The sequence below is a fragment of the Pomacea canaliculata genome, linkage group LG5 (assembly GCF_003073045.1).
Source record: "Pomacea canaliculata isolate SZHN2017 linkage group LG5, ASM307304v1, whole genome shotgun sequence".
In the NCBI taxonomy this organism is placed as follows: Eukaryota; Metazoa; Mollusca; class Gastropoda; order Architaenioglossa; family Ampullariidae; genus Pomacea; species Pomacea canaliculata.
The window spans coordinates 13837529-13963100 of record NC_037594.1 but is presented as its reverse complement, the minus strand read 5'-3'; the positions used below and the strand labels follow the sequence as shown (position 1 = coordinate 13963100).

General features: G+C 40.0%; 3 protein-coding genes across 11 annotated transcripts; 1 reads left to right on the top strand and 2 right to left on the bottom strand.

Annotated features, from left to right (window-relative positions):
• Nucleotides 1–11764: 11764 nt before the first annotated feature.
• LOC112564142 (3-keto-steroid reductase-like) lies at nucleotides 11765–19556 on the top strand. Of its 3 annotated transcripts, none has more exons than XM_025238756.1 (11): nucleotides 11774–12415; nucleotides 13823–14035; nucleotides 15026–15229; nucleotides 15438–15530; nucleotides 15739–15853; nucleotides 16394–16527; nucleotides 17385–17460; nucleotides 17966–18070; nucleotides 18382–18438; nucleotides 18972–19070; nucleotides 19251–19556. In XM_025238756.1, the coding sequence occupies exons 2-11, from the start codon at nucleotides 14001–14003 to the stop codon at nucleotides 19341–19343; spliced, it is 1011 nt and encodes a 336-aa protein (XP_025094541.1). In that variant the 5' UTR covers nucleotides 11774–12415; nucleotides 13823–14000; the 3' UTR covers nucleotides 19344–19556. The 3 variants fall into 3 exon arrangements, with proteins under 3 accessions (XP_025094544.1, XP_025094541.1, XP_025094542.1); XM_025238757.1 differs by lacking the exon at nucleotides 11774–12415 and adding an exon at nucleotides 13281–13535; XM_025238759.1 differs by lacking the exon at nucleotides 17966–18070 and having other exon boundaries at nucleotides 11765–12415.
• Nucleotides 19557–20107: 551 nt separating this feature from the next.
• On the bottom strand, nucleotides 20108–24965 carry LOC112564143. Its single transcript, XM_025238760.1, has 8 exons — nucleotides 24824–24965; nucleotides 24139–24165; nucleotides 23736–23840; nucleotides 23229–23329; nucleotides 21908–22016; nucleotides 21418–21591; nucleotides 21117–21277; nucleotides 20108–20342 (listed from the first exon to the last, which is right to left on the bottom strand). The coding sequence occupies exons 1-8, from the start codon at nucleotides 24888–24890 to the stop codon at nucleotides 20244–20246; spliced, it is 843 nt and encodes a 280-aa protein (XP_025094545.1). The 5' UTR covers nucleotides 24891–24965; the 3' UTR covers nucleotides 20108–20243.
• A 4505-nt stretch (nucleotides 24966–29470) lies between these two features.
• On the bottom strand, nucleotides 29471–101434 carry LOC112563480 (histone deacetylase 4-like). Of its 7 annotated transcripts, none has more exons than XM_025237363.1 (30): nucleotides 101069–101434; nucleotides 97468–97686; nucleotides 95898–95963; nucleotides 84971–85033; nucleotides 75507–75658; nucleotides 71365–71427; nucleotides 64493–64607; nucleotides 63675–63786; nucleotides 63218–63333; nucleotides 62203–62346; nucleotides 60161–60270; nucleotides 49751–49882; nucleotides 49145–49274; nucleotides 48746–48896; nucleotides 48204–48387; nucleotides 47972–48058; nucleotides 45787–45864; nucleotides 44815–45055; nucleotides 44424–44557; nucleotides 43933–44038; nucleotides 43288–43388; nucleotides 42782–42835; nucleotides 42470–42525; nucleotides 42063–42150; nucleotides 41482–41699; nucleotides 41137–41255; nucleotides 40780–40913; nucleotides 40314–40398; nucleotides 39847–39982; nucleotides 29471–38765 (listed from the first exon to the last, which is right to left on the bottom strand). In XM_025237363.1, the coding sequence occupies exons 2-30, from the start codon at nucleotides 97487–97489 to the stop codon at nucleotides 38720–38722; spliced, it is 3243 nt and encodes a 1080-aa protein (XP_025093148.1). In that variant the 5' UTR covers nucleotides 97490–97686; nucleotides 101069–101434; the 3' UTR covers nucleotides 29471–38719. The 7 variants fall into 7 exon arrangements, with proteins under 7 accessions (XP_025093148.1, XP_025093155.1, XP_025093149.1 ...); XM_025237370.1 differs by having other exon boundaries at nucleotides 97525–97686; nucleotides 101069–101433; XM_025237364.1 differs by lacking the exon at nucleotides 101069–101434 and adding an exon at nucleotides 100435–100926.
• Between the last annotated feature and the right edge of the window lie 24138 nt (nucleotides 101435–125572).

Sequence of the window (125572 nt, the reverse complement as noted above, 5' to 3'; positions counted from 1 at the left end):
GTACATGTTTGCCACTACTTTATAACTACTGTACCAGCGATGAAATGAAGACTTCGTCGGATATAGACACCGCTTTCTAACTAGTTATAAACAAAATCCATCTTGTACAAGTATGAATTGATTGGAAACAGAAACAGCATTTTTCGCAAGCAAAATCCACTATCTACTTCGTAAACAAACAATATTTTTCTGTGTCTCAGGATGAAGGTGTCTCTCGTGATCCTCCTCGGCCTCCTGGCTATGGCCTCTTTCACAAATGGTGATGATGATGACGATCGTAAGTCTCTTCCGACTCTGTTAGAAAATATAACCAGAGGAATTTACAATCTTTTAGTCATCATTTGCAGAGTTCCCTTTCATACAAATGGAGGCACAGTTAGAAAAGTGAAGTAGCTGGACTAATTACCTCCTATTACTCATATGTGTGTGTGTAACGGATCAGTCCGTGCCTCCATGTTTTAAAGTTAGTTTAATCCCTTCGCTGTTTGTAAATCACAATGGGAAATAACATGTATTTAGAGATAGTCAGCGAGAAAAGGGAGATCACTCTAGGGACAGATAGAAGAAGCAGACGGCAATGGCGGACATGAGTGTGGAAGGATGTTTTGTGAGTGTTAATGTGAGCGTAGATATTAGAAGTAATTCCTTGCCTAGACAAGGTTTATTTTTTCCTTCTGTGTACGGGCAATGGTGGTAGCGCCCTTTTGATCGAGGATTCGTGTAGATCTAATCTTGTCGCCTTCGGTGAAGCGCCCAGCAGTGTGTAGACCGTGTGTAGCGTGTGTACTGTGTGTACCGTGGGCTTCGCACCGCCAGGAAAATGTGCGTGCGCTGTGAACGATGAGTATCTTCTAGCCACAGCCGGCAGGGTATTAATATAATTAAAACAGTTACGTTAATGAAGTCGACCTTAAGCTGTCGTCTTTGAAACTTAACCCAAAACACCACTGTAGACATTTTTTTAGATGTAAAACATTTCAAAAGCTTGTTTACAGCATTATGAAGATTCAAGCAAATTCTTGATAGACTGCAAGCTTCCTTGTCGAAATTTTAGCTGAATAGCGTTGTCTCGGGTTACTAAAAATAGATTGTGACGTCACGCAGCAGAGCTTCATGGGATTGCTTCCCGGACAAACGCTGCACGTTGTTCTGTTTATTCTACGCTACGGCGACTGACGAAAAGCGACATTTTTGCTATTAATCTCTGAAACAATGCTGAAAACTGGAGGAACCAAGCACTGCTGTTGGGGTTTATGTAAATCGGACTCCAGATATCCAGAGCGATTACCGGAGGGGACGTTTTTTATTCCATTTCCAAAGCCTGGTAAGACCAGTGACAAAATGACCCAGTGGGAAAGAGAACAGGCCAAGTTAAAGACTGAGAAAGCAAAGCGCTGGCAGTTTTTATGTGGGCGATCTGATTTCCAAAATGTGGAGAAAATAACCAGGAACACATATATCTGCTCTCTGCATTTTCTTGGTGGAAAAGGCCCAACATCTGAGAGCGACGAACCAATATTAGCGACGCTTACAGACGAGGAAACACAAAAGCGACAGGGAGGTAACAGGAAGGCTCCAGTTCAACGTGGCGACCAAACTGCACATTATCAACGTGAACGTGGGAGAAAAAAGCTTCGCAAAGAAAACTCATCATTTCCAGAATCCACAGAACAAAGTGACAACATAACATTTGAAGACACAGGCGAAGCCGTGGCTGAGAGTGCATCTGCTGAATGTAAGTCGGCTAGCCCAAACCACAAAGCTACACAAACATCTTATGATCAGTATATGCTTGGAGCTAAAATCGAAACTATGATCATGAGAAACGCTGCTGCAGTGAAAAATGATCGAAGTGAACCTGAAGTTACCAACAGGATGGACCCAAGCTTTGTTTTGAAAGACAGGAAGAATACAAAGTTTTTAGTTGGACTATTTCCAGAGCAGTTTGACGTTTTGTACACATTTCTTGGTCCAGCAAAATACAACCTTCAATACTGGGACTCCAAGGGAAATACCAGAGAAACCAGTGGGACAAATGAGAAGAAAACTGGTCCATCTAGGCGTTTTACCCCAAAAGAGGAACTTTTCATTACACTTCTGAGACTGCGAAGAGGACTTTCACTGAAAATGATTGCCTACATGTTTGACACATCTAAATCGTTAATAAGCAAAATTTTTATCACATGGATTCAGTTTATGTTCCTACACTTCAAGTCTATGAATGTCCCTATGTTCCCAACAAAAGATATAGTTAAAACATCTTTGCCAAGAGTGTTTAGACAGTTTAAAAATGTCAGATGCTCTGTAGACTGCACAGAATTCTTTTGTCAAACACCCAGGGATTATGGGCAGCAAGGCAATGTGTATTCCTCTTACAAGCACCACACCACAATGAAAGGACTGATTGCAGTCACCCCTAAAGGTGCTGCATGTTTTGTCTCAGATCTGTATGAGGGAAGTGTTAGTGATGTTGATATATTTGAGAAATGTGGCATTCTACAACACATTGAACCAGGAGATGTTTTGCTTGTGGACAAAGGGTTTAAAGTGCAGGATTTGCTTTTGTCAAGACAGGCTACTATAAAAATCCCTGCGTTTCTAGGTAAGCGAGCTAGCCTGTCTGCAGAAGAGGAGATGGATACAAGGAGGGTAGCCAAGGCAAGAATTCATGTAGAACGCTTTAATGAAAGACTGAAAAAGTTCATGCTTCTCAGTAGAACTATCCCCCTAAGTCTCAGTTGTGTTGCCTCCCAAATGGTTTTTGTTGGATGCTGTTTGGTAAATTTTCAGAGTAGCTTATGTATTTAAAAGCAAGTGAAATGCTAATGTACCACATGTATTGGTCAAAGACAGAAATGTGGGAGTATTTTTTACCAAAAACAGACTGAAAAGAATTTTTGGTGTTAAAATGATGGTCAACCTATCAATTCATTCAGGGGCATATGACAGAAAAGCATTGTAAATAAATCTGTATAGTAATTAATATTATAGGTTACAAGTACTGTTCTGCTTCATAGGAAACAAAGTGAAAAATAAAAAATAAAAACTGCATCTGATTTGCAAAGGGTCTTGAATTGTAACCGATATTTCAAAAATAAAAATAACAATAATAATAACAACCAACTTTATTAGTCCCAATGGGCAATTTAAATGGGAGGTGTGCTCTCTTTCCAATTAAAAAAAAAAATCATTCCCATGCACACCTACACATCACATCACAGAATTTCCAGAGGAATGTGCTCTGAGTCAAGAGAGTGTTGAAAGAGGTGTTGAAACACTCCACCCAGTTGAACAGCACACCAATGCAGAGGGATCGCCGACAAGGAAGGCTCCAGGTACATCTTTCTCCGTTAAAACCACCGCCTCCATTTGCATTTTTCCAATTTGAAACTGTATTTTTTACACGCTCACGTTTTTGTTTTTGTTTTGGAACAATAAACTGCACAGCAACGCACTCGCTGCAAACGCTAGTGTAGTACATGCGGGGAATATAGTTGTCCGCTTTGCATTCCCAGAAGCCCTTGCGCGGCTAGATCGTGACGTCATCTGTGGAAAGCGCTATTCTCATATTTGAAATATTTTTTCTATATTTTTCGAGCAATGTTTACAAACATATCTTAACAGGTGTTATTTGAGACTTAAGGATCAAACTAAACCTGTTTACTGTATGTAGTAAGTTGTTACATGTAAAAATATAATTTTATAACACAAAGATGTTGCTAAACGTAAAAGGTTTGTTTTAGACAACAGACGTTTGTCGATCTCGGCTTTTATCTCCTTCTCTCTCTTAAGTACACCTACTCACCCACCCAACAGCGGAATGAAAAAGAGTGTGAAATACAAGAGAGATAAAACCCCAAACATTTCACAAGTAGCTATTTAGGGAGGAGTAATATCTTGGCACTATAGATAATATTTAATATTCCTAAGAAGCTTATTTTGTGTTGACTTTATATGTAGTAAACTGTAAATTTATAATAAGAAAAAACAGATCCGTCAAATGACTGATCTGGAAATAACATTACTCTAGGTAGCGAAATAGAAAAATATATTTTCTGACACTAACTTTAATTTGCTTTTTGCCTTTTTTTAACTGAATGACAGTCGTCGCAGAGCTGTCGCTGAAGCTGAAGCTGAAGGTCAACGTGAAAAACTGTAAATCCAAGTGCCCAAGCATTCTGGGTTCCTCGAATAAGCATCTGTGCAAACAGTGCTGCTGTCGGTGAGTTGAAAATAGTTTGGTAAATTGTTCGATTCGGGATCAATTTTAAAGTGATTTTCACATAACCCCAAAAGTTAAGAGCTGTTTTGCTGAAAATGTCACAGATATCATATATGTATTATAAAGATCAGTGTGTTTGTAAAGAAAAAAGAATGACCGTGAAAAATAACGAAATGCATTGCAGAGAATAAAAATAAATGTTTTCTTTTCTTTTCTTTTCTTTTTCTTTTTTTTTTCCTTTCTTCTGGTATGGAAAGTACTTACATGCACGCAGTAAATTAACTTAAGGACATAGAGACATACAACAACTGCAACAGTTATGTATTATATATTTCACTTATATGGTCTACATTTCCATTCAGTCTGCATATCTTCAATTAATTAGCATAATACGTCATCATTCTGTATCATTTCTTACATTCTCTCTCTCTCTCTTCTTCCATCATGATTGTAGACAAAGCCATCTACCGAACGGCATACTTTCCAATATCAATGGAACTAAAACTTTATTTTGTATATATTGCAGCTTGTTCTCAGTTCTTTGTGTTGGCTAACGAGACTTCTTATCAAGCAACACGATCTTGCAGCTGAAGATGTGAAATAAAAATTTCAATTTCAGCATAGTGTTTGTTTTATCCATGTGTCGTTGTGAAATGAGATGGTGTCACTGATATTGAATTTTTAGTCCTTTTGTCATCGCTTGGAATGGCAATAGGTGGACACGCAATAATCTTATTGTTTTTTAAATCAACTTTATTATCAATGTGTGTGTGTGTCTGTAAAGCGCTTTGAGCCTGCCTTTGATGGTGGTGTAAAACGCTTTATAAATTAACTTTATTATCATTATTATTACGTACGTTTCTCTTTTTTTTTTCTCTCTCTCATTATTTTTTACTACCTCACATTACTCTAATTATCATTAGCTCTAGTTGATAATTTTTAAATTTGTGGTTTTCTTTTTTGTAATATTTTGGAGGAGATTGGACAGAGGTCTACAAAAGGTCCAGTAACGTCTCTCCGTCTTTGTGTGCGTAGGAAAGATTTTATTATTATTACCTTAATTCTATTATTTTACGTTTTAAACAATGCTACCACCAAGCAGATGAACATGTTTTACGCGTATCATAGGCTTGTAAATGAGTCTCCAATGACTGCGGCATGTATTCCGTCCTGCTCACAGCTCAGAGGTCTACCCGACGTACCCGTATTGCTTGAGCAAGTTTCGTCCTTCGTCCTTGCCAGTACTAAAGGGAGGTAAATATCAGTCGTGCCTGTACAGACAGAGTGACGTTCCCTAGCTGTGTGTATGGCTCCGGTGGCTGTTGTAACGGGGGCGAATGCGTGAGTGCCACTTTTTTATTTTGGAGGTGGGGAAATTTGTCACGATTTTCCCTTAAATAGATTGTAACAGATTCCGTGCTTTAGACCCTAGCCTCTCTGTTTGTGTGTGTGTGAAACCTTTAGCAATTGTTCAGAGGTGAGCAATCAAAGCCGTTCTACTAAAACTGAAAATATACCCAAATGACTTTATTGGCCTATCTAGGCGTTCTTCCTCTAAAAGACAGAAATTTAGTAAATGCATTTCAATGTATAAAATACTGACAGGTAAACTATCACCAAGACTATACTATTGTCCTCCAATAACCCTAGAACCTCTCCAAAACTGACTACTCCCATTCCTAGACTAGACCTTTTTAAATCGTCTGAAATACTCAGGAAGCGTGCTATGGAACAGCCTCCCTCTCCATCTTAAGCAATTGAACTCCCTGAACTGCTTTCAATGCCATCTATCTAAATACTCTCAAGACGTATAGATGAGGCCATAGAAGATTCCTCCCATCTCCTGTAAACCTTGTAAATATCAGCATATTTTTTCTTACCCATCACTTGTGTACATATCCACCTTTCTTTATGTTTAGTACAATTTTTTCTATAATTCTTAATAACTTCATTGATGTAGTTAATTTCCTTCCCTTTAAAGGGAGAAGGCTAAATGGAAAAAAGCATTTTCTTGCTTATTTTACCTCTCCTAAATAAAGAATAGTTATTGTCATTGTCGCAAACTTGTCAATTCCTTGTGCTGGTGGCTTCAGACTTTATCACAATGCTTCTCCATGATTTTTGACCGACTTCTTGTCTGGTTTATGTGATCCATATTGAGTCCATTGACTTGGCTATATAAACCAAAACAAGGAGCTTTAGGTTAGCACCTTCCTTTTTCATTACGTCACCCGCTACCCGCCTTCTCAACTGAGCGATCCCGTGGTATCGAGGTCCAGCTCAACAGGCACAGTCCCGCGGGACGCAGCCTACGACCGCGGCCCAGTCCAGCTCAGTACCTCTGACCTATGTTAAGTAAAGCGAAAGCGACCATCGAAAAACTGCTCGGTGCTAACCGATGCAAGGCCCACACAATAATCATGATACCAATAACATATGCTTCTTATATATTATATTTATTGTCTTCTGTATTTGAAGTGTCAGTGCTTCTATATGCAATAGGTTTGGTTTTTTGGTGTGTTTATTTTTTCTTTTTACTATCAGTCAGATGAGATTTCTCAGAAGAGAAACAAAGGTAGTGTCTTTCCAACACATAGTTTTGAGTTCATCCATCACGACGTCACCATCATCCTCACAGTGGAGATGGGGGAGGGAGCAAATCACTCCCCTGTACAAACATCCACTCAAGTAAAAGACTAATGTGTCAGCAACTCATCGATCTAGCAGTTGCAATTTTATGAACAACCTTTAATTAAAAGGACAACCACCTGCTACCATAATTTAAAACTTAATTATCCAACACAAAATCAATCTACCCAGAAAGGGAATGGTGAGCTCTGTGCAAGATTACAAGGAAGACACTGTCTTCCAAGCATACAATGTAGTGAAAGACGAAAAATAAATTTATGAAATCCAACTTATTAACACGTTTTGTTGTGAGCACGATCACTTTGTACCTCCCTCTCTAGGAAGACAAAACAAGAAGATATAAGGAGATACGCACACTAAACTATCCTGGTGGTCACTCATACAGCAATGTTTGTTTAAAGAAAGAAAAAAATTCTTACAAATATACAGGACATACCACGCATGTGTAGTGTGATTAAGATTCGAATAAAGTAGATACAAACAGATCAAAGCACAGTATTCACCACAGCAACCACTGTAGTTAAATTTCATAACTACAATAAGGGAGAATATCATGAATACAAACTGTCATATTACATCACAAAATATTAAATTAATGATAACAATTCAAACGTTTTGTGTAAGCTTAATAGTTCGTTTTATTTGAGTGTATTTGGTTGATGATTTAAATATCATTTTAGAAATTCTAAGTACTTAGAAGAAATACTTAGCATTCTTTTACCTACAGGGTAACGCACTTCATAGTTGTCGTCTCCTGTGGCTTGCTAGGACGAGGCAGGAACCGACCTGTACTATAATTATTCACTAATTAAAGCGAAATGTGTTGACCATAAGTGATGTGACATCTACTTTAAGGACTTATGTCCATTGGTCAGGCAGAAACAGGTATAAAAGTGGAGTCTCTGGGGTCTACCTGATCCAGCGATCGCACGACCTGTAAGGTAAGGTAACAAGTCATCATCTGTCACATGTGTTAACCTCACTGTTTACGTCTATGGAACATACAACGATAAACGATATTTAAACTGTACTTTTAAGCAGTGGAGATTGGTATCGGTCTTTTATATTAATGTTCATTTAAAGTATATAATTAAAGAATTATAAAATACTCAGAAACATTCTCTCAGTTCTTGGATTTTTTTATGTTTTCTCATTTAATAAATTGATAGTTGTTGTCTTGGATTCAAAATGTTCCGATTTGCGTGTTTCTCTTTGTTAAAATAACATTGTAAATTAAGGGTCTTTATCATTAGTGATCACTTGCATTTCATCAGCAAAGTGGGAGTTCTTCTGTGTGCTTTCCGCATTTTTTGTGCATTAAATGTAGTTTTAATATAGTGCCTGTGTTCGATGTGCACTGAACTTGGAGCATTTTTAGCTTAATAGCATAAGTTTTTTTCAGTACTAGGACTGTTTCTAATTTCGGTACAGTGCATCGTTTCAGCACACTTGTAGTTTAAGTAACCTAAGTAACCCTAACCCTGGCTGTGGATGAAATACACTCTTGAATCCAGCAGCTGATTAGAGGCGACGGACGAAAGATATTTTGTTTCACTTTCCTACAAGACGAGGTACTTACTCTAAGTGATGCAAGACAAAACAGACCTTTAATTTATGTCGAATTAAAAATGATTTTACAGGTTCAAAGATAAAATAATCAAGACTGCAAATGTCAGCCTGTATATCTGAGTTTAATAGACAAGCTATAATGGGGTTCCTATATCACACCTGTAGAACAGTATGTGGTCTTGTAGAACACCTGTGGACCAATATGCTGAGGTGCTACAAGTCAACTTGTATCGGAGACCGAATGTAACATATTTTCGAGCCTTTGCATCAAGTCCAGCTCCGTGCTGTAGTTATGAAACGAGTAGAAGTCGTTGCCCCAAGGCCAAAAAGTAGACATACATTGGAAGTAGGGTCTACACCTCGAAGATAATTCTTGTCACCTTAGTCCAGTGCATGTTTGGCACTACTTTATTACTATTGTACCAGCGATGAAAAGAAAAATCCATCAGATATAGACACCGCTTTCTAACTAGGTATAAACAAAATCCATCTTGTACGGGTATGAATTGATTTGAAACAGAAACAGCATTTTTCGCAAACGAAATCCACTATCTACTTCGTAGACAAACAATGTTTGTCTCTATGTCCCAGGATGAAGGTGTCTATCGTGATCCTCCTCGGCCTCCTGGCTATGGCCTCTGTCACAGACGGACTACTAGATAATCGTAAGTTTCTTTTTGACAATGTTATAAAATATAACCAGAGGAATTTACAATCTTTTAACAGTTGCAGAGTTCCCTTTGATAAAAACGGGGGTACATTTAGAAAAGAGAGTTAGTCTAGTTACCTCCGATTGCTCATATATATATATGTGTGTGCGCGCACTGTGAACGATGAGTATCTTCTACCCACAGCCTGCGGGATATTGATACGTTAATGAAGTTGGCTTTAAACTGCCACCTTTGAAAGGGGAAATTAACCCACAACACCACTGTAGACATTTTCTAAATGTAAAAACATTCTAAAGCTTGTTTAAAGTATTACAAAGATGTAAGCATCTTCCTAACAGACTGCAAGCTTCCATATTTAAAACTTTAGCTGAATTCTCACATTTGAAATATTTTCTATATTTTTCGAGCAATGTTTAAAAGTTATCTGAAAAGTTTAATCTGAGACTTAATGATCTAACTAAAGTTGAGTTTTTTTTTAGGTAGTACATTACAAATTCCAAATAAAATTGTTAAATGTAAAAATATAATTTTATAACACAAAGATGTTGCTAAACGTATAAGGTTTGTTATAAACAACAGACGTTTGTCGATCTCGGCTTTTATCGCCTTCTCTCTCTCTTTCTTAAGTACACCTTCTCACCCACCAACCAAAGGAATGAAAAAGAGTGTGAGATACGAGACAGATAAAAACCCCAAACATTTCACGAGCAGCCATTTAGGGAGTAATAGTTTGGCACTATAGATAATATTTAATATTCTTAAGAACCTTATTTTGCGTTGACTTTATATGTAGTAAACTATAAATTTATAATTAGAAAAAAAAAACAGATCCGTCAAATGACTGATCTTAGTCTGAGTAGCTAAGCAGAAATATATATTTTCTGACACTAACTTTAATTTGCTTTTTGACTGTGTGCTTTTTGCCTTTCTTTGGCTGAATGACAGTCCTCGGAGATGTGTCGCTTGATCTGCTGTTGAATGTCGACGTGGGGAACTGTATTGTCAAGTGCCCAAAAATTCTTGGTCCTATGAAGAATCTGTGCAGTCAGTCTTGCTGCCGGTGAGTTAAAAAAAGTTTGATAAATTGTTCGAATCGGGATCAATTTTAAAGTGTTTTTTCACATTACCCCAAAATTCGAAACAAAAGTTAAGCGCTGTTATGCTGAAGATGTAAAATATATCATATTTATGTAAATATATCGAAAAGATCAGTGTGTGCTAATGAGTTTGTTAAGAAAAACGAATAACCGTGAAAAATAACGAAACGCATTGCAGAGAATAATAAAAAAATGTTTTCTTTTTTTTTCTTTTTCTTTTTTTTTTCTTTTTGCTTTTTGTATGGAAAGTACTTAAAATGCACGCAGTAATTTTACTGAGGGACGTAGAGACATACGACAACTGCAACAGCTATGTAGTATATATTTCACTGATAAGGTATACGTTTCCATTCAGTTTGCTTGTCTTCAAGTAATTTTTATACGTCATCATCCTGTATCACTTCTTACATTCTATCCCTCTTCCTTCTTAATGATTGTAGGCAAAGCCATTTACCAAACGACGAACTTTCAAATATCGATGGAGCTAAATCTTTATTTTCTATATATTGCAGCTTGTTCAAAGTTCTTTGTGCTGGCTAACGAGACTTCTTATCAAGCAACACGATCTTGCAGATGAAGATGTGAAATAAAAATTTCATGTTCAGCATAGTGTTTGTTCTGTTTATTTGTTAATTTTGCTTTATCCATGTATCGTGGTGAAATGAGGTGGTATCAGTGATATTGAATTTTGTCATAGCTTGGAATGCTACTAAAACATAATAACAGAAGGAGTGTGTAAATCACGATATAAGAAAATATCAGATATAAAATATTTTGGTTCTGCGATCACTTCATTGAAGCAGTTGTACTCTTATCATCATTATTGTCAGCAGCAGCATTAAAATAACAACAATAATAAACGCTGAAGTCACTGACAGATGCAGATATTATAGTGCGTTATGTACATTTATAAGCTCAGAAGCGCAAAAAGTACATTTCACCGAATACTGTACACGCGGTAGAAACTTACAGGTAGTTGTAATACTAGCACTTGCAATCAGTTAAAAAGCACAAAAACACGGGAAAGCAATGGAATGTTTTGCTCGACTCACGGGGTGATGCTCATGCAACAAGAAACAACACCACACTGAGCAGAGTGCGTAGGTCGCCTTTTGTTTTTGCAAAATTAGCAGCGAGGTCACGTGGGCACGCCAACGACATGCGATATAAATTTTTCTCGGGGGGGGGGGGAAATACACACACACACAGCGTTTCATGCACCACATGTGTGTGCGTGTGGTGTAGGCGAATGCATGTAATGTGTCTATGTGTGAACATTAACTTATCAACGGTTAAAGATAGCTGAAGTCAAGGACTCAATATTTTACCTTTAAAAGATAACCAAGCCTCTGCTGCGTAACCACGTTTACTGATAACCTTGTTTTTGCTGTAGGTGAAAAAGGCACTAAATAATGACATCGTGTTTTGTTTTGTTTTTCCCTGAGACCCAACACCACATTGTCCGAAATGTCTTTGATATATTATCTCGAAGAGATAACGAATAATGGTGTGTCATGGCTGATTTGAGTTGACCATTATCAGAAGGTAAAGCCGATAATTTGTGTGCTATGTACCGCATCGGTTTGAATGTACATAGGTACATTATTTCCATCCATGATGTGTACCATAAGGCAGATAAACTTTTATCTTGTACTTTTTATTCGTGACTGACCGTATAAAAATGGATTGCTTTGTGGTGTCCAGATGTAAGCTGCGCATGTTCTTGTCACCTGTGGTCAACCACACAAGGATGGAGCTGAAGGCAGCCTGTGTGCGCTAACGTACTAAGGAGGGAACCTAGAGTCAAGTGGACTTCATAAACTGGGGATGTGAGGGACGGGCGTGAGAACTGGGACATTTTCATACATATATATTTAGTGAGAAAGAGAAAGAAAGATTATAAACTGGTACTGAAAGTAATCTCCATCTCTTTTCTTTTCCTTTCCCTGAGGCCCCCTTCCTTTTTTCGTGTGTCCATGTAGGTAAATATGTTTTGTCTATTAGCTTAGTACGAAAACAAAGAATAGCATGTTTAATGAAATCTGTATACACTATCTTCACTAGATCAGCTCCAAAAACAAAGATATGAAGAAGCGAAAGAAGACTGAATAACTGCGCTTTGAGAAGAGAACTAATCGAGAGATAATTGAAGGGCACGAAGAAAGTACAGTAGTGACGCATGACTTCAATGGCGTGAGATGTTTAAGGTAAAGGTTAGAGAACCATCTTCTTATCAGATACCCATGCTTAGATAGGGGAAAATTAAGAACGTGTTATGGCTGTGACAGTTGCTGACATTAAAATATATCTCGGTCATTCTATGATAGGTTCTATACATACACGAAGACTGGCTACAAACACGTTCAACATTTTTGCTGTGTATAAAAAAAACGAAAACCAACAACAGTCAGAAATCGAAATATTTTAAGTCTTAAAAACTGGTGTGTTCATGGATAGTCGTGACTCTACAAATGTCGAAAACTGTTATTTGTGCCTGTATTTATTGATGAAAACTATTTCGCTGGTATGTTACGTATATACAAGGAGATTTTCATCGGTTTGCATTAGATGTTTTACTAATGCTTCATCTGACTGATATTTTACATATTTGAGTTTGTCTTCCAACAACGATTTGTCTTACGGACAAAGACCGCTTCAAGAATTGTGTGAACAAATGTCTCCTTCACATCACGCGTCCTCTCAACCACGACCCAAAAAAACTAAGAAAACAAAAAACAACAACAGCAAACTTGATCCATGTGCATGATTGGCAGCTGCCGCGTTAACAGTTGTAACAGCTGTTTGTGAGATAAGTTATGTCTTTCACAGCGCATTCTGCGAAACGAGGAGTTGTATAAGAAAAAGAGGGGAGGTGTAAAAAGAAACTTTTAGTGACTTTAGTGACCGGTCGCCTTGACGAAAGCCCTAATGCAGCTTAGAAAAGGTTAATATATCATATTTCACAAGTTCTTTGAACCTGTTCCATTACAATATTTGAAATCTCTCTCCCCCTCTTTCTTTCTCTCTCTCTCACATCTCTCTCTTTTTGTCTCACGTGTGTGTGTTTGTATGTGTTATATACTCAAGGAGAGGGATAAAAGTTTCGATCAAGCTAGGTCATCAATCTTTTTCTCTTGTTTCTTTATTTGACACACTGACCATGTGATCAGACCAAACGTCAGAAGGTCTGGTTCCCCAGAGAGCAGACTGCTTATCTTGTGACCATACAGGTGAAGCCATGCAGGTGGTTTTTGTGTAAAGCGCGTTCAGCCTGCTTTTGGTGGTGGTGTAAAGAGCTTTATAAATCAACTTTATTATTATTATTACGTACGTACGTTTCTTTTTTGTTTCTCTCTCTCTCTCTCAATTTTTTTTTTTACTTCCTCACATTCCTCTAATTATCATAAGTTTTTGCTTATAATTTTTAACTTTTTAATTTTCTTGCTTGTGATGTTTTGGAGGAGATGGGACAGAGGTCTACAAAAGGTCCAGTAACGTCTCTCCGTCTTTGTGTGTGTAAGATATTTTATTATTATTACCTTAATCCTATTATTTTACGTTTTAAACAATGCTACCACCAAGCAGATAAACAACATGTTTTACGCGTATCATAGGCTTGTAGATGAGTCTCCAATGACTGCGGCATGTAGTCAGTCCTGCTCACAGCTCAGAGGTCTACCCGACGTACCCGTATTGCTTGAGCAAGTTTCGTCCTTCGTCCTTGCCAGTACTAAAGGGAGGTAAATGTCAGTCGCGCCTGTACAGACAGAGTGACGTTCCCTAGCTGTGGACATGGCTCCGGTGGCTGTTGTGACGGGGGCGAATGCGTGAGTGCCACTTTTTTATTTTTGGGGGAGGGGAAATGTGTCAAAATTTTCATTTAAATAGATTGTAACAGATTCAGTGCTTTAGAGCCTAGCCTCTGTGTGTGTGTGTCTCCTAAACTGCCAAAGGTGTTTATTTACGCGTTCATTGATTATATAATTTTTTTTAAATAACCCACATTTTGAGCGATCTCGAAACGGTGCTTTGTAATTAAAAACATGTTTTAACTTTTATGGAGGTGTGACAATCAAGATATGAAGCGAGAGTAATTCGTTTCCCCAGGGCAACACGAGTACCTCGAATTAATTGAAACGCGTCTCCTTCCCAAAGTTGTAAAGCAGTGGCGAGAGTCAGCTTCTTGTTTCTTGACCTCCGGGCACCATCGCTTTATAGCCACAGCTCCATGGGTAACGCAACATCAGCAGGGTCTCAACACCACTTTATAACTTCGAAAACAAGACGCTTGTAGTTAACCATGTTGCCCCAGGCCAACGACTTAACCTGGTTTTGTAAATAGTTATCTAGCCCAGTGCAGGGGAGATACCTCTGTTCTATAATAAAGGCAAGACAGCTGCGACAAGGAATGTTTAAGAAAAAAGTTGCTTTAAAAAAGATAAAATATCTTTCTTAGGCCGTTGTATCATTTCCAAGCGTTTCTAATTATAATTTAATAATTTAATAATTGTAATTCTGTGATGTTTCACAAAATATAGTTCCAGTAAACTTCACTTTGAATGGCGGGGAGGAGTTGAATACAAGGAATTTTGGGAGGGTGGGGGTAAATAATTAATCGAAGGGTTAGGGTTAACTTATTTTAAATGAGTACAATGAAAAAAATCGGAAATTATAATGCTATTAACCAATATTTTTATTAGGTGCAGAAGTGAAAATAATAAATATAAAATATACAGTAACATATATTCTACTGACACCAGCATTTCACTAACAAGACTTCTAAACATATTTGAATTTTTTTGAAAACATTCTTTCAGTGGTATAGGATTGGCTGTATGTGAGCAACTGCTTGGTATTCAGCCAACACTGACTCTTTGCTTAGCCTGTCGAAATGAAGAGCGTGCTAAGCAAGCAAAGGTGCATCTCCTGTCTCTGTATCCTGCTGCAGTCATTGACATTGTCATTCTTGACACCTCCAGCATCAACTCAGTTCTTGAAGCTGCAAAATCCCTTAGAGAAAAGTAATGAATTCTAATACAATATAAAAGTTTATTATCATTATTATGGGATAATGCACTAATGGATCTCATTTAAAGCTCCGCGAAAATAATTTCATTTGTAATTTAAGCAGAATGTATTAATTTAGCTCAAACTTGATAAATGTTAGGTTTGAATGTTTGTTTATGGTTTTTATTGATAAAGATTTTTCACTAATGTTTTTATGTTAAGGTATGGACACATTAATTACTTGTATCTCAATGCTGGTATAATGGAGACTGGTGGTGTGCATTGGAACAAAATTTTTTCTGAAATATTCAGCAAGTAAGTACCTACATTCACATAATTATGCACACTTGAGATATTTCCAGTATTGCTCTCCCTCTTTATGTTTTTTGCTTGCTCTTTCTTTCTGTTCCTTCCTTTCTCATCCTCACTGTACGTCATAAAGATATATACAACATTGCTTTTTAAAACTTGAACATTTGTATTCTATTTATTTGGCATAATTTCTTTGCTTTTACTGTAATAGACGGTGTGCATATGCATTGACGACTGGAGAAGGTCTCATTGTACAGAAGAACAGCTTGACGAAGGATGGCCTGATGAAAGTGTTTGCCACTAATGTCTTTGGACACTATGTCTTGGTACCATATCAAATTTTGTATTTTGTATATTATATAAATATAAAATGTTTATATTGTGTGAAATGCATTTATCTTTTTCATAAAGCATTGCATTAAAATATGCTGAAAATAACACTTTTTTCCTTAAAAAATAAAATCAAAAAGACCTGTGTGTTATCTTTGCAATCAACGATAGATTCAGGTTTCCATAGCTTCTGTAGGTTAGATTAGTGCATTCAACTTTGGAGCATGAGGATGGCTGTTCAGGCCTGGGGCAAAAATACTTCTTCAGACTGCACAAAGCTGTCCAGCAGAAATGGTCACCTGATTTACTAGGAAAGATAAAGATGACAATTAGAGAGATAGTGTTCCATGGCCTTGACAGGGAAAACAACTTATGATTGTAATATATTATATCTTTTGTATGTTTAACTGTGCTGAGAACAAAATTTCAGTAGCCAAACATTTTGGTGTGTCATTCATCTGTCCACTTGAAAATGTGTGATAATAGTGTATTAGTTTTGTGTTACATATCTTACATGCTTCTGTATTTCTGCGCAGCTGAAAGAGCTGGAGACATGCCTAGGCTTTGAATCAAAGACTAATCAAGGGCTAGCCTCCCAGGTTATATGGACATCATCTAGTAATGCACAAGAGCAAAATTTTTCCCTGGAAGATATACAACACGAAAAGGGGTAACCTATTATCTACTTATTTAAAAATACATTACAGAAAGAAATGTATGGCTTCTGCCACTAAAGACTTTGTTAGATACCTGACATTTTGCCTACACTGTTTGGGATCTGGTAATCAACTGGGGAATGTACAGGTGTATCAGAGATAAATTTGGCATTAAACAAACTTTTAACTCCATAAACATTTCCCTTTTTTAAATTTCCACTTGTGAAACATTCTCTTGGAGTGCAACATCATGAACAACTTTGTGGTAAGTACCATAAATTTTAGTCAATTAAGCGCACCTACATATAAGCCTCACCCACTAAATTGTTTTTTCAATCTCTGCTCTTTTCAAAAATAAGCCACACTGGTTTATAAGCTTCAAATATATACAACTTGAAAACTGCATTTAAGGCATTAATTTTGTTTCATTTTTGGCATGATGAGGGCATGTGCTTCAGCAACTGATCTAAATGCTTTAATTGTGAGCAGGTTTGATTTTAAAATGTAACAAGTTAACATTGTAACAACATTAACAGTTAACACTTTAACATGGAGCTTATAAAAAAATAAATCAAAATTTTAAAAATCCACAACCAAGCTGCATCGCTGCTTAAGCCGCAGGGTTTAAAGCCGGGGAAAAGTTGCAGCTTATGGTCCAAAATTTACAATAGGTCAGAACTTATGTTTTATAAATGTGTTGATGTTATATAGTGATCATTTTGTCCTTTAAACTGCTGCATCATTTCTCTTTTTGTTCAAGAATTATGAAAGACTTGTGTACAATGAATGGTGTATATATCAAGCAAAAGTCTTACTTAAACTTAGTTTTTCAGTTTTTAAAAAGTCATGAAATTGTGAACTTTCTTTCCAGCGATGAGCCATACAGCTCTTCAAAGTATGCCACAGACATGCTGAGCTTTGCTCTCAACCAGACTCTGAACAAAAAGGTACAAGCACAACCCTGTGTGTGCTTGCATGCGTACACATTCATGCATGTGCAAATTCATGTACATTAAGGAGTCCAACAATTTTCTTAATAAGGCTTTCTGTCATTTGGCATGATTCATGACTCAATGAAGGATAACTAATTGCTTGTCAAACCCTCCTTACTTGAGACTTCTTAGATTGCCACAGTGTGTTCTTATAATCCTTCTTGTGGTTCTTAACCAGTGTTGCAGTTTACATTAAGCTAGCGTTGAAATTTATTTTTCATTAAAATAGCAGTAGGGTATTTCTTTTTCCTCTCTGACTGGGTAAGTTTACAACCTTCAATCAAAAATATTCAAAATATTAAAAGTAAACAGGAAGACCTAAAGGTCAAATTTGTTTTGCATCAATATTGACATTCTTCATAGTCTTTTTGCACAAGTTGTGTTGACAGCCACACTTATTGTATTGTTGTTTATAATTACATCGTCTACTGTAAGATAATGAATCTGTATTTTTCTAAAGGGAATCTACTCTCACAGCACTTGCCCAGGATTGGTTGTTACTAACATGACCACTGGCATTCTCCCTGCTTGGTTTTGGTTCCTCATTCTGCCGTTTATTTTGTTGGTGAGCATGGGGATACTTGTGTGTGTGTAAGTGTGAGGAAGGAGAATGTTATAAACATGTGTGCTGGTTATATAAGTACATGATACAAAAACTGTGAAGATGTTTCTTTCAATCACGATGTAACTGCACACTTCAAACTATAGTGATAACAAATATTTTGGCAGTACATCATCTTGTGTGATCATCAATATTAGCATGGTTTTCAAACAGCCCTGTTTTCTTAAGTGTTCAGGCCTTCAACCTATGATGCACATATAAAACACCATTTACTTTTGCTTTAGATTTAATTGTTTTTCTTTTTTTTTCCTTAGATGAGGCTTTTTATTCCGAGCATGACTAACTCCCCAGCAAAAGGAGCAAAAGCATTGGTAAGAATGTTTTTCTGCATTGTAAATATTACACTGGCGATAATGAACACCAGTGAGCAACTCAGTGAGCATCCTATTACATACCCAACTGTCATCACTCACACATGAGTTAAAACATTTTGTCATTCTGTTTTTCCTTCTTTTGTCTCCAAATGTTGAATGATTTCGTGGATGCAACAAGCTGTTCAAGTCATATTTTTTTGTTATGTGCTTTGTATTTAGGCATAGATATCTTAGTTAAATCATGTATTTTGCATTTTAAGATATGATTTCAAATAGCGTTCTTATTTTTCTACCTGTCTTCAGTGTTGTTTACCTTCTTAATTGCCCCCATTGCTCTCATGGGCAAGTTAAGTCTAATTTGATTGTTTTGTTTACTTCAGTAAAAGATTCATCTCTTGAGTCCACAGATCAGCAGGCGCGATCAGCATATAGGGCTTATGATATTTTGTTACTTTGTGCATGCGCCTGTGGGAGGCAAAAATCATTGTCTTTGACTTTTTTAATAAGGGAGTGGCATGATTCCTGTACAGGTTTGGCTTTCTCAGCAGAGACCAGAAACACTGGACCCAGCGACAAAATATCTGTCACAGTGCACCATCACTGGTAAACCATACGTTGCTACTGAAAAGGTTAGATATGTGATTACTTAGAAGTGTGATTTTCATCTGAATACCTGTGTAAAACATCTTAATTATGTCTAGCAGTGCTTTAAGTGAAGCGTATGGACGTGTGTGTATATGCATGTGCATTGTCGCCATTATGTAACTGTATGATTACATGTGTGTGTCTGCGTGCGCATGCGTTTTCAGTTGAAGGTGAAAATGGATGACTCCCTGAACCTGCTGAATCAACTGGAAGAGCTGAGGCAGGTGTCTCTCAATCGCCACGTTGACAGTAGATAGCATAATATATTTCCCAGGTTTATACTTCTTAGGATATGTCGTTATTGCTCCATCTGTGTTGTAATACTTTTTTCCCTAGCTGTTTATTGCCTGAAAATGATTAAATTGATTGCATTCTGCTTATTGGTATTTTTTTTACACATTTTATATGGCATAAACATTCTAAGAATATTTGATACGGGTCAATTTTTCATTAAAATATTGAACATAAAATTTATCTTTTTCTAATTTGTTTGCAATCTAGTCACTGAGAACGATCGCGTTCCCTCTGGTGATTGAAGTAAATAAAATTAACAGAGTAAAATTTGAGAAGCTATCTTATTGCATGCCATTAAAAGACGCTGATCCATGCGAAGTTAAACTGCAGTTTATTTGGAGTGTATATATTTCCTCACGACACAAGTAAGTCGATCATATGAAAAGAATTTCGCGTGGCAGCATTAAATTATCAATCGTACTATGCAGTATCCTGGAAGTGATGTCATGTATATGTACAAACAAGTGCTGCATATTAGCCAGAGAAACTATATAGCCATCCTTCATGCATAGATTTAGCGCCGTTCCAGATCTTCTCATCCATTCCTTACAATGTACAGTTGCAACAGATGGTACTGTTTTCTTCAAAAGGTTTGTCTTTGAAAACAATTTGCTTTTCCTTCCTGTGTGAAGAGCCATCCATTACCACTCACGCTTAGTGCTGTCATTCAACCAGTGACAAAGTCTTGCTGGCCACTCACCGTCACCCTAGGAAAATAATTGGCACAGTCAGCGTGAAGCAAAGTTTAATAGCAAAAGTCGGGCGCGTCGTACGACGTGGCTAAGCCCTAGCTAGGTAGTGAAACTTCCATGATGCTTTTATTTATGCCATGCAGCTGGCCCCAGGCTGTTGGTGCAGCGGGATCAGCAGACATTCAAGACGGGGTTCGAGGTGAGGTAAATGTGCATGGTCGATAAATCTGGCTGCTGGGAAAGACAACTTGGCACCGGGTCAAAAAACCACTGCAACAGATATATTCAGAGAATGTTTTTCTGTAATCGTGCATGTACCAAAAAACTGTGACCATTACATTCCCTCTCACACTATCGATTTTTATAAGTGTTACCCTCTGGGTAACAAGCAAGATGACGATTTTAGACTTGCTGATCTTTTAATTGGTCGTGTCTTAAGTCAACCCCAGATGAGGTAAGCAAGTAAATAATTGTCCGTTTGTACTAACAATGTTAATACAGGCCTTAAAAAGTGTAGTTTGCTATTAGTGACATTCATAGTGGTTATTTGCAGGCCGGGTAATTACTGCCTTGGTGTAAAGCTGAAAAATGCGCAGGATCAACGGGTTAAAGGACCCTACCACTAATAATTACAACCTTCCAGTGTTCACATCTGAAGGTCAGATAATTGACATAATTTCGCTTTCAGCCTTTTCTCATCTGGACGAGTGTAGTTTTGAGTTAGATGTGGCCTGTATGTTAGCTCTCGATAAATTTGAAAAGGGCATAGCCTTTACAAAGAACGTAGTAGTAATGACCTTTAAAATTAGCAGACCCTTTGCAAACGACACATTTAGGATCAATTTTGCAGCTTGCACTAAGTTTCGAAATTAGCTTACCTTTTGCGAACGACGTAAATGTTTACGATCGACCTTCCGAATATTTGGAAAAAAAAACCCTTCAAAACTACCATAACGTCTTTTCAAAGGTTGTGTTGGCGAACTGACTAAAGCTCACGATTGGGGAACTCATCAACGAAGACTGCATGCGAAAACAGTGGCTCACCGACAGCGAAGAGCGTGATGGATGCTCAAAGCGGCTGGAAGTCTGAGGAATTCCCAGCGCCCAGCCAAAGGCGTTCAGTTTGCCGTCGTTGTACAGCAGGAAGGCGGGGAAGAAGTTGTCACAACTCATGTTCTGGGTTACGTTGAACCAGTAATGAACTCCTGCTCACACCAAGATTAAAGCACTTGTGTTGACGCCTCAAGGGGGGATCAAGAAACAAAACACTGAAATAACAGTATCAATAGCAACTATCACCGTATCTCCAGATAGTGGAGTCTCAAAAATAATTAACTGCACTGACCCATCCCTACGAAGCAGCGGCCCCGCTTCCAAGGCGTCTTGGCGATGTCCTTCTCTTGACGTGGGATAAGGGAGGACTGAGTCAGTGGATCACTTCCCGTCTGAATGTACAGGTTACTTCCTGTTCCTTCTTCTTGGAATGTCGAGGAAGTTCGCCCAGTTGTACAGATAATGGCTAGAATAACAAGCAAAAAATAAGGCTCAAGAAGACGCAGTTCTGATACGGGACATACATAGAATGTAAAGCTGGCAATACTTTCATTAATCTTAAAAAATATCGCTCATAGTATTTTGTCAGGTTTTTTTAATAAGAAATCTTAACTGAATGATTCCTTACCATTATTTAAACACTTATAAATTCACAAATAATTGTAGCGTTCCTTGACCACTCCCCATTCCCGAAATTCACGCGCAAGGTTTTAAAAACAAGCATGAAAAAGTAAACACGCGTCTTTGAAAAAGTACAGTTAAATGTGTACATCAGTTCTTACCCGGATCGGTGAAGTAAGCTGTCAGGGCCACACGATCGTTCCCATCTTCCTGGAAAACGTTTCTGAGCGGAAGGGGAGGAAAATCGTGGGGAAGTCCTCCCTTAAGCAGCTGCACCGCAAGTAACGGACATGGCCAACAGACAAAAGTTTAACATAGACAAATAGAAACGGTAACTCAAGGTACATCGATCAGTTCAATGCAAGTTCTAACGCTATATCATATACGTAAATAAATATTTTCATGATAGAGACCTTATCGTTTCATAATAACTCGATGTCCCCTGTCGCGGATGCCTCATTTTTGCTGTTTCCTTACAGTTTTAACCTGAACAAAACCACTTTAAAAATAATTTTGTAATATTCTACATGACATCTTATTAGTAAATTAATAAATTATTTATTTCCATTTGTTGTAAAAAGATCGAGTTTGGTGTCTGTCGCGCCCACCAAAGCTTGAGCTAAGGTTTGTTCTCTACGCAGACTTTGGACTCCAGTCAGTCCTGACCTCTTGCCATTATCTGTCACTCCACTTGTACAGGACGGGGAATAAAATAAGCTAGGAATGACAACAACTTTTATTATTGTCAAAATCTAAAGGTTATTCGACATCGTGTTGATAATAATGTGTTGTAGAAAATTAAGTAGGTCATTTTCGCCCGATAACAGATGGCGACTGACGTATCATATGCGCAGGTGGAAAAAAGATGGGAAAAGTAAGAGACTTTTTATCATTCCCTTCAGCTTTTCTCTGTTTTTATTGCGACGCCGAGCGGAAAACAATCTATTGTCTTTAAGACTAACCGATTCAATTAAAACAGCTTGATCGTTACATTTTTCAAGAAGTTACATATAATTACAACAGCTAATCTTGCTAATTGCAGTAAATTTTTCAATTGGAAAAGGTTTCATTATATCGTGCGTAGAATATACTGTTACTTTCAGAAATCAATAAATTAAACTGTGCTTTTCTCATAATACTAATTTAAAAACAGTAGTAATAATATTACCAACTTATCAGTATCTTAATAAACGCAATTTTTAAAAGTTTTGGTTGGAGAATATAGTGGACTGGACATTGGAACAAATACGTTGGACTGGACTTTGGAACAAATACGTTGGACTGGACATTGGAACACGGTTACACTTTACAGCACACCAACGGACCCACCATCTGTTCACAGATCATTTGAAATAGTGTCAGCCAGTCCAGCTGTGGAGAAATGATGGTGTCCCCATGAATGTCAGATAATTTTTAAGTAACTAAGATGGCCTCGCAGACTTCCCGGTCGGTTTAAGCACGAATTACGTTACTTCCGCTTACCCCACACTGAATGCCAGCGATGTAGCCGTTGACGTCATATAAAAGCGTGACGGAGAAGTCATTCTGCTTGACGTAACGAGCGCCACGGAAAGGGCCGTCGTCTGAAAAACAATTTTTTTTTTAACGACTGCAGTCTACTGCATGGCGCGGACTGAAGGAAAGGTCAGAGGGAAGATAAACTGATATCGAGTTAGTCTACAAAAGGACAACGTTCACGTCACATAGTTTTTGTCTGTGTGTGTAGGAGTGTTTTATGGTGTGTACTTATCAGAGTGTGTGTGTGTGTGAGAGAGAGAGAACACGTGCATGTGAAGTGTGCAGTCAATGGGAGCTTGCTGTCGGATCAGTGAGCGGGGTCGGGGTGAGTCAATGAAAACGCCAATAATCATCGATAGACTGAAAATAATAAGATCATGGAATGTAAAGCCAGTTAATCGTAATGTTGAACAATTTTCTTTAAACTGAAAAACGTAACGGACTCGTTGTCAAAAGAGGCAGGTTACTCACTTCGACATCTATCTATCATAATCCATCCCTTCCTCCGAGCCTCATCTACCGTTCTTGGCAAGTCGGCAAAGACACGGGAGCTGAAGACGTTGGCGCCGAAGGTGACTGTTTCAGAAAGAACAACAATGCCAGTCTCGCCCCGAACAACAACAACAACAATGTCACACAGAACAACACTACCAGTCTCATCCACAACAATGCATCAAAAGAAGAGATGTCTTCCCAAGGCGAAGTAATTGTCAACGCAAAATTACTCTCTGCACGACGATAAACGGCGATGGAACATTAAAAATAAACCAATGTTTTGAAAATGACATCATCTGACTTCTAGACTCCACATTTTACAAACCAAATTAAATTTGAATTAGTCGCGAGCTCTTATAGACTGCACAGTGTTCCTTGCCTTTCAGATTGTTCCACTCAGGTTGTTCTGAAAACAAAAATAATGTAGTTATTTTAAAAGCACAATAAACATGACCGCCAATTAATCAGCTATGCATAATACGAGATGTTGGCTCTGTTTTAGAACTTATCTACAATAACATCAGAGTTCTCATACGATAATTGCTAGCGGCGACAAAACAACATTGTCTCTACATGTTTCAAACCTCGATGAGGCGAAGACATAGTAGAAAGCTTGTTTAAATTAAGCATCAGCGACAACAAACTTTAATTTCAATCCTACACAAAATCTAGATAAACGGTAAACTGAAATTTTACGAGTCAAACAAGCACAGGAGTACACAGTAGCTTTTAGACCAGGGTCCTGATTATAGTCAATGACTGATCAAGCGTGTCCATAATTACTAACACATAATTAATTCCAATTGAGCTCGTTGTAACGTAGATTGCGCTCGGATGTAAGATATGCCATTACTGAGGTATAAAAACAATTAACTAGATCATGCAAAAGTGTTCCTACAGTTTCTAATATCAGTTGATATCTGACAATGTTTCTAATTAAGAGAGCAAAAGATGTCACCTCTGACGACGTTTTGCTTTAAAGTAATCAGCCAGGTAAAACAGAGAGATTGGGGGAAGGAGAGAAAGAGAAAGAGAATGCTCATTGTCTCGATGATGTTACTTACTTTTCTTCCACCACCACGCCTGACTCACGCAGACGACACAGCACACGACGACAAGTCTCAGCAACATGGTGACAGAGGTAACTGGTGAGCGAAGGGGATGTCACAAGAGACCAGATAAAATCTGCTTTGCTGCGATTGCTATTGTTCTAATATAGAACGTTAAGTCACGTGGGGGAGCATGTATAGGCTTCTCAAAGCATCTGGTCAAGGTGCATCTATAGGTAAACCAAAGTAATTGGTCATGTGCACTGTGCTCGTGTTTCAGAGGCAGGACCAACTAACCTACTGGACAAACATATATCTGCACTCCGTAATAAAACTTGCTGAAGGCACCACACATTTATCTTATTGCTCGTAATGTCATTTAAAACAGCAAAGAATATGAACAGATTGACACCTACTTCAGTTTTCAATTCAAAGAACTAAAGAGGCTTTTTAAAAAATCATGCAACATGAAAAGAGCAAAAATAAAATAACAGGGCATTGTAAATAATGATAAAGTATCGCCAAGTATGGCAACTAGTTGGATTCAAGAAGAGCCAGTCGTGAACATTAGTTTCTGATCAGTGGGTAGGATTGGGGAAAAAAAGAGTAAGAAAATGAGTAGTATATGGCTGTTAGCGCTAAATGTTTATGTCTGTGTGTTTTCCCGTCTTTGCGCCGGTGTAGCAAGATAGGACCTCTCCTCAAGATGGGAACTCCCCTCAAGGTATGCAGACGCTGGGTTTTCTAGTGTTCCTGAATGGATTAGCAGACATTTTCGTGGTATTTTTTTATCAACGCCAAAAATAAAGCGTGAGTTTAATTTTGTAGTAAGCACAGACCATTGGTTCTCGCTAAGAGCTCGGTTCTGTCCTTACAACACCTTGAGGGGAGTTCCCATCTTGAGGAGAGGTCCTATCTTGCTACACCGGCAGGTAGAAATGAAGAGCAGTGTTCAGCAGCATCGGAAGTAAAATTCAATCCACCAACAGCTAATTCCGTTATAGCTAGTGTTGTAATCGTTGCATGCTGCTGTGTGTGTTGATATAGCCATATAGTGTGTATGTGTCTTTATGTGTGTGGCGGGTGCCGGCTGGAAAGTGTACTAAGTTATTTATTTTATTTGAGGGAGGGGACTGGCACGTCACACATCTTTCATCAGAGACCATCTAATCTGCTAGATGTGAATTGTGGTACGTTGGATGGTGGAGAACTGTGAACGATTATTTCGCTCGGGTCAGTGAGGTGACCAGGATTTCAAGGGACGCTGAAAGGCTGGATGGGCGCACACCTGGCAAAGCCAGAAAGGTCACTGCCGCAAATAGAATGTGGGAAAGAGGGGGGATGGTTTCTAGAGCGTTCGACTGGTATGGTATTCTGTGGATGAAGAAAGAGAACAGGTAAGTTGATAAGAGACAGCCCTGACTTTACAGCCTTTGACGACGTGACTCAGCCATGGCCATGGTTCAGGCACGTGCATTGAAAGGGTCAATGTGAGTGAAAGAGTAAAAAAACAAGAGAGATCAAAAGAGCAAATAGAGAAGAAGTGAGAAATACCAATAAAAGTCTTTGAGATATATATTTTTATTTCTTTACCAGATAAAACCGTTTACTTATCTACTACAAACATGTTTTTAAGTCAGAATGATTTATTGTACTGAAGACATTTCATTTTGCGTGTGGACACCGCTGACATCTGAGTACACTGAACTCATGAAGGTGGGTAGGGAAGGTGGAGGGAGACCGCAATTCGAAACTTGGGGAGGGGGGACGTTAACGCTGTATCTGATGATATCGAAATGTCAGCAGCCTGTCATGGAACGATCTAGTCCGTCGGTTTTGCACTCTGCACAATGTCCCAATCATGTGTCTAAGAGCATGTTTTTCAAATGGAAGGTAACAACTGATCTCATTAAATGATACCGCAATAATGTGAGCTGGGAGCGGAACCCACTCTTACGGACGATAATGTTGGTGGCCTTCTTTACAGATGGTATTATTTACTCGTGTATCTCTCCCACCTTCATGATTGCAGCACGGGTGTATACCATACCAGCTACAGAATCCTTCATTTGCACTGTTTCTATAACCTAGGTTGCATTTATTTTTTGGTTCGTTTTTGTCATTTTCTTGATGAGTGTATGCTCAGAGAAGATATTTACAGTGTTGTCCATAGGAATGGGAATCCCATGGGAATCCCATGGGAAACGTCCCATGGGACGGGATGGGATGGGACAGCACACATTTGTATTTCCCATGGTATTCAATACTTGATATTGCAAAATAAATTTACTGTTATTTCATTCATCAAGGATTTAAATCTTTCCTCTGAATCATCTATTGTATGTGAAGTAGCAGGAATTATAGAACAAAAGCCGAAAAGTGGTTTTTAGTGTTGTCCATAGGATTGTTAATACCAAGGGAATCCCATGGGAAACGTCCCGTGGGATGGGACGGGATGGGACAGGCATAAATTGCCATGGGACGGGATGGGACGGGATAGAAAAATATGTCCCATGGACAACCCTGGATATTTATATATATATTTTTAAATGTAACATCTTTATTGTTAGTTGTATGCTTTATTTAATTTATAACAAGAAACTGATATCGTTATGTTTTAGAATATTTTTTCCTCGTGCTCTGTCTTTTTGATTGCCTTTTTCTTTTTCTTTTTTTTTAAATATTATTTAACAGTTCGCCACTATCTTAATGGACAATCGAATTTCTCGTTTCGTGGTTCACGATGAACCTCTTGTGAAAGTACTTTCCATTTAAATAAACCAGCCAGCCTGCAAACTGCATGACATCTGTTGAGTCAACAAACATGGCTCATACTGTTGTTGACTTACACTCATTCCTCACATACCTGACACCTCCAGCATCCTTTCGCAATGATCGCGACCTCCGTCATCTGAGAACTACGATAGCTTCCATTCTATTAAAATGCATCCGCATCCTGTTGCTACTTCTCAGAAGGCATGTTACAGACATACTATGGCCTTTGTCTGTGCTATGCTCGTGAGGAGGTGGGGGTTTGACTTATTTCATATTATGAACACGATGGTGTATAGTAGACAAACAGGGACTGTCTTGTGAACAACACTGTATTGTGTTCACTATCCTTCGTCATAATTAGGATTTGTTATATTGTGACTCACAGAGCCATCAATCAAGTCTACTTGTTTTGCACTCGTCCTCCGTGCCGTATGTGTCATTGTACAATGAGCTGTGTTCATTATTGTATGTCGAGGACATGTGTGGCCTATGACATATATTTCATGCTTACCATGTGACTACCCAACCCCAACACTTCCTCTCTTCCAAGCTAATAGGCCGTCAAATGTATGTATTTTTTGTAGAAGCAATATGCTTGATTGTGCATTTTTTCTTCTTCCTTTGTTATTCCCATGAATTGTCTGGCAGCACGTGCATAAATGTCGTCGTCACTGTCGTACAAAACAGCTGCCAAGCATCCGTGCACGACTCCTGCCCTTTCATGGAGGTGAAGGTGTGAAACTTTTGAATGACCTTGCTAACATCCGCCCTATTTATTGCAAATGTCTCTTGCTTACTCCATTGGCCCTGTGCCCGTACATGCCCGTGTTTACGAATAATATGGATGCTCATCAGTAAAAAAAAAAAAAGTAAAATATACGAACATTTCTGATGTGCACAGGTCGCAGGAAAGTTCTAACTGGGGCCCGGTGACACGCTTCTTGGATGACACCCGAACCCGATGGCTGCCATCAGGGTCTCGGCAGACGTACTACGGTTCTCCCGCGTGTCCATGTGCCCTGTATCCGGATGCTCACTTCGAAAAACAAAACAAAAACACAAAAACACCTCCAGGCTGTGCCCAGGCTTGATATGTGAGCTTCGCACGTGAGACCCAGGAATTCGTGTGAGACTTCACTTGTCCAGCGTCTCACGTGCAGGAAGGAGCGGGATCTTTGAACACACCACCCCAACCACTTTTTATTCTTACTGTGACAATTTTTTTAATATTTTGTAACGGCATAACCAAATTTAAAATGACTCAAAAATAGTTTTTAAGTGATTACGAAAACAATTGTCACTGTAATCAATGATTTTTTTAAAATGTACTATTTAAAAAAAATTACTTTCAAACAGTACTCAAAATCATAGAGTGTAGTATCTTTGTAAAGTATGAACTATTATTTAAATTTTCAAGCATGCTCATTTTGATATTTTTGAATATCTTGGAGACAAGTGTGGTCGAAAATTTCACTCACTCTCCCTCTTTCAAAAGGGGCTAAGACCCTACTAAAGAAAGAATTCAATCTCGCTCCAAGGTGCAGAGAAGTGGACAAGATATAGAGGAACTGACCAGGTATACGGACATTTACAGAAAACAAGCTGTACAGAAGAGATGGCGAATCTCGTATGGTTATTGGGTAAGGGTATTTTTCTTGTTAAACAAACCATTAGAGTACAGGTGGTCAGAACGTTCACCCCACAATGGCAGAATTACTGCTGAAAATGGCCGCAAAACGAACTGAAAGTCAGCTTGTTTATTGTTCACTCCAATGGAAGTAGATGTGTTGTGTCTGCTTTCCCCTCCCTCGTTCACGTCTCCCCTCCCACTACTCGACTCCGACTCACGCACACAGACGCGCGCTCGTACACACATACACCTTTAAAGGCATATGACAACAAAATTTTATTCACAGAAGTCTGAAATGACCAGCTTTATACAATGATGACATTACAATACACAAACGCAAAAGTACATCTTAAAGACTGACCAATCAAGTGAGAAACTCAGGGCACTAGGTAAAACTTGTTATTACTATACTGAACTCACAGAAGTCTCAACACCGCGTGACACGCAGTCACAACAAAATGGCAACGTAGATAAACAACATGTCAACAAAAGGCAAACAAGGATTTATGAGGGAGTCGGCGACAGGTCAGGGTCAGGGTAGGTGGGGCCCTGCTACTGCGACAGGTCAAGCTGTACAGTCCAGCAAATGACCCCCCGCCATTTAGCATCCTAAACCCCGCCTCAAATTAGCGTACACACAATTTATACATCACAAAATATTCCAAAAACAATACATGCTTAAAGGAACCAAAGCCTTAAAAGAACTTATAAACGTCTAAGGAGAAACAGACTGTAGCTTGTAAATGACGAAGGGTTTGAACGTTGGAGAAATAACATATCTAGCATTTGACAATGTGTTGCCGGTATTTTAGTCACAAAGACTGCAGCTCATGTAGACTACCTGAAGAACAACACAATACACTGGGTATCTGACGCCAAAGACAAATGATCATTAAAAAATAAACAGACCAACTATGGACTAGCCTGTTGGTATATCCATCTGGACATTCTGAAACACATGTAGGTTTGTTCTGTATGAGCAATCTATAAGCGCAGTTTTCGTACACACACCCACACACACACCCATTAACCACTTCATGCCAATGTTTGACTAATTATTAAAATCCAAACGTATGCGTAACATCTTTCACTGTTTATTTCTTAAGGGAAGCAAAATGTCTTTAAAATTCCCAAGTTTGTCAGCAAAGGTCTAACCGATCTTGAAATCCTGATGCCAAACACCTGTCTTAGAAAATCCCAGATTTGTTAACGGTTTATTTAGTACACAGGTAATCATTAACACGTTTGAACGTGTTCATCGAATGTCCATCGATTAATCAGATTTGTTAAAACATCCAACAAAAAGATTCACTCGATAACGAATATGAATGACTCATGTACATTGATCTGTGAATATTGCACCAATTCTGCATTTTCATGGAAAGTGCCAAGGGCAAAGTATCAGGTTTTTACACCTTAGAAAAACACACATGAACTGGGGATGACGTGGAGAGAACCGACTGTTACCGATAGTTTGGGGGGGAAGGGTTGTGCGTCTAGGAGACTGATTACTAAAATAGTTTAGAAAGAGAAATAAAGATGCATGACAAGAAAGTCTGCACGTGCCTGCAGTTAGCGATTAACATCTAGGAGAAACACCGTCGGCCGCAGCACCAACCCTGAGGTTTTGTGTAGGGTCACTAGTGTTGACCCTCATTCAACTAGTTCCTTTCTTACACATCGCTGCGCAGCCTCAGTTCTGCTGCAGACAGCTGAAGCAATCCACCCCAGGGAACCGAACGCTATGCCCAGGTTTGAGTTCGGGAGGAAGCAGACAGGTGTCTGCACACAGCTCTGGACCCTTCTCATCAGACGGTCAACAAAAAAAGTCGGTCGTTCTATCCGGCAGAACGGCGCTTAAGAACTGGCATGCATCCCCCAGCCTGGCTTTCAAAATGTTACCAGCAATACACTGGCCAGAGTCTACAGCATCCCTCTTTTTTTCTCTCTCAAGAACACAGCCTAGAAGAGGTCACGGTTAGCAGACTGACCCCTTGACCTCTCCGCCTCAGCAGTGACGACGAGCTCTATTACATCATTCTCTACGAGCGCGCAGACACACACACACAATATGTACACTAGTCCCGCCTTAATGCTAGTCAAGACACAGTAGCCTGGTCGCCACCTCAAGCTGCAGGTTCTTATTTTTCACATTTCACAACTGCATTGTAACATCTGTCTCCCTATTTCATTCACTCGGCTCGCTCTAAAGGTTTTACTCACGAGTGAAAAACACACTACAGGAGATAGTTGTGTTTTACGGACGCAGAGCATGCACAGACTGTTGTCAAAATGTTTCAAGGCAACAATATGCAGACCTTTCCTTCTTGCTTCCGCAACCCTCCCACTTCTTCTACATTTCTTAGAACAGTTCACACCTCAGTAATTAACGTCTCCTTCAAAAAGAAATATGGCCGATAATACACTGCTGTTAGGCGACTTAATTCCAAAATTTCCAAAAAAACCACTGCCAGAAATAATAATGAAGTAATAAAGATTTTTACAAAAATATTGATCTTCGAATAACCTATAATTTAATCCCCACCCATACAGCCTCGACACACTTAACCCGGTGCCTACACAAAATATTCAAAACCTAGTAAAGGGCAAAACAACAATTGTTCCCTAACACAAGCACGACAACGTGTTCAGCAATGTCAATCCTGTCTCCACGCTACCTCCATGTCTAATGTTGAAATCCAAATAGAAAGACACTGACATGTAGTGAAAGAACTGAAGGGAAGGTCATCCAGTCCCCGAGTCCTGCTCGGAATGACATTCTTTACAAAGATTGGGGGAGGGGGAGCAATCTCAAAGTTCACAACAGGTGCAACTGTATTAAACTTTTATATACTTAAAGCAATACCAATCAACCAACGACTTGGACCATGGCCACAGAAAACATGTGTATCAGTCCACATATAACAAGAAATATGTACAGTTTCTATTGGTGGGGATGGGGAGGGAAATCTCCAAAAACAACACCATCCCCCAGGAAAATGCAAGCCAGTCCATCATTCAAACTCCACATCTTGTCTTTGAAAGCACTCAACTCCTAGATGAATGTCACGATAGTGACATGCACATACACAATTTGCATTTGAAAAAAAATATATATACCATCTTTATGTAACAAATATTTGTGTTGTCTTGCGCCAACCATTTCTTGTGCAGTCTACATTTCCAAAATGTTTCATATAAAAAAAAAACTTACAATAACTTTAAAAAACTTATAAAAATGACCATTAAAATATTGATAATACTTGTAAATAATATTTTGCAAAATATTTCATGGAAAATAAAAATATAAAGCCACTATAAGTACTGTTTAATATAAAATGTGAACAATAAGATATGACAAATTTTAAACAGTTAAAAAAAGTATTTAAAATTCCATGGAAACTTCTATAAAATTTTCTAAAACGTGGTACCAGAAAGTGAAGGTTGCTTTCCATATTCAGCTAATTGAGAGCCCTTACCTTATAAGAACACAAGCATCAATTTGAAACAGGCTTCTATCATGAATGCATGCGCTGCCATTAGCTTCTTACTCATTTAAACTAGCTTTGTACGGCTAAACTGACCCCACTGGAAGGGGCAAGTCATGAACCAGTTGCTGTTTATAAGGCATTCTGATTAAACTTGAACGAGAGACAACTTTAAAAAGTACTTGTCTGACATCACTGCTTGACCCTGTTTACAGGATGTAATGATGTGAATATCCACCGCACATTCAGTTTTGCACACAAAAGGTCCTTAAAAAACAAGTCAAAGCAGACTGCAACTTTTCCTAAGTATCCCTTATTCACATACATTTATTATCACAAACATCATAGTAATCAGCTTCAACTTTTAAAAAATCTATCAGACATGATCATTATTGTGCTTTCTCTTATATTTTCATACCAAATTACCATTTACAGTTATTTGGTGAAGGGGGAGGGGAGTATCGAGAATATTTTAGTGTTAATTTTCTACATACCAGACAAAGGACTCTCCCTGCACCTATCCAAAGCATGCATTTGTGCTCAGTTACTACCTCAGAAATATGTTAACATTACCCATAAACTATTCTACATAGTTAAACAAATCTTAGTATGCAAGGTTCAACCAGAATTAAGAAAAGAGTGGTCCCATGAGGTCCAACAAATGTTGGCTATTTCTCTGATATATGATCAAACTCTTTATGAAGATGATTGTAAAACTTTTGTTGCCTATTTTGTGGCTGTAATTGCCCTTCTTAAAATTATCAAGCAAATGTATTTGGCACAAAATGTGTGCCTTGTCTTCTGCATCTGCAAATGAGTGCCTGTCAATAAAGATAATGTTCTATTTTGGATGACCAGGATCAGTTACTAAGCCACCAGCAGACAGCTTCTCCATCCAGAAGCAAAACAGCACCATGAGCACACACAAAACAACAGCTAAAACCCATCATCTTCTTGATGTTTGTCTCCAAATCACAAAAGTCAGTGGAATAATGATGACTGTCACTGCAAATGTACAGCAGCAAGTCTACTACTATCAGTGCACACTGGATAACTGTTAAGTATTTGAAACGTACAACTTGGTCAATGAAAAGTTTTACCAGATAGCAAAGTTAGTTTGAAATGACCAGATCAGTTCAATAAAGGATAAAATTTCCCGATGCTTGAGCAAATAATTCCATTCCATACCCTAAATTATCATGTTTTTAACTCTCAACAACCCACTTTAATAATGCGCCTTTTTTTAAAGGAAGAAAAGAAACAGAAATCACCAATGCACTTTTACAGTAAGCTAATGACAGCAGTAGCTTTAACAGCACTTTGTGCTTAGTTTCTCATAAATATGTCCATCCCTTGTCTGTTCTGATTAATCAAAATATGAAAAATCAACTTTTAGATTGATCCTTTACCTTCCAGAAACTGAAAAACAGCCTGATCCAAACACACCTGATTAAAAGGAAAATGCAATAATATAGGCCTAAGTAAAATGTTATGATCAGCTAGGACTGAAAGGTTCTTTATTCCTTCCTTGTTAAAACATAAGTGATCTCAAACGGTCGCCAAGATTCTGAAAATCTGTTGTAGCCACAGACGATATTTGCGTTTCAAACAAATTTTTAAAAACTGCTTTGTGATTTTCAATAAAATATACAAACTTCTACAAGCCTTGGCACTGTGACATCCTGGGCACATCAAGTCAACAAAAGAAGATAAAGGGCCTGCTTGACAACACAGAACATAATGTGAGCCACCTCTGGTACCTTCATGTCTGTCAATCTGTTTTTAACCTCCCTTGATCACACTCACTGCTCTCTCTGTGTACACACATCAGGCCATTTATATTCTGTAACTGCTTACCCCTAATCATATTACTGCTCAGTAGCAGTATCTCACACTCATAACCTCGTCACATGACTGCTAAATAGCAGTACCTCACATTCGAAATCTGCACATACTCTTCCTTTCTTTCTCCAAGAAGGATCTCTCTCATCCATGAAGGTGGAAGTCATTTTGCATACTTTTGTAGCCAACAAGCAGCCCCATCCCCCTAAAAACTGTTTAAAAAAAATCCTAAAAGACATGACAACACTGTGGGGAACAAAGGATGATAACACTATTCCAACATGAGACTGGCCATAGCAATCTGTGGCTCCAGGAAACTGGAGAAGTAATAAACATACAGAACATGGACAATGATAAACATCTAAGCAAAGATACCTATATCCTCTTTTATTTCTTAACCTAGAGACAAAGCTGGTGATTTTGCAAGAATACAAGATACAGATGTCACATAACTAATGATACATTCTTCAGATGTACATGCTTTGTAAAAGCAATGAGAGAACAAACTTTTACTCCATGAATATACATAAAAATAAAACAAACTGTTAAATTATTTGTAACTTTTTCTGGACTATCTCCTTAAGTTTAAATTTGCAGCCTAATTAACAATCTTGTTATCTGCAGTACATCTCAGAAAACTACAGCTGAGCTAGTGAAATAAGCACTCTTCATTAAACAGTTCCAAAGTCTTATTTCATTAATGCAAACTTCCCTATTACCTTCAACAAATAAAACTAAACTTCTAATGATATAAAATGCAAACATTTGGCTGCTACTCACAGACTTAAAGAAAACAAAAGTCATGAGCTGTTTATAAAATATATAAAAATGTAGCAACACAAAATGTCATCAACTGCTGTTATACTTCTTTCTGTGGAATTTTCAAGATATATGTTTTCATACATATTATTCAAATTACCTGCTCCCCACAAATACTTATGACTCAACACTTCCCATCATTAGGGTAGAAAGGTCTGAAAAATACCTCACCAAACATAAAAAAACCAACTAGGTTAAGTTTCCTTTAGAAGGCTCATGAAAATGTGAGATACATGGTGAGCAAAAGGTTATCAAAGTCAATGGTTCAACAGTATTTATGGTAAGAATAACCAGAAATGTGTAGTTTTGGAGGGCACTGCAATGGGCCATGCCCTCAAAGTGAGCCTTCATACACCACAAGGACTAGAAAATTGTCCAGTGCTGACTAAGCACTGCATCAGTGTTGACTTACATCAGCATTTTCACAGTGATTACCAGCAAACACACATCTATTTGAAAAAAGACCTTTAAATCAAAAGCTATAGACACAGAATTCACCACCCTTCAACTATATTGGGCGACAGAGCAGAACAAGCAACACTAAAGACACTGAGATATTCAGGAAAACATAACTGAGAAAGTAAGGAACTTTTAAGCAAACACAACTTACCAATGCCTGTCAGTAATATAAGGTATTTATGACAGCATAAATGCATCTGTATGTAAATAAAACAATCACCAAGCTTCAGCCAGCCATACACAACTTATGCAGTAAACAGAGACAGTAGTTTTGAGTTTCACATAAAAGGGCAGTCTGTACTTAGCACTTGCACCGAAGTACTAATATCACTAAGTAGATTTATGTCAGTGAACCAATCAAGGTCCTATCCACAAGCAAATGTGTCATGCTGAAATGCTGCATGGCAGTAATTACCAAGTCTACAGACAAGGTGAAACAATGACTGTCTACAGATAAAACAGAATGGAAACAGGAGAAAGACACAAGGGATGGCTTGGGGGGAGGGTAGGGGGAGAACTTTTTAAAAAAAATGACTATGCATATCACAACTTTCTTTTTTATAATTTTTTCTTTTTTTTTAAAAAAAAAAAGGAAACTACAAAGTTTGTCTTTTTAACACCTTTGCAGAACCTGACTAACAAGTGAGAACTACTCATTTGATCTTATTTTTAATTTTTCTTTTATCACATGTGAATCACAGATTTTGAAAGAGATTTCAAGCAGTTTGCATATGAATACTACTTCATAATATCTGAAGCAGGGATCATGTGACATTTGATTTATAAAACTTTGCTTGCCCATTTGGTCTTCCCAGTACTAAAAAATAATGGTTTCCCAAAGTCAACAAAGTCTCATAGTAGTCTCTCCCCTTTAAAAACAAATCCGCATCTGAACTTGATCATAATGCGAACAAAATTAACTTTCTCTCGAGTCTCACATGCTTCAAGATAGCAGCAGACACATGAGAAACATTTGGGGTTTTTCAGTCCAGCCAGAAACTCTTTGACAAAACTTACAAATGACATATCTGTACTGATAATACTTAACAAAGTGTCCCTGGAAACATGAACTCTATTCAGTGCTAAACAGGTACTGCAGCACTCTTAAATGTCCCAATCAAATGACATCATTTTCATACCAGCTCTGTGCCTATCGCCAGTTCAGGGTTTAGAGGGTGAGGATAAATGTTGGGTGCTTACATCAAAAAAAAATTTTTTTGGTTGACAGTTCGAAAAGGGTATATTTAACAAGTTAAAACAGCTAACAGTGGTATGTACTGTATATTTGCAACAACTTTAAATGTACACAGATTATATAAGTTTCAACAGGTGCATTTTGGTGTCCGGTAAATTAAACATAAAAAACCCAAACCACAAACTCACAGCCAGCCATTGCAGTCTTTAAGAAAACTTTGTCGTTCACACACAGACCAAACCAGAACAAAACTGTACAAAGAAATTATTTGAAGTGATCTTCCTTTTTGTCTATCCACTCATCCAAGCTAACAAGCCTTGTGCAGAACATGGGTGAAGAAAGTACGACACACCAAACAGACTGCAAAGAAGCATATGAATATACTTCGATATTAAATACATATGAATACCAATACCTGTTTCAAAAAATGCAAGACTCAACCCTGGTCTAAACAGGAGAAATTGTCATATTCATGCATGCACATTATTCCTTTCTTGCCATACCCTCCACTCCCCACTCCATTGCTCACTTACACACACAGTAGTAGTAAATATAAAACATGCTTAGTGAGGGAGATGCACGATGGCAAGGTGCCCAGATGTATTGCTCTGTAAAGATATAGACAACTTCCTTAAAATAAGTGTTGTTTTTGACAAATGGTGCCCAGTCTTCTTACTGAATATACAGAACATCATTATGTGTTGACACCACAAAGCTGACTTGGTCTCATCACAGGCAGTCAAGGTTTCATGGCTATACAGCTCACCTGACAAACTATCATCGCCCACGACAAAAACAGGTGCAAGCACACAAACGTCCAAAAACAGTGAATGAAATGCTGCAGCTAGGTAGAAGGACAAGGCGCTTGAACAATATGGGTCACTCAAATGACAGACACACAACAAACATCACCCAACCTCAGTTGGTCTGCGACACTGGTTCACACACCAGGGAACCAAACCAAAGCAAACACACATAACAGACTCACCAATGAAAATGGCACCGGTATATTTAGTGAAAAACATGACCGATGGTGCCTTGTTTGGCAACAAGCACACATCAAGCAGCGAACACCAAAAGAAGAGAATCATGTTTATTATGTGGCAGTGACATGACAAGAACCATCTGCAACACAATTTTGAGCTTTTGCTCTTCGCTCTTCTTTGAGTCTTCCTTTCCAATTCCAGGAAGAAAAACTTCAGTCCACATCTTGAAACTGAGGTGAAAGGTATGCCTTTGCCAAATAAGGCATTAGTCATGCTGACAACAGCATATTTGAAGGCATTCCTTCACAGACTTGCAAACAAGGAACAATACTACAGATTCTGTGTGCCTTGCAGAAATTAAAAGTAATATGAACACAGTGATATAGAAAATTCCAGAAGACTAAACAGTTACAAACTGTAAAAATGTCCAGGAGTCTTTTATTTTCAAATGAGTTACATTCCATGTAACTACCACAATTGTGGGTGACATCTTGAAAACCAAATTCAATAACCACTGCCTGAAGACAACATCAAACACTGTGCTAAGTACTGTTAATTTCAGCGTGTCCTGGGAGACCTTTTTTTCTCAAATCCATTAGCATCCACAAAAATGCTAGTGTAGAGGTTCACCCCACACAGAAGGCTGCTGTGCTGCCTATGCTGAACCTCCACCTTTTACTCTTCAAATGCTTTTCTCTGGTTCTGTCTTATGTCTGGTTATGTCCCTTCATCCATAGGTTCTGACTCTTGGCCCACAGTACCACTGCACAAAGCAGAACGTTGTAAACTTTAAAAAAAAGTACAGTTTATTAGAAATCAAGGCTACAAAGAAATGCAGCAGCAAATTATGTGTGAAGTCTCAAATTGTAAAGTAAAATAAGACTTTTTGGCATGGCTAAATAATTCTTCTGGAATAGACTTAATTATAGCTTATGGATTTGTATTTTAGCTCATTTACTTCTACCCATGCCAGTCCAACTCCTCAGTGGTTGAGTTTTGAGTTCCAACATAACCCAGACATCTGAACATGACACAAACTGCACATTCTTTGACACATATCTTTGACTGTCAGCATTTTTTGAAGGCATAGAAATCTTTATCAACTACTACATCCATCCAGTCCCCTTGACAACCAGTGCAGCTCAACAGAGGTCAATATAAACACAGTTTTGTTTAAATAATCTTATCACATGATAATCTAGCCTGCATCATCAACACATTCAATGACATTAGCCTATAATCAGGTTATAAGTTTTACTGCTTATTTTTTTAGTACAAAATATAGCAATGCATTAATTTAATTCATCTGTCAAATTACTGTCGTTTAATCTTGCATACATCATAATCAGGCTAAATTCAAACATCTGTTTATAAATGCAAGCAATCTGTGCCAGCATATCTAAAACTATGTCAATAAAGACAACATATTATTAACATGGAAGTAACTATAAAGTCATTACATTTATGAAACATTTAGAAGTTTATTTCATACTGTCAAAATTATAGTTACGTTATGCAACCAAATTAAAACTTTTTGTTTTATGCAGCAGACAAATGTGCTCAGAATATTCAGTGCTCCATTTGTATCAGTTTTTCCAAGCACATTAGCTAGATCATTGCCTATGGCACAGCATACTTCCCCCTGTTGAATGACTCTTTAGACTGCTGGGGAAGGAAAAGCAGTGAGAGACAGATGAGCATTACACTCACAAAAAGCTGGCCCAGAGAAAAGTACAGTCTCCATCACCTCGGTCCCCAACAACTGGATGGTTAAGGGACTATGATTTCTTTAAAATTTTGCTATTAAAGCAAGTACTAGTTTAATTTAAAAAAAAAGGTAGTACCTTCGTTTGGCTGTGACCATAGAGAGAGAGGCAAGTGCAGTGACTGTGTCGGCTTCCACAGAATCCAGTTTCTGAGCTTCCATGAGAGTCTGGTTGATTGTGTTTAGATACCGCTTTACACAAGGCCAATGGCGATCTGCCCAGACAAACAAGAGAGGCATGAGAATAATCAGAACAAAAATTCCACAGACACTGTTTGATGCCTGAAATACATATCTCAATTTTCTCTCTCTTTTTTTTTTTTTGGGGTGGGGCGGGGGGTTCCAATTAACACACATTAAGCACTACATAGTAAGTTAGATCTATATGTATGTGATTTTAATTTTACTAAATTGATAATAATGGCAGCCAAACAAGCAAGGAAATACAATGAACATCATGTGAGATAAAGATTATCCATCAAGTCATAACATTAACATGCTTTGCCAGAAAAAAAATGCCAATCCTGTTTTGAAAACTGTACGCACACTGAATTCTGATGGAAGTTTCCAAGGTCTCCATAGCAGGTTTGCAGATGGGTCGTGTCAATTCCTCCTCAGAAATAGGCAGCAGCTATAACAATTATGCATGCTTTCTTAAAACATGGATTGCTCCAATGACCTGACCAACAAACCATTACATGACAATACGAAATTGATTTTTTTTTTCGCAAGCTCCAAAGCCCCAGTTACTCATAATAGGCAGCAGAATACTCTCCCTACACCAAAAAGATAAAAAGATAATTCTTCACTATTTGGCTCCCTTCTTTTCATATTTCCTTCACACGCTAAATAAGCTTTTACATATTCCTTGCAGCTGGTCATGTGTTACTAGACCTCAACCATAAGAAAGACTGGATTGGAAATTTACATCTATAGTGGCCTAATCATCTAAAAACCTTTATTAATTTTGTCTTTTAGAATTAAAATCTATAAGCCTATATACATTCATTACCTCCTCTCCAAGAAGAGCCCGTACACATGCCTCTGAGGCATCACAGATACTGGAAATGTCATAGCCACCTTCAAGTGCAAGAACCACCTTACCACCAGCCAGAGACATGAGCTCCCGTGTCATGTGACCAAAGCCTAATGCAAGACAAATGACATTCCAGTGTACTAAAAATAACAGTACATTTCTAATTCAAATGTGCACAAAGATGTATTAAAACAAAACTGTAAATACTTTTCATATGACTTATCAATAGTGACTGAGGACCCACCCAAAAAAAATCTAAAAAATGGCAATTAAGACAAAGTAAAACTTCAGACAGCTTATAAATTAAGAAAAAAAAGTATGTATATAACTTACATGCTGCAGACACCTCATAACCTCCCAAGGCAGTAGGATGACCCTTAGCAGCATCAAATCCAGCAGACACAAGAACACATTCTGGTCCAAATTCTCGAGCTATAGGCATTACAATTGTTCTGTCGAAAAGCAGCAATAGCAACATTTATTGACAGCAAAACATGTAACAACAACACAAGCTAATGCTGCTGGATACCAAACACATTTAGTTAACTACTCAACACACTTTACCATGGAATTGATGCTAACAACATAAACCAGCTGTACTCAATCTACTTGCAATTCTAATAGTATCAAAGGACCCTGATGTTAAAAAAACAGACGACAACTGTGAAAAAGACTGACCTAAATGCTGTGAGATACTCGGCATCACCCATAGGAGGGTTTAGGCCACCTCCAAAAGCAATGTTGACATTGTACCCTTGACCTGAATCAGCTCCACATTCACCTGGTGCCCCAGTTCCAGGAAAGAAATTGCCATTATCATGACGATGAATCGATATATACAAAACATGGGGATCCTCATAAAACATCTGCTGTGTTCCATTCCCATGATGAACATCCTGCAATGAAACCAGTGCAATTGTTGTTGTGAAAGCTATGACATCAGTACTAAGAAATTAGAAGCAGCAGTGGCTGAGGGTGCTTGTGTGAGAGGAGAAGAGAAAGGGCAAAGATTTGAGAGTGAAAATGTGGTGTACATGTTCCAAATGCACAAGAAAAGGCTTTCAACACTAATGGCCAGTCAGCACAGACAGGTGTAAAAGAAGGAAAAAAGTGAGATAAAGAAAAATAATGATCAATTAGAAACAGCTCTTGCACAGAGCATTTTAGTATTCAAGGTCTCCTTTGCAAGGTAAGTCAGCACCTGGCTAAAACAGTAGAAACACTCAAACACACTTCTCACAAACTATGCAGGTTCTCACCCAATCAACAACGAGAATCTTATTCAGCTTCATTTTCTCACGCAGCTGCTTGGCAGCGATTGCGATGGAGTTGAAATAGCAGAAGCCCCTGCAACAATCAACAGACATTAAGTACAAGGGTTTGAAAATAATGGCTATGCGTGGCTGTGGTAATGAATCATAAAGCAGAGGGAAAGAGTGCAGAATCTTTAGATGTCACTCACTCAGCCTTTTATTCAACACTCCACAACACTACCACCAACATAAATGATCTACTTTTCTTCCCATGTTGCACACACTTCTAATTCCTTGTTTTCTGCTCTAAACATAGAATCAGTCCTGTTTAAGGTCATTTCAAAAAACACAGACCACAGAACTAAAGAACTTTATGGATCCCATCCCAACCCGACTAGAGGAAGCAAACTTACATTGCCTGATCTTTCTCAGCATGGTGTCCCGGCGGCCGTACAATTGCCATCCCATTCTAAGGTAAAAAAAAGAGAAAAAAAAGGTGAAATGAGGGTATTTTAAAATCCATGTAAAACAGAGATTGCTTCTCATCAATCATAGATTTTAACTCTTAAAAATATATTAAAATATATGAATCAATAATTAAATTTTTTGAACGCTTTCTTAAAAGTATGATTTTCCACGAATACAAACCTCCAATTATAAGTATGAAAAAATACACACACAGAGAATAGACAAATTCTGCCCTGTCAAAAATCAAATCATTATACCTTTAAGTCACCAGACGCCACTCGGCATGCAAGCTCAACTACACATCCTGCTGCCTGGTGGAGAAAACAAACAAATCTATCAATCCACCATCAAACCTAATGCCTTTTACTTTAAAAACAAAAGTGATCCTTATATATTGGCCTTCCAAAAATGTTTAAGGATCTGAGAATTTCTTTTCACTAAAAAAAGTCTGATTATTTCAATCAATACAAAGACACACTAGATTAATTTAACTGTCTTGATCCTAAATTACACAGTTAATTTAACCTCCCCACAAATAACTTGATAAAGAAAGCTGTAGTGACATGGCAAATTGATTTATGCAAGTTATATGAGTCTGTCGAGTTGAAGTTTTTAAGGCTCTGAAGTAGGGTATATCAACCACAGGAATATGAAGCCTCTATAAAACAATTAACTGATGCAATAGTATGTTTCTGCTATTTGAAATGAGTGGATGATGAAGACAACATGGCTGTGTTGAGAAAAGTGCTGTGCTACAGCTCACCATCCTGGCTGCTGTTGATGTATGCATGTCATTCCACACTGTGTCAGAGTCAACACCAATACCACCGCATAATAAAAAGCAGAATCGCATTGGCAGATTCTCTGAAACCAATAAGGCAACATCATATGTACTAGGGACAACATCACAGTATGGACATGTTCAAACACTTCAACTACAAATGGACAGGTCACCACTGGTAATCATTTTGCTGGTTCTATCATGGATGACTGTGGATCTTTTCAGCAAGGATGCTGATTAAATAGCCTTATTTTCCTTATGCTCTGCTTTGTCTTACAGCCATGACTCCTTGTGGGAAACTAATCAACTTTCACTTGCCGAAATGCTTCATGGGTTTACTGATATTATTGTCCAATGCCAAAACTTTTAAATCTAGTTAATTCTCCTTCTCTCATTCCAGCAATAGGTACAAGACCAACACATGCTAAAGACTCTTGCATACTGGTCAGCCATTGTATGAAAATCATTTGTGTAGAATCCATAATTTAGTACACTGAACATGGCACAATTACTGTATGATTCTGATCACTACTGCTATAGTGTAGTGATCAAATCTTGCATAATGACTGTAGCCAACAAGTAGATGCAAAAAGATGAGCATTAAAAATATTCTCAAAATATTCTTACCCATCAACCGCTGTCTATTGTAAGGGTTTCCTCCAAATATTTCAGCATACAGGTCAGTATGGCAACTTTGTAACTCCTCTATAGTAGCTTTTCTGGGTCGGATTCTCTGAATTAAAAAACTCATGTTATGACATAAATTCCTTTGAATGACAAAGAAAAAGTGCAGATGTTTAAAACAATTTCTACAACCAACATAACAAAATTTATTTTCAGAATAATGCTTGTAGACATGTATGTAAACACATTCACTACTGCACATACATTTTGAACATAAGAAGTAAGGACAAGATTTTGAAGACAATGCCACTGCATACATGACATAAAGATTGCTGATGGCATGTGAAAAGTATTTAAAAAAAAAACATCACTCCTGTGACCTTCAGAATACCCGACCAACAGCCTTACATTCATGCACATCAAGCCTTTTGTATCAAAACATTGGCACAATGACCAGTCTTATGGGACTGGCCACACATCTAGCCAACACTCACTTCACACTGAGAGACAAGGTTGGTTTCTGTCAGTCGTGCCCAAATATTCTGGATGCGGCCAGCATGCTCCAAGTGGCTTTCATCATTGTTGCAGGTACACTGGTGCTTGAGCATTATTGTATCATAGGCAAGACCTAAAGCACAAAAAAAAAACCTCTTCAGCTCTGTTCCCAAACCCTTATTGCTTCTCTCTTATCCCTTATTCAAACTTAAAGACTAAGTCTATAATATTCTGACAAATCTCTATCGAAAGACTTTACTGAAAAAAATGCCAAGGCATACCTGCAATAATTCTTTTTTTCAGAATAGCTTTTCACAATCTATGTGATTAATGTGGACTATGGGCTGCTAAGAGTTATCCTAAGATGTCACATTCTCATGGATGCCTTACCAGTGGTAAATGTGTAGTTAACAGGCCCTGGATCAGCTGGCTGCTGTGGTGGCACAGAAAAGGTGACTAGAGGACTGGACTGAGTGCGAGATAAGGGTCTATGGTGGGAGTGACGTCCATGACGGCCTTTGATGATGTCCCGCTGCTGGCAGAGAAATGCTTCCCGCTCCCTCTGCTGCCGTTCAAGCTCACTTGGCATTAAAACTCCCTCCTCCATCTTCATCTCTGGTTCTTTCATTTCCTGCAGTCAACATTTATAGTGATGAATGCATATATATATATACACACACATACATGCACACACAATCAATACAAAATTCTTTAAGGATGTTCCTATTTAAGAACTGCCTTTAACATAGCTTTATATAGTACATATAGAACAGTGTAGCACTGACTTTCAACTTGTTAACTCTTTTTAACATGGACATCAGTTATGTTGCTTTAAAGTAATTTTTGCTTGACACTATTTTGTAAGGTAAGACCAGCATGACAACATGCACTTTCAAAGTGTTTTTTTTTTACATTCGCTAATCATCTAAATAGAAATCAATGAACTGACGGTGAAGAGTTTGAAAGATATAATACTTGCTTGTTAAAACTAAAATAAAACTAAAACTACAATATCAACCCCTTTCTAAGGTCAGGTGGTTAGAAAAAAAACAACATAAAAATCACACAACCAAAAGAGAAGAACTAAATATGGGACACCAATAAATATAATGAACACAATGTTCATATATATTTTAATTTGCATAAAAGCACTAAAAAACTGTAGATAAAAACATGCACAAACAAACATATTCATGCACATGCATACACTAGCACACACACATGCACACTGTCATGCATTCACATGCATGAATTTCTGACACTGATCCTTTGTCTGATTAGTGAAATGGCATTTAAAAGAAACACTATCAAGGATCAAGATTAATTACTTTATATATCTACTCATATATAAGTATAATCAACCTCTGGTTGTACTGGCAGCATCTTGACGGGTTCCCATCTGTGTTCAACAGTCTCCTGTTCTCGACACTCCCTCAGTTCCTGCACATTCACATGCACCATGCTAGTAGTGCAAGTGGCAGCCTTACAACTGTCACAGTTATGGCTTCTATACACAGCCACAGATGTCAAAGTGCCCACACATACAAGCATTCTCCAATGAAAAAAAAACTGTTACTAACTACATTACAGAATTTCATTTTCATTTTATTCCACAAAAATGCTAGCTGTTAGCTGCACATGATTCAAGTGCTGGCTCTCAGCAGTACATAGTTTAAATGAGTTAAGACTTCCCAAAGTACAAGACGTAACTGCATAGGTTATTTTAAAACCTGAATCACATGGTCTGGTTTATTATGTGCAGTGGACAAATAAAGATGATATTTTATCATCATCATCAAAGACCATAGAAGAAGAAGGGAAATTCAGCAATTTATGCTTTACAACAACTCCAATGTCTTTTATAGTTTCCATAAAATCCCCAACGAGAATGAAGTAGAATGATGACAATGCAAATATCAGCAGCTATCTTTTTATGACAATAAACAGACCTCTGAACTTGTTGCAGTTAAAAGCAGTGCTGCTATTTTATTAATATGAACAGTTAATTCTGTTATTTATACTGAACAATAAACATTATTTCTATAAAGTACCTACCAGTACTATTATTTCTCATGTCAAAATCTAGTGGAGTTTTTCTTTTTTACTGAACGGAGTAAAGTTCAGTGCAAGATATTATTCTACAAAGCCTGAGCAGATAAATCCTTCCATTTTCAAGATGCAGGACTACAAACACCAGCATACTCAGAAAGAGGTCAAACTTGTAATGTCCCAATTCTCCACAGATGCACATGGTTTTATTGAAGCCATTTGTTGTAGCCTCTATAAAATATACAACATCCATGTAAAGTCTTGATGTCTGTGTTGCTGACCTCTTTTCAGGTGCATGTATCTTGAAAACTCAAAATGGATGTTTAATCAAATTTGGAAAATATTATCTTGCACTTTTACACATTAGGGAAAAGATGACCTCCACTAGATCTTTAACCTGAGGGATAATAGAAATAGTATTTAGTTTACAAAATTAGCATCCCACTATCTTTAAGCAGTTTAACTGCTCCTGATCAACCCCACAAATATCAGTTAACATGACCTTTTGATTAATGGAAAAAGTATGGCGTGTGAAGATATAATTTTACATCTTCCCACTCTCACCTACCCCCTGTTATATTTGATATTTTAATGGGATGTTTGTTTTTTGGACATGGAATGTTGATGTGGTCTGTAATTTAGAATCAATTTCCACACAAATAAAAAAAAACTAAGCAGAATAATCATGCTTGCCATTCTGATACATGCAAACTGCAGATACAACATCATCATGCACTTAGCACAGCCTCAGTGGGCATGTCACCATCTGCAACACTACCTGAGTAGCAAGTGCAAGATGTCAGTTAAAGAACACCAAAATCACAACATACAAATTCTGTTTAAGAAAAATTGTGCAAGTTGTTGGTGAAAAGGTCACAAAGTCCATGCTAATGCAATGTGGTCTATCCTCGCTGCTTTGTGATCAAGTGAATCCTATCAATCCATGGAGGATCTACTAACAAGACTATTCCGAGTATCAAATCATCTGTTTCTGTCCCAGATTAAATAATATTTCCTGACAGTAAATCTGCACTGTGAGCTATAGAACTATAACTCTTAAGCAGTTTGGTCTGTGAACTGATGCTACATCATAATGCTAGTCAACACCACTTATCATCTCCTCCTACCACTGCCATGCCTCTTTCTGGCTCCCTTGAAATTGTCAAACAGAGGCCTTGGTGTCAGAGAGTGGTCAGCAATCACACTCTACACCAGTTACATATCCTGTGTGAATGTGTTTTGGCTGGAGTATCATACTATAAAATCTCCTGATTGTTGTTATTCTGTTGCACTTCATGCAATATCTTTGACAGTCATTTTCGAAGGTTAGAATTAACACACTAGATCCAGTTATCACCTCAAGTGAACATGCATAAGCTTCCTGTTTGTTGCAGCTATAGCAGCCTTTTGTTAAAAAAAGGAAAAAAGTATCCAGTGTGTTTAATGCTGCAAGACATGCCAGACAGTTTTAAGAAAGAGATCAAAAATGTCTAGGTACCTGTGCAAGCTTCACTTCTGTTTCTTCATCCACATTTTCCATGTGACTTTTACTCCCAGCTCTCTGAAGGACTGTTTGCCGTATGTGCTGAAGAACACATCAATGCAAGATTAACATCTTACGACACTGTTGTCAACTAATAACATTTGATGTAAAAGTTTCAAGATCAACTAATACCACTTTCTTACGTACCTTTAGTCAGAAAGAGCTAACCAAGAAATCAATACCACACCTGTTTAAGGTACAATTTCTGGTTCTCCTTCAAATATTGTTCATGTTGCTGTTGCAACAACAGAGACTGTTGTTGCTGTTGCTGTTGTTGTTGCTGCTGTTGTTGTTGTGTCTGTGTTTGCTGGAAAGCAGGATGGCCAAGAGGCAATGGTGCTGAATGTGTTCGCCCTAATGGTCGGTGATGTCTGCAACAAACACATGCATTTGACTCTTGAAATTCTGAGCAAGAAATTGAAAAATTTACTTTGATAGAGTACTGGAGTCTACAAAGGTTTTCATTTTTTTTATTACATATCATATGACACTTCTTTTTTTTTTTTAACCTCTTTTAACCTACTGAATAATTCACCAGAAAGCTCTGATGCAGGTCTTAAGTTCTTTGATTTAGAACAGCAGGGCATATGTTTGCATGAAATATATAGGTTCCAATTTCCAAGTGTTATCATTGGGGTATTTAGAACTCTGGTCCATACCTACAATCTTGAAACATTACATTCTAAGTAATTATGAAAGAATGCCAATGCCATGCTGACGCATGCCAACCTGTGAAGTCTATGAGCAGGGTGAGTGGGCTCAGCAAGAGGACTGGGTGCTGGACCAGAAACTGGAATGCTATATGGGTTGACAAGCTTCCCTTGAGCAGCAAAGTATGCTGCTGCCTGTGCACTGCCAGCTGGGAAATCACTATCCATCACTGCAATAAACAGCAGCATGTCTATCTTGATACAAACAATTCCTTATCATTCTGGCAAATATATTCCCAACGCAACCAAAAAATATTGAACAGAGAGTAGCTCCTTTATGTTTTAGCTGCATGCACATTAAGTGATTATGAACTGTATAAATAAATTGGTAGCTCAATGATGAAACCTATTGACTACTGTTTTTCTGTAAATATCAATCTACAGGTAATGATGCAAGATCAAAATCCACACCACTCACTGGGCAGCGCGGGGAAAAAGCAGGGTGCACCACCTGGTAAAATATGCGTGGCCAGAGGCAGACCTATCCTGGCAGCAGATAGACCAGGTCGCTGTTCTTCTTCAGAAACAATACTGGATGGTCCAGACCCCTGTGCAAAGCAGAATATTTGTAGAAAACCTTCCTCACTCACAAATTGTATGCAGCATACATGAGAATTATTAGTTTTATTGTTTGGACTATCATTGTCCATACAGGCGCACACCTGGCATAACCTTTTTTTTTTTAGGGGGGGAGGGCACTTTATGAAAAATAAAATGCCTCAAAGGAATGTTTGCATGTTGTTTCTTTTTGTTCTCTTCCTATAGAGATATTTCTTTTCTGAAACAATATATAATTATCTGAGAATTTGTAAGGTAGATGATTATTTTCCCATATTATTCTCTTATTCCATTATTTTTAAGAAAAATTAAACTGTTTTCAAACTTAAATACCATTTCCCTGAACCATTACTTTAATAATTTCCAATATACAATGTGTCTCTTCCCTTTTCTCAAAATTTTGTGACTATGTTCTCAGCTCTTAACCTACCAGAAAGAAATCTATGGAAAGAACATAAACGCTTACCGATGAGGGGCCTGAAGCTGGGGGCCTGCCCAAAGAGATGTTGGGCATGGACGGGGAGGTGTATAAGCTTAGATCTGCACCAGGGTAAGCCATGCCTGGACGAAACTGACTGAACATGTATGCTGCACTGTCCTGAAATTTGAAAAACAAATGGTCAAAGAACTATGTATGCAAATGGCTTTACGTGATAAAGAAGGCATATAAATCAAGATGAAAAAAGTTTATTTGGTCTAAAGTGTGAACAAAACAGCAAACGTAAAAACTAAAAAATAGCCAGCAGGGCCTATTTTGTAATAAAAGTGGGTAAAATGTTATCAACTGTGAATGTACTGGTTGAAATATGTAACAAGCTGAAAAAATTGGCTGTGTCAAAAACTGAGTGTCCATAGCTGGAAAACCAGCCTGTCTCCATACAAAGAATGGTCATCACAGGAAAGTTTGTAATAAATTTGTGATAGATAATGAAAGCAAAAAAACATCTTTTATGCATTATTACTATATGTTACCAGTTACTTGTATGGCTCATACTTTATCTAATAAGATTAATAAAGTTGTAGTTTAAGGGGCAGAACATAAATTTTATCTTTATTTTACAGAAATTTAAAAACAACACCTGGCAAGTATACCTCAAAATAAGCAATATTTCAGCCAAAATGTACTTTTGAGTAAAACTATTTTTTTTAATTTTGCAAAAAATTTGTAACTAAAAAGTGCACAACACTGCACCTTTCTGCACTTAATAAATTTCATATACACCTGCCAACTGGACTGTGCCGTAAAAATTAGCACAACAGATTACACTGGCTTGTCAAAACCAGTGCCACACCATGCTGCAGCTGGTGGACTGGATGTCAAGCGTATTTAAATTTTGTTTTTTCTTTTATTTTCATTTAGTCATTTTGATCTGCAACTACTGTAGATGGGAAGTAACACCTGCACATGAAGATAAATAATTCTCTACAAGTTATCTCCCTTGGTTAATATTTCATCCCATTGCACTAAATCCTTTTCAAATGCAATTCTTTGTGGTAAAGCATGCGAAATATATCCATGTGTGGCAATAATCCATGTTACCGAAAATCAAAACGAACTATTACTTAACACTCTTAGCATGACACAAAAATATAACATTACGATGACTGGCTTATAACTGAAGACAACAGTAGGTGAAATTTGTTCTTTATAATTGCTGGCCTGAGGTAAGCATTAGATCAAAAAAACCTCTACATTTTCGGAAAGCAGAATTCTTGAACTTTGCAATAAAAGTAATGGAAATCGTCTTCCCCATGCTTTCCGGCAAAGCCATAATCATGTATAGTAAAAACGAATAATAGTTATATGGTAAAAAATGGATTTTCTTCCAGTTGCAATGTTGCAAACGCATGTCACTGCATTTCATGAAGTTCATCATTAATCATTAGCTATTGAAGATAAGAAAAACAAAAAAACAGATTTTTATTATTTGAGACCCCATGAAACATCTTTCTTGCAATTTTAGGTCTTTTTTGTAAAAGACAGACAATCTAATAAAAATCTCATATTTTTAAAAAATAAAAGACCATGAAAAATAAAAGATCATGAGTTTTTTTAAATCCAAACAATGCATGTTTACCTGACTTAGTTTTCGAAAAACAATTTCTGATATCACCAGAACAGAGAGAGGACAGTTGGAAAATAAAAAGCTAATCCCATCCTGCTAAATTCTAAGAGCACTAAATGCAGATGGAGAATAGTTATCATCCTCAGCTGGATGTCTTGAGCTTGTTTTGTAAAACAAGCAAATAAGATTTCACTAACAACCCTATACCCATTCTGTGCCAAACCTCATAAGCAAAAACAGGGACATTTACACATCTGTTACTGTAGGGAATGCAAGAAATATACCTCAGAAGAACTATTTTTTTCTTCTACACTTTCCACTCACCCAATACCATTCTTTTGTCTCTATTCCTCTCTTAAAACTTTTTTCTCTCCCGCTTGGTGGGGAAAAAACTATAGAAAATTATGGCAAAACAGCACAGCAATCTCTCTTGAAGGAGATGATCTAAGGTCTACTCAAGGAACAATTTCCTGTCGTTCACTGCTTGCCAAAAGCCACAGAAGCAGTTCTATTTGTGGCACCACTTTATTTTGGCGCAGTTCTCTGGGTGTGGTACAGCATGCGACTGGTGATAAAAGACACCTCGGTTGGATTTGGAAACATCAGCCTTCACTAGCCAACTGCTGCTTCATGCCTCTGTCACTGTTTACCATCCAGTATACTACTCAAGCCTCTTCTGTTGCAAGAATGCTTTTTGGTTGTTTTTGAAGCCATGAGGTAAATATGAGGAACAAGAAGAAGAGAAAGAATTCATATATTTGCAAAATGACACTGCATGAGGAACATGTTTTGATGGTGACTGCCACTAACAAATATCAATCACACACACACGCATCTTCCCTCACAGATCCTACTACTCAAGCTATATATATATACCAACCTGAATGGTTAGTGGGTTTTTTTCAGATGCCAGTAATATAGGTGATATAAGCCTAACCTGTAAATTTCAGCTTCCAAAACCCATCCATTAATTATCCACTAGCAAAGTACGCGATTCGTACCTGCAATTAACGAGCACTGCTAACACTATACTACGTCACATTGGTACACCATTCACAACACTGACAGCCGTCAACACCAATCACAGCGACAATTCGGGTTATTTGGATGTTCAAAGTCGGCATTTCTTGTGCTAAAGTAGCAGTTTTTCAGAACCATGAGAAATGCAAACTGTCAGCATCCAAATAATCCGAGCTGTCATTCATTCTCTCTCTCTGTTTGGTGTTGACTGCAGGCAATGTTGTGAACGGTGCATGAATGTGACTTAGTACGCTGTTATAAGCGCTCGTTGATTGCAGGTGCGAATTGTAGTGAAAAATTAACTGATGGATTTTGGAGGCTGAAATTTGCAGGTTAGTTTTATATCGCCTACATCTACAGATATCTGAAAAAAAGCAAGGCGTTCAGGTTGGTCTTTAAGTACACCCAGAGAATGACTCCTTTCACATACACATGCAAATACAGGCGCACACTCTTTCACATATACTATATACTACCCACACTTTTCAGATTCCCCATTGACTCACCATTAAAAGCAACCTTGGCAGCTGCATAAGGATAGTGGGCAATCTATGATCACTAGCCAAGAAGCTTTAGGCGTCAAGAAAGATAAACGGCGTGACAGAATGGGTGGGCGAGGAAATACGACAAAGGTGTTGCTTAAAATAAGAAAAAAAGTAATAAACAGAGATCTCCTACTGCATCAAAGAATGTTATAGTCTGGTCTATGTCAGATGCAGAAAACAGATTTTTTATGACAAGCAGGCCCAGAAAAAGACTATAGGAACTGTACCAAGTCACAAGTAGCTACCCAGGTAATTTAGGCAACGTCTCAAATATGAAATAAATATTTATCTGTGTTAAGCACGACAGTAATGGCCAAGCATCCATCACCCCCTACCCCTTTCTCTCTCACACACACAAACTTCAAATGTTAATGTGTGTAGGATGACAAATCTTTTTTTTTTTCAACCGTCGCAGGTCCATCTATTGCCTTCACTACTGACTACACCACCCACCCCGGATGCGGCCCTTCTGTCTTGCGCAGAATCTACGTCAAACGCCCCGGGCGTGGCCACTCCTGATACTTCTCACCATCACACCGGGTTGGGGGATTTACGGGGTGGGGGAATTAGCTTCTCCCTCACCTCAGGAAAGATGATCTACGTGTAAAATATACTGCGCAAGACTTGGCCTCGCGCACCCACACACCCCTGGTTCAGCCGGACGCGCGTGTGCGTGGCTGGTCCACACCTTTGCTTTTGCAGGCGGGCGTGCGTTCCTTGCTCGTCCAAACACCGTGTCGGCTTGCCGGTGCCGGGCCCGTGACGCCCGCAGGATGCCGGGAACGTGACCCACGCGCAGAATTTCACTACGATGCACGCTGCACCGCCATGCGCTATCAGTACACCACTTGGCAAAGCTCATCGTTTGGGGCTGGGGGAGAGGAGGGAGTGGAACGAGGCGGGAAAGGATCGGCTGAACAGATAGAAGCTGCCAGTACTAGTTCTGAGAATAATGTCTGGAGATAAATGTTGTGATTACATACATCTTGCGTACAAGAGCCTGTGGCTGCAGCTCATGAGTTGTGGGGTTAATAACAGTTAAGCAATTATTATTACCTCCATAATGCTTTTTTCCTCTTCCATTTACTACTTAACGAACGTCAATGCACGTCTTGTCAAACATACAAGAAAAGCAGCCGCACTGTGGGAGTTAATCAAAGCCCTCATTACCCTCACCCCCCCCCGGCCCCTAAATAAATCAGACAAACAACAACATCGGTCGTTCGCCTCTAGCCCCTCCAGCCAACTCTAACCCCATGGCCCTGCAGCACACCACGTAGAAACTACGTCACGTAGTTCAAACGGCTAACCGCTCCGGCTTGCTCCCTCTGCACTAGCCCCAGCGTGCAACCGAGCACGGGTATTTTTGGCAAATTTGGCAACGGTAAACATGTGCCAAATATAACCACATAATCGACAATGTTTGTCTCCAATGTCTGCATTTTAAAGCCCCTTCTTAACTGGATACAACTGTGGACAAATCTTTGACCACGTTTCGAAATAACCGTTGAGCTGCACCAAACCTGGTCGTCCATAGTTGTGTCCGGTTAAGATGAGTCTTCAGTCCACGTCACACTGCTACCAAGTGGGACCGCCAGCTAGACTGTATGCTGATGGCTACTCGCAACCGCCTCTGTGAAGTTCATGTGTTCTCTTGAATCTTGAATTTAGTGTAATTATCACCAACACACGTGCGTAAAAAAAGCACGTGCACATACAAGCTCGATAGGAAGGACACGTAACACCAACCCTCTCTTCCCCTCCCCTGTTCCTTTTACAAAAAAGTATATTCCTAGTTTCGGGCCTCCACCTGACGGTTTAGTTTCGTCTCTGACGCAATAGTAAGCAGCACGGGCGAAAACGAATTTACCAGCTGCTGCAGACACTAACGCACACATCAGGACGATTCTAGAAGACGCGCTGTGCTTTTCTCCCAGACTGCCATGGCTGTCAAAAGACGGCTACGCCCTTCAGAGGCCGGCGCCACGGACCGGAAGTACGCTGCTACCACCAAGGTAGCTTTACTTCCGGTTCGCGCGAAGGCCTGAAACCGTATTCTCCCTTTTTTACCCCTGATGATAATGGTCTCTATGATGCTTGGGCCTCCTGGTCGTTTGAGCAAAGTCTAGAGATCCAGTCGATATTTTTACTTTTTTTTTCTTTCCACCCACCATCCCACGCGCTAATCTCGCACTGTTGACAGCAGACGCTCCTAGCTTTTGCTTCCATCTGCTGAAGGTTGTGTGCCTAAGCTTGTCGGGCCACATGGGATCGCCAACCGTTTGTCTCCATCCCGCGCATAGCACCTTCAACTTCAGAAGCCTTTAGAAAGCTGGCCGCCACAAAGGAGTGGGGGAACTCGGGATGGGGTGATAAAAGGGGAGGGTGCGGGTACGGGAAATAATACTGCCAAAGAACCGTGCAACTCAAACCTGAACAGTGTACTCTAGGTGTTCTCTACCTACAGAGAGAAGTACACTACACCACGCCAAGATTCCTGACAAGACCCGACGCACCACGAACTACATGCGCCAACTATGTCCACTCTCACCTCCCACTACCTTTCCAACAAACAAAAAATGTCGCCCAACCCACTTGCTGCAAGCTCTGTCTCGACATCAAACCGGCCTTTTGTCGTGGCTTTTCTTTTTATTTCATCTTTAACGTTTTTTATTTTTTTTATTTTCATACTATTCTAACGGCAAAAACAAGCTTTGACCCGCCCTACATAAATCCTTACACTCACGAACGGAATCAATTTGTTTAAAGGGCAACATGAGAGCAACGCATTTTCTTTATGACCAGGCTAAGTTCATTTTTACTACTGAAAATATAACAAAATTTTGATATCTATTTATCGAGGTACATTTATACTTCTTCATTTTAGCTGCACGCAAGTTTACTGTTTACTTACTCGCACGTGTTCCCCGTTTAAGCTCCTCATACATTGTCACATCAATGGTGTCCTTAAACCGTCAATTGTTTTTAGCATTGTGCTGGATAAGGATACGACTGATGATGTGTTTGTGACTGCATTTCCTAGCCTGCCTTTATTTTAAACCGAGGATGACATTTTTCCTCTTCAAATTTAGGTTATGCAGATGACATTATTTTTAGAAATACATTTCGTCACTTCCTGTTTTCTCGACAAATCCAGGTGTGATTAACAGAAAAAACATAAGCATAATATTTTTCGTGCCTCTTCCTCATAAAATAACACCGGAATATGTTTTTGTGCTCTATTTCCAGTTATTTTTTGCTGAGCGTTCGTGTTGCCCTTTAAACATGCGTAAATATTCTCAATTATGGCTAAATGTTCCGAGTTCAGTATACATGTACTAGCAAACCTTATCTGACATTTCAGGTGCCATCATATTGTGAAAGCTGCAGGACATGGTGTAGTATTAGTTATATCAAACTGTCACGACCGGAACTACACGAGCAAGAACAAAACTCGACAAACTACAAAATGGAGAATTTATTCGCGATTTGTCCTCAACCATACCTCTCTTGCTTTTGATGATCGAGGATACAATATCGAAGTTTGTGATGCTTGAGCAGTAAATTTTTGCATTGTGAATATCATTGTTATCTTCTACATTAAATCATGTAATTAAACCAATATGTGGAGAAACGCATACGATAGAACTGCCGGGTTTTGTAGTACTGGTGTCTTTCTCGGGAAAAGAAAACAAGATCGCTGCCACCTGAAATCAACTGAAACGAGTTTAAACGACAACAGTCATGGCGCAGTTTTTGAAACCAAAGTGCTTTTGTACTGGGCAAAGCACCTCAGCCACTCTGTGGGGCGTCGTACCCATGAAAGGGGTTGATGGATCGCTGGAACAGCCTCGTATTTGTGTGAGAAAGAGAGAAAGGTGGGGAGGGGACTCAGACGTACCGAACTCTTTCTTCTGGATTCTCTACAATCCCAAGGTAGACAAGCGGCGATACGCATCCGCCTTCCTGGAATTCATGGCTTCTCCGTCAGCGTTGATATTTTAAGATTTCGAACAGCTTTTACCGAACAGGATGAAGAAGTTAGAGTGTATAATCTGCCTCATGTCCAGCTGACTGTCCCTCCCCTTTCGTCATCTTATTTATATACACCTACAGCAGCTTAGCGAGTCATGTGTCCTCCGTTCATGCTTTGGAATTAGGTAAGGACCTGACTGCTGGTTACTGAACCTTCTACCTCGGATCCACCCCGTGCCAGATGTAATCCGTTAGCTTTAAAATGAATACCCAACCCCATTTCCCATGGTCTGCAAAGGGTTTGCCAATGGCAGCATGCTCGTTCACTGTAAAAAGACAGAGGTGTCATGGGTAAACCACAAATTTTGACGGCTCAAAAACCGCGGTCTTACTTCCTCGGCTCTCACACAGCAGCTTGGAGGTCGTCCAAAAGATGTTCCTTGATTAGGGCACGGCAACAGGTTACAGAACTCCGGTTATTTTTGTGCTGGGCAAAACCCACAGCGCTAGCGTTCTCATAGGAGCAAAAGGGAAGAAACAAACAAATAAAAAACAGTAAAGATGATGGTAAGTTTAGATACTGACGGGTGCTCCGGCAACAAAATTACAAGAAAACATCTTCACAAATCTCGAGGTGTTCCGAAAGAAAAATAAAGCAGAGCTACAATCAGTGCTTAGTATTTTATTTACTCTTCTCCAGGATGGGGTACAGTGTCTAAACACATGTCTAAACTGAGGCAGGGTTACTCTACCCAACTAGAGGTGCAGCTTTAGTTTAACTGTTTCGAACCAACCAATATTTACTTTAGCCAGGCAGTGTGCAGTGTGCATGCTAGCCTTAACACATGGTCCCTGACTAAGACTGTTCGATAATCTGTAGTGCGACGAAATGTTCAACCACACCCTAATTTATTTCACGCTTCTTTCTGGCTCATATCGAGCAAACATACAACAAAACCAGACGAAAGCAGAAGTGACTCATGTCTTCCTAGACTTCCCTTCGCAGCTTTGAGCAAGAGCGAGTTTGTTGTTCCATAAAAGCCACCACTGCTGCCAGTGAGTTGGTGGGCGCGTGCATCTACAACAACCGGCGCCATCTAGCCTATCCTGTCCATGAAAACTGTCGTACTGACTACAACCGAAAACATGCGAGGTACGAGGACAGTCCAGCCACCCCAGGTGTGATAACCATCATCTTGTTACTTTATCCTAATAAAAGTCCTAACACTTCCAACTCTCTTCCTTCCATAACTGTTTAACGTTTTGCACAAAAAACAAACAAAACAAAACAAAAACACACATACACCCCCCCCCTCAAAAAAAAAAAAAAAAAAAAAAAACTCAGGAGTTTGAAACCAGCGATTTACTTTGCTGTTTATCGAGAAGACTCCACAACGGTCTGGAATGAGCCTGGCGGTAAATCTCTCTTCCCCACCCTACCCCACTCCCTCCAAAAAAAAAAAAAAGCCTTCTCATCAAGAATTGATCTATTTTGGCCCGACCTCTCGTGGTGTGTCCTGGTGAGCTTATCTATGGCGTGAAGAAGGAAAGAATGCGCGCGTGTAATCAGGTATGCGCGCGCACCAGGCGCCGGCACGTGCCCTCGTGCGGATCACGTTTCCTCGTCTGCCGCTCAATGAACGTGGTGAGAATGGCGGTTTGCTGTCTGTAACTGCAGGCCACGTCAACCGTTCCTGGCTGTAGTCTTCACCGTTTCCAAGACAAGCGGTTGCAATACAGTGTCTCTAGCGTTCGTGACCAGTACAACATGGTTTCGGCATCTCCCCCTCCCTGTGTGGGTTGTGCGCGTGCTCACACGAGAGAAAGATGTGTTACAGAGAGCACGAGAAAGAGTTAAAGCAAAAACGCGACTATAATACCGGGTGGGAAAAGAAAATTGGGAACATTCGACGATGAGGCTGTAGAAAAAATTTTCTTCGGGGCAAGGAAAGGTGTTTGCCGAACCTCATGACTGTACACACGTACTTAAATATTTCCTTTTCAAAGCAGGCTCGGATTTTTCTTGCCTACAACTATAATAATTCAAACATCGCGCGTTCAAAACTCGTTTTTATCTCACTTTGCGACGAATCAACTGAAAAATATTACGACTGGCCCTAGAGAAAGCCACTCGCTAGAATGAAACTAGAAAATACTGTGTGTGTGGTCTAATCAAGTACTCTGCCACATCACATAAGCTAGACAGGTTTTTCTCTCTCCTTCTTTAACCAAACACCTTTCCCCTTCCCCCTTCTTCTTTCACTGTCTTCATTTTTTTTTTCTCGCGTTTTTCTTCTCTCTCTCACTCACACACACACACACAGAGGTGGGAGGGAGAGAAGAGAGAGACAAGGCCTCATTTGTGCACTCTTCATGCCGATATTTTACTGCCAAGATTAGACCCGAAAAATAAAATGTTGGCAGTCGCACAGGTATCTGAGCAATTTCTATTTCAGGCCCACAGGCTGAAAGGCAGGCGGTCTCGTAGGCAGCTGATTAGAGAGAGCAGCTTCTCATCCTCCCTGTTAAAATCTCAAGCGCCCATGCAAGTGTCAAGTCTATATCTGCCTGCCTAGAATAGCAAGTTAATATAGCTAGCGAGCCCTGCCACCCTTCCTTGAACCCTGGCTACTTAGTCTAACATTGTAGCAGGTGGGTCGACGAATGAAAACAGGTCCAGAATACCTTCACAGCAGACGATTTCAGTTGAAATGGTGGTGTGTGTTGGGGAGAAGGGGGGTTAGAGGGGAGTCTAACATTTGAAATATAAGCAATAATGAAAAAAAGTGGATCCTGCTTAGGGTCTCGGCTAAAGATCGAATTAATAACAGCTGGTTCTCTTCAAGCGTCCCATTGCACCTCGTTGTCTCATCATCTGCTATCATGAGCTAAAGAAAAAACAAATGATAGAACTACGCCTCTCATTATCCGCTACCCTTTTAAACTGGAGAAAAAAGAGAGACTAATGAGAAGGAAAGAGTGGTGGAGAGGAAGGAAAACAAACAGATGTGCACGAAAGACAGAAAGAAAAAAAAACCCAGATGGCTGGATGGATGAAAGGTAAAAAAAAAAGTAGAAAAAAAGGGGGGGGGGCATCGAAATACGAAGAAGAAATTCATATGCAACATCAACAATAGCAGTGAAGTGTTGGGAAGGACTGTTTATTTTGTACACGACTGTGTTTCTTTTGACAGAACGCACAGCGAACGGGAGCGCATGCAGGTACCCGACCTCCCCACGTCTGTGTGCGCGTGCGCTTGGGGTACTTACCTCCTTTGAATGGAGGGACGACAGGCTCCCGTTGGCCAGCGAGCCGTGTGCAGTGCTAGGCGGAGAGTTGGGGCCCGAGTCCGGGTTGCTGCCGCAGACACCCGCATCAACTACAGCAGACGAAAATGGTATTAAAAAAAAGTTGGTTCAGCTGTGGCACCTTTCATGTGTTTATATGCATCCTTCTCCGGATGCAGCTGGTATCAAAATAGTCTAACTGATAAGCTCAGCACTCAGTATAGCTAAAGTCAGATTGGCTATGGTCTCTGAGATAGTCCAGTATGGTGGCTGTTGACTGCACTGCGCGTGCGTGTTGAAGTGGGTGAGAGAGAGAGAAAGTGTGTTCGTTCATTGAAATCTGTGCAAAAAAAAAGGCTAACAGCTCTAATGAACAAGATGTGTTACAGGCGAGTGAGAAACTGCACAAAGAAAGAACGAGATTAAAGAAAGGCACAGAAACAGAGAAGTATCAAGTAACAATAAAATGCGATCAAACAGCCTAAAACTATTTCTAAGCTCGTCAATCACAAAATAAACAACATCCGAATCGTTTTGTGCGCACGGCTGTATCCTCCCCACCTGACTTATTTATACACCATACTTATCACATTATTTATCAGTCTCCTTCTTTCTTTGGTTTTTAACATTGGAATCTCGTTAACCTGTAACATGTCCCTGAAACAGAGCCTAAAACCGCGCCCCTGTTTACGGTAGCTAGACTTTCTCTACCAAGCCTTCTTGAAAACAGATGTCTGAGTTCACTGGAGTGATGATCCTGTGTCAGAATGGCGATGTCTCCCCTCAAACACAGAGCTTGGCTAGTGTGCACTATAGCATCTCCACCAGAGCCAGGTTAACGGCATTCTGATCACCTGTCTGACTTGAAACACTGACAAGGAAACGTGTTTGAGCTTTATCTTATCGCTTTTCCTCCAAGGGATCCGATTAAGGTGCATAGGACAAGATAAGAGAAAGAAGGAAGGGGCAAGAGTACAGGAGTGGAAGAAGGTTAATAAGAACGGAAGAAGGATCGGGGGAATTGAAGAAGGAGGAAGCTTTTAAGATTGCAGAAATTTTTTTCTCTATGCCGATGACTTTGTGTGGCAGAAAATTGAGAAAACATTGAGACGGTACAAGACCCGCTTCCACTGTACATCAATGTATACCTATGTCCTAAGTGTATGTTTTTTTTTTTTCTACTACCACCCAAGTCTGGATCGGGTGACTTCCAAGACAAGAAAGCTATGTCGTTCTTTGGCATAACTTGGCTTGTCCGAAAACTAGTCAACGCTTACTTAACGACCTGCAAGAAACAGTGTTCGCAATCACAAACTTATGTAAACATCATCACTGTTGCCATCAACAACCAATTAATAAATCAATCAACCAGCCAATCATTGCCGTTTGGTTGTAGTATGTCAAGAGCACATAACAGGACAGTATAGACAGTATACTTATCAAACGCCAGACCAACTGGTCTTGGCGGAGAGATGCAATCAGTGACATCTAATGCACACTACATGGCGTCTCCATGGCAACACGGCAATCCATGCAACAGGGTTAGCGTGAGACATGCGGAAGGGTCAACTCATGCTAATGTAGCCATGGCGCCGAGGGCTCCACACACACGTCTGCAGTTAAGGTTACAGGACTGGCTGCCAGGTGAAAAGGCTACGCAAGGCCTCGTTAAGCCCTCCAATGCCTGACCGTGCACTAACTAGCCTTTTCATCCCAATACACTGCCGATACGTATCATAACTGGTGTATTTGTTAAGAAAGTGAAAGTGCAATGTGCTGTAAATACTGCACGCATTGTTTACTCCATTTGCAACCAATATCCTGTTTCTTTGTTACCATCTTTTAAAATATTTTTTTCCCCGCTCGATAAACTCATTTCTATTTCCGACACCGCGATGTTAAATTACGATCTGCTGCTGTGTTGGAGGAGAGATGGAGTCTGTTGTGAACTCATCTGCGGACGAAGGAAGTTAGTGAGAACAACACACAAGGTGAGCACAGTGCACAGTTAGTTAGCTACATACTTGACAGCGGGGGTTTGCGTTTGATCTGCAGGGGTCCTTTGTCTCTGCGCCGAACCATCAGCGGGCTGTGTGCTATCATTGTGCGACGAGTTTCCAATTTCTGTTTCAACGCGGAACGCACTTTATATATATTAGGCTCAGAGGCTGAAAACAAGAAAACCAGGAACACCCTGTCAGCACTTGCCTCCCGGATTCACCAACCAAAACAGCCCACAAGTGCAGATTTACAGAATTATTGTTGTTCCCTCTGAAACTAACACTGAAAGTTAAACACATGCAATTTTTCATTTTTGCAATAAGGAAGGGTGGACCTAAAACTCCTATTTCATTTTGACAGGTAACACTCTTGAATAATTTACATTTTTTTTTTTTTTGGTTTCAATATGGCATCTCTACACCCCAACCCTCCCTCCTTCTTGGGTTTGGGTTTTGTTTTGCTTTAAAAAAAAATAAGCTTCAGTCACATCAATGAAATACTTTTCTTTTACGAAATGCAATAACAACCCTAATTGGACCTCAACTACAAAACAAGAAACTTAAAGTTGCAAATTAGACCACGCCATGTAAACAGAAAAAGCAAACTGAATCGGCACCAATTGTTCCTACACAACGCATACACTTAACACATTGCTGTCGATATCATAGTGCAGCCATTGATATGTTTTCAGTGACAAAGGCATATAACCGTTCTTTTAAAAGCAGAAAAACCAAACAAAGCATAACAACTATGCATGCTGCAAACAAAAAATAAATAAAGAAAGAAGACAAGACAAAAACCACACACACAGCACATCACAATAACCTATACCAAACTCAGGCAGCTGGTGTTACAACGAGGGTCAATGTCTTAGGAGCCTTTGAGAGGAAAAAAACCTACAATAGTCCTCCCTATGCCAAAGTGGCTTTGTGATTAATGATAATTTAAGGATTAGTCCAAACTTGCTCATTCGCTTATATTTCCTGATGGTCTAAGAGAGTGGCTAGGCATGCAGTGCGCAGTACCAGAGGCTCATACCTGTTTTGCGGAGCGGGAAGTCATCGTCGTATTTGCCCAACAGAGGATGAGGGTAAGGCGGCGACAGGTTACTCAGCGGCGGAGAACTCTGGTCAAGTGATGCTGAGCTTGGCACCCTTCAGAGGTAGACGACAAAGAGAGAGAGAACGACTGACCTCTAGCCTCAACAACAAAACTTTAACACTGTCTCAACACGCATGCACACACGATTAGTCATCACAATATGATGAGTAAACACTATAATGACCATGATGGAGCATAAAATAGTTATAATACTCATACCTCTGCAAAAAGAAATCAAGCCTGAGCATGAAAATATTTATTTATCTACAGCCAACAGTGCTTTTACAAAAACAACCAATTACTTATTGAACACAGCCTCATCGTTTGTTCATTCATTCTCAAAAGACACTGAAGGTGTCAACAGAAGGCGGGTAAGTCGGGGGTCAAATCTCACCAAGGGTGTCGGAACTGCGGCGGTGAGTCCTTCACTGCTGCTGCCTCGCGCTGTTTCTTGGTCAGCACAAACTCCTGCAACTTCTGCTTCACCTCAGTTGATGCTATGGCGCCTGGTACACAGCAGCAGCAAGTGATGAATATGGAATATGGAAGGAAGAGTTTTCATTTTGTTCTACCCAAATGTGGGTTTGATATCAAAGTCTTATGATGATGGCCCAACACAACTTCCCTTTTATTCCCTTTTTTTCTCTCTCTCTCACAGAACTGCTACCGTTACATACATTACAAATAAAGGAATGGTTCAGAACACGACCATGTTTAAACAGCCCAGCTGTTGCTCTCTAATTTTTCTTCATTGATATCTGTATTTATTTTCTCCATGCTGTGTTTTTTTTTTCTCCTTCCCTTTCCCATTTTTTTTTTCCAGCAAATATTGACTCTGCTGTCAACGAGCAACAAACAAGAAGGATTTTTTAAATCTGCTAATTTGCCATAAAAGCAGCCCCCCAGTGAAAACAGGAACTTAAGGAAATTCACTTGTGCTACGGACATGCTATGAGGACATTAATGCAGACAACAAATGGCCTATGAGGGCAATGGGCTGGTAGCCCTCATTTACTTTAACCAATGGCCATTGATTTCAGGTCACCAAGCACCTTATTTGCTTTCTGCTTTGCTTAGTGTGCTATCAGCTTCGCAGACATCACACATGCAACATTTTTCTTTTATGCCACCAAAGACACAAGTGCAAGTGACAAAGCATAAACTGCAATACACCAGTAGCTATGTAAGGAGTGAACCATAAATCTGACATACTTTCTTCATCTTTGCCTTTGTTCTTGATTTGATTCAGCCGCTCTTTCTCCAGCATCTCTTTCTCCAGTCGCTGTTGCTCCAGTTTCTTCTGGTGCTGCTGCTGCTCCAAGTAACCCTGCAAGTCACCCATCAAACACTTGTATTAACAACAGTTTTTATTTCCATTGTTTTCTAACTTCGCCAAAATAAAATCACAACATAACAGCGAAGCAGGTCTAAATAAATAAAGTAGGAGGTTGGGTTTTTTTTTTATATATATACATTTAACATGTACTAACTTTTAAATAATTCTATTACCAGCAATGTTAAGAGGCAAAAAAAAAATTACAGCTTACTGAAAAAACAAAGTGCACCATTAACTCCAGAAAACTTGTTTTTATGTCCTTGAATACTGCTTGTTTTGGAGATTACATGCAGCTGTACTGCACTATTTATGCATTTGTGAACCAGCCTGACATATTTTAAAGGGCAAAGACCTGAATACATAGAGAATAACAACTTTTTTCTCACTCTCCTTTCTAACATCAGTAAAACACATCAACATTTTTCCTTTGCTGGATTGGTTTCCATGTCCCCATACTGATAATTCTGTCAGTAGTTGCATGCGAGATAAGCTACATGCAACCAAAATGGTTCCCAAGCAACATTTGCTATTACATCAGAATGCCCGTAATACCTTATGTCAGTCTTTTAGGTCCAAAGTTTTCACAGCAAGTATCAATTGCTTGCAGGAAGAAAAGGGACACCAAACAGATTATATCTTTTGGTATACAATACCTGCTACAAGCTCTGGATAGGCAATAAAATACCCAAGCATTCACACTACCCTGCCAGTCTTGATAAAACTGTGCTTGCTACCTCTATCCCCTTTAGCAACTTCTTTTTCGCCCACCCTTTCATCTTTCAGGTGTAATTGAACCAAACAGTCCACTTCACCTCAACTTGATTTCAAGTAGCGACAGTTACAGGTCAATATGGACGATCATTTGAGCAATATGTTCCTCCATATCGGTTGGAGTAAAAACGACCTAAAAGAAGAATCCAGGGGTCAGTGCTTTGACCAAGAAGGCGGGACCCAGACTCCCATCTGTCACATAAAAACTCCTTCCACAAGCAACAACATTATAACGGCGACTTCTTGCTTTTACGAATGAAAACCGATTTTGTTTCCATGTACATGGTACTAAGGTACAAAATAAAAGCTAACCGAAAATAGTTAATCTTTTAAAACTAAAGCTAATGAAGCAGGAGCAAGTAAATCGCCTTTGATGAACATGCTATGCAAGATAAAGTTTTTTATATCCGAACAAATTTCAGGACACTTGGTAGTGTTTGTACGACAGCTTCTACCTGACTATCCACACCTGTATAATGTGAGTGTTTGAAAGTCCTCCCCTCCCTCCACTTCTTTTCAAACAGGTGAAGCATGCGGGAAACTAGTGTGAAGAGAGGGAGGGAGGATGTTGACTGTCGTCAAAGCCAGCTTCACGGTCCGTTGTATTGACTGGGAAAGGTGTGGTGCGCGCGCTGTCCGAGGAATGGGCAACGAGGGAAGTTGGGGTGATGATGAGAGATGCACCAGAGGGCAGCACGGCTGGCAGAGGTGTGCGTGCATCATGTCGGACAAACCGGTCACAGCTCAGATTCACCGCAAAATTTTTAAAAAAAAAAAAGCAGGCTGGCGCGCTGAGTTGGAGCAGAGAGAGAGAAAAAAAAACTTTGCTGCAGAAGCCATGAGCCTTTTTCCTCAGAAAGAAATGGGGGACAGAATAAAGTAAGGGGATGAAAATGTTGCTTCAGCTCAACTGCCTTACGCTGTCCCTCCCATAGACACTGCACACCCTCCCCACGCCCCGTGCATCGCTCACCAAGGCTCTGCCGTACGCCTTTTTTTTCTCTCTCTCCATCCCATCCTCCCATTGCCCACTGCCCTCTCTCGCCCACCGGGCCCACTCTCGTGGGCTGTTGCTGAAGACTCTCCTGCCGTCTCTGGGATGTTTCCATGGGCTGCACCCACCGCCGCCGGCCTCACAGTCCGCCATCAAGTGCGGCTGCTACGCACAGGTGGTGGTACATAACACCTGCTCAACTCTGTGCGTGCGAGCGCGTGTACCTGCGTGGGTACGCGTGCGTGCGCACGTGTGTGTTTATGGGTGTGCAAACTGGACTTGCTACCTGATCATGGACTAATCCCTTGGACTTTAATAAAAACATCCATGATGCCATGCATAAAGTATACCGACACACTGCGGACTTTTAAAACATGATTGTATTGGGGGCACGAGAAAGTATTCTTTACCACCTGACTTTGTCTTAGCCACCAGTTCGCGTAAACGCCACCTGATCATACCGACAACAAACTCCCATTTCAACGGCGGCAACAACAACAACAATAACAACCAACCAACCACCACGACGTCATCTCGGTAGCTCTGTTGGTACCGTCAGACCTGCGGCAAGCGAGCACCAAGCGCTGGCTACGGTAAACCCCTTACGCGAGAGGTTAAGTGTCGGGGAGGGTAATGGGATGGGGTGGTGAGGGGTGGGGGAAGTTGGGTGGGGGGAGGTGGAGCGGAAGTTCCGCCGCGCTGGTGGCATGACGTCCGGGATTCCCAGCTCTTGAAGCTCTTGCACACTTTGGGCAGGCCGCCATGTTGTGCTCCCCGTTACCACAGCGTACAGCAAGCACCGCCATCTCTCGCAGGTTGCATGGTGGAGGGAGGAAGAAGAGTGGGGAGAGAGGGGGATTGCATGTTGCTGCAGCGATGGCAGTCGTGATTATTCCCTCCCGCTCTGCTCGCCGCCTGAAGCCAGCACTGGCCCACTTTCTGAGAGCCGTTATGCCAGACATGCTTGGCGTCCAGAAAGGAGATAAAAGTTTACGCAACTGAGTTACGCTTTTGCTTCTTCGCTGGAAGCAGTTGGTTTTTATTTGTTTTGTTTTTAATGAGACAGATCGCGCGGCTGGCCAAAAGTGTTGGGTGCTGACTAGGCCAGACTTAAATGCCGACATCCAATATGGCACACACTTTTTTTTTCACATAAACAGGGAACGCAAGGCGGAGTTGCAGGCTTGCTTTTAGACCATCACGTGACTGGTCAGTAACTCTGGGAGTATACCCCAGGCCTCAACTCCTCGCACTATCACCAACCTCGAAACGAGTACCCCACATTCAACATCTGCATGAAATACCCGATGGTTAGTTTGCCCCCGCCCGACACTGCATTCAATTATTTCTCAAAAAAAAAAAAAAATCCTTTTACACCCGCACTGAGCTAGTGGGATTCCTCCAATCGGAAACCTCCGAGTTAATGTAAACATCACATTAAACCACCGCCACACCCTGCATGTGTCCTGCTAAACATGCAGGACATAAGCTACCGAGGACAGCAGTAAACAAGGGATGAAAGCATCCTACTAAAATATCCTCTGTCTATAACACACGGCGCATCCCAGGCTCTCCTCGCTTAATGCGACTAGAAGAGAAAACATGATTAACCGATCATGACAGATACCCAGCCTACGGCAGTTGCCATGTTTACTGTCCACCGGCGTCCACACAGCCGCGGTACTGGCAACGAACGGGTGTCACTGCTGTTTCCAACTAGTAACAACACCCTTTTGCTTTTAAATACATCATTTATACTCGGCTCGGCGTTCGAGTCAACAACAAAAGATGTATTTTAATTTATTTCCAGATTGTATGGGTCATATGTCAGTATGTATGTATATATGACATGGAGTTAAAGTACTAACCTGGCCTAGCTTTTTTTTTTTTTTTTTTGTTCTTCTGTAAGCCATTTTCGACATGTATTCTACGACCTTAATTTTGTAAACTGTTCTTTTTGATCAGCGGTCTGGTACACTTATGACGACTGATGATGAGTTGATTTTTCTTCTTTCATTCCTTCGTCGTCTTCATTCTCTTATTCCGCTTCACTAAACTAACGCAAAAAGATAGAGCATTAAACTATGGATTTTGGTAACTAACCATTCCCTTTGTCCACTCTAATCAATCCTGTAACGACTTACAAAGTGTCTGTTGTGTATGGTACCGCTGTGAAACTGCAGGTGAACAATATTATCCATCTCCCCACCCCGCCCCAAACGACTGCCAAAGACCTCCAGGACGTTCCTCACAAGCTGTGATCATGGCCAACAAAATATTCTACTATATAACGAATATAAACAACACTGGAACATTTACTGAGAAAACGGACAGCGATTGGTGGAGGAGGGCGCCCTCCATCATAACAACCAGAGCTACCACTTCCTTTTTTTTTCTGTGCCCTGCTTGGCGCGTTAACCCCTCAGGGCTTTCAACCTGATGTTTAATTCAACAGCTTCTGCAGTTTTATTTTCTACCCTTCGAATTACTGGCAACAAACGGCTTGCTCGGAGCAGTGCAACAATTACTCAACAGCTCCCAAACCCTAGAGGTCTTAATAGAATCAGTTCTGAATGTAAATAAGTTCCAAGTTTAGCCTGGCTACTTTGCAGGAGAGAATTTTAATAAGCATGATCATGCATGATGTACTGAGCTCTTTCTCCGAACTCTTCTGCAAATAATGGTCATTTCTATGCGACAGAATGAAACTTTTTTTTTGTTTTTGTTTACTAAAAATAATTTTAACGATAACAAAAAGGCGTTCCAACCTAAAGGTCGCAAAGTCTAGGACTTCATTTCGATCAGAGGAAGGAGTATAATCCCAAATTAGTTTTACAATCTTCAAAAGCTTGAATCTCGTAAATATAATTGATTCTTTCGCTCAGAATATCTTTTAATGAATTACTTTTACTCGCCAGTTAAAATCCAGTGACAGCATTACTCTGATCAAGGATGTCAAATGAGAATGGTTGGTTGTCCTGGTTGTTATGAAGCGACAGTCCGTCTCTGTCCTGGGGAAACATTTAGAACTCTAGGACAAGCATCTTGTTTCCAAAGTTATAAAGCAGTGTTCAGACACCGCAGATGTTATTTTACCCTGAAGCTGTAGTAAACTGGCAGCAAACATGTCCTCGGGAAAATAAAAAAAAAGTAGTATTGGCGGGGTCTCGACACTGCTTTCTAACTTCGGAAAAGAGACGCCTTTCCTTGAGTTCCCCATTTTTTCCCAGGGGAAGCGACTTACTCTCTGCCCCAGAGTGTTACAGGTTTGGACTAGGTTGCTATCAAGTATTTTTCTGTTGCTGTTTTTCACACTGATCAAGGGGTTAATCTAATGACAACGATGAGCTCGACATCGACCACACCAACAACGCCTTGTCTATCAAGGACATCCTTCAGACATCAGGTAAACTCCAAGACTTGGGTAACAAAGGGGTATTGGGTGCTTTTCTACCTCGCTTGCCAATCAGGGACCACGTTCACAGCAAGTCTTGCAGGACACTTGCTGAATGGTTGAAGTGAAGAGCGTATACTTTATTACCATTTTAACTGACTGCTAAGCGTTAACCATCCAGCTAGCGCCCAAGCGACTGTTCAAGTATCCAACCCCTCGCTATGCATTAAAATGCCTATAAAGATTTTAGAGGGTGAATTATGCCACTCTTCTAAATGTGAACAGCAGACCACAAAAGCGCTGCTGCAAGCATGCCTCACTTACAGAAGGTTCGTGAGAGTGTAGTCCCTGCAGAGCAAACAATGCCAAGAATTATTGTGGGATTTATTTTAGTAGTCTTCTACAAAAGTTCGTCAGTGAAAGCGCAAAACAGTGAAGCGTTATATACATGAAATGCCCCAACATCAGCAGCCCGACCTCCGATACCACGGTGCAGTTAATAAGGTATGATTTCAAAGATCACATAGGCAAAACCATATCATGCAAAAGTCTCTGTATAAAAGCACCAATAGGTCCTGCCCAGTCCTCAGAAGAAAAAAAAAACGTGAGAAGCAACTAACACTGGCAAACAATTTACAAAACTGATTTACATGTATAACTAACCAATATCGTTCTATTCAGCTTATTTCCATATAACGAAGCAGGATGGGAAAAGCCATACCGCAACTTCTCTCTCTCTCAACTTCTAACACTGGCGCCAGGATGGGTTGATGGGTTGGAAAACTACAAACTAAATCTTCCGCTGCTTAGATGAAATATGATAAAAGACCGCTATTCGTCTGTTTCCGCTAGTTAACACATCTCTATCCCAAGTGTTTGTGGACTTTTGCCTAGCAACATGACTATACAGGACTAAGTGGAAGTGAAAAAATGAGATAGGTGGAACTGAACCTACATCTACGGCTGCACACAATAAAAAAAAAAAAGCTCGATGAAACACTTTCCCCAAAACTTTCATACACTATTTGCATGCTAGATGATTGTCTTCCTTGTCGCTAAGCTTTATTTTAAAAAAATCAAAGCGCTTTGTCTTCGTTTCGAAATATTTCATTGTCCCCAAGAGCCATAAAAACACTCAAGGATGTGCGTGCGAAGACAGTGACAGCGGAGTTGGCTCATTGAAAGGGTCGGGCAACTGAACAAACAAACGAACGCACACACACAAACTCTCTCTCACACACACACACAGTGAGAACAGGATGAGAGCTAAAAAGTGTAAGGAGATTCAGGTCAAGTTCGTTAAAATGGGGCAGCCACAATATATACATATACTCAACCATAAAACAATAATAAATTCTAACCACATATTCTTAACATGCAAGTTACTGATTAACATTTTTAATGCACATATACATCTGCTTCTTACAGTTTCGTTACACACCGCAAAACATAATAGAAGCAATGATGAAGAAACAAAACTAAAACATTTAGAGCCTCTAGTTCTGAACCTTTCCCAGCACAATAAGGGGAGGTAATTGGGACAGGGATGGTAAAAGAACAAGGGAAATAAGTGAGCAAGCGGCCAGTACCTGGATATGCTCCTGCAGCTGTTTCTCATGCTCTTGCTGTAGGCGGCGCCGGTGCTGCAGGTACTGCAAAGGGCAAGATCGAGTCTACGTCACTGCTGAGCTTTGTTCAGGCCTTTTTTTTAAAAAAAGATCACGCGCACACCTTACGGCACCAACGCCAAATTGACAACAACAAGTGCATGGAAACGCCAGGGTGGGCACAACACTGCAAGTTCATACATGCAAATGTCTAAATGCTCTTTTATTTTCCAGAACATGGATTTTTTTCTTTATTTTTTTCTTTTGTTTGGGTTTTTTTTTTTTTGGTGGGGTATGATGAGTGGATTTTATTTGAAAACTACAATGTTGCTTGGGAGAGAATGAGATTTGATCAATAATTTTTAAAATAACCTAAAATTTGGACACACCTCCAAATGAATACTAAATACTATCCAAAATGTGCAGGTCATTTTCGTGTGATTAGCTGCAGCAACAACAGTTTAAGGTGTGGGCATGCAATTACCGACATGACAGTTAAATATTTGTTCACATTTGAAACTATTTTCCTGAAAAAGGGAATTCAAAATTAAATGTGTCATGCGATTAATATGCTCTTACACCACGTGCAAAAATTAGAATGAGATGGGTGTAAAGATTATATTAAATTACTCTAAAGATACAAAGTAGACCAAACCTGAGGGCTTATCAATGAAATAAATCATGTTTTTTAAGAAAGCTACTGATCCTTTGAGGTTATTCAGGAAATAGGAAAGGAATTATTTCTTTCAGAATTCTGCATTCTGGTCTACGTCAATACATTCTCTACTACCTAATCTCTCTTTTTATTTCATTACATAAACAGTGGAAGCCTTCAAAACCTCTTTACAATGTAGTGATGACTCTTTCATGACTCCCAAAGAAGTATCAACCCTTTATTAAATGTCAGCTACTGTCACCTCATGTACCCTTAGAACTGCACAAAAGTCTTTCAAGTCATTAGCTGTGGTCAAGTTTTTAGTCTTCAGTCTGTAACTCCAGCAGTCTTTAGCCTTCATCTTTTGGGCCATTTATTTAAGTCTTCTAAGCTTCTATGGTTATGTAATTTTTAAAATATTCTTTAACTCTAAGTTTCATATAGTCTACATAACAGACATGTTTCAACTGCTTATGCAGAGATATAATCTGCAAAAATCAGGAATGCCTCCATCTCAGTTACTGCTCTCTGCACAATTAGCCATTGTGCTACATGATCTTCTCCCTCTGTCAACAATATTTACAGCCAATGAATCCTGCTGTGGAGGTTTTTTTTTCAGACAAGATTTCACCTTGCATAGGAGCATGCATACACCATGTGAAAGGGCTCCTAATCACATAAAGAAATCTGTCCCTGAAAACAATCTGGTGTCAGGAGTTTTAACATATAAAGGTGTAAGGTTGGAGGTGTCATAATATAAGATCTTTGCAACAAACTGGACATGGAATGGGATATTTTATCATTACTTTAGTGACATACTTTCAAATGTGTAATTACATGACAACAGGAATAAAGGTCATGATAATACTATCAAATGCACACTGCTTTGTTATTTCTTCTGGTACTGATAACACCCCTTGCAAAAACCCCTTGCATCATGTCGATGAAAAACCCTGCCATCTACTTGTGTTTTTTACTTCTTAAGTGTCTTTATCTGTGCAGGAAATGCAGTTTGTTGGCTCAGAAAGCCCCTACATGATAGCTATTCTTCAATATGTCTTACACATACCCACACAAGTTTCCGGAGATGATCCTTTATGAATGGTATCACTTAAATAGCAGGAAAGAGTATTGGAAAAGTCAATCTTCATGAAGCTGAAGTTGCAAGTTTTGCAGGTCTCTGGCTCTTAAAATCCACTTTTGTCCTCTTGCACTAACTGCTAACCTGTCTGGTGTTTGTCCAGTAGGCAAATACCCCAACACATACTAGAGTCTATCAGCACTGCTGGCTTTCAGTCCCCTCAAGTGCAGCAGGATGTCTGATTTCGAAAATGCACTTGCCATTGGCACACTTAAGCTCACCACTGGCATGGCTGCCTGATGGCTTGAAAATCTGCTAAGTTGGTAATCACAAGAAAAATCTCCCACAGAAAAATTAAATAAATTCCGTTATTTTATGTTTTATAAATGGTCCATTGTCTAAGCCACTAGTCGCAAGCAGTCAAACATAATGGTAGGGAAAATAAAATGACATAGCAATTATAATAAACAATTTTCATGGTAAATAATGTAACTTTACACTGCTAACCATTGAGGAAGAAAAGAGAAAATGGTTCAGGCTAAATCTCTATTAGCAATTCTGTGTGCACAATTATTTTAAAAAATCTACATAAATAGAAAAGCCATCCAAATTTTACTATTGCAAACATACATTTTATGGTGCACTTGCACCTCAATCATGGTTCAACAAGTTTTTAAAAAAAAAAGTTTCTGCATTTCTGCATTTTAAATTAACAAGTAATCCCAAAATCAAAGTGATGTTCTAGCTAATGAAGTCATCAGCAAAGACTTTTTTTATACCTCCATCCATTTTGTAATAAAGTCAAGGGTGTCACTTTTCGTGTACTAATGAGGTGTGTAATGGTGGAGGATGAGAGAAGAAAGTTTCACTGTCATTTCAAATTTCAACATGTAGTAAGCGACTGTGACCTACAAACCTAGATGATGCCCAACATTTTGTAATGCCAAGCACAGACCTACTTTGTCCACAAATGTAAGCCAAAAAGACGACACTGGAAATAATGCAATGGCAATGGTGCTGTTTTGAAGTGTGTATATGACCCCTACACTCCCAAGATGTTTCGTCTTAGCTTGCCTGGCCCTGCTCTACAAACACACAGATCCTAGCTTCAGCTTGTGTACATCGCAGCCAAAGCTCCCAGTTGTTGACCCTTGCTTGCTATGTTCTCAGGGTCATCTGATTATAAGGCTGGGCTATATCTTGTTTTTTTTAAAAAAAAAAAACGTCCTCTGCCATTGTAGCTGCACGCCTGGCCACTTCATTATCGTCACACTCCATGTGTTTACATTCTCCACCCTTTTTCACGGTCAGGTGACCAAACTTAAAATGTGCTTAATGGTCTTTGTGGATTACTCACACACACATCCACATACGTGCATTGGGACAGAAACATACAGAAGGTAGTGGAAAGCTTGGAAATATTATTGTTCTGTGCTTGAAATTAAAGCATAGATTAAAAGCTATCCACAGAACATACTACCGTGAAATACAGAAATAATTTATAACCTAAACCTAACAATTTTAAATGCATTTAAACAAAATAAATTCTGCACACTTTATGAGCATAGCTATGACCAATGCATGTTCAAAGTTCAAAAAGTTTTACTTTCTTACAATATTTTGAGATGAAGTCTTCTAATATATTAGTGATGATGTGCTCATTTCAACATTATCTTCTTTTATGCTTTATTATTAAGTCATACTGTTTCCTTTCATGTCTGATTCTGTTTTGTTCATGCTATCAATAATTACAGAATATAGTGTTGTTATTTAAACTTTTACAGTATGACACAGTAGCAATTATCGTTACTTTCCATGTCAAAAGATGCTATCGTTATGTTATTGTACTCCCTGTCTTATCTCCAGCACTTGCAAAAGATCCATTTGTCAATTTTCCAAAAAAAAAAAAATCAGCTTTTAATACCTAATAAAACTTGTGAAACTGTTTATTTTTTATCAGCTATCTGAAATTCTCTTCTCTCAATAGATCATGTAAACAGCAAAAGCTCACCCTGTGAAGAATCTGTGAATGTGCATGTCTAAGTAAATGTACATGAGCAGGGAAGTTTTGGTATTGTCTTGACTACAGGGTGTCTATAAAGCAAATGTTGGTGACGAGTGTGTGAAATGCACACACACATTAATAAAACACAAGCAAAAGACTGTGTATTTGCATGACTTCACCTAAGCATTAGTATTTAGCATAAATGACAAGTGCTGTGACAAATACATCTTTTGTCCTGACATGTTGCATCTGACATCATTTGTAACTGTTTCTTCAAAACAACTGTTGGAAGACAATCAACACTGATAACAAAAAATCCAAAAATATAAAAAAATAAAAGCAACAAAATGAAAACTTGTAGAACATCAGAAGGGCTGCCTTACCTTGATGTGCTCCTGAAGCTGTTTCTCATGTTCTTGTTCAAGTTGTTGGCGCTGCTGCTGGTACTGCTGCAAAAGGATCTGTTGCTGCAGCTGCTGCTGATGCTTGAGGGAGGCTAGTTGCTGCTGGAGGTGCTGATCCACCAGGTCTGTGCCTGCAAACATCATCAGCAATTCATCAATATCAAAGCTTTGTCATATCTGATGAAAAAGGACCATTATTTTCTCAAGAAAACAAGAATAATGATTGTGAAAAGAGGAATAAAATGTTGGGACATAGCAAACCACCAACATTGTGTAATTAAAGTATTGAAGTTTCTCTCTCAAACACACACACAAGCATGCATACGTGTACACAAACACATACTTCATATTCTTTCAAAAAAAGGGGAGTTGCACAGTGAGAAGCAGTTTCTGGAATACAAACTATCAAGACTATTTGCTGCTGAACAACCAAAAATTGTTGTTTTTTTTTTTAAAAAACTAATATTCTAGCATATAATATCGGTGAGGGGAAAATCTTTAAACAGACAATAATGTACAATTTTTCTCATGTTCCATACATTCAATTAGCCCCTCTGCTAACTCCACAACGAAGGCACAACACTCTCCGCTACCAGGTGATGAATAGGAAAGAGTACATGTCTGAGCGGTTTTCCCCCTATGATCTTGGTCTTTCTGTCAGCAACAAACCAAATCAGGATGTATGCAATACGACAAAAGCTGCAGTGAGCTTATATCCATAAAAACATAAGTTTCCCGTGAGGAAACAAGGACAGGAATTCAGAGCCACCAGCGAGAGAAGACCCAACACAATCTGCAAGTGCACACCTCCATGGCATCCCGCGAGTGACAGGAAGGGAACGTACATCATCGTCAGGGTCTGCTTCAACAGCTAATCTCAGCTCCACAACAGTCGTGCGGCCGCACATGGCGGAGTCGGCAGTCCGAGTGACCGACGACGCGAGCGACGAGCCTACTGCGAGGTGGCAAGACGGCGTGACACACACACAGTCACAATCACACTCACACACATACACAAAGATACACAGTCACACACACACACATCACAACACATCACAACACAGACGTCACCTCCCCACGATACGCTTACCGGATTCTCTCCCTCCCTCCCTCCCCATTCACGGTGTGCTTTGGTCTCTCTACTCTCCCGCCTTTGAATGAAACGCAGAAATAAATTTTATTGACGGATTTTGTCAAACAATTAAAAATAAAACTTCGGTAAAACCTTACAAAGGTCTCGCCAAACCGCTATTTTCCTTCCTCGGGATGTAGGCATAAGGGCGCATTATTTTTTTATAGAAAAGAATGGGCTGTCAACACAATGTGCGTCAACACGCCTCCATGACCCACTTCCCCCCACCAACCCAACACAGGCTGGGGGTGGAAATCTTCAAAGTCCTACCCCAGACCTATTTTGCAAATCATGTTTTGTTATATTTGATGTATAACAGCGACAGCCCCTCTAATTTCTTTACTTTATTATTATTGTTGTTTACATTACCAGCTAAGCCGCCCACATCTACATCTTCACATTTGCACACACAGTTACGGCAAATATCGCAAACAGTCCCATTGCCATTAAAGTCCACATTGTGACCCTTGAAAATTACTTCTATACAACACCGTCTTTTTTTCTGACAAATAAATAAAATAAATCATTGGAAAGCTGGGGACTGATAGAGAGAGAAAATGAAAAAAAGTGGTTCTGGTTTTGTTGTTTTTGAAGGTTTATTTATTCAGTCAAAAGCGGGCAGCTGGAGGTCGAGGAAAACGAGTGCAAAAAAAAAAACAACAAACATGAAGAAACACGTGCGGAGTTACCGACCCTTCTATTCACAGCAAAAGAAAGTTTATGGGGGAACCAGAGCCTGATCAACAACGATCGCGCACCCTACCGTTAGGATTCACGGCGGGGGTAGAAAAAAGAATGCTGCTACTGGAATCAAAGGAGGCATAAATTTGAGAAATGAGCATCTTTAGAACACGGAATGTCTGCACATTACATCAGTTCGGCAAAGTGAAAAAAAAACTCTCACCTATAAGATGGAGTGCTACAGACAGGATACTGTGACATGAACTCCAAAGTGAGCCCAGACTCGCAGGGTTACTCAACCAGAGGACCGAATATTGCAGAGATCTGTGCAACGTCCAGCTAGAGGCAAACGGTAACGGTCTTCAAAACAATCAGACTAGAACCAGCAAACCTGCAAACCTACCAGTCCTGCGGAAAAGGTCGAAAACGCGGTCCGCAGTCTGGAAGGAGGAAAGTAATCAGCAGCAAAATAAACAATTTGAAACAATAAAGACCTTCTCCGTTCTGTACCAAAGTGTCATACCACTTGTGTCAGAACAATAAAACTAGTCCTCCACCCAATCAAAGTCGTACTAAAAGTAACAATATCATTGCAAGAGCACTGCCATCTAACAGAAGAATAAAAGAATTAAGACCAGCCAGTTTCAGCAGATTTTAAACTGCCACGTCCTGATAGACAAGCATCTTCAGCATCAGTGGAACCCATACCCCAACTTCATTGACTTAAAAAAGGCTTTTGACAGTCTGGCACGAGAGACAGTGAGAAAACCAGCGTGTGTAGAAGTGAGTGTGGTGAGAGCACGAACAATGCAACAGCAACTATGGTGATCTTGAATACGACGAGAGACCGAACTGGCTACCAGGTCCCCCATTCCCACTCCAAACATTTCTGGAGAAAAGCGAGACGAGATTTACGGCCACTCCAATCACGTGATCTGCTATTCTCATAGGTAGCCAGGTGAAGACAAATTTCAAATATCAAGTTGTATTTTAAGCACTTTTTTCGTTGCTTGACGTCAGTCTGTGCATAATGTATCGAGGGGAAAGGTCATGGCGTGCTCCGGAACCTTTTCCATCCTTCCCAGTGCCTGTCGTCGACCACCTCTACCCCTTCTCCCATTTCCTTAAGGACACTACGTAGTGGCCACACAAGCTGCAGTGACGTCAATGTCGACAGCCGTGGGTTCGGGTGTCAGTACATTTTAATGGTATGTAGATAATAAAAAAAAGCTGATCCTGGTCGTTATTAGCTTCTTTTGGTTTCTCGGACACGCCTGACGGATCGGGCACGAGACGCTACCGAGCACAAGGCTTCACAGAACAGACCTCAGGGGGAAAATATGTCGCCACGAATTACCGGGTAGCAAGAAAGTGTCATGTGTACTCTCTTCAACCTCGTCCCACTCTACTTTCTTGATCATTTAGGCTACCAGACTGCACGCTTTCAGTCATTTTCACAATAATTTCAAACTCAACACACTTTTACCTTGTCTTTATCCCAACTAATATTATTTGTAGACCGAAAAGTTCATTAATACTGGCTTCTGATCCAATGCTTGGATCTTATTGTTGTTCAAGTTTAGGTAGACACAAACAACTGTCTCAGAACTCAGCTAGTCTCCCCAACTCTCCGCAATAAAAATATTGGAGGTCTTTTTTATCAGTAGCAAAAAAGTGTTATAAAGCAATGTCCGTTTGTTAATATCTTGGCATTCATCATCCCTAATGCCATATTTTTACACGTGTCACATCACTGAAGTCTGATCACAAATACATGTGCGGTTTATTACACAATGTCTCAGAGATGTAACATCCGAACTAAACCTCTGGGGTAAGCTGCACAAAACATTTCTAATTTTGAACACTTTTAGGCTATACATCTATTTAGATAATCAGTTTTATATAATCATTTTAAGTATGATGTCAAATCGTTTATGTTTCAAAACCTCATTGGCAAATTTTCTCTAGATAATCAGGAGCTCACTGGCATTATTAACGCAAGGATGTGAGAAACGCTGACAGTTCTGTTTCTACATCCACCAGGTCATAACTTTTTTTTTAAAGAAAACGTTTTAACGCCTTTGCTGTGAATAACTTTAAGGTGACAACTGTGTTTCCATTTGGAGGAGAGAGCGCGTCAAGTCAACAGGTAGTGAATTCGACACTAAACTCGCCAGCCCAACTTTGGAAACGCATTTTTTTTTTCTTTCAATGGTGTCAAGTGACTCCGCTATGAGTCAGTGCAGTGAATGGCTATGGGTCAGTGGAGTCTGATGTAACAGGATCCTACGGTTCACACTTCACGCTGCAACAGTCGGTCTCACTTCAAAGCAGCCCACGACATGAAAGCCGTGAACCTCAGACACCTGATCCCTGACTCAGCCTGCCTTGTGACACTGCTGCGACTAGAGATGGCCACCTGTGCCGCCATAGCCACGGTCCTTGTCAAGGTGAGCTTTTCCCATATTGCTTACGGTTTGTTTTTGTCCACCTCTGCTGGACGACACCCATCCACTGCGGCTCCCTGCTCTTATGGACCTCCCTTGCTCGGAGCCCGCCCTCAAGTCTGTGAGGCTATCTCTAGTGAACGGGTTACATGTGGACTGTGAAGTAATTACCAAGCACTTGTTACCAAGACAACGAGTATGATGAATTGTGGGTACAGAATTCGCCTCCGGCACAAATTTTTCTCCGGAGTAGGACCTAGGCTGGATTAGGTCGCCCTGGTAACAGCCCTAGTTGATGACTCGGACCTAAAAACAAGAACCATCAAAACAGGTAAAACTCGGAAAGTCCGATTTCTGACTTTTACATTTCCACCAACCACATCTTTTTGCGAGGTCACTAGCCTGCCGATTGCTAAGACTAAGGTGAAATAATCGAGCAGCCCGCATATTAATGACAGCTGCGAGTATGGCAAGGGTAACGTAAGGATTACTGTCACCTTTTTTTATTTACAATTGTTTGTTTGTTCGTGTTTTAAGCCGTGCCAGCAACTCAAGTCGTATCACGGCGACATTTTGGACAATGTAGACTGGTTTGGACAAGCGCCTTAACAACCGTCTCGCGAGACAATGCTTCGAGGGAAGACACATCAGTTGTCCTTGTCAGGATTGTTCATCGAAAGTTTCAGTTTATCCGGTGACATCCCTATCCCTTCTTTAAGTGGGAGAAGGGGGTGACTGTATATGTCATTCAGTCCTGCCTGAGGGTTAACATGAATGGATGAGAAGAGAAGCGACACTGGAAAATCAGCCCCCTTTTCACCGGCTGTTGCCTTCTTGATAATGGGAAAACAGTGGTCGCCCACTGCTGCTGTGTAAGGGTCATAGTGTACACCACATTTGTTTTTTTCCTTTACGAAATCGTCTTTATCTGTGTTTGCATCTCATGAAAGATGGTGCGGGTGGGGCTGCGGCAAAGAGGGATAGACTATGGAAGAACATCCTGATTGGCAAAAGATCTTAGTTCCTGTCTATGTTTTTCTGGTGATCATAATTAACTATGAATTTCAACCTAGTCTGCTGGCTTGGGAACATTGTAAAACAGGATAGGCACACACTGAACAACAACACTAAAAATAGCAGGAGGGGTGGTTGGGAGTGGACAGAACGACAAAGACAATGTATGACAAGCTCCTGATCCGCAAACTGACTGCAGTTTAAGCCGATGAACCCATTCCGACAGGAATTTGACAGCAGATGTATAGACAGAAGTGACAGGTTTAGAGTTCACAGAACTAAAACCACATGTTGTCTGCACTTTTATCTCGTTTGCGATCCAGATATACAATGGACTCGTGCATATGACAACCACATAAATACAGATGGCCATACTGCTTGGTCTCTTGCCGGAGTTCATGTATACGTTCGAACTGATTTTTTACTGTTTTCCTATTTTGAATAATATGGACGTTTCAGATCTTTAATATTTGCGAGAAAGACTAACTACCAGCGTACAAGGATTGGATTTAGTTTGTTCTTTTTTTTATAGTCTTCGTGGTGTTAATGGGCTTACTGCAAAGTGTTGTTTTTATGTAGGCAGACAAAACAATTTTCTGAAAAGGGTTAATAACGATATGTTTGAACTTTTGTATTTTGCACTTTTGCACTCGAGAAGAGGACTACAATGTGGATTGCTGGTAAAGAATGTGGATGGTAGGAGGTAGTGGTGTCATTTTAGTTTCGATTTCTGGCAAGCACGGTTGCTGCTAAGAAGGCAGTCATAAAGAAGCTAGTTAAGGATTTTGGAAAGATGATACCCGAATGTAACAGTCCACGGCTGCAAAGACTATCGATCACAAGCATAATGTAGGGCATCCTCGGGACAATCTGACGCGAACGCTCGGACTGAGGGAGGCAACTCTCTCCGCCTCAACGCGTGCTGTCAAAACAATTTATCTCGAAATATGTTACCAGCGGCTACTTTCCTCGGTTTGTGAAGCCTGTTACACCAGGCAGTCTAACACGTGTAACAAGCTCCAGCAACTCTCTAACACAAGTGCAAGAGTGCAACGGCGAGGCGGAAGCTTCTGGACAGACTGACCTATCTTGCAAACCTTGCCAGCTGAAGGGGATAGAAGGGGAGGCCGGCCAGTCAGTGCTCAGTCAGGGGAAGTGCAGGATTTCCCTCCCACCCTCAGACATGAGCGACTTGCCTCGGGTCGCCATCTTGATAGCACCTGGAAACTCGAGGTGTTATCAAAGATCCGACAGCCCTAAGCAGGAGGACTGAGCGCTCGCTGTCGAGAATAGCACTGAGACGGGGTGCCTTGCCAGTCTGTTAGCACTAAAGGGGTGGTGATAGTGGTTACTCTGCCACCCCTGTTTTATTGACAGGTTGCGGCGAGAACGCCTGGCATTTCAGGGTTCGGGTAAGTGGTGCATTTTTGGTGGGGTGGGTTGGAGTGTTTTCTTTATTGTTTAGAGTTAGTTGTTTGGGTTTCGTTTAATGGAATGACTGAAGTGTGCTAGCACCAAGTCGGTGTAGGAGGTAATCATGGTCAGAACAATTGTTAAAAATTCAGGTAGTGATTCAGGGTACTAGGAAGCTTTAAATTCTAAAACAAATCTTTAATGTTGCACAATCTATCCCAAGAAACCTTACGCCCCCTTGACCAGTTGGATATGCATGTTGCGAGCGATGTCGAAACGCCCTCCATAAAATGGCATCCTCCAATCTCGCAGCAAGCTAAAAAGAATACCATCTCCCCCATACCATCCACATATCTCTCTCTCTCACACACACACACAGAGATATCAACAAATATTAACACGTGTTTAAAAAAAATCAACAAGAACTGAGCCCACAATCTCATATGGTCCTGTAAATATGTTACCACAACATTACGTGAACCGATTAACTGTAAAAAAAAAAGTTGAACAGTACAGTCATCGACACAAGTCGTTAAAAAAAATGGTGAGGAGAGGGGCTTCTCCCTCTAACTTGGCGCCTCCTTTAACAGTTCCCCGTGGCAATGTGTAGAAGTCACAGATAGTCAAACCTTCCTCGTCCCCTTAAGGCAGAAACACCGGCGTCGTCCTCCATTGCGTGTTTCGCACACATCAACGAACTACCAGGGACTTAAAATGTGGTCTACCATCCCAAATTACCTTTAATTCCGCCATGTGCGGGACATCGAAGTCAGAAGCTATCCCGCACCTTCCTTTCAATGTCCAGGTCACAAGCGATTTATCAAAGTTACTGGTAGTCCAACGATCAGTTTCTTATGGTTGAAACATCGAAGTTAAATGGGGTCCAACGAAACATTTCGCTTAGAGTGACATGGGAGTAGTTCTTTGCGGTCAAATATGACCTTGGTCCCGGAACAAGACATCTTTAAAGTTATTCTATTATTGTGGCTGCCTCCATATTGCTTACGGTTTTTTTTTTTTTTTTTTTTTTTTTTTTGCTAAAGCTATTATTGTCAACGTGCGAAATAATATTCACATGACAGGACTCGGCTCCTGCGAAAAAAAAAATCAATCTCAAAACGGAACCAATAAATCGCATTCCGTTTCGGAGATAGCAGCCTTCAAGCATCGACATCCTTACCTGCTGGGGGCGAAAAAGAAGTCATCCCCACGACGTCATGATTTATGACAGTTATCTTGGATACGCCCAATTAGCGCGTTCTCCCACCTCTCGCGCTGGCGGCGGCCTTGATGCAGCGTCCTAATGACGTCACACGATGCGCGATGTGCACCCAGGTGCGCTTTTTTGAGATTAAAAAAAAATCGATGACGCATGTTCGTGACACGCTATTGACGTGGGTAACGTTTATTGCTCCATTAGCAATTTAAAGCAAACTATTTTCAAGCTGGACTCTGGCGAACCTTTAAGTCCGGCGTGCCATCAGCTCGTCTTCCGCTCCCAGCCTCACACAGCTGCGCAGCTGTCTATCAACAGGAGATAACACACTGATGATCTCTACAACAGCAGTCACGACGACGAAACACAAATTCGAGGGTGTTGTACGGCGTATCCTGTGTTGTTATAATCCACAGAAATTCTAGAGATGAATATGTCTGTTTTTTTTTAATTATTATTATTTTCCTGATAATCACGACTAAAAGTTCGTTCTACTGTTGGCCGAAAGAACTGATTTTTCAATCATCTTAAGTGACATTTAGCAGCTGTTTCCGTAACACAAAAACCATTTCTCATTATCATGCAGGAGTATTCTTGATTCGTGAAACACGTGTAAATTACTACTTCATAACTTTTAAAGGAGAATAAGAGCCGCTCTCCTGATAACATCCACTGCGGAAAACAATATAGTTGATCCGTAACCAAAATATTTTTAAAAAAAATCATAAGAACCAATTTATACCTGGCAGCAACTCAGGATTGAAATACACACAACAACGACAGAGGCAACCCTCGATGTGGAGTAATGGATTTCTGTAGTAACTGCACAACAGCACTTTAAAAAAAAAAAATGAGTGCATGCGCGCATGCACCCACATACACAATTTTTTTAATATTGGGGGCAAAACAATGTATTTTTTGGATGGATCCAGAATCTGGACGCAAGACGTAAACTAAAAGTTATTTCCGGCGAAGCACTGACGAAGAGTGTTAATTGTGCACTAGTTATAAAAATAGACTTCAGAGCGCAAATACAACGAACAGAAATCGGTAGGGTGAAGAGTAGGCAGGGTTGAGGTAGGAGTGTGGGATGGAAGTTGAGAAAGAATATATCATCTACTATTTATCCTAGAGCTCATCGTAGAAACTCTTGCCCAACAATACTCAACCAACTTTGAAAGGTTTTCGCCAATGATAATGCAACTGACTGAAACAATCAAATTCGACCGTAGTACTGTTCTGTGAACATTCCAAAGGTCTCAACATTTAAACGAGACAGCGAAAGGACCTCCAACCAGCTCAGAGATTCTTTCAGTAGCGACTGTCGCTGGGTTCACTGACATACCGACACGTGCACACGCAATCTTTGTCTCAGGTGTCAAGGTATTTTACTCGTTCTCTACATCAGCGTTCGTGTAGTCTTTTATTACCTTTTGGTATTGTGGTCAGTATGGTGTAAGACGAAAGGAAAGATGGAGAAAGTTAAGGTATAGCCTGCCATGCATCTACTCCAACCGTTAATAGTTAATGTTTCGGTTACCTTTTCTGCTGCCGGGAAGAAAGCTGTTGATCTCCATGGCCGCATCAGGGGAGCTCACCGTATCTGCAACATAACCAGACTCCAGTTAATGTCCGACAAGGCAGCAGTGAGTGGATAGACTAACTAAATGTACTGTGCACATCAACGTGGCCTTGAAAAATAAAGGTGTCAACTTGATTATTTACCGCCGACGTTAACCCAGGTGAGATTAATTACCTGACAACACACCTGTGTCAGGTAGGCCGTTGGTACATAAGGAACTTGATTAGTAGAGGGTCTCAACTGCTATAATAAAAATAGAAAAAAAAGACGTCGACCTCCCATCAAAAAAATTAAAAAACAAAAAGAAGAGAGGATCAATGATCATTCTGTGAAGTTCGCCGCGAAATCTTAAAGATACAATGCAGTCGATCACAACCACTGCTATAGGTTTAGGGAGATGAATATATCCTTGTTCAACTATCAGCCGCAGCAAGGCGCGGAGGAACAAAAGAAACAAAAGGTGATTGTAGAAGAGATGACAAAGCTGGGAAAGGAGCTAGATAAAGAGAATTAAAATTTATATCCCAAAAGTCGGCCACGAAAGTAATTTTCTCAGTACAAGTCCTCTGACGACGACACGAATAAACAGTCAACACACTGGCTGATGATAAAACAAAAATTAAAGGGAAGGGCAAAAGCGGAATTTGGACAAACTCCAAGCCTATAATGAAACCATATCACAACTCTTAAAGAGCCTGGGTACAAGGGAGACAACAAAGACCGGGAAGCTTGCGTGTGTGGTGATTAAAATAATAAATAAACAAAGCAAGTGGTAAATTTGTGCAGTGCAAGGAAACACCCATATACAAGGTGAATCATCAGGTAAGGCTGACTCAGTCTCCAGCGATCACAATACTGTCGTCTGGTGCAGCTGTTTACAAGCGCCGCGCGCGCCACATCGCGGGGTTCCCACAAAACAAGTCCAGAAATAGTTCTCAATCCCTAAATCAAAAGCGCGGGTATTGCGTAACAAATCCACAATTTTTTTTTTTAAACCCACTCGAGGTCGCGACCTTTCCAGCTGATCCACACAGAGGCTGGAAACAGGTAGGGTGGGAGGGGTGTCAGACACCAGCAAGAGACGGATGAGACTGCTGTCAGGTTGGGCAAGTTCCACCCCACTAATGATGTGCTTTCTCGCTCCGGCACGCACTAATGCGATCACGAATGTGATCAACCGGCCATTTAAGGTCAAATGAAAGTAACTCTATTTAGCTGTGTGTGGGGGGGGAGGGGGATGAGGAGGAGGAGGAGGAGTGCTCTCCACTGGCTCAGTGCCAAGACGATACCTGGCCCCCTTCCTGTCCGCCACCACGCTCGACAACACATGACCTTCATTAACGCCAGTAATCAATAAGCCGACCTTCTCCCTCCCCCACCCCTCCTCCCCCACCCACCCACCATGCGGGTCTCTTCAACTCCGACCTCCCGCCCTTTTCAGTGTCCGCAATTGGCTGGATTCTCTTTTAACTCGTTTCCTAAAAGCGATAGATTTGGACTTTGATTGAGGGCTACCGGAAACCTCCTAGAAACTAACAGAGTGAATTCAAACTATTTTGGGTTTGTGACAAGGCTCGCGACTCGCATTCGCTAAATTATCTTTTAAAAGTTTCGTGTTTAAAAGTTCCGTTTCTGGCCTCTGATACGCCCCTTGCTCCCCGACAGCAAGACATCAGTACAATTACATAACGGTGGAGAGGTGAAAGACAATGACGATCGTTAATACCGAAAATACATTATTATTTTTTATGCGATTCATCAAGCTTGTAGGAAGTGGACTTGATTCTAGACTTTAATCGAAACAAACGGAATAGCAAAATTAATTCGGTCATCATCTGGCAATAATCGCATGGAAAAATTATCTGTATATTTATATACTATTACCTTAAATTTGCAACAACGGAGTATATATTTGGGGCAGTAAGAGTAATAATTGTTACTTAACACAATTTATATGTTCCTAATTTCCAAACCAAAAATACCGCCAAAGCTGTATCCCCAACAAAGCGAAGAAAACATGTTTATTTCTAAGATTCAAAAACAAAGGAAAATGCTCGTAAACAAGCTCTTGTGTTTTCATGCCAACACGTGATGCATTCCACTCTAGTCGCGCCGACTCTTCAAAACACAAATTAGGACATGTCTTTAAAAATTACAACTATTCTAAAAAGGCAAATTTAGACACTTTTTTTCAAAAATCGCTCCTATGCCTTTTAAATGCGTTGCACAAGAGCATACAAAAGCTTGTGCCAAGGGCAGCGAAAGTCTGGTTTAAATAATTTAAAACAATTTTAGCTTCCAAAACTTTCAAAAATGTTGTTGTTCACTCTATTCCTGAATAAATAATTATCTAAATAGATTTAAGAACTAAACGTGTTTAAATATAGAAGTGTGTTGTGCAGCTGGCCCCAGCACCACCATGAGAATTGGACATTGCTGTGACTGTTAATATCTTTAAGATGCTGGCATCAAAATTGCTCTTGCCTAGCAGGGCTTATCGGCTATAGATCATTCTTGAAATTTCGCTTTATAATATAGTCAGACACAGAAACATCCATTCCTTTTTCCTCCTTTCTCTCGAGTTAGTTTTTAAATGAAGTTTCATATGAGAAAATTGTACGATATAAAATACTGTAAAAACACCTTGGAAATACCTAGATAATGATGTATCAATTATTTCCCCATATCCACCATAAGGCTCGCGGACTAACAACCCAAGTGAAGGATTTATTTTTTTTTTAAAAAGTGAGAGAGACGATACCAGAGTGTATCGCCAAAACGTCTGAGAACAATACACCATCACTAGCAGGGTCCTCGCTAATTAAAGTACCAAAGGAGACCTCCGGTCAATGGCTCCCTAATGTGGGTCGCCATGAAGTGGACATTTTCATTATGCAACGCCCCAATCCACTCAGCCCCAATCCTCGCTTAGACCCGCACACTAAGTCCTTGGCCGCCGCCTGGGAGCATTTCCTCCCGCCCCGTCTGTGCTATCTACTGTCTCCCCCTGGCTCCCCTGGCATTCAAATGGCTCCGGCCAGGCCAAGTCATAACGACAGTTGCTCCGCTATTATTGGCACAGGCAGTTAAATTTAGCCAGCTGACCTTTTTCCAAGACAGGCGAGCCAATAGAGGCGAGAAAAATACAAGCGAGGAAAATCGATCGACGGCAAACATCCAGGAAAGGACGAAAAAAGGAAGGATGAAAGTAAAAAGGAACGAAGGCGTGAAGAAACGATTGAAGAAATTAATGGACAAATAAAATGACAAAAGAAAAGAAAAAGGAAAGGACGATAGAGTGCGAAAGGTATTTATGTCGCCCAAACAGACCTTCCTCACGATAAAAGACCACCTACCATACTATTCAAAATATTTATGCTATTACGTAAACCAACTGTCAATGTTGTTTTAACTCGTATTTATACTGCTTGCTAGGTGCAAGTGCATTCGTGGTGTTCTACTTGGTGGGACTCTGCAGGGCCCCTACCCTCAACCGTTTTCTCTGTAATGATGCTTTAGTGCCTGCACAATCGCACTCATGTACCTAGAGACTAAATACAACGGTACAGCCACCGCACCGCTGTCAGCAGAGGTTGCAAATAATCTATGCAACTCCTGTTGCTTCCTACAATTTGAGCAAATGTATCAAAGAAGTAAACTTGTAAATGAAAGGTGTTATTCCGGAAACGCCAGTTATTGGAGTCAAAGTAAATGTGTGATCCAACACAAAGACGACGATGGCCGACGGATGAAACTATAACTTGCTTGTATGCCCTAGGTGTATGTGAGTTAATAAATAGCAAAGCTCGAGACTCTGATAAGGATCTTTGTGGAAGTGATGGCAATACAATTTTTTCCCATTATTCCATTTCTGGTGTTAGGAAAGTTGAATTAAATGTCTTCAAGAATGTAAAAGTTCTCGACCACTGTCACTTATATCATCTTATTTTGAAGATCGGTTTTTGTGCAAGTTTTGAGAAGCACGTACACAACAATAAGTCACGTGTTCATTGTGCAAGCAACGCACAGCAAGTCAAGATAACGACCATCCTGTACACATCATGCAAACACAAACACACAAACACAAGCACTGTTAGCCACAACGAGTTGCAGCACGCACAGGAAGCCCTACAGTCTTCTATAAACCTCGGCACTAAGACATGGCGGCCACAGGGCGTGCGTGCACAACTGATTAAAGTCCAGTCCATTACAGGGTTAAATCGCCGAGGGAAGTAAATACAAAAACGTACATTGCGATGTTTTGGCCATTAGCAGTCCCGCATCCAGCGCTCAATCTTTCATCAAATGCTCTTGAATTAAGTACAAGAAGTGCGGTAAAACCGCGGTACGTCTGCGTTACCATGGCCACGAGTGTGTATGCTCAGCATGAGGGCCGGTCTACAGTGCAACCAGGTCAAAAACTAACCATCATCATGCAATCAAGGCCTCTTAAAAAGTGGCCCTCAGCTTTACCTTCACCCTCATGTGTGACCGTTCCACCACACACACCGAGGGTCCATGTCCAGCCCTCAAACCCTCCCTGTCCACATCTGTCCTCAAACACCACTGACATACCGACTGGCTCAGGCACAGCAACACTTCGTCAAAAGTACACGAAAGCTGATTTTTTTTTTTTTTTTTTTTTACATTATCCACAATCATGAGGGATTTTTTTAAAGCATGATCTTCGTCGAAACAGAAGAAAGAAAAAAAAAAGAGTACAGGGTATTTCATGGGTCAGGCCTCGCCTCAGTTGCACAAACGAGAATCAAGAAATGGAGAGAGGAGGGAAATATACAATGGGAATGCACAGAAATAAAAGTGCACGAAGGGAAGAATAGCTGCGACTGCTTGTGATATATGAAACTTGTTTCATTGTCTGTCAAAGCACCTAGTGTTGCACAACGAGAAACGACTTTCCAACATGGCAGCATTAACTGCAGCGCGTGATGCATGATGTCACGGTCACCTACCGACATTTCCCACCCTCCCGCAGTCAATATTAAGTTCCCAGGTATATAAAATACAATGTATCAACCGAAATAAGAAACTTTTACTGTGATGATATACGTGGTCTGAACCATTCCAATGTAAGTCGATGACTTACGATTTGTGTGATATTGGTATTGTGATTCTTGGGTAGGAAAATAATTATAAAACTTGTTGTTTTTTTGTTTTGTTTGTTTTTTTTTTTTTTTGTTTTGTTTTGTTTTTTTTTTGGGGGGGAATATACTTACTCGCAGCGAATAAATAATGGATGAAGCAATAAAATGTTACAAGATGTCCGCGGTTTGATGTGAAGAAAGCCCACCGACAGTCAACCTGAAACTAATGCCACCTTCACCACAGCCAAGTCATACAACTACTGCCACACTACAACTTCACGAACTATTTTGAGGATGTCATGTGGCTCTTTCTAGTCACTGTTTTGGCGGAAGTTAATCTAGACATCGCGTTCAGCATTTTCCTAGATACTGCGCAGCCACAAGCGAGTTTGTCAGCAATTTCCTCCAATGCAATTTTCCATCAATTTCTGGGTGGCCTAGATAAACATGCACAAACTTTAATTCGCCATAAGCAAGGGTCTACGAACAACAAAGACATCTTCGTGTATCCCAACCTCCAGTCCACCCGAAGCAACCAATCCGATGGCAGCAACGGCAAAGTCGTCACGCACACACGTCACACACAAACTCAAACCACTTCTCACCTCACCATGTTCATCCTACCATGACCAATCCCGTAAAAACTATATATAGCATCACTGGCCAAGCTCTGTCCGGTTGTAAATATTATACAGGGCAGACATTGTTGTTGCAAAACACCTTTCAAAAAACAAAATGATACAAGCTCCTAATGTCCGCTATTATATATTTCCCTTTGTAATTTTTAGCATCCCGTTGAATTATTTAGCGTGCAGGTTGTAATCTATAAATCTTCAGTAAGTTTAAAAAACTATTATTGTTAAATTATTGTGTAAATCAGGAAATGCTGCAATAGTGAACTCACATCGTTAGAGTCGACTCTCTGATGTTTTGTTTATATATATATAATTTACTCCGCCTACATTATTTTGTGCGCTAACTGTAAAGCTCAACTGTCTTACTAGTAAACTTATCTTCATTTTCACGCATGCGCACACAGTTTGTAGCAAGACATCCCAATCTACATAATATCCAGCTCGGGGTCAAAGGACAACCTCCGTCAAACGTCGAAATACGGAACAGGTGCTGGTCTAACGAATGCTGAGCATGCCAGCAAGCCCTGGCAGTATGACGGTAACCGACTATTTTAAGCCACGGGACTCGCTAAAACAGATTTTACCCTGCCCTTCCCTTCCTCGGGGGCACAGAGGCCAAGTCAAACGATCGCGCCAAGTGAGGGGAGAGAGGTCAGGTGGGGTAGCTAAGCGGGGAGGGTAGCTGAGGCTAAGGGCTCTTTGCATCCCAACCACTTTCATCCCTGCCCCAACCCTCGCTTTGCCTTGCAAGTGGTCATGGCTAAGATCCGGGCGATGATGGATCCCCTCCCTCCTCAACTCTCTCACAGCCAAGGTCCAGTGTCGTTGAGACACCTCAGTCAAGCAGAGTTCCCTCTCAGTCTACGATGAAGCGACAAAGCAAGCAGACGACTATTTTGGGCAACCGGGACTCGTTCAACACTGTCGAGGCTTCCTTCCTCATTCCGACAGCTATAAACATAATCCATCTGCGCCTGGGTGCGGGAGTGTTTCAGCGATTCTCGAGAAAAACTGGCAGTATTGCTTCCGACAATTTACTCCCTCAGGTCCTGACATAATAATAGATGGTTCCCGTTAACCTGGCATGCAGCACCAGTAAGTTCATGCCACAGTTCTTTACCATGAGTTGCATACTGGAAATACCTCAAGAATCATGGCCAAATAATGTTTGTTATTTTGCTTTGTGGGATTTGGGTGCTTGTTTGTTTTTGAGGGACAGAGTTTATAAAACCAAACAGACCCACAAAGCCTCGATCAACCAAGAAATAAAGATCATGTAGACATGTCCACTCATGGTATCACTCCAAATATTTTCATAAACCAATATACATAAAGTATACTCAGAGTAGACTTTGAACCAGGATAACCAACAGATTTGAATCACCTACCAAATGAGTGTGCAATCAGAAAATCCTAAATTTGCCATTGCAATACTGAAAAGCACAAACATAATTGAAAAACATCTCCTGACAATGCTCTTAACACAGGCTAGTGACAACAAGCGACAATTTATATTGACAAAGTTTATGAACATGCACAGGAACCAGTGCATTATAAATGAAAGGAAATTCCAACAAACTGAGCTAAATGGTTGAAGTCATAAGCCCTGTCGTACCTTTTAACCCAAGATGATATTAAAAAAAGTTGTTGCACAATTTTACTTGACTTAATCTATTTTGAATATATTTATTTTATTGTTTTTGTGCTCTTCCAAAGTATGTTTGTGTAAGACTATTGTCTGCTGAATCTCAGTTTAATGTTTGATGTATTTTCCGACACAAACTAAATTTTCAGTGCAAAATTATTCCTCTTGCCATGATTCAGAAGCAGTTTATCATCTCTGGAAGCAAAACCTTGTCTGAACGAGCAACCACCCCCTGTGTTAGTGACTTGGCTAGAGTGGTTGATGTCAAACAAATGGGTGTTGTTGGCCAATTTTCTGAGTGAGAAATTTACAGCAGATTGTAAAATAAAATGCCTTGCATAAAGTTTACAGCAACATGTGTAAGGTCTGTGAGAAATTCATCCTGAAATGAAGACCAATTGGGGTATTCCTATCCCTAGGTAAGCAGACCACACATAACAGCATCTTCAAAACAGTACTCACAAGGACCAATATTTTCCTTTTCCCACTCTCTCATATAAAGAGTTACATATATTATTAGAAATCCCTAGGTAAGGCTATGATCAGATACATAACCTGCTTAGAAAATACACAGGTTTCAATATTCTGGTGAAAAATATACAATTCGATATCATTTTACTCTAAATAGTTTAAATATTAACATTTTTTTTTTCATTTAGGCTCTCCTTAACACAAACAAGCAGGCATTGTCATGATGGTATCAACATCAGCAAAGCCTTTCAGCTACAAGTGAGGATGTGGAAGCCATAAAAAGAATGATCTACTATTTTCTATATAATATTTATTTTTTTGTGGAGACAAGACAGCTAAATTTGTACAACTCTACCATAGATAAAAACCATACTGACTGGTAGAAAGAATGTTTATGTGTGACCAAATGTTGGCAGTGAGGAACAACAAAGATAAATTCACACATACCAACCTTCCTCCCACCTACCCAGCACAGATACAGAAGAGCAATGGATGGATGGGGTAAGTGGGGATAGAATGGAAGAAAAACAGACAGTTCTCACTGGCAGATAACTCTCAAAGCTAGAGAATCATCCGCAAGAGCTTCATATATACTTCAGGTAGCTGTCATAAAATCTCAGACCTAGAATAATTCTTTTTCTGCTTTCATGTTGCTTTTTCTTCTTGGAGGGGATATTTTTGTAGGCAGCAGAATGGAATGAGAAGGGTAGCACCATTTAGTCAAAACAAAGGCACCTACAAAGTTAGCAAATGTCTTCCTACAGTACTGCCAAGTCTACTTGGCACTGCATTCACACTGAGGAGCGCACGTCCTAAGTGCTATCAAACACAGAAAAGAATGGCCAGGCTTATCATCAGCATGCTTTGCTTTCCAGACATGACACAATCCAGCAGCTGTGAGATTTTGAAAGCAATGAGTCCTTTATAATCTTCATAAATCCCCTATAAGAAAAATGAAGTCGGTTAACAGACGCCTTGTGTGTCTCCCAGGATCTGTTTTTCTCCATTGAATCCTCATTCTCCCTCCCCCACTCCCACATCAACGCCTTACCTCTCCTCCCCCTTTCTCTCTACCTGTTGCTACAGTGCTTGGGGAATATGCATTTAAAGATGTACCCTTCTACATCTTAACGAGAACCAATGAATCATGGGTAAGGCGGTGGAAGGTGAACCAAAAAATGAAAAGCTATTTCAATTAGCACAGTACAGGTTTTTCAAAAGGGCAAACTATTTATCAACCATCTACTTAAGCTAATGGTTACATATGCTGTTATCCTCACAATTCTAAAAATGGAACAGTCACCATGTGGTAGAAATGGTTGAAATGTATCAAGAGACAACTGAGAATACAATAACATCAAGAGAATGCCATTTTCATAAACATGGGTGGAGCACAGTTATTAAAGCTTTTAAATGTCACAATAAAAATACCTTCAGTATTTAATAGGTCAACCATGCAGCAAGTAAATAAACACAGCTGTAAACTTCAAAAAATAAAATGATGCCTTCCCCCCTAGGAAGCATTAAAAACATTGTAAGCTTTATTAGCATACGAAATGTGTTGTTTATTGTCTTTCCATACAAACTGTAATGTGATATCACATTATCAGATTTTGTGATGTGTTTGGGAAAACAACAATGGCAGCATACAGAAAGACAAATATAATGAATATGCTTTTATTTTCAAGCTCCCACTTTAAAACAGAAAGACACGGGAAGGAGAAGAGAGCCCTTTTCCCTGTTCCTATAAATCCAAATTATTTATTTGTTTTTTGTGGTGCTGTTTATTTCTTCTAGTTCAGTAAGACTTGAAAAACTGAAAGAAAAAAACCTAAGAAACCAAGACAGATATTCCCCCTGAACTAAATAAACGGAAAATGAGAATTTAATCACTCTGAGCAGTTATTATTCTTTTCATCCCAACAGCAAAAAGAATTTATGAAAATTTGTGTCACGATGACAAAAAAATGTGAATGCTTATAAGAATATTCTAAAGTGCTCTCTTGAAACTGTAAGATGTTCACATGAAGTACTGCAAAACAGCATGCATGTGTTAATCTTTTTCAGAGCTCCAGTGGTAAAAAAAATAGTTTCGTAAATGCCTAACAAAAAGCATTATACAAACTTACAAAAATCCCTTGAAACTGGCTTGCTCTATCACATTAACTATTAATAATATGTTTAAGTACACTATGGCTATGTTCATCAATAGAACAACAAAAGATCATATGCTGAGTACAGTCCACTGTGTTTAGATTGCTTTTCTCAGTTTCTGCCCCTCTTTTGATACCAGCTCTCTGTAGCCTTTGCTTTTGACCAAAAACAAATGTTTAATCCTAATATTTTTCCAATTAGAATCACTTTAGTTCCACCCTATTCTCATTTTATAACCTTTGTGTGTTCCCATACATGCATAAAAAAGGGGCAGATATATGCATATAATATTCACCTGATGATGTTTGTATGTTTGTGTACATTTGTGCGTGTTCATATACATTAGCATGTTTGGAATACACATCTTTAGTCACAGACCAGCATATACATATATTTACAAACACTACATTTTTCTGTTGATATCAACACACAATAAAAAAATTTATTGTGCATTCTGGCATTAGTTATCTTCCCAGGCTAAGACTAAAATTCAATAACATATGCATGTGTCCACTGCCCAACAAACACACAAACTACATTTAAGATATTTCCAATCTCTTATGTCCTACAACTGTTATTTATAATTCATGTCTACTCAGTGAAATTGTACTTCCTACCTCCATAAACCCAAAAAGATTCATCTTCTAAACAGAGCCAAGACATCCTTTGCTGTGCACAAAATGAATAAGAAGGCGACCACACAAAGCAGGGAATCACTTTAAACAAGAAATTTATGACCCAGTCACAAAGTGCAGCAGACTAAAATTCTTAACAGTTTGTTATTAAATGCAGCAGATCTGTATTTTTTGGCCATGTTTGCTTACTACTTTCACTTTTCTCTCTCTTTTTTTTTTAAATATAAGTAGATTACTTACCAATCGGCTCTTGAAATCCTGAATCAACACTTGTGCTTCCTTTATAAAATTTGCTCCCAACTGGGTCTGAGACAAAAAGCAAGAAAAAAATCAGTTTTCCATACTTTCTTAACTGCTGTACAGATTGACCCCAAAGGGTTTATCCCTCTCTTCACTTCTCTATCCCCTTTTCTTTTCATTAAGATTTGTTATATCAAAAACAATAAATGTAATATGTTGTTTTCCCCCAAGCTTAAAATTTGATGATTAAAAAATAAAATGTGAAAAATTCTAAACAAAGTAACAGAGCAATAAATGTAATGCCTAATCTTTTAATGACACTGTAAAACTCAGGGTCTGTCTTCCTGTTTACCTTAGCAACATTGTTTCTCTTAAGGAAGTAAAGCAAAGAGAAACTTAAACAAATATGCTCGAAATCACACCATTCCCACTACAAAGATATTATTTCAAAGTAAACAAAGCAAATAGAAATTAAGAAAGGACACTTCATCAAGATAATAAGACAAGAAAGTAATTTAGGGTATACAAAAATTAAAGTCACACAAGCCAGACAAGCACTTTAAGTAATAAAGGAAAGAACAGAAGGAAGAAAGAACAAAAATGCAAACAATAAGATGACTAGGCAAAATGGGAAACATACACCTTGAAATGATGACAGCAACGAAGAAGCACAAGGTTCAATGCAAGAAAAAACTATCACAAAATCTGATCTGCTGACCACATAGCAGAAGCCTATATATGATGAGCCATCTCTAAGAGACATATTTGAGATGTTATTGATGTATTCACTATCATGACACAACAAAAACAGAAAGAAAAAATAAGGCCTTTCATTGCTTATGCTTGTGATACAACAATAAGTATAAGGTATTAAGTGGGGTTAAAAAGCAGATATCGGAAAATATAAGACCAAAATAAGGAAAGATAAAGTATTTGCATTTAATCATTACTGGATTCCAACCCTGTTATTTAATCAAACACATAACTAATTGTTCTAACTGAGGCACTGTTCTTTAAGAGTACACAAAACATGTCATCTAACTCCCTTTCCACCTCCTCCTATCACTAATTGCCAGATACTATACAAGCATCTACAAATATCCATAGTTTTGGAAGCTGTGACATCCCCTATGGTTGTTGTCTTGGTAAACACACATGATTTATACACTTTTTTTTTCCTTTTTCCATCCAAAACAGTTCTGGCAACTGATTATGCGCCTGGAACCATTTCAAGAAATCAGTCCCATAAATACAGCACAAAACTCCTCCCCAGCTCTCAGGGAGGAAAAATCTATTTTTGTCCCTCCTCCTTGTGTGCCTCTGGCCCGCCTGTACCAGGGAGTAATCCTAGACAGCCAGAGGGCCCTTGCATTCCTTCAATCGATTTCCACCCTTTTTGTCTTCTGCAGTAAAATGCTAGGCCCAATCTTAAAGCAGATACTGTCATCAAAAACCTTTAATCTGGTAAGACAAAACAGAAGCTCTGTGGCTATTCCTGGTTCCTCAGCTCTAAAAATATGGCTACTTTCAAACTTCAAGAGACTGCAACCTGTCAAGATGCCAAACTTACATTGGTAGTTGTTGGAGGTCATGGCGGAAGCAAAATTGAAATTCCTGGCAGAAATACCTTTCTGCTTTTCTTTTGCTGTATGGCAATGGTGGCTGTTGTAGTCTTGCTGGTTGAGAATGGAAGCAAGAGAGGTGTGTGATCAGTGGTTCTTGGTTAATTCACAAAGTCTTTTCCTCTCAATGTGTGCAGCTCCATCCTTTTCCTTGATTCTAAATATCACTGAAGAAAAAAGAAACATGCTATTATTTTTCAACAAAATTATTCACACCATGCACAGACCGTGAAAGCTATTTTTATTTAAAGCAAATGTCAAATATCTCATCCTGCATTTTCTTTTTATTTATCACAAACAAATCTGTCCCATTTTCTCCAATGCTGCAGTAAATACATAGTTAAGCAACTGCAGAAAATTTATAAGTAGCAGAAGGCTATCAGAAACAAAGCTAACTTCATCATGATAACAGGTTCAAAAACATTAGCAATGTTTGTCAGTAAACATCTCTGTTCTGATGAAACAATAAGGTAAAGATGACTGATGATTAACCCTAACACTAAACTAACAGCTTAATGATTTGCTTATATATAATAATGCAGTGTTATCTCAGCTAAATGTGTCTCTAGAAACTCAATGGCAGGCCACTGGGAAAAAAATCAATGATCATAGGGCTCTTGTTCACACTCATCATAAAGTCAAGCTAGGTAATGTTTTTGTCAGAAATAAAGTATGGCAAAGAGATACAAACAGAGACCAATTTACTGCTGGCTGGCCTCTCATTTATCTAAGATTCAGCAGAAGTGGTGAGACTTTTGCTTGATGCATATCTGCTATTCCATTCCAACTTTTTATGCTTTGCCCAGCATGACTCCTGAGGCCACACCCATAGAATTGTCTGTTTTCTAGATCAGTATCCAAGTTTTTTCCAACCTTTTAGAACTGCTTCCCCTTAGACAACAGCATTTCAAAAACTAGTCAAGATTATGAGTGCTGGAGAAAACAGGGAGACTAGTCACAAGTAAAACCCAATCAATGACATTTTTATTACAGGATAAATATTTAAATATAGTCTACAGTCACAACCATTAGTGTAAAAGCCAAATACAAAACTGCTGAAGTTTCTTTCAATTGTAAAATTCAAAGCTTTTAAAATTCTACTTTCATAAAGACATTACCACCTCATGTTTTACAGTATAACACTGTTTTTTTTTCTAAAAGTTTTCTTGCATTATATATCATATAGTAATATTCATGTCAGTGTAGTAGGTGATGTACCTGTAATAACACATTCGTATATTGTGTTATGTGAATACAATGACAGCTGATTCTTGTACAAAATGACTTTCTATAACAGCCCTGACAATCTCATCTCAAAACTCCTACAAGCAACCTTAAATAGAAGGAAATGACATTTGCAGTGTCAGCAAATGAGTAAACATTCACATAAGGCATCAAACTTGGTCACTGAAGGTGAATAGCAACAATCTATAATTTGGCCTTACTTATATCAGGCTTCTCACCACCCAGTGGCTAATTTCCTTTAAATGTCAAACTCACACTCACTGACACAAGAAGCTACACACAAGATATAAAAATAAAGTGTGCAAACATACAAAGAGAAAAAGGAACCAGTTGAGCGCAAGAATACCTCAGTAAATATCAAGCTGCCGCAGCCTGATTTCCCACTTCATTAAACGATTATCATGCCAGCTCTAGAAGTGCTGGGTCAAATTTCTAATTCTGATGAACAAATTTTATTTAGAACTACATGACTACGTAAATATCTTTCAACAGAAAACATGGATGTGCATAAGTGTATAAATATATGCACATACACAATGTGAAAGAATGTGCCTCAATACCAATGACATAATAACAGAAGACAAGTTGTCATGTTGCATCTTCTCCTTAACACTCTGCCCTTCCCAATATAACGGGGACATATGACATAACACATTATAGAAACTTAAAACAGTGTAGAACTGTGAAAGATTAAGTAATGGGCATCATATTTACAGTCTTCAGGGTATGAATAAAAAAAAAACAAATCCACTTAGTGGCTACAAAGTTTGGAAGTCTTCTTTTTGGAAGTCTCTTATTTTATTATGGTCACACACTGATCAACAATCAATCTTTTACAGATATAAGTACTTTTTAACATCTTTTAATCCTACTGCCTAGGGATAAAATTTCTTTCAATGACAGTTACAAACCCACTTATTTCATATTTCCTGAAAGGCAACATAATAAAGTAAATGAGAAAACATGCTTTCTGGAGCTTTTGCAGACAACACTAGCAATATGCAACATTCAGATCTGTTCTGTTTACTATGTTAATCTTGCAAATCAGCATCACTGAAACATATACATCTGAATATATAGATATGTGTATGTGCAAACTTATGTTACACATACATGTACATACACTATACTTCTCCTAAATAATCTCTCCACTCCTCTCACTCACTATCCCACAAACACATGCACTCTCCAACTTTATCACACTACATTTTCCTAAATGAAGGCAGCATTTTCTGCCAGTACCTTAAATTTGCAAGAAAAAAAACGCGCTGAAAGGAACACCCTGTGCCAGACAGTCAATGATTCAGTATGCAGCCTGAAGGAAATGGTGAAAAGGGTGTGGCTGTCTTCAGACCTCATCATCCCCAAAGACTTAATAACTGTCTCAGTGTTACCTGCTGTGAGTAAGGCCCAAGATAAATAAGCCTATCCAATGCCTTTGATAATACCAGTGTAAGAATGTGTATTGCAAATTAATGTTTTAATTTAGTCAGTTCTTCAATGTATATGCTTCTTGAGGTAGGTAAATAGCCGGTTTCCAGCATTTTGGCTGTGTATTGAGACACGAAGCCTCTTTGTACAAGACCAGCAAAAGAAAAAAAAACAGGGCTGCTGTTGCTGAACAACTTTCTGTAACAACCAACGTTTTAAGAAACAACGTCTCTACCTACCTTTCCATGAGCACAGCACACACATCAGACTGATCCCTCACTCTGTTTCCTTCCTATTCAATGAAACTATCCACGCGTTTCGCTCCCGAAATGCAGACTGGCTGAATGTGTAACAGGGGAAACACGGGAAGCTCCCGAAAGAAGATGTTTTCTGCCTAAAGTTCCCTGCAGATTCTCCTGTTAGAAATACTTTGGCTGTGCTATTTTCGTCCGCTCGGAGGGGAAGGGATGGTACTTCGTCAGCTCTGTCGTCTGCAGATAGGCTTCTCCAAATTTATGAACAGGTAGAGAGCTTTTGCTTGCTGACCATCGGAAGCAAACCGTAACCGCTGTTTCGACTCCAGAGTGCGTGCCTGCCATTACAGCAGCGATAAGAAGCAAGCTGGCAAGACTGAAGAGAGATGGGGAAAATCAGGAGCTGACAACGGTCGATCGGGCTGCAAAACGCGTCTGTTGATACAAGCCAAGTTACAACGCCTGCCACACTCCCCTGTTCCAACGAAGGCAGCGCAAGCAAGGATTACTGTGCAATGAGAGGGGGGGCACCTCGAAACATTTCAGTCCGACATAGCTCACAACTATCACTAAAGCAACAACATTTTCAAAGCACAAGCAAGCCAAATGTATCGTTTACCTTCAAGAGGTGCTGCTGGTGCAAAACACTCGAAGATTACCACGAAGCGTGCCGTCGAAAAATGGTCAACATATCTCCTCTGCCATGAGAAGGTTCGCCATTACTACTTGGTCACGTGCTCTATTTCATCCAATTATAACTCGAGTTTTCGACGTAGGCCAAAAATAGCTTCCTACAGACTTGATCAAAGAGCAAGTAAACAACTGCAGACCTACTTATTCTCGCAATATCACTTTGGAAAAAAAAACAAGCAAATATTTCATGGAGGCTCACTCCACAAAGAGAAGCGAAACACTCGGTGATTCCAAGCAGACTGCGCTTGATTTTTCACAACAAGCCGGCACACTGATGCACAACAGTCGCCCATTCATCGTAACAGCGTTCTATATTTAGCACTGGCGCGATCGATTTTTCTCTACTCTATTATTAACGGGGTCGCAAAGCAGCCCGAGATCTTTCATCAGGCGTGAGTGATCCTTAAACGCGACACTCGTTCAACTCTCGTTGCGTACGAAAATCCATCTACAAGCGGGTTCAGCAAGAAGGTCATCGCGTTACTGATCCGCATAGAAGCGGCACTACGATGCACTGCACGGTCCCGTACACAAAGGAGATGCTTACTTAGTGCTATCAGTGTCAATCGCCTTACATATAATTGTAAAATGTGGAGAAATTATTTAATATGTCTGAAATAGTTTTAACTACGGGTTTGTAATTATTTAAAACGTTTAAACCTGTTTTGTTGATGCGATTGGCATATGTAAACAAAGTGGCAGTTAACAAATGTTAGAATTACGTATTCGTGGCGGTTAGCTGCTATAAATATAAAGTAGGGCATGAATTGATCACCTAGGCGCCCACGGTTTATCGAAATAGTCATAAATTAATGGTGTACGTCACCGCCCGCTTTTTATTTGATATACATTATGATGACCAGACTTTAGGCCTTACCAGGTCGGTGTCTTACGTGTGATAGACTAATCATTTTTCCAATTAATCCTAAGAATAGGCATCTCTAAATACGTATAAAGTGGGTTATTTAATTACTTTAGTTGGCTGGCTGGCTGGCTGGCTGGCTGGTTAGTCTGTTTTGTTGTTGTTGTTGTTTGTTGTTTTGTTGTTTTGAATTTTGTCGTAAGTGATCAAATCCCAAAATCTAGCTAAGGCGGAGTTATGTATATATAGTCTTATCAATTAAAAAGAGAGCAGATGGTACAGTCACTGATGAAGGATCCAATTAATCTTTGATGCTTTGATGCAAACTGGCAGGTTTTAATTATGTCTTGTTTATTTTTATGATTAAATATTATTTACTTTTCATGCAAAAATACTAATGTCAAGAATACGTCCTCAGGATAGGCTGAACATTTTAAGGTCTGGCAGCTTTTTCCTGCTCATTTCCAACTGTTAAAATATTCATTTGTCACCAGCGGTTTAAATATAAAATGCTAGACATTGTGGTGGTGGTGGTAGTGGTGATGTGAGTAAGTGAGTGTATGTGTCAATGTCAGAGAGAGAGTATGCACAAATTCACTTATAATTTATTTTTACCAATGCTCTACTCAGGTAGGATCTACACAGCGTTCGCTATACGTCTATTTATCGCGTGCTCCCTATCGCCGTGAGGTCACCGGGGCACGCGCTGGCTCTCTAAAGATTATAACAGCAAACCTGCCTTCTGCTGTGAATCCAGAACCCCTGACTGCGAAACTAAGGTCCCGTGTTTAAAAAGAAAGAAAATACATGAATTTCTGATTTCAAAACTACGACTATTGAAGTAATTCTTGTCCGTTTTGGTTCGCGCTGCCTCAGGCTGAGGAATACAACTGTTTTGTCAGTTGATGGCTGTCAGATGTTGAAATTCTTTGTTGTTATGAATATTCCGGTTTCTGATCCGAAGAGTTCGTTAGATAAAAATATATAAAGTTATTTATAAATGTCTGCTAGTTTGTGGTAATATCACAGTGGTCACGGTGGATGATTCGTGTTGCTACGGACACGTGGCTAAATGCTACAGACGAGGGATTCTGAGGATGCACAGTCTTGCATATAACAGTAATGTCACCACCCTCTCCTGTGTCACCTGCCGCACACAACTTTCCTTCAAGTCATTATGTTTCCTTGTTTTGTGCAAACTGGGATTCTAGTGTCAAGACATCGCCCCGACCAACATTTTGCGGTATGACAACATCCTAGCAACAGAAGCAGCAAGTAGGTTAGTCGCATTCACAAAATAAGTCTCCGTGGAGTAGGATCCAGGGGGGCACAGGGGGCAGCCTCGCCCTCAAAAAAAGATAGTGAGGGGGAAGAACATCTCGACCCTCCTCGACCCCTTGCTGGAGATGTGATTCTTCAGGATGTAAAAAAAAAAAAAAGTGGAAGAGGGATATTAAGGAAAAACAAACACCGCTTTACTACAAAACAAAGGCATTAATCAAAACAGACGCAAGGTTTTTTTTTTTTTTTGGAGGAGCATCTTCCTACCGACCTACTCCACTGAGTCTATGAACATCACGGACTATGGTTCAGCCCAGCAATCTGCTAGATGGCACATCGAGAGAGAAATTCTGTGTGGTGAAGGTGAGATGTGAACCCACAATCCATGAGACTGATGTGGTTAAAGGAATACAAAGGAATGCGCTCACAGAGAGAGAAAGAGAGGAATACAGAAGAATGTGCTCACAGAGAGAGAGAGAAACTAAGGGAATAATTTGTAATAACTACCATTAAGACATAAAAGTGCTCCCGGCAATCCTAGAAGCACTTCTCATATCATTACCATTATCATTATCATCGCCAGCACTGGTGTCCACACTTTTATTTTATTCTTCTCGTCTTCTTTTTCGTGGTTCAGAAGGAGTAGACAAAAGACAAAGCTCCACAAAGATGATCCCTTCTTACTCTCTCACAGTGACAAAAAATCATCCCGCTGTAGTTTTGTTGACACATCATTATCATGTTCATACACAGTTACACGATTCAGCCTGCTGCTCCCTTTCTTTCCCTGTCTAATAGAAAACATATTCCACGACAGATTCTCGGTATTTTCCCCTCCATGCTACTTGATATGACAGTTATTTAATCCACACGCCAGCCGCTGATCGCCGGGTGAGCCAGCGGTGACTGATCACTAAGTACCGCAGCACTAACTACACTATATGCACTAACACGACTCATTGCTCCCACTCATAGTCGGGGGGAGGGGAGGATTGCGGAGGGGTGGGTATTGATGGAGTCGCGTAGGATGCAACGCAACAAGGAAGAAATCTTAGGGGGAAGATGTTAAATGTCGAGATGTGAAAGGGTTGATGAAAGCTGTCATTCGAGCCAAGCCATATGAGGCATCTGTGCGACAAGCCAGCTAAAAATAACTTGTCTATGAAACATGATTATCCTGTCGTGGATGCGCTATATTCCGAAATGTCCAAGCCTTAAAATAAACCAGCTGTGCTATTCCTGACCACTCGCTATGCCTAAGGATAGTAAATATAGTAAATGCCAACTACTCTTGTAAGGCGTTCGCAAACGAGAAGATGGCTGCCGCCATCATCTAAAATTCTCCCCTAACCTCCCTCCCCTGATATTGTCCCTCCCTTGTCGCTGACGATCTCCGTTCCAAGGAGGAGAGATGGGGACAGGGGGGAAATAAAAGGTCACGTGCTCTAGCCGACGATCATGAGCTTCTAAGCATGCGCACCATCGATCAGCCCCTGCGTGGCTGTGTATACTGGACACGGCCCGCCAGCAGTCCAGCCAGCAAGTTTGCTCAGTCAGTCCTCGTCTGTCGAGGCGCTTAAGGCGACCAATGCATTCAAGTCGTGTCAACCGAAGTTCTTATGCGTTTCTTTAATGGTAATATTGCATTAACATTAACTTATCACATCCCATAATTATGGCCGGTTCTACAATGAGACGAATTTTTATGCAGTCGCAGAACTCACAAAAACTTAGAGACCCTTTGATAGGAAAAGATCTACATTTAAATGGATATAGAGGAGAGTGATGGATTACTACTGGGGTCATCAGGTTATATATTTAAATAGTTAAAGTGAACATATTTATTACTGAATGTGTTAGTATGGAAAAGCCTGTGAGACAGCATACCTTTCGTCTAGAGTGCAAAGTAATAATGTGCAAAGGCCCATAATGTAAAATGAATAATAGTAAATTGAAGCGATTGTAAAAAGTTTTCAGGCCGAGGTCAAGTAAGTTATATAAACTTTAGAACAATGCAATCTTGCCAACTTTGACACTGTTAAGATTGGGAATAAAACAGCGAGGACCTGAGGTCGTAGTTAGCTGATAGTAATGGCGAAATGGATTAAGGCATTTTGCCATACACCACAGAAATTAAAAAAAAAAAAAGTAGACTTGCTGTGCAGCAGCTTTTTTGATCAATCAGTCAATTAATCAATCATATTTTATCGTTTCTTATCTGAGTAGAAAGCTTAAGTAAATCGTGAAGGATGTTTCTGGGGATGGAGGAGTAGGACATTATTAACGACCACTAAACAGAATGATTAATTAATTGTGAAAGTATAAGCATTACATTGAAAACTTGTTTGCAGTTTTCATTTGACTCTGTATGGGTGAAATCGGTAGTTTATTCGGTAAGACCCTAATTTAACCCCCGCCCCCCACACCAAAAAAATATAAAAACTCTACATTCCCTGTCTTTAAAACAAAATCAAGGCTTTGGAGGGAAAGGGAGAAAATCAATAACAAAAACTTCCTGGATCGAAGAAACCGTTGTTTCCCTTTAACATGTCGGCTTGTTATGGCTTATGTCAAAATGTAGCTACGTCGACAACCCTGTACGACTGGTGGCAAATGTCACCAGTGACCCGACACTGGCTCGTCCACGTGACGATAACGTGCTGCAGTCTCTCCCTGGCTTAGCGTCACGTGACGCAGCTTTTGAGTGGGATTTAAACCGCAGTCAGCCTGAAAGAAGGGTTGATGCAAAAGGTTTTTGTAAATTTCCTTGAAGTAGTGCTACTTGACAAGTCAAAACACAGTCCTCAGCTTTCATTTCACTTTTAGCTCAGACTGCAATATCACGAGAATCCAGTGTGACTAGTCAAAGCATGACAATTATCAGACAGCCGCCATTTTAAAGGTTATAATGTATAATTTCATAGGTATATGTTTATATATGCTTGCACGCACACACAAATTTTCCCTTTTTTTTAAATGTACATTCTGCCATTCAGTTTAGAGAATTAGTTAATACCAGATTAGCTGCAACAACTAGCTCACGTAACTCTTACTTTTCTTTTAGCTTATCTTCTTGTATTGTTTGTTTCTTTTGTAATAGTTTTAACTTAGTTTGTTCCTCTTTGAACTCTTTTATATTTTTTTCTTCCCTTAGTCTGCCTGCAAAACTCTCCCAGACAAATCTTTTTATATTTTGATACAGACTTTCCTTTAGCTTTTAAAATCTGCTTTAGTTGCCATGCGATTTACCAGATCCTTCAGTTGATTTGGATGGAGGTGATGTGAAAGAAAGCAGAAGGCCAAAAAAGTTGCAACATATCACTATGTCTCACCAGATTCTGTAGACTCTAAGTAGTCCTTTCGACTGCCATCTCAATAGACACACTTCCTCTGTGTGATATACAGACTATATAATTATGTGTTTTGCCCCTCCCCCTACTCCTCTCCCCCGAGATGCAAGCCTACAAACATCATATGCACTGGAAGCGAACAATGTGACGTCACGAATGTCCAGAGATATGCCTCGGTATGGGTCTATCTTCTGCATTCCGATTGGCTGTGGCATCGACAACGTATGACACTGATGTTTCTTCTCATTCCCCAGCAGAAAACTACACTCAGCTACCACCATCAGGAGAAGCAGCAGCGGTAGTGGCAGTAGTTGTATTTAGACATTATCATGAAGAAAAGAAAAAAAATCTTATTAGCAAAGATTAGTAGAAAAGAGATGTTTTCTTCTTAAAAATGTCAAAAAATATGCCAGCATTTGTTGTCGATGAGTTCCGACTCATGACAGACGTTTCGTGGTTTTGTTTTTGACAAGCGTGTACTCAGTTACCTTGCCTCACATTCTTGAGATATTTCTTGCCATAGCAAACTCATGGTGCATTTAGCCTGTTGTCGGAAACACATTGTGGAAAAGTTCCACATGTTTATTGTGATTTTAAGTGTTTACTGTCACTGTCTCTTGCGACATAAACCTAATCGACTCGCTTTCTTTTGGGAACGAAACAGGGTTTGCTTCATGTCAACTTCTTTAGGACAGGATTGTAGTGTTGTGTATCGTGCTTCATGTTCACAGCCTTAGTCAACACGACCAGCAGTTTATTTTCATCCCAGCCCAGTCTCTGGTACTGTACTCTCTTTTGGGGTAGTGTCTATTTTTATCCATCTGCACCCATACCCTACCAGTCTATAAGGCCGATCGAGGTGGTCCATACCTTCCACCCAGGAAGTATGCAGAGAAAACAGAATAGGGAGTCTCAAGATAAAATGTAAACTATGCATACCTCAGATGTGTGTTGCCACGTGCTTATCGTTCGCCGCCAAACCCGGATCGTTACTGTTTGCAAACAAGATAGGGAAAGGGGGGCATGCTAACGCCGCCATTTTATCTCCTGCTTTCATGTCGATAGAGAGATAATGTCTGTCTGTCTGTCTGTCTGTCTGTCTGTCTGTCTGTCTGTCTGTCTGTCTGTCTGTCTGTCTGTCTGTCTGTCTGTCTGTCTGTCTGTCTGTCTGTCCGACTGCACAGTTTGTGCCTACTTTAAAGAAATAGTATTTAAATGAGAAAAAAGGCAGGAAAGAACAAACGAAAGAAAATAAGACGGGAAATATTAAACAATAAAAAAGAAGAGAAAGAAGAACAAACAAACGAGCAAAAGAAAAAAAAAAAAATAGGAACAAACCGAAAGAAAGAAGAAGAAAAAAAAAAAGAAACTAAAAAAAAGCTATAAAAAAAAAGTACAAACGCACGACAGAAAAATAGAACGAGCCAACTAACAGAAAAAACAACAAAGACGCGAGGCAAAAAAAAAATGAAGTAAATAAGAACAAACAAAATAAATATAAAAAGGAACAAAAGGAAGAAAAAAATCAAACAATAAATAAACCACAATAAAGAACAAAGAAACGAAGGAACAAACAAAATGAAATGAAATAAGAACAAACGAGCGAACAAAAATAAGACAGGAAAGAAAAAAAAAGAAAGAATAAAAAGGAAAAAAAACAAACGAAACAAACAAACTAAAGACAGAAACGAGAAACAAAAACAAAAAAAGAAGAAAGACAAAATAACGTAAATAACAAGAAAAGAACGAGAGTAATAAATGAAGTAAAACAAATTAAAGCAGTTTCCACTCCTTAGTCTACACCTGGCGCACCGGCAAGAGACCTGTGAAGGGATCCTAGAGGGTTGGAACGCACACACACGTATCACGTGACCTCACACGAGCAGCAGGAGCAACAGCAACACCAGTCTGCTGGCAGGCGACCAAACATCAAGAAATAGATTAATGGTCAAAAACCGAAACAGCAGGTACAACAGCAGTGGTGTGGGGCAAGTGTGGTGCGGTGGTTGGGTGGGGTGAGGTGAGACTGGTGGAGGACACGAGAACTGGCTTGGGAAAAATCGTTTTCAGCATACGATGCAAGAAAATATTTTTGTACAGATATTCAGTTCAATATTTCGTTCATTTATCACTTGATTTCTTTGTTTCCTTCTTCATTTTTCCCTTTTTCCTTTCATTCTTTCCAGCCTTTCTGTTTTTTTTTTTTATTTGTTCCCATGCTGGCAAATTTTGGGTTCATCTTTACTTTAACATTTCTAAGAGAAAATGTGGAGGAATTTTTAAACCTCCTGTTTAAAGCACACACACACATACACACACAAAATAATTGAAAGAAATGTGGATATGAAATGCTACTTAATGCGATCACAATGATTCTCCCCTAAAACTATATCCTCACAGTTCTGCTTCAAGCTCAATAAAAATAATATTACTGATCTGATGCATTTTTCAATAAAAATTAAAACAAATTACATACATGTAGGTTAGGAAACATCCGAATCAGACACCACCCTTTGCCCATGTCCTTCTCATGCATGATTTGAGGGTTTATGGAGTTTCTTTATTACATGAAACGCGGTATTTTTTGTCTGAGCTTTGTGATTTTTTATTTCTTTTTATAATAAATAGATGGGCAAACTTGAACGTCATTTTTTTTACGAGCATGTCTTTAATGTTAGTGGAGAAAGTTTTTGTGCTATAAATATTTGTCACGACTGGAGTCCGTGGACACGTGCTGTCGGCGGTTTCTCTGTTCCGTCTTCTCAGGTCAGGTCAGGAGTTTGGCTAATGTAAGCCTCATGCATGTGTGCCTCCCGTCAGACCACATTAAGAACATTGCTGCTGTTGGTTAAAGCCAATCGATAACCAGTGTTCTCCTTAAAGGTCTACTAGGGTGCAAATTTGTTTTGTGATCATAAAGCTGAACATAAGACTTTGTTTCTATTCTCCATAAACATCAGCATGCGCAGAAAGAGGTCAAACTCGTGAGGTCACATTTGTACACAAATACATATAATTACATACATGTTTATGGTCCCATCTCTCCAACTGACAATTTTGTGCATGGTAATGTTTGGAAATCTGCTTTGAAACAAAATAGAAAAAGTGCACCACACTAGAACTTTAAGACATAAAATGTACAACATAATTTAAAGGCCGTAAAAACTCGTCCTTGTGTATTCTTGTTTTTCTTTAAATTTTCTGCTTGCAAGCTATTATTTAGGGATGCAGAAAATTCTTGCTCGTTTTTTTAACAGGATTTATTCATAATGCCATAATATGTATCACACTGGAGAGCTTCGTTGAAAGATACAGATGCGACCATGTTTAGGGGACATAGCGGAGCTGTCTACAAAACTTTGTTGTATTTGAAGATTTTTCTCTCATTCATTCTAGCAACAAAGTGAATACCGTACCAATGCTGTTTACTCATCTTTTACCCACCCACCCTCCAAACCCTAATCAACTCACACATATTTCGCACTCTTACTTTCATAAAATGGAAAAGAAAAATGAGAAGGATGGGCTGCGAAATCAAGGATGAGCAATGGAAGCAAGAAAGGATCGTGAGCCAGCTAGCACGCTGTCACTTGTCACAGGCACGTGCGCCCTCGTGATGTCACTGGTGGGTGGGGGGGATGGGGAAGGTGAATGACCTGTGAAAAGTGCATCCGGCTTGGTTGCGGCATCGTCAACACGAGGACAGGCCATGCGTCCACGCTCCGCCACCCGTCTTTCCGCCCCACCTCCGGCTGAAGGCTGCCGCGCGGCGATTCCACGCAGACGTCACAAGCCCTCGACCAGACGTCACAGGCCCTCGACCGGAACCCTTCAAATTCATTTTGATAATAATTATGTTTGTTGGCGTGCTTCACACGGGGCGTGTCCCACTGCAGCCACAGGCACTGATGTTTGGGCGGATTTCTAGTCTTCATTTCTTGCAGTACTGATGTAAGTAATAAATGGTGCTCACCACAGGTAGATAGCTGTAAAGCGGTGTTAAAAGAGGTTTCGCCTCATTAAGAAGCGATAATTGGATGAGTGTAATGCATGATACGATAAAGGTGTGTTGCACGTTCTTTCTCTTTGATGTAAACATGCTGCACCTCCGTACCAACTTCCATACTAATTCACACCTACATACAACCAAGTCTACCGTCATATACCTTCATTCAAATCCCCGTCCTTAATACACCTTTCATATATGTATATACCTTCATACACTTTGACACCTCTTCATACCCTATTAATGTGTGCACCTAATTGCATCTACACACCTTCATATATCTCAATTAGGGGTAGGGAGCGTCCTGCCCGCGGGCCGTATGATTCCCGCAAAATCGTTTGGGCTGTCCTGTCAAGGCAATCACAAGCACGGACTCAAAATGCAATAAATGTAGATTTTTGTCACAGAAACATATATTTATATTAAGTGAATCGTTTTAGGGATAAGCAAGGAGCGTCCATTATGGGATGGACAGGACACAAACGAGTACATGACGAGATGGACACGTATGCTTCTCGTCTGCTACCCACGGTCCGTCTGTCTGTACTGGGTGGCTCAGAGAGCAGTGCCAGACAGAGTGTACACGCTGGAAAAAGTGTTAACACACTCTGATGAAAGTGTTAACGGCAAAATATAACAGATTATTTTTTAAGTTGATAATTTTGTATGGCCCGCAAAATGACATTAGAAATAGCTAAATGACCTTGTAAGAAAAAAAGGTTCGCCATCCATGATCTAAACAAAGTTTCAACATCGTCTGGTTGTTGTTGCTGAGGGTAGTTGCGGCCCTAAGCTCCTCAATGAGTAGCTACTACTGTGCTGAGGATGTGTGACTACACAAGAATGCCGCTTCTGTAACTACAACAGGTGTCTGTACCCGTCGTGTCGTGTATATACCCGATGTACAACACAAACCGAAACATTGGGAATAACAGGACTTTGTCAAAGGTCAGCAGGTGGTAGATGTAAAAAACCCGGGGTGGCTACCCTATTAAGATAGGAATTTGGCGGTAGCCTCGTTGATACGATGATGAGGGCATGTATATTGTCTACTTTTGACATAGCATATGTCAATGCCAGAAATGTGATCCTACTTCGCTTAAACAAATTCGACCTTTGGGTCACACATTTTTTTCTTACCACAAAAAGGTAGATTTTAAAAAAATGGTAAATGGATGGGTTGCAATTAACGGCAAACGTATTCCTTCAAGCAAAACGTTTGTTTTTTTTCTTGAATAATAATGACAACAACAATAACAACACGTTTACTAGAAATAGTTTGGTAGGCAAAGCACTGGCAGCTGACGATGACATATAATAGACAGGAATTTTCAATCGAAAACACGACCCGACAGTTGAACGCTGGGATGATGTAGTTCACTGAATGGTGCAGAAATGAGTGTTTGCGTGCGCATGTCCTTTTGTTGCTGTTTCCTCATCAGATTTACGTCATCGCTGGTATATAAACAACAAAAAACACCAGCTGGCCATTAGTAAATAAGATATATGAGATAAGCTAAGAGAGAGTATATTTTTGTGTGAGAGAGAGAGAGCGCGCATCTCTCTGTGTATATAACCATATTTATAATGTATCTAACCCATCTCTCTGTGTGTATATATAAAACCATATTTATAATGTATCTAACCATATCTGTAATGTGTATGTCTAGCAGGTTCTGTCTAACCATGTAGGTATATCTCTCCATGTTGATGCTGCTCCAAGGTCGCTGAGAGAGACTGATAGATAGACAGACGACAACGTGGCAGGCAGACAAGCAGCAGGCAGACAGTGGGACTATCTCAAGCTCCACAGCAAATTATTCATTTCTTCGGTGACTCTGAAACTAGGCGTTCCCTCTTTGTTATGAGAGCAAATACCGCAATCAATCAGAGGAAGCCAGCGCGCGCAAGCTTTCTTAACCTCGTTTTTCCAAACAATAATGTAACTCAAATATTTCTCAGTAATTCTAGTTCACGAAGAAAGGGCCCAGATATGGAATAGGAAAAGCATTTTTAATTGTATAAAGCCCACATCATGATGTCAGGCCACGCTAAGAGTACATACGTGTAGGTAGGCCTCCATAGGAGTTGGAGGAGTTACCGTGTACATGAGAATACGTGTGTGTGTGTTGGCACGTATGAGTCAAGGTCTTCATAACTCACTTTTTCTTAACGGTCTCTGTGTGCGAGGTCTAATTTTTTTTTTGTTTTTTTGCGTTTGTTTACTACGCTTTGCTCATCACTCCAGCGCAAGGTACAGTTGCCATTGCTTTCAAGAAGCTTCTTTCAAGGACCTGCTGCGAGATGCGAGTTCTCCCCGCTAGTCTGTAGTAATACCTGTTGATTCTCTTTCAATTTCCAGAGAGTCCGCCTTTCTGTCAGCTTTCTTTCTCTCTTTTTCCCGATTTTTGTTTTGTTTTTGTTTTTTTTTTTTCATTTTTCTTTCTTTCTATTGCTCTTCTCGGGTCGTTCTGGAAGGCTGTGGATAGAGAGGAGCGGCAGATCGGCAACAAGAGGGTGTGTGTGAGAGCTGGCTGTTTACAAGATGTTTTTGCGCCATCACTTGTAGCACCACTCCTCTCTTTAACTTTTATGTCTTTCACTAAACCTTACGGATCTCTTCAATAAAGCATTCATTTCATTTCTCGTATATTCCTTAACAACTGTTTTTTTGGTTTCCTCCCTGCTCTCTTCCTCCTCCTTTCCCAATATTCTATTTAAAATGTGCAGAGAGGGGAAATTTGTTTCTTAAATTAAGAGCTTAGTGTCCATGTCTTATCTTTTAATTACTAACGCAATTGCTTATAGGGAGTCTGCTCACCCAGGCTTGTGGTTAACAGTTTTGATTTTGAATCGGGAACAAAAGGTGGCGAACCCGGAACACGTTCCCTGTCCACCCAGCAGCCGCAAGTCAGCTGTTATCAGGGAAGGTGAAAGGTGAGACACTGTGAACCACTTACAGTTCACTGCCCTTGCGATAACAAATGTTCTAACATCTCGAGAGACGAAATTGTTGTTGCAAGCGATACAAAGAAAATCTTTGTGCTGACAACTAGCTCAACGGGTGTGCAGTTGATGTTTTGTATCATGATTTCAATAACTGACCTTTGTTTAATTATCTAAGTCCCAACATTACATCGTTGGTGTGGAAGTCTGCAGGTGTCATCGCGAAGAATAACCGCTTACAGTGTAAGCTCGAGAATTAAAAGGAGTCTGTTCCCATATTATTTAAGCATACAAAATATTGTGCGTACGTACAAAAATAATGGTTGTATCTCAAACTTCTTATTCATTAAAATATATAATTATTAAATCATGTTTATAGCTGTGTTGACTAATAATGTGCTGTTCGAGCTTCTTTTCTGGTTTGTGCACAGCAAAAACTGCTAAATGCTGATTGGATGTTGCCATAGGATACCGATTGAAATGCAAGACCTTTAGAAGCGATGTGTCATGATTTTGTTTACTTTAGCTATGTTACAAGATTTATCTCCTTAACGTGTGCAACAGTCCACTCTGCGCCCAGACTCGAACCTCATACACACAACCTGATAACCTTAATATCACATTAGTTTCATTTCTTTTGTGAGTCATCCCTTCATCTATCATTATATAATACTTATCTCCTTCTATCCATCTTTTAAACATAAATATGATTAATGATAATTAGTGAGAAAGAATTATCGTTTTACGCTGTGTCAGCAGCTAAGATTTTTCTACAACGCACTAGTCTAGACCAGGAAAAAACATTTTAGCCGCTAGAGATACGACCTGATCCCACGATATCGCTTACATCGATAATGAAGAAAGGAAAAAAAACTCATAAACGTTTATAAAACTGATTACTATTTGGAAAAAAAACATAACACACGTCTACTGGAAATTTGTGGTTAAAATCATAATAAGAACAACAGAATCGTGTGAAGATTACAAAAATAAAAACTAATTATTTCAATGATTTCTGTATTTTACTTTACATATTGATTAGCAGTTATTATATAGATTAATGTTTGATGAATAATTTTAATTCATCTATTCTCCTAAATGTGTGTATGTTTTCTCTCCCATTTTTTCCATAAGCCCAGCAGCATACAAAAGTGAACATGTGTGCACAATGCTTGATTATCTAAATGTTTCCCCGTTGAACTTAAATGTGTAAATACTGGAATGTCGGACAAGGGTTTTGATCCGTCTCCTGGCCGTGTTTCGCGACACTCGCGTCTGATGCTGCATGGACTGTCCACACCTCGTTCATATTTCGGTTGCATCAAATATATATAGAAACTACTATTTTACAGACGAGATCGCGAAAAAAAATTTGCAACATTTAAAAGAAAAACAACTGTCCTTGACTGCTGGGAAAATGCTCATTATCGAGCTATATCTCAGCACCTGACGAGTGTCATCAATAGCGAACCTCTTCAAATGAAAAATAAATCAGAGAGAGTGTGTCCATGTTTGGTGCCATGATTAAAAGACAATGATTGGCAAGATGCGAAACCCAATGTCAGCAGCAGCAGCAGCACCAATGCTAACTTTACCCTCTTCACTTTTATCTAAATACACAGTTGTTTATTATTATTCTGTTGGATGGGTCTGTGTGCAAGACTGTATCATTTACTATCAATGATGGGTACATTCATCTCTCGTCTGTCGAAGTACGAAGCTCGATGTCCAGTCTTGTCGACCGTAGACCTGACAGACAACATTCATCTCTCTTGTTTGTTCCAGACGACAGTTCAAGGGAAGCAACTACATTTTTTTCTTTTACCGCTAAACCACTCCAGCCGCTAATCGAACTTCAGGCCTATACACTAACGGGCATCTCAAAGGTCACGTGACTGGTTGACGTCAGCTGTAAATGTTTGTGCTTGTCTCCCTCTTCGTCAGTCTGGGGTGGCTTTCCAAAATTGAAAAAAAAAAAGAGAAAAAAAACCCTACGTGTCATACTGAGGTCTTTTTCCGTTGCGATGACGTCATAGGGAGCTATTTCGGGAGGAGCTGAGAAGAGATTTGATGACAAGACGCCGTGGAATGGCTTTTGAGGTTATTTACAGAACGTACAGAAATACCGACAGCGCTGTGGAGATCGATATCTCTTACATGGCTGCCGCGTAAACAAAGTCAATGTCCGATAGCAGACCACAGAAATCCAATTTGATCTTTTCGCACAGTACACCACATCTTCCTTTGATGAGGAGGCTGGCTGGCTGGTTGGAGGGTCGTTGTTAGTAGCACAGGGTATGTCAGTACAAATAGGTTACAAGACTAAACCACGACTGTACCTTATAGTAAACAAGCGAAAACAAACAAGAGTGGCCAAGCGTGTTAAAACATCGAAAGAAGTGAAAATTTAAAAAAAGTGGGAAAAGGGAAGAATAGCCTTAATGAATGATTGGGAAGGGAATCAGAAAAAATCCGCCATTTACAATTATATTTCAAAAGAAAACATAAAATGAAATCCTTAGAATGGAAACCCAAAAGGGCACAGGTATGCAGCGGGGGGAAAACCGATCTAAACAAAGAAAGATGTAGGCGAGAAAAAAAAAAAACTGCTGATGAACCCACTAGACGGGTAGAGGGCACGAAATACATAAGTAACTGTGCACGTCCCTGGCATCAAGGACAGACAGGAGGGGTTTCACCTTTCAACAGGTGAGAACGGGTGGCGAATGTGTGCCTGTCCTTTAAGACCAGTATAAAGGACACCCACGTAATGTATTAATGTCCTGTAACTATAACCGTTAGAGAATGAGGTGTTATAGACCTCACTTTTACTGGGGCAAACTTTGCGTGGTGCTCATCTCCACTACTCGCTGCCTTATCTTCCCCAACCCTCGAAGGAGACAAGTAGCCATTCCTGCCAGCTGAGTTGACTGGAGGAAATTAACTGCAAAACACGGGTAGATGTGATGACGGGATCTGACGTTGCTCTCATTATCACTGATGATTTTTCCAACATATATATATATGTTTTATAAGTTTATTCACACTAAACCAGCTCGACCCAAGATTTCTTTCATGAGAACCGTACGACATTATGGATAGCTTCTGGGTTGGCTGTGGAATAGTTACCTTCCTCCGCCCTTCGTCGCTCACTTTCTTTGCAGTCGACACAGTCGATGACCCCGGGGTCAGGAACTGACTTGGCACAGCGCCCTGTTGTATGTGTATGACAATGTGTATCAAAGTGTCGTGAGAATGTTGCCCCTTTGTTAAGCTGTGGATATTATGTATTAGGTGACGAGGGACCGGAGTTTGCTGGTGGATGATGTATAATACTTTTAATGTTTATTTGAATTGGCAACTCTTTATGTGATAATGCTGGGTGTTTGCATGAGCCGCTGAAGTTTTGGATTATATTGCCATGTTAATATGTGGGTCAAATTTACTCAAAACGATTTATTAATGCCATGATTGTACTCCAGATGAATTTCGAACCCACAGTCATTTCGTCTCCAGGGAGAAAATTATGTATTTCTGTGTTCTGGCTCTGCCACCTATCTGGTTAAACTTAGTCTATTGATGTTGCTGTAATCTTTGTGCTGTATATCTCGCTGCTTAATTATTTTGCGTTAACATAAAGAAAATGAAAATAAAAAGATATTTAAATATGTTTTGGTATAAGCTGAAAGTTGACGGGAAGCCAGCTTGTGATTAAAGAAACACGTATTGTTACAGACAAAACTTGAACTCGGACTGTCACAAAGCGTGAGCACACACTGTCACAGACAAAGTGTGTCATGACACCCTGTCACTGCAGTTATCAGTCAGTTATGTCATTGCTATGTCTCTACAACTGCTGTCCAGGATCTTGAAAGTGAAAACAAAACTCAAGGGCTCTCTCTCCTCTAAAAATATTCCTCAGTGCTCTGAGATCCTTTCAGGAAAAAAGGTGGAACCACTTAGAAATGACAACATGTCCGACATTTATAATTAGTTGTCAAAATGTTTGCAATTTGATGAGAAAGGCTTCAGTAATTGTCATGTGATTACAACATCTTCGTTATTTGGAATCACCATCTTCATATTCTGCATCATCTTTTACGAAATTCTTGATGCAGTATATTTTTTCATTTCTTTTTACCTATTTTTCTTCTGCTGTTTTTGTCTCGTCCTTTAACAGAAGATGGCGCAAAAACTCCTTTTAATTCCTATAATTAAAGGAGAAAAAAAATAAACGAGAAAATAGTTTTCCAGTTCACAAAGCAGAAACAACAATTTCAAGGAGTTTCCCCAACTGAAATAATTTTTTTTTTTACGCGGAGAAAATAGTGAATGCGGCCTTGGCGGGTGCTGTCTAAGAAATCGCTACACCCGAGTGACGGCGACCACAGCTCACCACCCGAGACTCGCCGTAAAAGGTCAAAGTGCAGCGTCTGCTGCGTCATGGCGCGCTCTGAATGCCACACGCACAGCATGTCGCGCGCTGCCAGCCTCCGTCTCCATCCACCAGCTCGCCGATCATCGGCTTCGACCATTTACGGTCCGGTCTGGCATCTCGGGATCGTAAAAAAAAGGAGAAAAAACTCTGTGTGCACTTCCGGAAGTTGCTGGATGCAGCTGTTGTCCGTTGTGGGTTTTTCCTCCCAGACTGAAATGTCCACCGTTCCAGCAGCAGGTTTTGATCCAAAACAAATACATCAACCAATGACAGAAAATAGTTTTCCTTCCTAATAAATAAACAGCAGAAGAAATATTTTTGTCTAAATAAATAAATTTGATCAAGAGGAACATTTTTGGCACTCCCAATCCCAGCTATGGGTTGACAGAGTTCTTGCCACAGACATGGGAGGGTGTGGGTCCACAAACAGGGAAGGAAGGATGGGCGTACATTCAGGTAACCGAATCCTTATCAACATTGTCGCAATATATTCACACAATGACGAAATGATCACCAGTGGTCGACAAGAGACTATCACCTCTTTAAAGAAATCTGTGTGTTGTGTGTGAGAGAGAGAGAGAGTGAGAATACATCCATTCTCGTGATATTTACTAGCTTTACTTATTTCTTTCATCCTCAGAGAAAGATTAGCATACATTTATAAACTCGCTTGCTCTTATCATGTATATGTGAAACTATACTGCATAGTTACCGAACGGTAGCTGTGAATAGCAATCCTATTAAATGCTCTCTAGATATTCTCTACATTATCATTATCATCGTCCATAGACCTACACGAAAGCTATGCAACTATCGTCAGAGCATCTAACATTATTATATTTTATTAAAAAAGAAAACTTTACATATGTATCACATTACAAATAACACTTCTCCAAAGTCCTCAAATAACACTATGTTCACGCTCACAACCTATAACCACTTGATACATCAAATAAGCTAAAGCGATTGAAGCGACGATTATGATCATCGATAATCTACCTCAAAGGACAAATTAAAGGTAATCAGGTTGTGAACTAGAGATCGATTTACCTGGAGTGTCGATATGTGTGTGTGTGGAGGGGTGATGTGCGATAGGTCAAGATATATATATGTGTTCTAAAACCTGCGGTCTTTTTCCAGAAAGTTCAAACGCAATCGAGTTTCGACTCGCGCGACCTTCTTGTCCTGCTGCGACGTCACCTGGCGGCGTCTCGTCACGAGGGCCTTCGATATGTCAGCGCGGTGTGACGACGTGGCGTATTTCTATCCCCACCAACACAGCACCACCACCGTACAAGGCATCTGACGGCATCGCAGACGACAACGCCCAGCCGCTGACATTCACTTCACGCTGCTGCTCCTCACACAGGGTGTACCACAGGGTGTCTCCTCCCTGTAAGAGGAGATGCCCAGCTTCGCCCTTTCCCCTCCCCCCGACAATGTTCATCCATCCCCTTTCAGACATAACACGTGGCTGTAACCGCCCGCACAGTTCTTATCGACGAATTCGTCTTAACCTCATCTCGATATGTGTGTCGGAGGTAGTGGGGATGAGATAAGAAAAGTTGTGTGGATGTGATCTAGTCGCTTGCGTTACCTGACTTATTCCTCCTACTCAGCTACCTGTATCCCAGAATGGCTACTGGAGGAGAGATTAATTTCAACATGATGGTAGTCAGTTGTGTATCGTCAGGTTTTTGAACTAATAATAATAACGATAATAATAATCATCAGCAGCAGCAGCATCGTGAAAACATATTGTCTTTGTTTCTATCTCTATATAGGTGAAAAAAAGAAGATGACTACCATGACAACAAAAGATTAAGAGGTTCAAATTACTAATTGCAACAGAGTGCACCCTTTTAAATGCCTGACATCAAAGCGTAGACTAGCTTGGTTGATCGACAATCATTTTTCCAACAATTTGTTGTTGGTGTTGTTAGAATGGCCTTCTACTTGTCTCTAATTCAGAACAATAATATTAACATATGAAGATTTTTAAAAACAAAATCATTGTAAAGACAAAGTGAAAACCAAATAAATGCCGCTTGTGATGTGAAAGTAAAACAATACCAGAACACTCCAGATGAACAAAGACCGATTGACCATCCCATGTAAATTCCAATCACCTAATTCTCAAAACACGAGCAATAAATAAATCAAAAAAACAAAAAACAACACAGACTGAGCTTCCATCCTCATGAATCCAGACTTTTGAATCCTTCACAATCACCGGATAAAATAAAAATAATTTTCTTTGGCTTTGATCACATGACAGTGACATTTTACAGAGCAGTCACAAAATTATCTAATATTATTACAATCGTTTCGAAATTAAGCAGTAAATCAGAGTTCTCCTTGTGGGAGATTGCTTAAAAAATTTGAAGTTGTCAAATTAAAATAAAATCATTTATGTAACACGTTCTAATAATGCTTTAAATATCTATTTAATTCATACAGGACTAAATTATTATATGTGAAAATAACAGTCCTCGTCCCCCCCAACTCAAACACTTAAAATATACCCTTAAGACTGTTGACCATATTAAATTCACACAAACAGTGAGTACGATAAAAGATTAATAATACATAATTTTTAACTTCCTCAACTGTTGTTTTGTTTCTGGTTTTTGTTTTGTTTTGCTTTGTTTTTTGCCTTTTCTAATCAACGCGTTTCTTTTGTAATTACAACAAAGGCAAAACTCCCCCCAACATTCCATTTAATTAATGATCAAAAATTCACAAATAATCTTGAATGTGGAGGGGCGTTTCATTATGTTTGTGGGCGTGTTGGTTGGGTGCATGCATCTTCCATCTGATTTTTCATCTCTAACGTCTTCAGCCATCTTCTCTTTCTTTCATGATCAACATTCTCTGTCTCACTCTCTCACAGACACATACGCGCGAGGACGAACTCACACACACACACATACATATACACATATATGAACACATGTGTAAAAAAAAACTAATGAGAGAGAGAAAAGATTGAGAGGATAAGAAAATGAATAGAAGATAATGAGGCAGACAGACCAACTAGCAGACAGCCAAGCAGACAGAGACACGGTCGATGGGACAGAAGGGACAGAGGGCATTCAGTTAGCAGATGTTTATTATAAATAATGATGAGTATTTTTGTCACGCCAAGAAACGGTCTATTTCACTCATGCTTATTTTTCGTACTTGCTTGTCATCATTATCTTCCCCTTCCTCTCCCCGCCCAGCCCTTCTACATCCTACTCCACGTTCCGGTGATGATATCACTTACCTTTCAATCAACAGGTGTTAATGAAAGATCCTGCCACAACGCCGGTCGGTGTTTCCGTTGCAAAACACACTGACATGTGGTCACGCACCGTCCTTGCACAGTGTGTCTGACCAGACAACATTCAGACTGGACTCGATTCCCACTTCACGCACTTGCTTTGGCCTCAGCCCTTCATCTACTTTTTTTAACAAACAAAAATGTGAAAACATTTGTCCATTCAGCTCTGGACGTTGTCCAAAGTCTTTGAGGTGTGACCATCTGCAGGGCTCTGTGTTCTAGAGACACATGCGGTCACCTGACAGAAGTATTGGAGCTTGCAGTTATCAAGAAAGACCTTTGTTTTCTCAAAGTTCGAATTCACACTTCGGAAACAGATGCTGTTGGTAGTCACATCCACTGATGGCGAGGACAACCAACGACAAAACTGCTTCTTGAGTATTTTCTCCGTTCTCGTCTGCTTATTTCGTATTATTGTTTTCTTTATATTTCTTTTGGTTTCTGCTCAGTTTCTTTGCTTTCTCTGTATTTTTCCGAGCACAAACACTGGCTCATCGGCGGACAACCTGTAGACTTCAGTCTTTATCCACTTTTGTTTGCTGGATGTAGCTCCGTAAAGTGCTGACTGTGTCGAGAAGTCTTCTTAAAAGCACATATATTCCCTTCAATCTTCAGTTGGTTTCAATTTTTTTAAATGTTTATTATCTTTTCTCTCTTGTTTTCGTTGTTTTTGCTGAATATCAGAAAGTGACCATTATCAGGGGATGGATGACCCGACTCGAGGATTAGGTCAACATCACCCACCAGCGCTCTCTGAAACAAAATTAGATGATGACTCCTGGCTTTGTCCCTGAGGGTCCAAGAAAATACTTTTCCACTGCTACTCGACAGGAAGCTTTTCTTAAAGACCTTCTTGGCACTTTGCACGAGCGAGACAAGTCAGTGAGGTGAGGCAAGTCAGTGAGGTGAGGTCATCTCTGCTCCTGTCTTTGCTTCTACCACTGGCCCCACGGAAGCCACTGAGGTTAGTTACCATGGCGGTTGCGATTCGACAGACAGGTCGTGTTCCGGAGACGGTAGTCGTGACCGACTTCCAGGAACGAAGTCTTGGAGTCCTCTAAATAGACAGCTGTCGCCAGGCCTGGCCACGACACGCGCATCTCTCTCTCTCTTTCTCTCTCGCACGCGCACTGGCAGCGGGACTAACACTCGCTCACGCGGCCTCCAGGAAGACCTGCCTACACGGAGGATTTTTATTCAGGGCGCACAAGATCGATGCTGCTATTTTCTGTTCCCAGATTTATTATTGGCAAGTATCCATGGGGATGATGTCATCTGTGCGAGTTTCAATAGTTTCGAGGGGAAAAGACATTTAAAAAGAAGGAGAAAAAAGTCATCCTTAGCAAGCACTTTCTTATATGTTTGTGGATATATTCTTTGTGCTTCTCTTCCTCCCCCTCCTGCGAGGTCTTGGATTGCTTGGAGTAAATATGATGTGAGTGACACGTGTGGGTGGGTGGACGGGTGGATGGATCTATAGTTGACACAGAGAATGGGGAGAGAGGGAAGTGGAAAAAATGATTAGATAGAGGGGGAGGGAGGAAGGGGAGGAAACATGTGGTGAATGGAGATAGAGTTGTAATCTGTCTGGCGGTCTGATGACAATGTATGCTCGCTTGTCGTCATTATAGTAAGGATCGAAAGGCTCATGGTTCGGATTTTGTCTCAGGACATGTTTATTCTTCTGTAGTTGTAATATTTGTTTACAAGGCGTGCAGATGGAGATGGGGGTTTCTGATTACTACGATTTCTTAGTAGTCCCCCTTTCCCGATTTCACCCATCCCCAACCCATACCGCAGAATCATAGCACATCTTCTTATCCAGTCCACCAACCAACCATCTCCAAACAGATTCCCTTCCTGCGGTAATTGCAAATCTTTCTACCACCAGCACCCTCCCCAGTCCTCCCAGAATCCCTACTGATGTCTCTCCTCTGACTCCCTGTCCACTACCTGAAAGTTTTGCGTTCGCCGGTCATCGAGAAATGTCAGACGGCAAAGTTGGCGTGGCCGACTAGAGATACCCCCAAAGTATCCAAGTATCTTCCACGTCCTTCGACTACCCACCCCCACCCCTTCCTCCACCCTTCAACCGACTTTCTCGTATTAGCGCTGTGGCCAGGTCGCAAACGCGGCTATAAAGGGTTGTTTTGAAAGCCAAAAAAAGGGTCCGCACGCTAAGATTAGAAAGTAATTATCCGCCGTGTGGAAGCGCCGACGGCCTCCCCAGCGCCTTCCCACCAGTCAATTTCTGCGAATGGCGGCCGGTCGGTGACAAAGCGCTGGATGGATCCCCCACCCGTTGCACCCCACAATCGATAGCTCAATCTCAAGAACCAGAAATAGCTTCCAGCCGGGCCCTGGAGAGGCAGGCAGCTCTCGCACAGTCTCGCGGAGCGAGGTCTTGCAAAACAGCAGCACATCGATCGAGGCTAGCCTCCATCACTTGTCCTCTATCTCTCCCACTCTCCATCCCTGCTGCTTTCTCTCCACCCTCCACATACACATTTTACCCTTTCTCTCTCTCTCCTTGCATTTCGTATATGAGTGCATTTCTCCTTCACTATTAAATCTTAACAAATAACTCGTACCCCGTTTCCAATTTCTCTTGAACCTGTCTGGATCCGAACCCTCACCAGCAGGTTCCCGATCTGAAATGAATTTGCTCGAAGTGGGAATGTTAGCCGTAAACTTCCGTGTTATTATTGTGCCATCCGTTGAACTTTCTACCTGGTCATGACAGTGGGGAAGAGAGTACAGTGAGGGCACCACCACCTCCACCATGGCCTGCAGCAGCAGCAGCAGCCAGCAGCAGCAGCGGTCCTGAGTGCACTTGTCCCTATCAGCTGCGCGCAGCGAAGCCCCGTTGTCAGGTTCGTGTGCACGCACACGTGCATTGTCTTGGAGACCCCGAGCACGGCTTCGATTTGTTTGCCGTGCTGGTCTCTCGCTGGACAGAATATGAGAGGTCAAACAGGTACGCCAATCTCTGTTTACTGATCAATACTGATAAAGAACATCTGATGCAAACAAACAAACAAAAAAGGGGGTTAGAGAGATGAATCAGTGTGTGTGTGTGTGGAAGAGTGTGCGCATTCGTTAATTATTGGGTGAAGGGGGGAGAAAAGTGTGCTTACAGGGAGAAAAAGGGAAAAAAGAAGGCAACAAATTGTGGCTGGGTGCTGGGGTACGCGCAGGGCCGGGTATGTGTACCTGCGAGCGGAGAGCGCAATGTGTGTGACGAGCAGCGTAACCTGGCAGGTAAACATCCACGTCCGGTTTCTCGACCGCTGCCAAGAATGGCAATGCCGTACTCTTCTCCTCTTCTCCCATCTTTGCAGATGCATCCCCTACTGCATCCCCATTCATTAATATCATCCATTCTTCCTTGATTGAAAACTTGTTTCTACTCAGACCTGGTTTGATAGTCAACACACATACAAATATTTTTTATTCGTTCCTTCTTCTCGTATCTTTCCTCAGAGATCCGGGCATTGAATTTTGTTATATTAACTTATTATACCATGTATTAGTTTATTAAAGTAGTATTCACGAATCCTATAAATTGTTACTGTATGAAATGATTTTAAATCCAACTTCAAATACCATTCTGTCAACTAACGGCGAAGATAATCTTGAAAAGACAAAGTGAAATCCTTATTTGACATTTGATGGCGACTGGGATAAAAGTAGAAATGACAGACGTAAGAGAAGCATCAAACCCACGCAGACAAGATTGAAAAACTGTTGTCTGTTACGGCCTACGACTGAATTACACATCACACCAGAGGATAACTAATCCTGGTTCTAATAACTCCCACATTTCAGCACGTGACCTGCAACGTGTCACATGTTGCTCCCCACGACTAACGTGCGTACATTCCTGCGGATGTCGGGTGACATCCCACGTGACTAGTCTTTAGATGACCACATGTTACAATCTTCCTGTCCAGACACGACCAGTGACCGTGTGTCCGTACTTTTATTTGTTAGTAAATGGAAGACAGGATAGAGGAAGGGTGTAGACAATGTCATCTTTTGCTCAGATGGTGAAGGTGGCAAACATCAATGCTGACTCGTTATAGTTTCCTGACTGTTTATTCTGGAGACCGTTTATCACCAAATCTCGGACATGTCACTTGGTATGCAAACACTCTTGTCGTCCTGACGACACTCAACTACGAACCGGATTTCAGTTGAAGGAGGTCATCAGGAAGTGTGT

Excerpts from the sequence above, each read along its gene's own strand:
- LOC112564142 (XM_025238756.1), top strand. The coding sequence starts at position 14,001 with ATGGCTCCGGTGGCTGTTGTGACGGGGGCGAATGC. Across the intron at positions 18,439-18,971 it reads CAAAAGGAGCAAAAGCATTG|GTTTGGCTTTCTCAGCAGAG; the intron begins GTAAGAATGTTT and ends ATTCCTGTACAG. Across the intron at positions 19,071-19,250 it reads CATACGTTGCTACTGAAAAG|TTGAAGGTGAAAATGGATGA; the intron begins GTTAGATATGTG and ends ATGCGTTTTCAG.
- LOC112564143 (XM_025238760.1), bottom strand. The coding sequence starts at position 24,890 with ATGTTGCTGAGACTTGTCGTCGTGTGCTGTGTCGTCTGCGTGAGTCAG. Across the intron at positions 22,017-23,228 it reads TCGCTGGCATTCAGTGTGGG|CTGCTTAAGGGAGGACTTCC; the intron begins GTAAGCGGAAGT and ends CTTGCGGTGCAG. Across the intron at positions 21,592-21,907 it reads AGCTTACTTCACCGATCCGG|CCATTATCTGTACAACTGGG; the intron begins GTAAGAACTGAT and ends TTGTTATTCTAG.
- LOC112563480 (XM_025237363.1), bottom strand. The coding sequence starts at position 97,489 with ATGACCTCCAACAACTACCAAT. Across the intron at positions 64,608-71,364 it reads AGCTGCAGGAGCATATCCAG|GGTTACTTGGAGCAGCAGCA; the intron begins GTACTGGCCGCT and ends GGTGACTTGCAG. Across the intron at positions 43,389-43,932 it reads CAATAGACAGCGGTTGATGG|AGAATCTGCCAATGCGATTC; the intron begins GTAAGAATATTT and ends TATTGGTTTCAG.